Below are 144,179 nucleotides of genomic sequence, written 5' to 3'. Positions count from 1 at the left end.
TGGCGACATTGCTGGGTCATTGGGCATGCCTATATTCAGCTTTAGAGATATTAGCAAACAGGTTTCCAAAATATTTTATAACAATTTACACTCCTATCAACAGTGCCTGAGTGTTCCAGTTGTCCACATCCTCAACAACACTTGGCATTTTCTATCTTTTTCATTTTAGCTCAATCAATTGTCAGGCTCTTATCTACAACCTCCATGGAAACAGTAAAGGGAAAAAAATAAATATTACTACCACTCAAGCACCATTTGGTACAACAAGAAATAAAATGGATGTAGAAACTGACATTCAATAATTTTTCAACAACAGTAAACTTGCAAAATATCTTTCCTGTGATCCTAAGAGATGCATTTATTATAGTCAATAAAGGATTTTCAAATAAATTATCTTTTAGAGCAATTGTACACATATCATACCATATAACATGATATTCTGTACGAGTCTGGAGAAGGTATAAAAATGAAGCCGAACCTAAAATCATAATAAGGCCACAGACACCCCAAAACACACCACCAGACGTGAACCTGCCCACTAGAGAGACAAGATCCAGCCTCATCCACCACAACACAGGCACTAGTCCCCTCCACCAGGAAGCCTACACAACCCACTGAAACAACCTTAGCCACTGGAGACAGACATCAAAAACAACGGGAACTACGAAGCTGCAGCCTGCAAAAAGGAGACCCCAAACACAGTAAGATAAGCAAAATGAGAAGACAGAAAAACACACAGCAGATGAAGGACCAAGATAAAAATGCACCAGACCTAACAAATGAAGAGGAAATAGGCAGTCTACCTGAAAAAGAATTCAGAATAATGATAGTAAGGATGATCCGAAGTCTTGGAAATAGAATGGACAAAATGCAAGAAACAGTTAACAAGGACCTAGAAGAAATAAAGATGAAACAAGCAACGATGAACAACCCAATAAATGAAATTAAAAATACTCTAGAAGGGATCAATAGCAGAATAACTGAGGCAGAAGAACGGATAAGTGACCTGGAAGATAAAGTAGTGGAAATAACTACTGCAGAGGAGAATAAAGGAAAAAGAATGAAAAGAACTGAGGACAGTCTCAGAGACCTCTGGGACAACATTAAACGCACCAACATTCGAATTATAGGGGTTCCAGAAGAAGAAGAGAAAAAGAAAGGGACTGAGAAAATATTTGAAGAGATTAAAGTTGAAAACTTCCCTAATATGGGAAAGGAAATAGTTAATCAAGTCCAGGAAGCACAGAGAGTCCCATACAGGATAAATACAAGGAGAAATACGCCAAGACACATATTAATCAAACTGTCAAAAATTAAATACAAAGAAAGCATATTAAAAGCAGCAAGGGAAAAACAACAAATAACACACAAGGCAATCCCCATAAGGTTAACAGCTGATCTCTCAGCAGAAACCCTACAAGCCAGAAGGGAGTGGCAGGACATACTGAAAGTGATGAAGGAGAAAAACCTGCAACCAAGGCTACTGTACCCAGCAAGGATCTCATTCAGATTTGATGGAGAAATTAAAACCTTTACAGACAAGCAAAACCCGAGAGAGTTCAGCACCGCCAAACCAGCTATACAACAAATGCTAAAGGAACTTCTCTAGACAAGAAACACAAGAGAAGGAAAAGACCTATAATAACGAACCCAAAACAATTTAGAAAATGGGAATAGGAACATACATATCGAAAATTACCTTAAATGTAAATGGACTAAATGCTCCCACCAAAAGACACAGATTGGCTGAATGGATACAAAAACAAGGCCCTTATATATGCTGTCTACAAGAGACCCACTTCAGACCTAGAGACATATACAGACTGAAAGTAAGGGGATTGAAAAAGATATTCCATGCAAATGGAAACCAAAAGAAAGCTGGAGCAGCAATTTCCATATCAGACAAAATAGACTTTAAAATAAGGACTATTAAAAGAGACAAAGAAGGACACTACATAATGATCAAGGGATCGATCCAAGAAGAAGATATAACAATTGTAAATATTTATGCACCCAACATAGGAGCACCTCAATACATAAGGCAAACACTAACAGCCATAAAAGGGGAGATCGACAGTAACACATTCATAGTAGGGGGCTTTAACACCCCACTTTCACCCGTGGACAGATCATCCAAAATGAAAATAAATAAGGAAACACAAGCTTTAAATGATACATTAAACAAGATGGACTTAATTGATATTTATAGGACACTCCATCCAAAAACAACAGAATACACATTTTTCTCAAGTGCTCACGGAACACTCTCCAGGATAGATCATATCTTGGGTCACAAATCAAGCCTTGGTAAATTTAAGAAAATTGAAATTGTATCAAGTATCTTTTCTGACCACAACGCCATGAGACTAGATATCAATTACAGGAAAAGATCTGTAAAAAATACAAACACATGGAGGCTAAACAATACACTACTTAATAATGAAGTGATCACTGAAGAAATCAAAGAGGAAATAAAAAAATACCTAGAAACAAATGACAATGGAGACACAACGACCCAAAACCTATGGGATGCAGCAAAAGCAGTTCTAAGGGGGAAGTTTATAGCAATACAAGCCCACCTTAAGAAGCAGGAAACATCTCGAATAAACAACCTAACCTTGCACCTCAAGCAATTAGAGAAAGAAGAACAAAAAAACCCCAAAGCTAGCAGAAGGAAAGATATCATAAAAATCAGATCAGAAATAAATGAAAAAGAAATGAAGGAAACGATAGCAAAGATCAATAAAACTAAAAGCTGGTTCTTTGAGAAGATAAACAAAATAGATAAACCACTAGCCAGACTCATCAAGAAAAAAAGGGAGAAGACTCAAATCAACAGAATTAGAAATTAAAAAGGAGAAGTAACAACTGACACTGCAGAAATAAAAAAAATCATGAGAGATTACTACAAGCAACTCTATGCCAATAAAATGGACAATCTGGAAGAAATGGACAAATTCTTAGAAATGCACAACCTGCCAAGACTGAATCAGGAAGAAATAGAAAATATGAACAGACCAATCACAAGCACTGAAATTGAAACTGTGATTAAAAATCTTCCAACAAACGAAAGCCCAGGACCAGATGGCTTCACAGGTGAATTCTATCAAACGTTTAGAGAAGAGCTAACACCTGTCCTTCTCAAACTCTTCCAAAATATAGCAGAGGGGGGAACACTCCCAAATTCCTTCTACGAGGCCACCATCACCTTGATACCAAAACCAGACAAGGATGTCACAAAGAAAGAAAACTACAGGCCAATATCACTGATGAACATAGATGCAAAAATCCTCAACAAAATACTAGCAAACAGAATCCAACAGCACATTAAAAGGATCATACACCATGATCAAGTGGGGTTTATCCCAGGAATGCAAGGATTCTTTAATATACGCAAATCTATCAATGTGATACACCATATTAAAAAATTGTAGGAGAAAAGCCATATGATTATCTCAACAGATGCAGAGAAAGCTTTTCACAAAATTCAACACCCATTTATGATAAAAACCCTGCAGAAAGTAGGCATAGAGGGAACTTTCCTCAACATAATAAAGGCCATATATGACAAGCCCACAGCAAACATCATCCTCAATGGTGAAAAACTGAAAGCATTTCCACTAAGATCAGGAACAAGACAAGGTTGCCCACTCTCACCACTCTTATTCAACATAGTTTTGGAAGTTTTAGCCACAGCAATCAGAGAAGAAAAGGAAATAAAAGGAATCCAAATCGGAAAAGAAGAAGTAAAGCTGTCACTGTTTGCAGATGACATGATACTATACATAGAGAATCCTAAAGATGCTACCAGAAAACTGCTAGAGCTAATCAATGAATTTGGTAAAGTAGCAGGATACAAAATTAATGCACAGAAATATCTGGCATTCCTATATACTAATGATGAAAAATCTGAAAGTGAAATCAAGAAAACACTCCCATTTACCACTGAAACAAAAAGAATAAAATATCTGGGAATAAACCTACCTAAGGAGACAAAAGACCTATATGCAGAAAATTATAAGACACAGATGAAAGAAATTAAAGATGATACAAATAGATGGAGAGATATACCATGTTCTTGGATGGGAAGAATCAACATTGTGAAAATGACTCTACTACCCAAAGCAATCTACGGATTCAATGCAATCCCTATCAAACTACCACTGGCATTTTTCACAGAACTAGAAGAAAAAATTTCACAATTTATATGGAAACACAAAAGACCCCGAATAGCCAAAGCAATCTTGAGAACGAAAAAAGGAGCTGGAGGAATCAGGCTCCCTGACTTCAGACTATACTACAAAGCTACAGCAATCAAGACAGTATGGTACTGGCACAAAAACAGAAAGATAGATCAGTGGAACAGGATAGAAAGTCCAGAGATGAACCCACGCACATATGGATACCTTATCTTTGATAAAGGTGGCAGGAATGTACAGTGGAGAAAGGACAGCCTCTTCAATAAATGGTGCTGGGAAAACTGGACAGGTACATGTAAAAGTATGAGATTAGATCACTCCCTAACACCATACACAAAAATAAGCTCAAAATGGATTAAAGACCTAAATGTAAGGTCAGAAACTATCAAACTCTTAGAGGAAAACATAGGCAGAACCCTCTATGACATAAATCACAGCAAGATCCTTTCTGACCCACCTCCTAGAGTAATGGAAATAAAAACAAAAATAAACAAATGAGACCTAATGAAACTTCAAAGCTTTTGCACAGCAAAGGAAACCATAAACAAGACCAAAAGACAACCCTCAGAATGGGAGAAAATATTTGCAATTGAAGCAAATGACAAAGGATTAATCTCCAAAATTTACAAGCAGCTCATGCAGCTCAATAACAAAAAAACAAACAACCCAATCCAAAAATGGGCAGAAGACCTAAATAGACATTTCTCCAAAGAAGATACACAGAATGCCAACAAACACATGAAAGAATGCTCAACATCATTAATCATTAGAGAAATGCAAATCAAAACTACAATGAGATATCATCTCACACCAGTCAGAATGGCCATCATCAAAAAATCTAGAAACAATAAATGCTGGAGAGGGTGTGGAGAAAAGGGAACCCTCTTGCACTGCTGGTGGGAATGTGAATTGGTTCAGCCACTATGGAGAACAGTATGGAGGTTCCTTAAAAAACTACAAATAGAATTACCATATGACCCAGCAATCCCACTACTGGGCATATACCCTGAGAAAACCAAAATTCAAAAAGAGTCATGTACCAAAATGTTCATTGCAGCTCTATTTACAATAGCCCGGAGATGGAAAGAACCTAAGTGTCCATCATCGGATGAATGGATAAAGAAGATGTGGCACATATATACAATGGAATATTACTCAGCCTTAAAAAGAAACGAAATTGAGCTATTTGTAATGAGATGGATAGACCTAGAGTCTGTCATACAGGGTGAAGTAAGTCAGAAAGAAAAAGACAAATACCGTATGCTAACACATATATATGGAATTTAAAAAAAAAAATGTCATGAAGAACCTAGGGGTAAGACAGGAATAAAGACGCAGACCTACTGGAGAACGGACTTGAGGATATGGGGAGGGGGAAGGGTGAGCTTTGACAGGGCGAGAGAGAGTCATGGACATATACACACTAACAAACGTAGTAAGGTAGATTGCTAGGGGGAAGCAGCCTCATGGCACAGGGATATTAGCTCGGTGCTTTGTGACAGCCTGGAGGGGTGGGATAGGGAGAGTGGGAGGGAGGGAGACGCAAGAGGGAAGACATATGGGAACATATGTATATGTATAACTGATTCACTTTGTTATAAAGCAGAAACTAACACACCATTGTAAAGCAATTATACCCCAATAAAGATGTTAAAAAAATAAAATTAAATTTAAAAAAATGAAGCCGAAGAAACTAAAATATCACAAAGAGATTTCCTTCCAATATCTTTCCAAATCACATATTTGGAAGAGTCCAAAAATATTCATACCTTCATTCAACTTGACTAATGTCAGGAACTGTGCTGGATGCTAGAGATATAAAATCAAGTAAGTGATGATCCCTATTTTCAAGCCACTTAAGACTAGTGGCAAATATGAGCAAGTAATTTAACAGTAAGGATGAAGAGTAACACATGTTGTGATAGAGACAAGCACACAGAACTACTGCAGCACAGAGATATTACTGCGGGTGGGAGAGAAGTCATTCCAAGAAAAAGAACTTTCCAGTGGGGTTGAAATTCAAGCTGATCCATAAAGGAAAAATAAGAGTTAGCTATAACATAAATTTGTGAAAGAGTCTTCTAGGCATAGGAGTAGAACATTCCATATCACCAATCTGATACTTGGGTTCCCTACACTGTGTCCTTTTGAAGACTGGAAATGCCAAGAGTCAAGTCCAAAATCTTTTCTTACAATGAACCAATGATCCTCCGAAGCTTTTGCCCATGTGTTCTTTGAGGTAATAGGAGACAATTCTAAATGCTTTTTCTGTAACTTCACATCCTCTCTTTGAAAAATAAAGAAAATAACACCCCCAATTTCCAAATGTACTGAAAGGAATAATACATAATAAACATAAAAGAGTATCGTCCTTGAATAATACATGATAAACATAAAAGAATATTGTCCTAAGTAAAGATAATAACACAAAAATGACAGAAATGCTGTAGACAATATAATTCTGAGAAAATGGCTTCAGTGTGCCCTGTTTCCTCTTTTTGGAAGATTTCTGGCACTTAGGAGAGGAAGAAACAACTGAGGGGGAAAAAAAAAATCACAGTCTAACAAAAGCATAATGCCCTCTCCAGGAAGAGGAAAATGGTTCCAAGTCATTAAAGACACAATAGTCATTCCATAAAAGCACAAGAATTTGATTGAAAAGGATTACTTTATTCACATGGTTCCTGCAATTATTAATATAATGTGGTTTTTTTTAAAAAAAGGTGTCAAATGACCTTTCAATAGTTTCCAAAATGTAAACTAAAGCTACAGTTCTAGTCAAAAGAGCTGTATTGAATTTTCCCAGGTATATTAACTTTCTATAGATGTGGCATGGTCAGAGTTTTTGTTCTGAAAGGAAGAACAGACACAAGGGATTTTCATGTTCCATTCTATTTACTGACATTGAAATTATTTGATAGGGAGATGTTTATTGGAAGACACACATACATAGCACAATTCATGTTTAGGGAGGTGGATTTCTTCCAATTGCAAAAGTCAATGGCATTTCACAAATGCTCTCAGCACTCTTTATTGACTTTCTGAATAGATATTTCTACTAATGAAATGAGAGTTTCATGAAGCATTGATGACCCAGACACATACCAACTTATTTCAAGCATCCTCAGTGTCATGATCCTTTTAGAATTGGTTTCTGTTGCACCTTTTGAAATTATCTTGCTTTGCATATGTATAACTTTTTTCTAAACAAGGTACACTTATACAATTTGAGCAACAGGTGGGACATCACTACCTGTAAGAGTTTTGGAAAATCAGTAGGGTTTAATTATAAATTGAATACATATACATAGAAATAAATAAAGGGAAAATAATAACTGAATCATGAGAAATTTAGAACGGAACTTGGCTAAAGGCAAAAAGCTTTGCCCTTTATCTCACACATAGTTGTAGAAACTGATCTGCATACTATTGTAAAAATGTTATATTTTCCATAGCTTGAGTGGGAAAATGCAAATTTTAATTAAAGAAAACACGTAGAAAGCTAAGTTATCCCCCTGAGTTGTGAATACTTTCTTCTTAAGAAAAAACATTTAGGGACTTCCCTGGTAGCACAGTGGTTAAGAATCCACCTGCCAATGCAGGCGACACGGGTTTGAGCCCTGGTCTGGGAAGATCCCACAATCCGCAGAGCATCTAAGCCCGTGAGTCACAACTACTGAGCCTGCGCTCTAGAGCCCGAGAGCCACAACTACTGAGCCCACCAGCCACAACTACTGAAGCCAGCCTGCCCAGAGCCCATGCTCCGCAGCAAGAGAAGCTCCTGCAATGAGAAGCCGCGCACTGCAATGAAGAGTAGCCCCCACTCGCCACAACTAGAGAAAGCCCATGCGCAGCAACAAAGACCCAACACAGCCAAAAATAAGTTAATTAATTTTTTTTAAAAAGACAGAACATTTAACAGAATGAGACATGGTCTTCACAATTAATAAAGAATACAAAATACTCAATTTCTCTTCCTTTTACCATAATTTTACAATATTTTTTAGGATCACTATGTCTAGTTAATGTTTACTTTGTTCAAACATTCAGTATCATCTACATGATCATAAACAAACATCAGTCAGAATCTTAATCGAATCAGATAAAAATTGTTTTCAAGTATGGTTTGTGGAAGGTCATTTCACAACCATAATATCCATGCATCAAAAATTTAAAAAGAGCAAGAAAGAAGTTGTCAGGCATACACTGAAATTTTATTATATTGTTCACCCTATTGAAGAAAATTCTACTCACATGCACTGCTAAAACAAATGTACACCTTACAATGTTTCTTTCTATGTGTATTTCTTTTGTAGCCTTTTCATTGCCAAACAGAATGGGGCAATTAGAAACAAAAGCATATAAGGAGACCCAAGACTATTAACTCATGAAAAAATGTTTTTAAAAAACTGTAGCAGGAGAACTAAGGAGACAAATTATATGAAGTCTTGACTGGATGAAAAATAAGAATGATTTCAAACCTTAACACTAAATTCCTAGCAATCCAGGTCGAAAACAGCACAACGTCATCAAGTAGACACTGAACTCAATGGGAAAGTTCCCAGCTCTCGGAGGAATTTGTCATAAGAATTTTTTTTTACAAGGGGTTTTGAACAGGTAATGTATGAAGACCTAACGGCAGTTTTGGTATTTTTTAATGCTACAGGAACTTCCTGTTATATCTGACCACCATGAAAGCTGACCATGCAATACTCCAACAGAATTCAATAATAAAAATTCTAAAAAGAACCAGAGGAATATAGCTAAGCTATGCTACTTTTCGGCCTTCAAGCTTATGTTAACATAGAGAATAAGATGAAACCTTTTTAAATTACAAGTGTTTTTCAATCATTTCCACTGGAAATAATTGCATGCCACAAACATGCAATGGTAATAACGTTATGACCCACTATATGAAAGTAAAATGATTCATGCTGGAGGCATGTTATATTCATTCTGTGTCATAATAGAACCTCCGGAGAAACATAACACATCCCAGACTAAGGAACAGAGGACCAGAGAGAAAAGAGACATAGCCAGAGAAACAAACACACCCCAGACTAAGAAACATAGACTCATACTGCTTTAGTTTAAGATTCTCTCCTTCAATTAGAGTTTTGACAAGCATTCCACAGAAACATGTTTGCTAGAGAGATAGGATCATCAAGAGTCCGGTCTCTAGACTACAGCTGTGGTCAAACTGCCTGGGTTCAGGGCCCAAGCACATCACTTCCTTGTGGGAAGCAGTAGAGTCCTTATTTAACCTCACCAGCAGTCTATTCCTCTCTAAAATAAGGTTGATGACAATGGCATTCACCTATTAGGGTAAGGTAACCGTGGAAAGACCAGCCATGTAAGTTGTCTAACATAATACCAGATATGGGGTAAGCATTCCCTCAATATTAGAGGCATTTGATGTTCATTGATAGAAATTAATGCCTCCTAGATATCAAGCATGTACCTGAGACAGTGTTTTATTTCAAAAGTTGAAAGCCTGACTTCTGTTTTTTACTTAAAAGCAAGTCATCCAAATGCATTATTCCTTATTGGCAGGCTGTTTCACAAAACACATTGAACCCAGGAAAAGAAGAGGAGTTTATATCTGGAATCCAGTTTTTAATCACAGACTTCTCAGATGGGCCACACTTTTTGTAGGATTAGATTTATTGGTGATCATTAGCTGAAGCATTCACTTCATAGTAAAAAACTAATTTACAAGGAGTTGCATCCTCTAAAATCTTATTAGACCCAAATGTTTTGCCTTGAGAGACTTCAGCAGAGTTTTCTGTGTGTTTTGTAAAGCTCTCTAAACTTACTTGCATATAGAACAGAACCCCAGTAGTCTCTCTGCTTTAAAGTGAAAGCATACATATACATACAGTAAGCGAGCAAACAACAAATCATTAACCTTTCTTTTGATGTGGAATTTGAAGCCTCTCTTATTTTCCTGGTTATAATGCAAAAGCCAGAATGGGCTCCCATTCATAAACTGAAAAGTTCAGAGCCCTATATGAACTTCATTAGAAATTCTCCTCGGGCTTCCCTGGTAGTGCAGTGGTTGAGAGTCCGCCTGCCGATGCAGGGCACACAGGTTCATGCCCCGGTCCAGGAAGATCCCACATGCCTCAGAGCGGCTGGGCCCGTGAGCCATGGCCGCTGAGCCTGCGCGTCCGGAGCCTGTGCTCCGCAACGGGAGAGGCCACAACAGTGAGAGGCCCGCGTACCGCAAAAAAAAAAAAAAAAAAAAAAAAAGAAATTCTCCTCAATAGGAAAAATTCTATGATTCCACTTGACATGCCATAATAAAATTTTAAATATATTCTTTTTCTTTGCTTCCTCTCTTTGTATGATTTAATCACAGACCTTTGTGATATGGTTACCCCTTGCTTAAGCTTGAGTCTAGAGAGAGAAGCTGAAGGGAATTTTCTGACATGAATGTCACGGAAAAAACGTTCTCCAATAATTAATTAATTCACTCAGCTATTCATTTTAACAAATATTTATTGAATACTTTCTATGTAATGTTTCTGTTGCCAAAAGGAGGAAAAATGATGAGAGAAAAGATTATTTCTCAGAGGAAAGATAAACTATAAAAGCCACTGTTTATTGAATAGGTATTATGCGCCAAAATACCTAAGATATGGGTACAAATATTCTTACTATTTTATTGATTAAAACTGAGTACATCACAATCAAGTGACTTACACCAAGTCACCAGGCTGAGGTGGGCACAGCCAAGTGTGTGTCACCTCACTGCTGCCCAAACTCGACACCTGTGCTCTGCATAACTTCTCATGCGCTGGCAATGAATTTATAAAAGAAGGGAAGCTGGAGCATAAATGCACAATAAAATGGAGTATGACCAGAAATTCCTAACAGTTCAAATTCATATTCAGTAACCAAAGACATGTTTTAGAAAAAAAATTAGGCTAGCCTATATTCTATTCCTCAAGAAGGTCATTCTCATTCAATCTGATACTATACCAAAATTTTTAAATCACATTTTCAAAATCTTTCCACAATCCCAGTCTACTTTTATTCTGCTCCCATTCTTATCTAAGAGTATATAATTGCTTCTTTGTCTGGATTAAATTTACCAAGAAATTTATATTCTGAGCAACAATAATAGTGTTGGGAATTTCATGGTTTAAGGAGGAAAATGGGCCAGAACAAGACCATGATTCTGTTTGTTCATGTGCCTTCAGTCTATGGTCATGAAAAAAGGTACCTTTGGGTCCAAGTGACAAGAAATTAGGTTTCTAGAGATGGTATTCTCAGTTTACATTTTCCGGCTCTAAGTTTGCAGTATGCCTTTACATACATTTGAATTTTTCACCTCCATTTAAAAGCAAGTGATTTAGCATATCTGCCTTATTGAGGGTTTATATTTTAATTAAAACATTCTCATCTGGCCCTCTCCTAGCTGCTTTTGAAATCAAATCCACTGCATGAGAATAACAAAATGAGGTGCTTGAGAAAGCATTCCCCTACCACCTCACCGCCTGACTCCTCAGGACCCAGGGCAAGTGGTACTACTACCCTTGAACCCCAGGGGAAGGCCACACATGTTTATCCCCAGGTTCTTTGTCTGCCTGGTTGCACAGCGGCTCACTGAATCGTGTATACTTTTAAAGTCTGTAGGTTTTGGAAATGATGATTCCTATTCATCTCTGAGCAATGTGAAAGCAACCTAAGTGTGAGCCCTGAAATAAAGCACTGTTAAAGAAAAGTGAAACAGCTTAGAAAAAAATAACACAGTTAAACAAAACATTCTCTAAAACCACACACAATTTAAAATGTAAATACTGGCACTTATAGATATTTACCTATTCCATATATACTCTACATTTGAAATATATTTTCCGAACAGTATACCTTGAGTTGGCATCAAAGCTCCCTTTCACTGGTTATTAAGTAATGCTGCATCTGGGAAACTTAGACTTTCTTTACGCATTTATCTGTTTATTTTTCAAGTGCAATATTGCCATCTACAGGATATGAAATGACAAAATTCGACCACTCCTTTAAAAACATGTTTGTAATCAAAACTAGAAATCACTGAGTTTGAAAATGTATGTGTCCAAAATCAGTCCTATTTGATTATCCTGCCAGGCACTGCTATTTTGCAAATTATCTCACAACTCACCAAAAAAAAAAAAAAAAAAAAAAAAAAGGCATCAAGTCGACTTTGAAACGATAAAGAGCTTTGGAAATGGCATTAGAAGTTTGCTCAAACGCTCTACCACGATAAATGTTAAGGAGCAAGAAAAGCTAGTATCAGTATGAGGGTTTTAGTTGGTTACATTAAGGATCAAGCTTTGCACCTAATATGAAATTCTCTTGAAGTTAGCTGGATATAAGTTGCCTAAACTTCCTCACAAATTCAAATAACAGATACAACAAACAGTCTTTCTTTTACAGATTTCAAATCACAAATAGAGCAAACTGACTTTCTCCTAATACAAGGAGACAACTGACAGGGAGGGTACCTACTGATTCTAATAATCTAGTCAGACTTCCTAACACTCAGAGGACAGGACCAAGGGGAAACTCTTAGCCTACTTTGCAAATGAAGAAACAGGCATAGACAGTGGTGACTTTGAAAAGCTTAGTTCATTTTCAGGCTGTCTTATTTTCAAAAAAATGAGAGAAGGGGAGAAACATCATAACTCACTTTCTCCATTTGACACACAGACTAAAATAGGAGGTAGGAAAAATATAAAATATACGAACGGTATTGAGAAGCTATTCCTGACTGCTCAGTGTGAACTCAGTTCAGTTGAGATTGGAATTAACAATATTTATCAGAAAAAGCTTGAATGTTTCAGGAAAAGCTATTACAATTTCCTAGTACACTTCTCCTGTGTGGGACTCTCTGTGCTTCCTGGACTTGGGTGACTATTTCCTTTCCCATGTTAGGGAAGTTTTCCACTATAATCTCTTCAAATATTTTCTCAGACCCTTTCTTTTTCTATTCTTCTTCTGGGACCCCTATAATTCGAATGTTGGTGCGTTTAGTGTTGTCCCAGAGGTCTCTGAGATTGTCTTCAATTCTTTTCACTCTTTTTCTTTATTCTGCTCCTCAGCGGTTATTTCCACCATTTCGTCTTCCAGTTCACTTATTCGTTCTTCTGCCTCAGTTATTCTGTTATTGATTCCTTCTAGTGTATTTTTCATTTCAGTTGTTGTGTTGTTCATCTCTGTTTGTTTGTTCTTTAGTTCTTCTAGATCTTTGTTAAACATTTCTTGTATTTTCTCAGTCCGTGCCTCCATTCTATTTCCAAGATTCTGGATCATCTTTATTTTACTATCATTACTCTGAAACCTTTTTCAGGTAGATTGCCTATTTCCTCTTCATTTAATTGGTCTTGTAGGTTTTTACTTGCTCCTTCATCTGTGACATATTTTTTTGCTGTCTCTTTTTTTTTTTTTTTTTTAATGAATGGGATTGTATTCCTGCCTTACTGGTTGTTTGGCCTGAGCCTTCCAACACTGGGGTTTGTAGGCTATTGGGTTGAGCTGGGTCTTGGTGCTGAGATGAGGACCTCCGGGAGACCTCACTCTGATGAATATTCCCTGGGGTCTGAGGTTCTCTGTTAGTCCAGTGGTTCAGACTCAGAGCTCCCAACACAGCAGTTTCAGCCCGACCCCAGGCTTGTGAACCAAGATCCTACAAACAGCCGGTTCACTTTGGGGTTCCTCCCATCTCCTTGGGCATCACAGTCCCCCAAAAGCAGCCGGCAGGCACTTTAGTTATGGGGAGACGCTAACTCCACATCTTCCCACACCACCATTTTGACTCTACCCCAATTTCCTAGTACCTTTCTAATCCCCTTTCCTGGAGATATTTAATATTAGGATGTATAATTAGCTCACTCTAATTTCTTAGTTGTAGCTCATCTATAATATACTAGGAGATGGACATGATAGCATCCATATTACCCTACTTTCCTGTGATTTTTTAAAATCAACTCCCAGGATAAAGAATTAGAATAATATAAATTAAAGCCATCTCAGTATAAAAAAATCACATAAAACTCTACAAAATAAAGTTTACTTTGATATCACAATACTAACTAGAAAGTAGTCTAGGAAGAAATAGTGGTGCTTTGGTTCCAAAGGAAGAGCCTCATTAAAATGAAAAAATAATTTGAAAAACTCAGTATCAGGGTTTCATTTCAAATGTTTACTTTACAGCTTTTCATCACATATCCAGCATATCCTCTGGGTACATGAACCAAGTTTAAATTAAAAGATTACAGGAAAAAAAAATCTTAGCCACACAAATAAATTCCTTTTATCTCTAGTCTATCTATCGATACACGCAGTCACCAAACAAGGAACAAAATGTTTATATGGACTAAATGAGTAGTTTCTGATCCAAAGAGAGTTATATGAAATAAGGGGCCAATCTATGGCTTAAGCCAATATAGTAGCCCCTTGGAAAAGCAATTTATATATCATCCACACCTGGCAATATACAGAGGATACCCGCTTCATATAAGCTCAGTGTTCCTAATGACCGCAACATGGCCAAATCCAATGGAAAGTTCTTAGACCTCATCTTACTTGACTCCAGAGCACTTGACATGACTTTTTTCTTCCTTCCTGTAACACTGTCTCCACCTGGCTTCCCAAATGTAGCATATTATTAGTTCTTCCTTCCAAGACCCCGGTCACTTCTCTGTGCCTCTTTTGCTACATCCTCTTCTTCCTAATTTCTGAATGTTGATTTGCCCTCAGGAATCAGCCCTTGAGCCTTTTCTCTGCCCTATACCTCTATTACGTACCTAGGTTATTCCATCCATCACATGCTTTAAACATCATCTTTACACTGATGGCTCCCAAACGTATATGACCAGCCCCAAATTTTACTTCAACTCTAGATACCTCTGTCCAACAGCTACTCGACATCTCCATTTTAACATCTAATAGAGCATTGATACTTGACAAGTTTAGAACAGAAGTTTTTATTCCCCTGCATCCCTATGCCTGCTTCTTTTTTAATTAACTAACACAAAGAGAATATTACTGAAGGATTGAGTATATGGTTAGGGAAATTTCACAGTAGTAGAAAATATAATCCGAATTTCCTTACAGAACAGTAAGGCTCATGTGAAGGAGGTGATAAAAAAGAGGACTCGACATCCACATTTTTACCCACTTCACAAAGCAATGACACAACACCCACACTCGATGGATGCTTACTTAATTTAGAGTTTATTTAGGGAGGTCTTCATTCCACAAAGACCCCTGTACTCTACATTCCACTCTCCAGGATGCTAGCCCAGTAAGAAAGGCTCTCTGATATTGTTAACAGTGTCCAACATTATAAGAGATTAATTTCCTGCCCACTACTGACTCTAAGAAATGAAGGCAGCAACAAGTCACTGGGAAATCGATTTAGAACCTCTGTGAGGTTCAGGGAAGTGGCTGTCTGCCCAGGGTTACTTGGGAGGAGTATGTATGAGTGATCCAACTGATCTTTAAAAGGGTTAAAAGAAGATGAGAAACATCAGTTCAACTCATTTATTATCCTGAAAAATGATTTAAAAATCAAAAACTTATTTTGTCCATCTCAATCTTTTGGTCTTTTTTACACTATTTGTAAAACATGTCTAGTAGAATGTATTCCACAAAATTGCTCTGTGTAAATAGGGTGTTCTTTGAGGTCAAATACCTGAGAAAATCTGTGAACTTTATGCCCCTCCTGGAGAAACGCAGAGCACAGAAGCATGTGTCAGTTTCTGAGACTTCTTGTAAAGAAGCCCACTTAGTTTTGTTCTGCCTAAAAGTTTAACAATAGTCGTCTCTTCGAGTAGCACCTATTAACATTCCTCAAAACCGCTGTCCCTTAGAACATACCATGAAAAACCTTGAACTACAAAGCACCAATTAGCGAATCTGAATTATATGGTAATTTGGTGGAAATTTCAGATTCCCTCCTGATTAAACTGGCAAATATTTTTTAAAACCTACTAAACAAAGTCTCCATTCCATATCCAGATACTTGAAAATGTACAGAAATAGCCTCTGTGTCTCCTTCAGTTCTACAAATCTTTTAGAAACTTACAATATATTGTAATATATTTTGGAAGTACACATCGTAAATGTTTCTTACTGTATAAGCATTCAAAGAATTTCATTCGTTAAATAAATACGAGCAAATAGTGAGTCAACTAAATCTTCCCAGTATACCTTAAAATCATCAAAATGCAATCCTGGCATTAAGAGAAAGACTACCTTAAAAGTTATTAGCTTTGAGATATATTTAGAGAAAAAGGAAATTAGAGAAATCAATATTTGTAGGGAAATAGAGATGTCACTGGCTAATAATTCCAGTGAAATAACCAGATCGAAAGTCTGACCTTTCAGCTAAGAAAAACAATGTGCTGAGTGTAATTCACAAAAGATGGAGTAGAAAATCGTGGAGATAAATGGCTAAGAAAAAGATCACATTTAGAAGATCACATCAAATTACCCCAAAGGAACTGCTTTCACGAATGCCAAGAAACAATGAGAATATGGATATGTGTTACATAATTTTGGTGTTTACTGCCTTCTAAATACACCTCTATCTCCAACTCCACCTGCATAAAACAAGAAACGAAACAATGGAAATTCAGAAAAGGACATTTTTCAGAATAGAACACACACATCTTTGAGCCTTGTTCAGGACACACTGAGCTAGTATATTTTATCTCACACATACATGTGTGATGAGGGAGGAGGAATTTCAGGGTGCTAGGGTAACGTGTATTATCTCCATTACTTCAGTTATCCCCTTCTCTCTTTATTCAATAAACCCGTTTTGTGGGCTTCCCTGGTGGCGCAGTGGTTGGGAGTCCACCTGCCGATGCAGGGGACACGGGTTCGTGCCCCGGTCCGGGAGGATCCCACATGCCGCGGAGCGGCTGGACCCGTGAGCCGTGGCCGCTGAGCCTGCGCGTGCGGAGCCTGTGCTCCGCAACGGGAGAGGCCACAGCAGTGAGAGGCCCGCGTACAGCAAACAAACAAACAAACAACTAAACAAATAAACCCGTTTTGAGAGACAGATATCAGCATATTATCAAGTGCTTAGGGGTGAACTTTGTCAGAACCTAGCAAGGCAGAGAGAGAGAGCTAATTAAAGTACAAGTTAGAAAGGGCTACATACAATTAACTAACAGGGAAAAGACAGCCAGACCACTGCTCCAGAAGCCGCTGATGCAAGCAGAGCTTTGACAGAGCTGATCTGTGATCCTTCTCCTCTTTCCTCATGTGCTCACGCCCAGCTGGCCAAGGCTAGACTCAGGCAAAATGTGAACCTGATAAAAAGTGCTTTTCAAGATACCATTATTCTTCCCTCACAACAGCTACACAAGTTGTTTTAGACCCTTAATCGAGGCACTGAGTACTCCCAGTCTGACGCATCTGCTCAGCGTACTGGCAAAGCAGGGGCCTAAAAGAGAGAAAAGTTAAGAATTTGATTTTTGATATTTTTTTTAAATTTTATTTATTTGGCTGTGCCGCATCTTAGTTGAGGCATGCGGTATCTAGTCCCCTGACCGGGATGGAACCTGGGCCCCCTGCATTGGGAGCACAGAGTCTTAACCGCTGGACCGCCAGGGAAGTCCCTTGATATATTTTTAAGCATCAAAGTAGTCAACACAGAGGGAGAAAAGCAAAATTTTTTAGAAATATTTACCTATTTATCTATAGAGAGAGATATTTAGACATATATATGTACCTATATATTACACACATAGATATAGAGAGATATTTAGACATATATATGTACCTATATATTCCACACATACATATATTCAGAGAGAGAGGTAGATAGATGACTGATAGATTAACAGACAGATGGATGGATAGATAGATAAAAATGGGAGGAGATGCCATCCTATTTTCAATGTCTGAGGATGTTACGGGTTTAACTGGCCCTATGCTGGATGCCACTTAGCAACCCACTCCTCTCTGATCCACCATTTACTTACCTCACTTGCTCCATCAAAATAAAACTGTCTCAACTCTTGCTGCAATTACTCATTTCTACAACCCTCCTAGAGAGTAATTTAGGAAATTATATCTATATGAAATAGAGTCATAAAGAATATAGATATGCATATGTGTATATGTGTGTGTGCCGTAAATTATACACACTCTTTTTCCAGAAATGTACCCTAAGGGCCAAGGATAAAATTTCTATTATGAACTGAAATGTTTAACAATAAGAAATGGTCCTCACAGCATAGTTTATAAATGTATAAACTAAAAGTGTATAAGCCTTATAACCAACTTACATATTCAATAGAGAAGTACTTCTTTAAATCATGCTATACATAAAAACTGAATACTGTAATCATTCAAGACTCAGTTTAAGAAAACAAAAACCCTTTCAGTATCTCATTCAGAAAGGGGTGTAACATAGAAATTCAGTGCCTACAAATTGTTGGAAGGAGCAGAGAGGTCAAGGAGCCACCACTGGACCACTAGCTCCAAGGTCACACGAGCCTGGCTAGAAACCAGGGATGAGAAAACTGTTGCTGCTGCTGCTGCCACCTCTACATCACACAGATGGTAGCTCCCCACTGGCACATGGAGCTTGGCCACAGGAAACACACCCATCTTACTTGCTGCAGACATCACAGCGGCAAGAAGATGGCCTCCGCCTCCCTTCTGTCTCCTAAATTTCATGTGTTTCCATTTTACTGCTAGAATCTAAATCATACCCAGAACACTAATAGAAATCTCCTTTAGGGTACGTAGTGTTTAGCTTACTGGCCCCAGTAATACAAAAAAGAACACAGAAGACAATGGGGATGGACAATGAGTCCTGAGAGGAGACGACTTCAAAATTAAAGTCCTTCAAAATTGTTTTGGAGAAGACCTATTGCTGACAATTTTTTAAAAACAGAAGGCAAAACCATGGAGATAACCAAAGTGGTTACAGCGGGTGGGGTGGGGGGAAATGAACAGGCAGAGCACAGAGGAGTTTAGGGCAGTGAAAATGCTCTGGTGTTTGTACAGCAGATATAATTACAATATATTATTTATATGGTGTTATAAAGATGGGTATATGTATTTATACTTTTGTCCAAACGTATAGAGTGTACAACACCAAGAGTGAACCCTAAGGTAAACTACGGACATTGAATTATTATAATATGTCAATGTATGTTCATCCTTGGTAAAAAATGTACCATTCTGGTGAGGGATGTTGATAATGAGAGAGACTGTGCATATGTGAGGTCAGGGCATATGTAAGAAATCTCTGTACCTTCCTCTAATTTTGTTGTAAGCCTAAAACTGCTCTAAAAAATAAAGGCTTTTTTAAAAAGACAGAGAAGAAAATGAAAACTACAAAATTAAAAAAAAAAATCTCAGGTTATACTCACCTACCAAAATCATGTTTCAAAACAGAATGTAATGAAAAGATGTTCAACATCACTAATTATTAGAGAAATGCAAATCAAAACTACAATGAGGTATTACCTCACACCAGTCAGAATGGCCATCATCAAAAAACCTACAAACAATAAATGCTGGAGAGAGTGTAGAGAAAAGGGAACCCTCCTGCACTGTTGGTGGGAATGTAAATTGATAGAGCCACTATGGAGAACAGTATGGAGGTTCATTAAAAAACTAAAAGTAGAACTACCATATGACCCAGCAATCCCACTACTGGGCACACACCCAGAGAAAACCATAATGCAAAAAAGACACACACACCCCAATGTTCATTGCAGCACTATTTACAATAGCCAGGACATGGAAGCAACCTAAATGTCCATCAACAGAGGAATGGATAAAGGAGATGTGGTAATATATACAATGGAATATTACTCAGCCATAAAAAGGAACGAAATTGGGTCATTCGTAGAGACACGGAATGACCTAGAGACTGTCATACAGAGTGAAGTAAGTCAGGAGAAAAACAAATATTGTATATTAATGCATATATGTGGAATCTGAAAAAATTGGTATAGACGATCTTATTTATAAAGCAGAAATAGAGACACAGAAGAAGAGAACAAATGTATTGTTACCAAGGGGGAAAGTGGGGGTGGGATGAATTAAGAGATCAGTATTGACATATATACACTATTGATACTATGTATAAAATAGGTAACTAATGAGAACCTACTGTATAGCACAGGGAACTCTACTCAGTGCTCTGTGGTGACCTAAATGGGAAGGAAATCCAACACAGAGGGGTTATATGTATACAAATAACTGATTCACTTTGCTGTACAGTATAAACTAACACAACATTGTAAAGCAACTATACTCCAATAAAAAATTTTTTTTATTGGAAAAAACACAATGTAATAGTATGATCCATTTTTTATCCTACTTCGAGGAGAAACCCTAAAATCCACTGCTTTTGGAACTCTTAGTATATGCTTACCATATACTTATTTTGCTTCAAATTAAAGGAGTAATCATGGTAGAAGGGATGAAGGAAAGCATAAATCTCCTTTGTGTTCAACTTTGCCTTCTGATACTTTGCTTATAAGAAAATTAAAGAGTTTAGCCTAGTATTCAACAAACTTAAGAAAACTAAAACAGTATAATTTGGTTGACTCATTTATTTGCTCATTCAGCTAGTAGCTATGGGTAGCTTACCATGTACGAGGTTTTTTCAAATATGTTTGGCAACTGTGCTTCCATTCACTTGACTTCCTTTTTTACTACAGAAATATAATCCCCTTACTGCAAGCATGTACTCCATCAGTTACATGAAATAGGGTAACAGATATCTAAAGTATACCTTAACTCGTGTATTTTTAGTCAAGGGCTTAGTAGAGACTCTTGCAGATTAGTCTAAATAAAATAACTACAAAGAAATTCTGTAAATGATGTACTAGATAGAAATGTGTAACGGAGGAAAACCCTGGAAATCAGAAATATTGGAAAAAGTAAGGTATGGCTAAAAACCATTTAAAATTGCTTAAAATTTTGAAAGGTTATGGTTATGCATTTTAGTCTAGGACTTCTTGAAAGCTATATGAATGGTTTGCTTTTCAATGAAGGGTTCCTGGGGGTCTTCCATTCTTGATATGTTAAGAAGCCTCAGTTATAAAGGAAGAGAATGAGAGAGGAAGGAAAAAGAAAGGGAGAAGGCCCTTTATCCACAGATAGGGCAACCATACAAACCAGCTTGTATAGAACAGTCTACTTTATACCTCTAGTTCTGCGTAACTACTAACGGTGCCCCATTTTACTATAAAAAGTTTTCCAATTTGAGAGGTAAATTACATGGCCATTCTAACTGGTGAGAGGAGGAAAGAACTGGGATTATAAATAACATGAAATGAATGACATATTTAATGGGACATGCAGGGAGTGAAAAATCTAAAGAGGAGAGGACTCACTGAAACTGGATCAGTTGACAGAAGAAAAGCATTATAAAACTACCGAACAGAATGATAAAGTACAAGTCAACAGGCAAAGGTCAATTTACAGTCCTTCACTAAATAACACTGGATTTTGTCTTTAATTATTTATCAAGTCAAATACTCATAATTTATCATAAATCATTAGTCTGAAAGGATATCAGTAAGTCATGCTGTTCATTGTTTTTCAAATAGCTTTAGACCCAGCTTTTCTAGAACAAAGAGCTAACTGCTGAAAGCCATTAGTATTTACAGACTTAGCATCTTTGAAATCACTCCTCTTTTGGCCTCCCTGAAACCAGGCTTTCCTGCTTATTTTCTATCTAGACCCTTACTTTTCTATCCCCTTTCATAGCTTCTGTTTGCCTACCTGATCTTTAAATGTTGGCAATCTTAAATGCATAGAAGACATTTTGGGGAACATTGAGTAAATATGAATATGAATAAGGTATTGTATTATGTTAGTAAATTTTTGCCAATAGTCTTACATATGATAATGGTATGGTGGTCATCCAGAATATGTCTTTAGTTTTAGGAGATGCCTGCTGAAATATTTAGGGGTAAAGTGTCATGATATCTACAGCCTATCTTGAAATAGTTTGGAGAAACAGGTATAGATAGATAGACATAAATATAACTGTAGATGTATTTACAGAGATAGGTAGACAGATGAACAAAATATGGCAAAATGTTAACAATGGTTAAATCCAGGTAGTAGATGTGTGGCTGTTCATTGCACCGTGTAGCCTTGCTTAAACTTTTGTATATTTAAAAAGTTTTATAATAAAAAAACAGAAAAAAAGTTTTAAAAAATCATCTAAGTTGACAATCTTTTGGCATTCCTAACCCCCTGTCCCACAACCCTCCCCAAACCTTCAACCCGTCAACATTTTTTTCTCGTACTTTTTCTCGGTGACCTCATCCATTCCGTAACTTTAAATAGCAGCCACATATAGTTCACGCCCCCAAATCATCTCTGGCTCACACCTCACCACCAAACTCCTGTATAGATAATACAGCCAATTAAGCATTCCACCTAGATATCTCAAATGTCTGTCAAGTTAGACAGATCTAAAAGTGAAGTCCTGATTCCCACTGCCCAATAAATCTATTCACCTCCTCATATTCTTCAACTAATTATTTAACACCTTTTTACAGCCAAAACCTTGAGTCAGAAATCTGGATATCATCTTTGATTCTCACATCACCCTCTCCCTCCATCCACTCCATTAATAAATTCTACCACTTTGACCTCCAAAATACAACTCAAGGTTCTCAATTTTTCCCCAGATTGTCACCACTACCCTGCTCCGGTCAACTTAATTATTCTTGCCTTGACTAGGACAATGGCCTCTTGGTCATTATCCGTACTGCCTTTCTTTCCCCTTTGCAATCCACTCTCCACAGATTATCCAAGCTACTTTTTAAAAAAACATAAATCTAGTCTGTAAATTTTCTGATTAAAATTAAATGACTTCCTATCTCATTTACAACAAAATACATGTCCCTTATCAGGACCTTAAGGTCCGTTGGTCCCGCCCCTGGCCGCCTCTCCCACTTCACCTTAAGCTTCTCTCCACCCTTACTCATTGTTCTGCTCACACCAGCTTCCTTCCTGTGTTCAGAAATTGTTGACCCATTATTTCCTCAGAAGTTGTGTCCATACTCTTTCATCTGTTTGACGGGCACTTTATTTTTTTTTAACAGATCCTCAGATAGACCTTACTATGTGTCTGGGCTCTTTTAAAAAGAGCTTTAAGAATATTGACTCATTTAATACTCACAACAATTCTATGGTAAGTTCTGTTATTATCTTCCTATAATAGATGAGAAAAAAAAGAGCATAACCATGTGGAACGATTGAGCAATTTTATGTAGATCATGCTATGGAGAGTGAATTTTGTCGCCCCTTATTCATATGTTGAAGCCCTAATTCCAAATGTGATGGTATCTGGAATGGGGTTGTCGGAGGTAGTAAGGTTAAGATGTGGTCATGAGTGTGGGTCCTCATGGTGGTATTAGTGGCTTTATGAGGTTTGGGGGGGGTGGTCAGTTCTCTCCCTGCCATGTGAGGACACAGCGAGAAGGCAGTGATCTGTAAGCCAGGAGTAGGACCCTCTACAGGAGCCAGATCACCATGGACCCTGATCTTGGACTTCCCAGCTTCCATAACCATGAGAAATAAATGTCTGTTGTTTAAGCCACCCAGTCTATGGTATTTTGTTATAACAGACTGAGCAGAATAGTATATATCATAATTGATAGAACCAGGTTTTGAATCCAAACTGCCCTTTAAGCAACTGTACTATATCACCTTAGATTCTTTTCTTCTGCAGGCTCAGATTAGTCTTTTAGACAAGGTCTTCTCTGAGTACCCTTTCTACTTCATCTGAGAATTTTAGTGTTTCCTTCATTGTACTTTTCTCAAAGTACAATGCATATTTTTTCACTGTTGTTGTTCGTTTACCTTTTTGCTTACCTGCTATATAACAGGCACTGCTAGGTAATGGGTGTACAATAATGCCTGAGACAGACCGTGTCCCTACTCACATACAGCTTAGAGTCTAGATTAATCTCCTTTTTGCAATTTTATTTCAACATCAGAATCATAAACACTAGTAGAGAATGAATACAAAATGAAGAGTTAAGACCAGATGAAATCGGTTCAAACCAGAAGCAAGATGTAGGTGAGTATAAGGCAAGGAACTAGAAGTGCTGACCTAGGTGGGGTCACGGTAAGGCTGAAGAGGCAAAGTATGGAAATCAGAGGAGATGCTAATAGAGAGGATCTGATTAAAATTTTCCTCCCTCCCTTAAAAAAGGGTTCTCATTTATTTAGGATCTGTACCTGGCAGGCAAGGCCTGAGGCAGCCCTCAAACGGAAATAGCATGATCTGATTGCTGAAAAGGTGGATGTCCCAGCAAGCAGAATGAACCATGGTAGAAACTGGGATCCTGCCCCCATCTTTCAGAGACATGACATCAGTATTCTGCGACACACTGGGCCACTAGTCACTCCCCTGATTTAAGTAATGCAAGATAAATGGAATTAATCCAACAACCTAGACGTTGCTCGTTTGGGGGGTCTGCGATCAAACATTTCCAGCTCAAGATGGGGTCTGTCATTTCTAAGAGGGCAAGAACTCAGTCAAATGCAGCTCTAGCACACAATCTCAAGTTTGGTCCCCTGACTGCCCTGATGTGTGAGCTTCTCAGCTGATGTAAAAACAGGAGACACTACTTATGAAAACCTGTAGCTTTCAGCTTTAGTAAGTGGTTCTCCTAGTCTCAGGAACCTCAAACCTTTATGAATACCTTCTACATGCCAAACATTGTTCTATGCACTAAAGATGCAGAAGTTAACACAAAAACGGAACAGGGTTCTGCTGTTATAGATCTTATATGCTAATGAGTAAACAAGAGAAATGAATTAACTCATTAATTTAAAAATTATTTCTGATAATAATAGTGCTTTGAAGAAAATAAAACAGGGTCATGTGACAACAGAGTGATTTAGTGGTGCGAGGACTACTAGTTCTCTAAGAGAACCCATCCAACTATAAAAGTAGAGTTGTACCGAGCACACGGATGCCCAGCTAAGTACACTTCCCAGCCTCCCTTGCAGCGAGTGTGGTCATGTGATTATGTCCTCATCCATGAAATAGGGAAGGAAATAATGTATACCACTTTGGGTTCTAGACCTCCTCCATGCCCCCTTACCCCTTCTCATTGGTTAGAAACTGAATGCAACAACCCAGCTGTAATTATTCAGATGATCATAGTACTTTGAGCATAACAGACAGAATAAAATGAAAGAATCCTGGATACAAGAATGACCTCATGGAGTAGAATTTCCCTGTAACCTGGACCAAGCACATCAATACTATTATGTAAAAAATAAGCACCATCATGAGTCCTTTTTAAGTAGCAGTTTAGCTTCCCCAAACTAGGCAATGAGGGCTTGGGACAAAAATATTGGGATGAGCACAGGAGATGGCATTTAGGACATGAGGCCTGCATAATGGAAAGGAGTTAGCCACATGACTACGTGAGAGTGAGGAAGAGCCAGCACTAATAGCATCCAGAAAGAGCCTGGCAAATGCGTAGCCATGATCTTGGTAAGATCCAGCTCCTACATTAACACCAGAACCATAGGTACTAGTAAACCTTTGGCAGAGGGCTAGGAGCTAGGTCATGGAGAGCTTGAAAAGCTGAAGCTGAAGAATAAAAAGTAAGCCTAGGCACAGGCCAGGCCTAAGGCAAGAACCAGAATCTGATGACCTCAGCATCTTCTAGGAGAAGTATCCACCTTCTACAAGTCAAAAGGTCAAAAGCAAGTAGACAGTTGATGTTAGGACAAATAGAAGTATCAGGAGACATGGCAAGCAGCAGGTCAGACACTGAGTGGTAAGACAAACCAGAAATTTTTAGTAATTTACTCAGTCAACAAAGTGTTTCTTTTTTTCTTAAGATACTATATTCGTCGCTATGTGATGGTTTCTGCGAGAATACCCAGACCCTTTCTTGTTCCCCAAAAAGATAAGGTATTGCTGTACTTTTGCCTTAACATGTGTTGAGAACTATTTCTTTGTTTTGTTGTTCAAGTAATATCCATTGACCTACACATAGTGGTTTGTATGTGCCTAAGATTTCAAGCAGATTCACAAAAACAAGTGCAGAAAGATAGCAGAAGGGAAAGAGCATTTTACTGCTCAAGAATGTTGTCTTCTAATGATTTTTCAAGCAGCCTTAAAATAAACATGAAAATCGTTTTCTGAAAAGTTCTAAGACCTTTAAAGAATGATCGATGAAAGCAGAAATGCAAAGTCCTATGAGAATAATTAAGAACCAAGTGATCCAGAGGTGCATTAAGGCAGAACAGAGCAAAAGAAAGCCACACCAGGGATGCCAGGTGAAAAAGTCTGTACCGGAGTCTAATTTTATATATTTCTCTTTGAGGCATAAGTCTAGGATAACTAATACGAAGCCTACAGGCAGAAATAAGTAGAAACACTAGGCAGGCATGTATAACAAAGAAAGAGCTCACCGTATAAACTCATTTCTTTTTATTCTACCTTCAATGAAGGTGGAGAAAATACTTGTTAATCATAGCACCATTTTTTTTAAGCAAAGGCCAGTGGGCTTAATGCTCCCCATGTGTTATACAGGACTGTAAACATTGCTGCTCAGTTACCATTTTTCCTCTTCTATCAGAGTGAAAAAAACGTTTTTTCCAGGTAGTCAGAGAGTTTTATAAAACGCTAGGGGATCCAATTGGAAGTTGTTGTGACTGTCGTTCTTCCTATCACCACAGAGCCTCCAGATCTAGCATATGTGATGTCTGATCCTTCCCTTCCGCCCATTGTCGGGAAAATGCAACTGAAGGAGGAGGTGGAGGGAAACACTGTGGCTCTGTTCCCTCCTACAAAGTAAAAGCGGAAAGGCGGTTCCGGGCTGCTGCGAAGCACCATTACCTTCTATTGGGTTAACTGTCATGTCACCCCTCTAATGAAAACCCTTTAAAGCTTTCCCACTCCCCTCAGGATTTAGTAAAAACTCCAGAACATGGTTGAGAAAACCCTGTATCCCTACCCTTCTCTCTCAGCCACATCTTTCCACATCCTTCCCCTACATTCTTGAGTTCTGGTCATTTGGAACCGCTCAGAAATTCTCAGAAAGCAACATATACGAGTTGCCCTTTCTCCCCTCTTCCTTGCACCTTGGGTTCCCCTTCTCTTGCCACAGCAAACTCTCATTCTCATGCTTCAACTCTCAACCTAAGCCCCAATTCCTCTGAGAAGCAGCCCCCCGCCCCGACAAGGCTCAATCTCAGGGAGTTCCCCTCCACCACCCAGATATTCATGACACTGTGTCACCCCTGCTGTGACATGCACACTTCTGTACCAGGACCACCTCTTATGTCTGCTTCCTCTTCAGCACCGTGAGGGCAGGTTTGCCTCTCATGTCCCAGTGACCCATCAGCATGCAGCTCAATGTTTGGTAAACATCAGGCAACCAAATAAGTATTTGTTCAGAGAATTTTAAAATTTTTAAATTCTCTGTTTACTTTAAAAAAATAAAGTCAATAAAGATTATTTTTAGGTATCAAGAAATAAACTAAAGAATCTCAAATCAAATTTCTCAGTGCTATCTCTCAGTATGCCCAGACTCTGTGGTTCCTGAGTCACACCTCACTTCTTCTTATTATTACGCTAGTTTTTTAAAGGCAACCTTTGGACCCCTGAAAAACTAAAATTTAGATTCTTTCTTATGCAACTTTGATTACATCATTCACTTGACACAGCTTTAAATAGCAGATACTAAGGCAAAAACTGCCTAAGATGTTGTCTGAGAAGACTATGAGAACATTACAAAAACACCTTTATATAACTCTGCTAAAGAGGAAATAGACATTTTTTCAAAAAGTCTTTTGACTCATAAAGTGTTAGCTCTGTTTTTAATTAATTCCAGCTACTGACACAAAGCTGTAAGGTTAAATAACTAAAACACCAAGAGACATGTGCCTAGCATATTTTCTTTTAGGTAAACTTAGCCCAGTTCACTTATAAATACATTTTCTATATTGTATAGAAAAGAGAAGCTGATGGAAGAGGCCCCCAGCTGAGTCAAGACAGACGAGGCGCCACCATGACAATTTCCATCTTACACGCTTCCTCGGGAACTTTCTGTGGCTTATTCAGGTCCTTTCACATATTGTAGAAAGCGATTCATTTTAAAAGGAAGAAATAAGCATAAAATGATAGAGCTGGTTAGAAGTCCCTCTAAACTCAAGATGTGCTATTTGAAAATAATGATCTTTACATAGGAGACTGCTGTCCTCGTTCCTCCTTCCATTCATTCAACAAGCACCCTCTCTGCTCAAGGTGCTGGGGATTCCAAACAACAAGGCCTGTCCTTGTGCTCCTTGAGATGTTCAAAGAGCATCACATACATTCTTAGAGATAATAATCAGTAGACGGTGAGAACTAGAAAAGGATTATGACTTTAATATTACCTACAGATGCATATTTTGGCTTTGAATAATCTGCTGTGTATCTTGCCAACATTTATATATATATATTCCCTTCCCACTGAAATATAAGTTTCTAGATAGCAAGGAACTTATACTTCTTTTATATCACGCACTGCTTCTTTAAATTTACCATGACTCACAGTAATAAATACATTTTGCATTGATTCAACGACACATATACACATATATACCTTTATATACACCTACAACAAATGTTTCATAAAAATATACCTATCATTACAACATTAGTATATTCTAGTGTTTCCTATTTTGTAATATTCTATTCTAGTCCATTTCATTTAAATAAACAAACACACATACACACGCATACATACACATATGCTGGTCATAACCTTCTAATGAGCTATAGCCCATGGTTTGAATAAAACTACTTCAAAAAAATTTTTTAAAGACCTACAAAGTATTAGCAAAATACGTGCAATGATATTTGGTGAAGGATACTTGGTGAAGTATCACATCACCTGGCTGAAGGTAATACGGCATGAAGATTAGAATTCAGGGTCTGTAATAAGACACATCTGAATTTAAATTCAGGCTCCACCGTTCATTGGCTATCTAATCCTGAACAAGTTATTCAACCTCTTTAAGCCTCAATGTCCGCATACTGAAAATGGTAAAAATGAGTTCCTACCTGTTGGGAGAGTAGAAGAGAGCATGCATGTTAAATTATTTACTACAGTGCAAAGCATATAATAAGTACTTAGTAAATATTAAACTCTAAAAAAATGTATCCAAAGGAATGAAAACAAGAATTGAGATGAAAATTAAAAGTAATTTGGCTTAGGCCAACTTCAACAAGATATTGGGGGAGGGAGGGGCAGCTGCAAGAGGAGTTTTCACAAACTATCGAAGCAAACATTTCATGGGCTAGGGGGATTTTAGAATGAGTTACCAAGGCAGGCTGTTTTCTGTTGAGCTGCAGAAAAGAGCATCCCATTTTTTTTAATGTGGTTTAAATATGGTCCAAAAAAGAGGAATATGGGGGAAAAAATGGAACAGATAATATCTTTGAGGTTCCTCCGAGTCGTACAATCCTACAGATGAAGCCTGACAAACGAATCAAGAGCAGATACACAGGACAGCATGCCTCCCTATGCTGTACCCAGACAGCTGAACCAAAGTCCTGACACCTGAATGGTTGACCATAGGGCTTTTTTTTAAATTTTTGGTAGGGCTGATTTAAATAGCACAGGCATCACAGTGGCAGCTTGATCTGGATCATGCTCACTGTCTACCCTGCCGTCTGCGACACCTTGGCTGCACAGACTCATCCAAAACATAACGTAGAGCAGTCTCTCTACCATGGCACCTTGTCTGGGGATCTGCCGCAGAGAGCATTCTCAGGCTCTTAGGCAAAGCGAGTTTAAAAGCTCCACTCTTATACTTTCCCAAAGAAGCTAGACCATTAATCTTATTTCATCATTTCCCTCACCCATAAAAGCTCTAGTAACCCCAGAATCAGTTGACAGGACTAAGAGACTTGATTTTTGCAGGACATTTTTTTACAGTCTCCAAGAAGCAGTGGTAAATCAACTTAAAAATCTTGTGTCCTCAAAGCAGCGGGGGTACAGTTGTAACGTGCATCCCCCAAATCCTAAGGCAGTTAAGTGATGAGGGAATACAGCTCACTCTCTGAATACACACAGCAACTTGGTACTAGAGCTGGTTACAGAGAAGCCCTGGCGAGGATGATTCCAGTGAAGTGCGACCCACTTACTCACAGGACTTTAATATGCAGGCAGTGGCCTTTTGGACCTGCCACCAATGTTGGAGAAAAAATAAACGAATGCAAAGAATACAGTTCCACTACATTCGCTGAATTAACCAGGCAAATGGCAAGGATTCGGCATAGAGCTATACGATGCATAAATAATCAGAGACAGAGACTACATGTCCGTCCAGCTGGAAACAGATTCTGCCTGCCACTTAAAATATCAACAGTGTGTCTACCACATCACCAACATTTTTTTCAAAATGCTCAGGCAGACAGATAAATTGCTCTGTGGCTTTCCCCTGCTGCTTATGGATTGACAGTGTTTATAAACAGCTGTGTTAACATCCTCAGACTCCAAGGAAACGTTCTTATTGCACTGAAGAGCTTTTATAGTTCATATATCTAGCAATGGACAGGCAGGTCTTTTTGTTCAGATGGCTGTGTTTCTATCATCTGGGTTATGACAAAAGCCAATAATTCCTTTTGTGTAGCCAGTGGTAGCAAGTGGCAGTAAGTCTAACCCAGCCATAACACAAAGGATCTCCAAACAGATTTTAGCTTCCCCCATCTGGGTATTTGCAACAGTAGAACAAAGAGCACACATCTTATGTCTCAAGACCCTTTACCGTCTGAGCCCTGACTGCCCTTCCACGACCCACTTCCTCACCCAGCACTTGACTCTAAGTGCACACTGAACCAGCCACTGTGCCCTGAGCGGACTGTGCTCTGTAGTTTCTTTGAACCTGAGCACGAGCCAGTGAGTGCTTTGCTAGAATGCCATCCATTCTTCTCTTATCCACCTGGAGAACGCTCACTTATTTTATTCTCCCAACTGTAAGGTTTCCTAGAAGTCTTACCCTTCTCCCCCAGGCAGAATTTACATACTTTTAAAATCACATTCTAGACTGTAAGCCTCTTGAGGACAGGAAACACACCCCAAAAGCTTTGCATCTCCATTGTAGCCATCAGAGTGTCTGGCATGGGGTAGGTACATAACAAAAGACCATCAGACAAAGAATTTTTAGAGGACTGTTACTATCTCTTCTTACCAAAAACACAGGAGGGGGAATTGCAGAATTTATAAGAAGGAAAGCGGAGGTAGAGGAATAGCTATCTGACTGAACACCATCGGAATTTCAGGAAAGCTGAAGTTTTTCTTTTCTTTGGCTGCAGTTGCATTATGCTTGGAAGTGGCCACTATCAGGCAACATAGCAACATTCATCTTTTTAATTTTGGAGTCCCTGATTATGGCCCAAGAAGGGCTTCCACGGATCTCTTTCTGTCCCCATCCTGGATTTGCTTGCAAACACATAATCTGCAACATATTCTCAGAGACGCTCGAAGCGCAAAAAAGATTACAGACCGCTATCCAAATATTTTTTTTTAGATTTCGACATGCCAGGAAATGTATTCCATCATGTTGATGACATTTAAGAGAATCAAAGTGATAGTTGAAAATTATAACAATCACTTTAATGCACCACTTTACTCCATGTAAAGTCACATTCCTTATGTACTTATACACAGCTTTCATTAGAATAACGGAAATATATGTCAGTCAGTGTCTGTTAAATGCTTGCTGTGTCCAACAATGTCACATTGAGAAGCTTGCATTCTAATAAATCAACACAAAAAGAACTATTTTAAAAATAGGGAATAAGAGAATGCACAATATTTGCCAAATTTGGTGGTTCACATAATGAATATAGGAGCCAGACGTGGAGCTTGCTATGGTCAGGGAAGTTTTTGCAGAAGCCCCTGGGAAGGGTTCACTCTCCTCAGAGGATCCTATGGGGCAAGAAGTGTTTCAACTAGGAGGCAAAGTGCTAAATGGATATTGGACTTAAATCAGAAGAACTAAGTTTTAGGCATAGTGTTGCCTCTTACTAGCCATGTGACTTTGGACCACTCAATTATTTCTATGCCCCAGTTTCTGCACCAGTCCCCTGGAGATAATATCTCTGCCTGGCCTCTATCCCTGACATATTTGCAAGACTCAAGTCAAGATAAAGTGGGTGAAGCATTTTCTAAATTATAAATCACTCTACTATCAGATGTGAAAACACTAGAGGAAGTGGTCGAGTCAGGTACATATAACAGTCTGTGGCACGAAACATTATTTTGCTCAGTCTGTTTTGTTTTGTCTTCTTGGCTCGGAGCAATCCAATCCAAGGTCCTTTATGTTCATTTAATAACACTTCTTGTCAAACTTCTCATACATAAAGTTGTATATGCAACCAGCCCAAGAACTGCAGGCTGGCTGCTAGGATTATTTTCCAAAAGGGCAAACAAAGAATGGTAACTTCATTGTAGCCCAAAGCAGGCAGCCTTTCTTGTTAATGACTCTCCCGGAGGTGGAGAAGTTGAGCATTCGCATCATTTTTTCTTTGAAAGCCTCTCCCCTGAGCCCTGTGAGGCTTGTTCATGGTACACAATTCAGAATCACCCGACCACTTAGGGCACTGGGATCTGGAAGCTGTAGCAAATGTATTTCACATTCAAGAGGAGAAGCATTAGCGAGCACAACATTTAATATGCTCTGTGCCTCCAGGATCAGGAGCTTAGACTTTCCATTTCGGCTTCACCAGTTAGAATGCAATCTGACAAGAGTGCGTAGCGATGCAGTGTGCCGGGCCCTCGTCTGCACAAGGCAGCAGTTTTATCATCAGTAAGGAAGCATTAAGTGAACCCCAGGGATAGCATATGTATTGTATTTAGAGGAAGGGGTGAAAATCCATCAACGCTGTGTAACTTAAAAGGTTTTCATGCAGTTCGCAGGAAGCTATCAGCTTAGATTCCTTTGTCCCAGTTAAAGAGAAAATGTTCTAGGAAAGAAAGATGGATTTACCCGGGGAGTGAACTTAAGTGATAAAGGAAGACGGGATTAATGGACGTCGCCCAGCAAGTTAGAGGAGCCACACATTATTTTGTATTTGCAGAAGAACACACTTTGGGAATTCTGAGCTAGACACCCATTCAAATGAATCTTTTTATTGCCTTTGATTACACAGTCTTTTAGTCCCTCCTTGTCAGTTCCCAGTTGTCTCCTATTAGAGGAGAATTGCAATCAGTCTTTATACCAGGAAAGCATAAACTTGAGGGGAGAGAAAGGACAAACAGAATGGGGTGGCTGAGAAGGAGGAGGAGATGAGTCAATATTTCATTCTGCAAATTAGATTTGCACTCCTGTTCCGGGAATAAATAAACGTAAACAAAGGTCCCAGGCTCTCCTCACATACAAACGATTGTAACTCCATTCAACCCTACAGTCTTGTTGCCGATATCTGTCCTGTGTTCCCTGAATTTGTTCAATTCCCTGCCACCGGGCCTTTCTCTCAGCTGCCCCTTCTATCTGCCAGATCCCCCTGTCATGAAAGCACCTACTGAAATCTCCTTCCTTCATCCGAGCAAAGGTGAACCCAAGTGCTACTTTCTCAGAGAGCTTTCTCATATTCTGCCACTTGGAATCCATCTCTCCAGGAAATTGCTTTTTAACTACTTAGCACAGCGTACGTGGTTTAGAATTGTTATTTGCGGAAACGTTCAGATGCGCCCCCCCCACCAAATTATGGGTTGTGAGGGCAGATGCCAGGCCTCACTCATCCCGAGCGCCGGGCCGTGAGCACGCTGGTGGAGCACAGTGCCCGTTGCTATGGTTACAAACCACACACATGATACCAACGCAGACAGCGCACAACTTGGAGCCCTGCGATGTTGACCAATGTACGCATGAGACTAGCCTGCAACTCTTCGCACTCCCTTTTCCAGGAAGGGCTGGTATTCTCTCAGCTCCTACCCAATCTCCATCCCCACAGCTACCTCTAGTAACCTGAGACATTTAAATTCAATCTTGTGAGTTTGTCACTAACTTCTTTTAGAAAACTGCCAACCTAAAATCCATTCAAATATCAGACACGTAACTTACACTCTAGCCTTTAATTTGGGATTGTGGCGATGTCTACAACTTTTAAAATTTACCAAAAGGTTTTACTTACTTAAATATTTATAAATAAAGTTTATTTGGTGCATGATTTGTTGCAAAAAATTTTACATACATTCACTTATCCTCATAAAAACCCTCTGTGGTAATACTATTGCTCCCCCTTTAAAGATAATGCAAACTGAGGCCCAGAGAGTTTAATTTGCTAAAGCCCTCACTGCTCATAAGCAGTGGAGCCAAGCTTTGAACCTTGAATATCTGGCTTCCAAGTCTCTGTTTTCAATCATGGCACAGATGGAGGAGTCAAGTTTTCTGAACCTCAGATACCAGCACTGGAAAAACTAGTTTATTTGAAATTGTGAATGATGTCAAAGCTGAGGTCAGGACCTGGGAGTTCAAAATTAGAGACGGTAGACCCTGCTTTTTGCAGTATATCAACACCAAGCTTAATGGATAGAGATTTGATTCAGTTTCCAATTACTTCCAATTATTTATAAGATTGAGGGGGCCAGTTAATTATGAGAATGACATTTGTTTACTTGAATACCAACATGTATTTCTGAATAAAAATGAAACTTTAATTATACCGAAGAAATACATAAAGACCTTTTACTAACACTTAGAAATCAGTTGAATTAAAAATTTTGCCAGAATTCAAGATCTCCCCAGAATTGCTGCTCCTTGAAAAATACGAGTTTTCCTGGAAAATAGTGAATTCTCCTCAAGAATGATGTAACAGATCAATATGGGATGGATAGATCATTTCATTGGGAAAAGCAGTCCTCTGCTTGCAGTCTTTTGACCCCACTGGGCCAAATAAGTATAGACTTTGGGCCTGGGACCTTCCTCACCAAGAGGTGAGTCCTCACAGCCTTGCTGAATTAGTCACCTTGTGTGGCAAGACCTTTCCCTGTGCTCTTTTGTTCTGCTTAAGCATGCACATCATATGGCACATGGCCAACCCCACTGCTTTATCTGTCCCCTTCAGGAGGCGCCAGCTCCTAGTGCAGCAGCACAAGAGGAGTCCAGGCAGGCCAACCGCACTGCGCTGGCCACCCAGAGGAACCTGCTGGCTGCCGGAAACCAATGCACTGAAGTGGATTTTGCTCTGTCTCTTCTCTACGTGAGTAAAATATGTTCTACCCAGTGCTTAACTGCAGTGTGTTTTCTTTGCAGACTCTGATACTAAGGTGCAGTGGGCAGCAGTGTTGAGCCTCCTACTCCTGATAATAGGCACCGACGCCACTTACTCCATACACATCCCCTCCCGGGACTGGTCTACACAGGTTTCCTGTGTAGTTCCTTCTAAGGGGCCTGCCACTCACCCACTGACACTCCCATTCCAGGCTGTTTTCCTCATCAGACACCCCCCTTGTTCTTCAAAACTCATCTCAAGCACCTTCTCCTGAGCCATCATTGCAGCGGAGATGCACCTCCTAGGAGCTTCTACAGAACTGGTTCACACCTGAGTCACGGCCACCAGCCTGTCCATGTCCAATAATCCACTGACTTACAGCGATCTCTCTAGACTCTGAGGTCACCAGAGCAGGTCCCACGTCTTATTCAGGTTTCCTTACCGGGATCGGATACTGTGCCTGCCACATGGTAGGCATTTGTTTCTTCATCCAACACACGTGTGCTGAGTGTCTGAAGTGCTGTGAGCTATGCCAGACTGGGTATAACATGGTGAACAAAACCGTGCGTGATCCCTGCCTTTTTGGAGCTTATAAATTAGCGGGGAAAACACTCATCAACCAAATAATCACAGCAAAGTAAGCCAATGTCAACATATAACACGGATGACTGTCACAATAAGTAGTACTCAGGGTATATAATAGCGAAAACTGAAATCAAATAAAGAGACACTTTTTTAGGGAAAAAAATCAGGGGGTTTCCCTGAAGAAGCAGCCACTGAGCTAAGTTCTGATGGAAGAATGAGGAAGCGTGTTCCAGGCAGAAGAACACCTCTAGCATAGAGGTAGGAGAGAGGATGGCATGTGTCTTCTGCAAAGGCTGAGCGAGCAGAGCAGACCCAGCAAGGGGAGAACAGTGTGAGCAGAGGACAGAGAGAGCAGAGACCAGGTCCTGCAAGAGGCCCTGCAGAACCAAGAATTTTATCCTTTACCTTAACATCACTAGGAAACACATCATCAAATATCAAACTGATGTTTCAAGATGATTTCTCTGCTGCAGTGCAGACAGAGGAATGGCTGGGTGGGGAGGTGATACATTTGGATGTGGGGAGATCGATGAGGAGAAGACCGCAGCATCCAATAGAAGTGACTTGGACTGGAATGGCGAGCATGGGATGGAGACTAATGCACTGATCCAAGAGATGCCTAAAAGGTAAATACCTGCGTATTTGGGACAGACTTGAATTCACTCAATAAATATGTGTCGAGCGAGTAAAGTGTTGGAAGAAGAAGAGTAATTTGGGGTGATTACTAAAATCCCTGCACATCTGAGAACACTGCAACACTGCCAGGAAGTTAAGCTTAATGGAAGTGGACCCTCTTCCAGAAAGAGTGCACGTGAGAGCAGTGAACTCAACAATGAGGTATCCTCAATCTAATACAATTTTTGGTCTTTCAGCGGTGTTTCCATCCATGGTTTCCAGCGCATGCTCTTAAAAAGGCCTCCCTGAAGCTGCTGTTCTTGTGAGCAAGGGGACTAGAACAGACAGTTCATGCTGGGTTTTTTTTTTTGCTTCACAGGTAAAACCTCAGCTATAGCTCCAGTGAAATGTTTCTAATCTGTACCCCCATCTACTGGTAGTTGGTTCAACACCACCTTCCCGGACCTTCTAGGGCACAGCTGTGGCGCTCGGTTTTCTTTCTTTAAAAAATAAAAATTATTCTTAGAAACCATCACCACCATTGCTTTCAGGCACACCCTGTCTTCCATTATAAACAATATATGTTAACTGACTAGGGAAATACAGAAAAACATAAAAAAGAAAATAAAAACCATCTGTAACTTCCCCAATAGTGAAAAAAACACTATTATCTGGAGAAAAGTTAACAGTCCTAGTTAAGAGCTTAGGCTCTATAGTTAGACAAGAATTTTGGTCTTTATCCTAAGAGTCCTGGGAAATCAAATAATTGGATTTCGGTTTCAAGGTCATTTGTCTGCTGCTTTATGGACCGAGAATAAATGGATAGGTGAGGAGATAGTACACTCGGATGTAGAAAGATAAATTAGGAGTCCAAATTTCAACTCCAAATCTAGTATTAAGAATCAAAGGGAGGCGGCCGGGCACTGTGTTCGTTGTGTGCATGCAATGCTTTTGGTTGCTTCGGCCTTCTTCCCACACTCTGGTCCTTCTGCCAGCCTCGAATCCTCATTTCTCTCGATATCTGTGGTTGTGTATCTTCAGGGAAAGATTCCTACAAGTGAGATTGCTAGATTAAAAGCTGTGTGGTTGACAGGGTCTTGTTGCTCCGAGCTGGTGTCAGGTCTGAGCCTCCAAGGTGGGAGAGCCAAGTTCAAGATATTGGACCACCACAGGCCTCCCAGCCCCACATAATATCAATCGGCGAAAGCTCTCCCAGATATCTCCGTCTCAACACTAAGACCCAGCTCCACCCAACGGCCATTAAGCTCCAGTGCTGGATGCCCCAAGCCAAACAACTAGGAAGATAGGAACACAATGCCACCCATTAGGAGAGGCTGCCTAAAATCATAATAAGTTCACAGACACCCCAAAACACACCACCAGATGCAGCCCTGGCCACCAGAAAGGCAATATCCAGTCCCAAACACCAGAACACAGGCACCAGTCCCCTCCACCAGGGAGAGTACACAACCCACTGAACCAACTTTACCCACTGGGGGCAGACACCAAAGACGATGGAAATCACAAACCTGCAGCCTGCAAGAATGAGATCCCAAACACAGTAAGTTAAAAAAAATGAGAAGACAGAGAAATATGCAGCAGATGAAGGAACAAGGCAAAAGCCCACCAGACCAAGCAAATGAAGAGGAAACAGGCAGTCTATCTGAAAGAGAATTCAAAGTAATGACAGTAAAGATGATCCAAAATCTTAGAAACAGAATGGAGAAAATACATGAAACAATTAACAAGGACCTAGAAGAACTAAGGAGCAAACAAACAGTGATGAACAACACAATAAATGAAATTTAAAATTCTCTAGAAGGAATCAGTAGCAGAAAAACTGAGGCAGAAGAACGGATAAGTGACCTGGAAGATAAAATAGTGGAAAAAACTACTGCAGAGCAGAATAAAGATAAAAGAATGAAAAAAATTGAGGACAGTCTCAGAGATCTCTGCAACAACATTAAACGCACCAACATTTGAATTATAGAGGGCTCAGAAGAAGAGAAAGAGAAAGGGTCTCAGAAATTACTGGAGAGATTATAGTTGAAAACTTCCCTAACATGGGAAAGGAAATAGTCAATCAAGCCCAGGAAGTGCAGAGGGTCCCATACAGGATAAATCCAAGGAGAAACAAGCCAAGACACATATTAATCAAACTATCAAAAATTAAATACAAAGAAAATAATATTAAAAGCAAGGGAAAAACAACAAAATACATACAAGGGAATCCCCATAAGGTTAATAGCTGATCTTTCAGCAGAAACTCGGCAAGCCAGATGGGAGTCGAAGGACATATTTAAAGTGATGAAAGGGAAAGCCTACAACCAAGATTACACTAACCAGCAAGGATCTCATTCAGATTCGACTAAGAAATTAAAACCTTCACAGAAAAGCAAAAGTTAAGAGAATTCAGCACCACCAAAGCAGCTTTACAACAAATGCTAAAGGAACTTCTCTAAGCAGAAAACACAAGAGAAAGAAAAGACCTACAAAAACAAACCCAAAACAATTAACAAATTGGTAAAAGGAACATACATATCAATAATTACCTTAAATGTAAATGGATTAAATGTTCCAACCAAAAGACACAGACTGCCTGAATGGATACAAAAACAAGACCTATATTTATGCTGTCTACAAGAGACCCACTTCAGACCTAGGGACACATTCAGACTGAAAGTGAGGGGAGGCAAAAAGATATTCCATGCAAATGGAAAGCAAAAGAAAGATGGAGTAGCAATTCCCATATCAAACAGAACACTTTAAAATAAAGACTATTACAAGAGACAAAGAAGGACACTACATAATGATCAAGGGATCAATCCAAGAAGAAGATATAACAATTGTAAATATTTATGCAGCCAACAGAGGAGAAACAAAATACATAAGGCAAATGCGAACAGCCATAAAAGGGGAAATCAACAGTAACATAATAATACTAGGGGAATATACACCCCACTTTCACCAATGGACAGACCATCCAAAATGAAAAGAAAAAAGGAAATGCAAGCTTTAAATGACACACTAAAGAAGATGGATTTAAGATATTTATAGGACATTCCATCCAAAAACAACAGAATACACTTTTCTCTGAAGTGCTCATGGACTATTCTCCAGGATAGATCATATCTTGGGTCACAAATCAAGCCATGGTAAATTTAAGAAAGCTGAATCATATCAAGTATCTTTTCCGACCACAATGCTATGAGACTAGATATCAATTACAGGAAAAAATCTGTAAAAAATACAAACACATGGAGGCTAAACAATACACTACTAAATAACCAAGAGATTACTGAAGAAATCAAACAGGAAATCAAAAAATACCTAGAAACAAATGACAATGAAAACACAACAACACAAAACCTATGAGATGCAGCAAAAGCAGTTCTGAGAGGTAAGTTTATAGTAATACAATCCTACCTAAAGAAACAAAAAAAGTCTCAAATAAATAACCTAACTTTACACCTAAAGCAATTAGAGAAAGAAGAAGAAAAAACCCCAAAGTTAGCAAAAGGAAAGAAATCATATCAGAAATAAATGAAAAAGAAATGTAGAAAACAATAGCAAAGACCAATGAAACTAAAAGCTGGTTCTTTGAGAAGATACACAAAATTGATAAACCATTAGCCACACTCATCAAGAGAAAAAGGGAGAAGACTCAAATCAATAGAATTGGAAATGAAAAAGGAAAAGTAACAACTGACACTACAGAAATACAAAGGATCATGAGAAATTACTACAAGCAACTATATGACAATAAAATGGACAACCTGGAAGAAACAGACAAATCCTTAGAAAAGCACAACCTTCAGAGACTAAACCAGGAAGAAATAGAAAATATAAACAGACTAATCATAAGTACTGAGATTGAAACTGTGATTAAAAATCTTCCAACAAACAAAAGTCCAGGACCAGCTGGCTTCACAGGCAAATTCTATCAAACATTTACAGAAGAGCTAACACCTATCCTTCGCAAACTCTTCCAAAATATAGCAGAGGGAGCAACACTCTCAAACTTATTCTATGAGGCCACCATCACCCTGATACAAAAACCAGACAAAGATGTCACAGAAAAAGAAAATTACAGCCCAATATCACTGATGAACATAGTCACAAAAAACCTCAACAAAATACTAGCAAACAGAATCCAACCACACATTAAAAGGATCAAACACCACGATCAAGTGGGGTTTATCCCAGGAATGCAAGGATTCTTCAATATACAAAATCAATCAAAGTGATACACCATGTTAACAAAGTGAAGGATAAAGACCATATGATAATCTCAACAGATGCAGAAAAAGCTTTTGACAAAATTCAACACCCATTTACGATAAAAACTCTCCAGAAAGTAGGCACAGAGGGAACCTACCTCAACATTATAAAGGCCATATATGACAAACCCACAGCCAACATCATTCTCAATAGGGAAAAACTGAAACCATTTCCACTAAGAACACGAACAAGACAAGACTGCCCACTCTCACCACTCTTATTCAACATAGTTTTGGAAGTTTTAGCCACAGCAATCAGAGAAGAAAAATAAATAAAAGGAATCCAAATCGGAAAAGAAGTAAAGCTGTCACTGTCTGCAGATGACATGATACTATACATAGAGAATCCTGAAGATGCTACCAGAAAACCACTAGAGCTAATCAACGAATCTGGTAAAGTAGCAGGATACAAAATTAATGCACAGAAATCTCTGGCGTTCCTATACACTGATGATGAAGAATCTGAAAGAGAAATTAAGGAAACACTCCCATTTATCACTGCAACTAAAAGAACAAAATGCCTAGGAATAAACCTACCTAAGGAGACAAAAGACCTGTATGCAGAACACTGTAAGACACTGATGAAAGAAATTAAAGATGATACAAAGAGATGGAGAGATATACCATGTTCTTGGATTGGAAGAATCAACATTGTGAAAATGACTCTACTACCCAAAGCAATCTATAGATTCAGTGCAATCCCTATCAAACTACCAAGGGCATTTTTCATAGAACTAGAACAAAAAGTTTCACAATTTGTATAGAAACACAAAAGACTCCGAATATTCAAAGCAATCTTGAGAAAGAAAAACAGAGCTGGAGGATTCAGGCTTCCTGACTTCAGACTATACTACAAAGCTACAGTAATCAAGACATTATGGTACTGGCACAAAAACAGAAATATAGATCAATGGAACAGGATAGAAAACCCAGAGATAAACCCACACACATATGGTCACCTTATCTTTAATAAAGGAGGAAGGTGTACACAATGGAGAAAGACAGCCTCTTCAATAAGTGGTGCTGTGTAAACTGGACAGCTACGGGTAAAAGAATGAAATTAGAACACTCCCTAACAGCATACACAAAAATAAACTCAAAATGAATTAAAGACCTAAATGGAAGGGCAGACACACTATAAAACTCTTAGAGGAAAACATAGGCAGAACACTCTATGACATAAATCACAGCAAGATCCTTTTTGACCCACCTCCTAGAGAAATGGAAATAAAAACAAAAAGGAAAACATGGGACCTAAAGAAACCTCAAAGCTTTTGCACAGCAAAGGAAACCATAAAGAAGACGAAAAGACAACCCTCAGAATAGGAGAAAATATTTGCCAACGAAGCAACTGGCAAAGGATTAATCTCCAAAATATATAAGCAGCTCATGCAGGTCAATATCAAAAACACAAACAACCCAATCCAAAAATGGGCAGAAGACCTAAACAGACATTTCTCCAAAGAAGATACACAGATTGCCAACGAACACATGAAAGGACGCTCAACATCACTAATCATTAGAGAAATGCAATGCAAAACTACAGTGAGATATCACCTCACATCAGTCAGAATGGCCATCATCAAAAAATCTACAAACAGTAAATGCTGGAGAGGGTGTGGAGAAAAGGGAACCCTCTTGCACTGTTGGTGGGAATGTAAACTGATAGAGCCACTATGGAGAACAATATGGAGGTTCCTTAAAAAACTAAAAATAGAACTACCATATGACCCTGAAATTACACTACTGGGCATATACCCAGAGAAAACCATAATTCAAAAAGAGACATGTACCACAATGTTCACTGCAGCACTATTTACAACAGCCAGGACATGGCAGGAACCTAAGTGTCCATCAACAGATGAATGGATAAAGAAGATGTGGCTCATATATACAATGGAATATTACTCAGCTGTAAAAGGAAACAAAATTGAGTTATTTGTAGTGAGGTTGACGGACCCAGAGTCTGTCACACAGAGTGAAGTAAGAAAGAGAAAAATAAATACTGTATGCTAACACATATATATGGAATCTAAAAACAAACAAACAAAAATGATTCTGAAGAACCTATGTGCAGGGCAGGAATAAAGACACAGACGTAGAGAATGGACTTGCGGACACAAGGAGGGGGAAGGGTAAGCTGGGACATAGTGAGAGAGTAGCATTGACATATATACACTACCAAATGTAAAACAGATAGCTAGTGGGAAGCAGCCGCATAGCACAGAGAGATCAGCTCAGGGCTTTGTGACCACCTAGAGCGGTGGGATATGGAGGGTGGGAGGGAGATGCAAGAGGGAGGGGATATGGGGATATATGTATACATATAGCTGATTCACTTTGTTATATAGCAGAAACTAGCACACCATTGTAAACCAATTATACTCTAATAAAGATGTTATTTAAAAAAAAAAAGAATCGGGCTTCCCTGGTGGCGCAGTGGTTGAGAGTCCACCTGCCGATGCAGGGGATGCGGGTCCATGCCCCGGTCCGGGAAGATCCCACATGCCGCAGAGCGGCTAGGCCCGTGAGCCATGGCCGCTGAGCCTGCACGTCCGGAACCTGTGCCCCGCAACGGGAGAGGCCACAACAGTGTGAGGCCCACGTACCGCAAAAAAAAAAAAAAAAAAAAAAGGATCTATGGGAAAATTACTAATAAAGCTAACCCTTGAGTTCCTCACATGTACAGGTGAATGATAACAGTAGCTGTTTGGGGGCTAGTATGTATAAATCCTTTAGCACAATACCCAGCATATAATAAGTGTTTGATAAATGACTAGACAGTCTTAATATTTAGTATGCTACCTTGTATTTTTATAATAGAATTGGGATCATCACATATATAATTTTATAGTCCACACCTTTTAACATTATTACCATTACTTTCCCATGTTATTAACAATCCCTCAAAAGCATTATTTGTAATCGTTGCATAATATTCCATCTTGCAGATATCATTTTCTTACTTTGGATATTTAACTTGTTTCCACTTTATAATCATAATAATGTGGTAATGAACATCAGCAAATACAAAATTTTTTCTACATTTTTAATTAAAATTAAGATGGATTGGCAGAGGTATAATCCTAGGGACCAATGGTATGAAAATTTTGAATTTCTTAGTATGTATTACAAAACTGCTATCCACAGAGGTGGTGTGTGTGTCATTTCTACCAGCAAGGTTCACGTTTATACCAATATGGAGGTAACTTTACTGTTTTACCCTTTCAACAAACAGCTTTTTGAAGGAATTTGCCAGGCCAGCCATCTGAAGGAAATTAGGATTTAGTTGAGCACCTATTAAGTGCCATGCCTGAAACATCTTAACAAATTACATTCCCACAGTAGCCTTGTGAGACAATTAGCATTGGCCCTATTTTGCACCTGGCAGGCTGAGTTGAATTAGGAAAGCAGGTTATGTAGCACCCAGCAACACACTCCTGTCAGCCTACTACCTCCGTCCTCCCACTGCATCCCAAATGCCTTGAGATGTGTTCCCACACTTCCTGAGACTGACCTCCCAGTGTCCCAACTCTCCATAGAGAATATGACCACAAATTACTCTCTGTAGCTCATCCTGAAATAAGAACAAGTATACAAATATATGTTTTGATACGTTCTCTATGGAAAATTATGATGTTTGAGATAGTGCAAAAGGGAGACCAATTCTGATGGAGAGACTAGAGAATACTTTCTGAAAAAGCGATATTTGTCCTGAACCTGCCTTTGTCCAGCAGGTTCAATGGCTCTGAGACCATTCAAGGAATAGGAAAAAGGCTAGTCCAGTACAGAAAGGATCAAGTGAGCAGGTAGCAATTTATGAGTAGGTTGCAAAGTAAGAAAACACCAGGTCATACTGGGCTTTGCGGGTCATACTACAGGACTCGGATTTTACCTTATTTGCGAAAGAGTGATTTCACTAGCTCCAATATATCTGTAGTCTCCTCGTTTGTGTCTAGAGAACAGGGGAAAAAATTGAGAAATTCTGCAAGAAAATATCTGCATAATAACAATGTTTCCCCTAATGTTCACTCAATAGAGCAGTTCTTGACCTTGGAAAAGGATAAGGAGAAGTCACTATTTTACTGGTCCATCCTATAGCAACATCCTGCCAGCACCCATTTAAAATGGGCTCATTTATGGATTCTCTACAGAAAACTTCTCTCTACCAATTATTTCATGTGATGTCCCAAAGTGGCTTAGCTTCCCTGAATTTTTATTAATACCTGCAATAATTTTTAGACTGCATATGCCTGCTAACAAAATTCCTTCCCCAACCTGGCGCCAGAAAGCAACTAAATCATTAGTCAAGCAACATCTCCAGAATGCCTACTGTGTACAGAGCACTGAATTTCGCTCTTCAAGGCAGGTAAATAGGCTAACAAATTGCTAAGCCTCAAGGCCACACATGCAGTGAGAGTAACAACAGAATTTTCCTGCCTTTGCCCACACCTGTTTGGAGGAAAATAAGACTGAATTGCCAAAGAGAGTTTACTTTTCATTCAGAGAAGCACCTTGTGGATCACAGAAAATATTTCACCACAGAATCAGGTTCCCAAGATCATTCAGTGGTTCTGATTGCGATAGTCCTCCTTGATACATGCAGGAATTCCATGACATTTCCCTTGGGAACACCCCTCTAGGTAGCCACTGGCTCTCATACAGACGCAAAGGGAATCTTACTGTTGTTTTTACCAGCTGCGAAAACTTGACATAACCTTCCTACTTCAACTCTGCTCCAACAGTTGACAGGTTCGTTAGCTGAACATGCCAAATTATCAGAACTTAGGAAGCATGGAATGTATGCCTAAATGAAGGCAAGGAAGACCAAAAATAGCTTTCTAGTCAGCTTTTAGAGAGGGTGTGGGTCAGAAGATCAGCACACCTGCTAATGATTCACACTTCAACATCTTGCCAACAAGACGCTTTAACTGACCAATTTCCAGCTGCTCTGCCCAGCAGACACCGCAGTCCTAAAGAGCAGAACTGAATCTCAGCCGCGAGTCCTGTATACATAGGATTAGGAGACAGCTCTGCACGCTCCTTCTCTGGATGCAGAAAAAAACGTAGACCCCCTACAGAATCCTATGTGGAAGGAAGAGTTGGAAATAAAAATGTATTTGCAGCCTGACAAGCGGGTAGCAAAATATTGATTCTAGCTTCTTAAAACAAGTAAAACATGTGGACTTGGGAACGAACCATGTGTGGGAGGGAATCTTATCTCACAAGATGAAAGAAGACAAAAGAAAGCAGGTTGAGAGGGAGAAAAGCCAGCAGCATCCTCATCACCAGCTCCGAGGCTGTTAGGTGTAGCGGAGCTGGGTGGGAAGCCCTGGGAGCGCCCGCTACGAATCCCATGGCAGGGAACCATCCTGCTCCCTGGGGATGCACATTAGATGCAAACAGAGAGGTCACGTGGCCCAGTGGAGCTCCCCAGGCACCTGGGATTTCCAGAAGGAAATATTCTAATGTTGGTCTTCATATTCTTCGTGTTTCAGATCATACAAAACAGGCACAAAACCTGCCTATCTCATAAGAAAAGGGGTTTTATAAGCCTCAGAAAGGAAAACGCAGCCCTAGTGGCAGCCTGTGCTCTCTGTAAAAGCGTGGCAGCCTAGAGGCGGGAGGAGGCCGGGACTTGGGGGCAGAGATCCAGGGACTTCCCATCAATTCTTCAGCTGCCGCGACCTTCAGAGACGTCACTGTTAGCTCTCAGCCTAGGGGCAACGGCCTTCTCTGCCTCCTGCTCTGGGCTACTGTGAAAATCGGAAAGTATAAAGGTGCATCATTAATGTGATGTGCCATAAAGGGAAACCAAGATGAACATGAGATTGGTGCTGTGTACTTGGTGCTACTTTGAGGAAGACAGTGTAACCAGAGGCCAGTCTTGGCATGTCTTCACTGAGGTGGCAGATAGACGTGAAACCTAACAGCCTTCCCCTAGGGCCTCTAGCTGCTTAGAGGACAAACAGTACTGGGACGTACTGAATATTGGGCAGGGGCAGCGGGACACACTCAAAATTTTTCCCACAGCCCCAAGATCCTATAATACAGAAGAGACCTCAGGATAGGTAAATCCCTAAGGTCTTTTGACTGGTTGGTTGGTGTTTGTTTCACTGTGTTTAACCTAAAACAAGTTAATCACAGACTTCCCACAGAGCAGCTTCTGAAACTACAATGGGCAGAGGGATCAGGCAGCAAACTCGGTAGAAGTGCGTCTGGGACAGGACCTGACAGTCAACCTTTCTGACAAGCTCCGAGGTGATGACTTCTGCTGGTTCAGGGATGACATTTGAGGTAGCTAGGCTGTCCATGACTTTTGAGAGAATCCTAGGAAGGATTTAAGATGTAATGTACTTTAATAGTAGAAAGGACCCAAATTTAAAACCCTAAACCTGTGTATGAGGACAGTGACGCCAAGAGTTCACTGACTTGTTCTGCATCCGCAGGAGGCAGAATTTCCATTGCCCACCTACCCTCTCCCCCATTCTTTCCTCCACCAGCCTGACCTTTACACACTTGGCCCTTTTGGCTTTGGGTTTCTCTTCCTGTCTCTCTTCCTGCTCCTTTTGCAAGTACAGGAGAGAAGACTATGACTGTGGAACATGAAATGTAGCTCTGAATCATGGAATGTCTTACCAAAAGAAGGTAAGGAAAGCAGTGAGGATGAGTTTCCAGAGAGAAAAAGGCTAACCACATCCCAGTTCTTTAAGTCCCACAATGGCTTCAACTTCAAGTGATTAGTTCTTTGTTTCCAAGGATGGGCCGTGGTGCCTGTGCATGCACCAGTAGACAAGGCTAGGCCCATTTCTACCTGCATTACATCAAGGGGAGGCCATGTTTACTAAAGCATTAGATACCTAACTTACTCATCTTACTAAGACCCTCGAACAAAAATGTCTAGATCTAAGGAGGGGAAAAGATTTTCAAGAAAAAATTTTGAAACCGAAGGTAATCCCCAACACACCTTCTACTCATGGGCTACGTTCCAAAAGTGAAAAGGAGGAGAGATACAATTTGCATTGAATGAACTTAAGCTCTGCTCCCAATCACACAGATTTATGAAAGTCATGTTCTAAAAGCTACATTGAAGTTTCAGTTCTTTTTGATGCCAATTATCCAACCAAAAGCATAACATCGTTAACCGTTTCTTTGTTCCATCTCTTCTGTCCACCTAAGGATATGAACTAAACAGGGGGAAAGGAGGCTGAAAAAGTAAAAAGAATTGCTCTTAGGCGGTAAATAAAAAAAACATTGAAACTCAGCACATACTTTTAAATAAACACAGAATTTGCCCTTTTAGAGAATTGCTGCATTTCTACCTACAATTTCACAAATAGAGGATCTGAAGAAAGGTTTGGCTCTAAATGAGGCTTAACACATACAAGGGAATATGTGTTCCCAAGTGCTTCCATTAGGCTAGTAAATATTGAACAGCAATGGGTATACCTCACCCATTGAGAACTTTCTTCTTCAGTCAGCCCTGTACTCAGCGCCTCTCCCGGTATAAGCATTAAAGTTTCACAAGAAAAGTTGCCCACAGTGACTATGCTGCTAGAACTCCATAGGACTCTCCTTAGGTTATTTGGATTTCATTATTAACATGTACTTTTAATCACCCTTGTTAAGATCAGAGTCCTTGCAAAATTAAGATTAAAATATCCTAGCTTTGTGTCCACAGAGACCCCTTTCATTGGGGACTTCTTATATATAATAAACAATGAGATAGACTTAAGTGTTCAAAAAGTTTTTTGCTAAGTTCTAAATGGCTTCTTTCAATTCAATGAGGTGCCATCAACTAAATAACCCCTACAGGGACCTATAGGATACCTAAGAGCTTACAACATTAATGTCACCTTAAGGATTTAGCCCCCCCTCCTCCAAAGCTGGGTTTCTTATTTATTAAATCTCATAATAAATAAGAAAGTTCACTGATCATACTTAGATCCATGGATTAAAGAACAATGTTAGGTCATTTACATAAAGTGAAACCAAAGGAAATGTGCTTTCATATTGCAGAATAGATATGTGTTCACTCAGTCTTTGTTTCTGCATGGGTTACCAGGCACTCTAGGACAGGGGTCCCCAACCCCCGAGGCGTGGACCGGTGCTGGTCCACAGCCTGTTAGGAACCAGGCTGCACAGCAGGAGGTGAGCGGCGGGCGAGCGAAGCTTCATCTGCCGCTCCCCATCATTCGTTCGCGTTACTGCCTGAACCATCCTCCACCCCCCAGTCCATGGAAAAATTGTCTTCCACAAAACCGGTCCTTGGTGCCAGAAACGTTGCGAACCGCTGCTCTAGGAGACTGAAGAGGTGAGAGCTGAAGAATGGGAAGTATGGTAAGTATGAGCTCCAAGGATAAAATACATTTAGGCTCTGCACCCAAATGAATCTTCCTGGCAGGAGTCACTGGCTTAGAGCTCATCAACCAAATAGCTCTCGTTACCCCTTCACCCATATGTCCAGCCCTTTGCAACATACCTCTCCCTTCCCCTAACCTCTACCCAACTCTTCCTCTAGGCAGATCTGACAAAATATCTTTTAAACCCCCAGTAATCTGAAGAGGTGAGAAGGGTTGGGGTCGGTAGATACAATAAGCAAAAAGCTGAAGTGATCTCAGGGTATTTTCGGGATGTAAAGGGCTATAAAAATAGAAAATTAAGGATGACAGGAATTCTCCAAGAACTGCAGGTTACCACATGACAAAATACAAATGGGGGCAATACTTCTTTCTAATTTAGGAAACTAGGACAGGCAAAAGACTAAAGTTGCAAACAATTTCTTCCAAGATTAAGTGGCTGACATTAAAAGAAAGCTAAGCTAGCCAAGTACTGTCCTGAGGGAGATAACAGAAAAGTCACCAGATCTGTGAAACGATAGGACAGGTCAATGGACATATTGCCATATTTAAGAATCCAGTGTTTGAGGACAGGAAGATAAAATAATCTTAAAGACATCAGCTCTTCCAATATTGATCTATACATTCAGTGCAACTCCAATCAAAGCATCAGCAAGGTTCCTCATGGAATATTACAGATTATTCTAAAATGTATATAGAAGTACAGTGATCCAAGAACAGCTAAGGATCTCAGAAAGAAGAATGAAGAGAGGACATCATCCTAGATATAAAAAGTTATAAAGCTATAGTAATAAAAAACAATGTGATATTGCTATAGGAATGAAAAATAGACCAGTAAAATGAAGAGCTCATAAATATCCAGCATATATGGGAACAATATCTAATGATAGTCAATATTAAAGTATAACTTACCTGATGGCATGATGGTTTAGAGTATGAACTTTAGAGACAGAATGCCTGCCTTCAAATCACAGTTCTACCACTTATTAGTTGTGCCACAGTTTACTTATCTATAAAGCAGGATTATAATAATTTATATCTCACAGACATAAAAATCTCCTAGTATTAATACCCTGGTACAGTGCCCTCCCCCCATGGAATCATGCCCTGTGTAACCAATACAACACTGAGGAAGTGACAACATATGGTGTTCAATGCTAGGCATAACGAACACTGCAGCTTCTGTCTTGACCTCTTGGATCACTCTCTCTGGGGGTAGCCACCTGCCACATTGTAAGGCCATTCAAGTAGCCCCATGGAGAGGCCCAGCAGACAGGAACAGAGGTCCTTGTCCAGTAACAAGCCAAATTTGCCAGACATGCAAGTGAATCACCTCGGAAGTAGAACCTGTATCTTGAATCCTGGCTTCAGATATCTACAGCAGTAATGTCGGCAAAGGTCTATTAGAGTTGCTGGTATATATATATATATATTAATATTTATTTATTTATTTGGTTGCACCAGGTCTTAGTTGCGGCAGGCGGGCTCCTTAGTTGTGGCATGCATGAGGGATCTAGTTCCCTGGCCAGTGATCAAACCTGGACCCCTATATTGGAAGCTCAGAGTCTTAACCGCTGCATCACCAAAGAAGCCCCGAGTTGCCAGTATACTGCAGGCAGTGAATAACCTAGAAATTTCATTAGTATTATTATTGTACAATACTAGAGATTTAGCAGAAAGTCATGGTACAGGGAGGTTAATTCTGTGCCCACAAGGATAGTGTGTGAATTGTCTTTGCCGTCTCATGGCCCAGTATGGACTCCATAAATTGTGTGTTTATGAAACGCCAACTATGTGCCAGGTGGTGTTATTGGAAGTGAATGATGAATAAATGCCTAAAAACCTCTCCAACTCTTCCATCACAGCAATGCAAAGCACAGTGAATAAAATCCTTGCAAAAGGAAATAAGGAAGGGAGGAAGAAGAAAATGAAAACTCAAGGACTTAGACAAATGATCTGTTAGACCAGTTCAAATTCCCCCTCCTTCAAGGAGCCTAGCTCACCTAGTCTGCCTGAGCACTTTGTCCATTTTATTCATGGAGAAAAAACATCATGGGAAGAAGGCTAGAGTAGAACAGATCTTAAATACTCAAATGTTAACATAGTCCTCATATATTCCATCCAATCTTTAAATGATCTCTACAGGTTGATGTAAGTTACACTGAATTTTAAAAAAACACAAAGTTTATAGATCTCTTTCTCCCTCTCTCTCTTCCTCTCTCTAATACGTTATATAGTTAAGCTATATTAGAATGTGTCTGTCAGTTTTTCTTAATTTACTCAGTTGTTCTGGAGGCCAAAGAAAGAAAGTTGTTTCTTTAAACAACTTAGAAAATATTGGGGGGTACTATTTTACAATGGATGGCTTCAAAATTATACACATATTTTTCATCCAGTATGCAGATAAACTTTTTCTACTTCAGGCAATTCTCACATTGCACAGTTCCAATAAGCATGCAATTTATTTACCATGGTTTAGTTAAATAATATTAATAGCATGGCTCAAATGTCAAACACAGTGTATTAACAGTGAGCATAGTAATTGCATAAAGTCCAAACTCCACTGTTAGCTTTTCAGTCCACAAATCATTGCATAGAAACCAATGCACATCATGATCAATGACTCACTGCATCACTTCTTCCACATTCTGTCAATTATTCGTCAAGCCACATCTGTTATTCAGGTCACACACAGACAGAAAAGCATGTGGTTGTGTTGCCTCCTTGTTGACAAGCAATAAACCCACATGACATTTTGCAAAAATGGATACTCAGAAGAAGGAATTGGCAAAGATGAAAGTGCAGCAAACAAAAAGTAAAGTAAAATTGTACATCATTAGGAAATGTTGATGAAGACATACTGAGACCTAGGCCTGCAAGAAGATAAAGTATAAGGCACACTGAAATGATCCAATGAATATAAAAAACAAGGTAAACTCATATCAACATCTTTTAGTTAAATTGCATTAGGAACAGAAAGCCGCTTATATCATTGAAGTGGGGCATCTACTTCTATTTTGGATTGAAGACTGTAATCAAAAACAAATCCCAATTAGTCTGGCTACCATTCAGGCCAAAGCAATGAACTTAGCTGCCACACAGAAAGAAAACTTTAACTACTAGGAGACTGAAGCACGACCTTTAGCTGCCAGTAAAGGCTGGTTTCACTGTTTCATAAATTGGCATGAACTGATTAATCTTAAATCATCTGGTGAAGCTGTAGCTCAGATAAAGATGCTTTTGTGAAATTTACACCCAGATTCCAAAGAGATATAGAAGAAATAGCTGACCATGGGAATGTTGACACTGTCACCATTTAAAAGACTCTAGCTATGCAGCCAGACAAACTTAATGAAGGAGAATTTATCAATATAAATGAGGAAAGTTGAGATGAAAGGATGAAGATACCCCATGAGAAAGTAACACCAGCAAAATGTTCACATTAGAAGGACTCTCAGAGTTATTTTACAATGTCGAAAGCACCAACGATAAAATGTTGGAAACTGATCCAAACTTAGAAAGGAATATGATGATTTTCCAAGGCATAGAAAAGATGCACACTCCATACCAAGTTATATTATGAGGACTGTTCAAACTATGCCTGATAAGTTACTTACAAAGAAATAAAACAATTCTCAATTGAATAATTCTAAGACTTTCTAATGTTCCAAGTTGCAATGTAGTAAATGAATATTAGTCATTTTTGTGTACATAAGATTTTATTTTATTTATTTTTTATACAGTAGGTTCTTATTTGTTATCTATTTTATACATATTAGTGTATAAACATGTCAATCCCAATCTCCCAATTCATCCCACCGCCACCACCCTCGCTTCTCCCCTTTTGAATGTTAGTCATATTTTAAGTTTTCTTATACATTTATACATTCATAACTGATAGTAAGGGAATACTTAATGTTTTGACATGTAACCTTCCCCACTGATTATTACAATCACTTTTTATGGTTCCAGCTTGAACAAACATTTCTACTGTCCTGAAATACTATGCCAAGCATTTCGTAAAGCCATCACAATGAAAGAGAAAAGAATAAGCGTTTAAGACATGACTGATCTGTTGTACGTCAGTGGTTAACAGCATAGCTCAAAACAAATTTTAACCACATCAGCTAGTTAGCTTTGTAAACCCGGGATTTCAGGATAAAACAGAAAAACTAATACCTTTTCTCAAGTACGAAAGTAAATTTGCTTTTCGATTTATATACCCGAAAGTAGAAAAGCACTAGACTGAGATTTAAGGAGTCCAGGTTCAAAACTGAGCTCTACCATGAACTCCCTGTGTGACTCCAGAGTCATCCTTCTATTCATTCTACAAACATTTACTCCCAGACCCCTGCTATGTTTTTGAGGATAGAAAATTGAGTATGATATGGAATCTGGCCTCAAAGAACTCACAGCCTATTAGCAAAGAAAAACTAGAAATGGTTACAGTACAGTCCTCATCTATAAATCAGATCTAATAACGCCTACCTCCCAGGGTTACCAGAGGATAAAATGAGACTGTATGAGAAAGCATTTACTATCAAGTACTATACAAGTACTAGCTAGTACTAGTGCCATTGTAGCACCTGACAAAAACTAGACTGGATTCCTCTTATCCAATGGTTCTCACAGTATCGACCAGCAGCATCAACATCACCTGTAAACCGGTTCAAAATGCACATCCTTGCCCACTCACCTGCAGATCTAGTGAATTAGAAACTCTGGAGGGTGGGGCCCAGAAATCTGTGTTTTAACAAGCTTTCCAGATGATTATGATGCAATTGCAGTTTGACAACAACTGCTTAGTGTTATCTATATAAGATTAAAACACAGGTAATATGAATCCTAGTCGGTCCTAGATAAGTTATTTCCCAATTATCAATGAGAAAATTAAAGCAGAATATAACCAGTTCTTCTAATTGGCCAGGAAAGTTAGCAAAAGTCTAAATGAGCTATTAATCACATTTTTATTTCATCCAAAGTCATCTGCTTCTCAAATCCTTTCACTAAGATAAAAATCGGAGTAGAGTCCCTGTCTATAGCAATTTCACCGATGGTATAAGCTGTGTGTTTGTGTCTGAGTTTTAAAAACACAGCACAGATTATAGAAATATAACACAAATTATAGAAAAATTTTGCTCAAAATAACAAGTAAAAGGCTATTACTTCAATAAGAGGGTCATGACTAATCTAATTTGAGAATTCACCTTGGAGAACTCTAGTATCCATGGCATGTTCAGGCCAATATCCCCAGTATTAATAAAGGTTGATTCTTTGAAGATGAAAGTCATTTTATACACTTCCAAGCATCCTTTGGGATAATGAATTATAGGAGCATCCAAACATGGTAATATTTGCCATATTTTGAAAACTTTTACCAATTCCACTGGTTTCATAAAATAATATCTTCCTGGACTAAATATTAAAACCATTTTCATATATGTTCATTGATTATCACTTAGAGGACAAAGTAGTATAGAATAGATGTTTATGACAAAGCCATCCAGAACCCATACAGAGCCTAACATAAAATGAGCACTCAAAAAATGTTTGTTGAGTGAATGAATCCCCAAAATTGGATAACATGAATAATAATTGGCTATAATTTTTTAGTACCTTCCATATATCATAATCAATCCTCACAATAGCTCTGTAAAATGAGCATGAATATATTTTTTAATATAAAAATGACGAAGGAGCTGAGGCTTAGATAAGTTTTAAAAAAGAGTCAATAGAGAGTGATAAGGGCATCAAAGTGGAGTGAAATGCTTCCACTGTCTCTCCCCTTCAATCTACAGCCAGTAAAACATCCACAACTCAACAAAGGTGTCCCTGCCAAAGACACCACAATGCCAGAGAATTCCACACATCTGTACCTCTAAAGCTGGGTGGACTAGACCACACAGAGGAGGCAGAAGGGGGCAAAAATTGGAGGCAGTACTTGCAATCCCAGCCCTCCAGCTATAGCAGCTGAGCCCCCAACCCCAGAGAAGAGAGTAGCAGCAGGGGAGGTGGCACACGTGACTCTGGCTTCCCAGCCACAGCAGCATATGTGGACAAAGGTAACTGGGCAGCAGGTACAGTGGGACCTGTGACCCCGTACCTCTAACCAAGGAGGCACCAATGTCTCTGGCTCCTCACACCTCCCACCCACAGCAGCAGGAAATACTGGATGCAGCAGAAGTGCCCACCCTTCAGTACCTCAGGCCATGATGTCAGGGACACCAAGTACAAGCAACAATGAGAGCACCCAATAGACACTTCTGCAGAAGCAGTGGAGTGTGGAAATATATATATATATTTCTCAAATATAACCAGAGGCTCAGGTAAGAGAAACCAAAAACTTGTGCTATAGGGTCACCTACTGGAAAACAAAACAAAACAAAACAAAACAAAAGACCTCTAATTTCTAACCTGTTGAATCATTAGAATCAATTAAAAAACAATTTGCCTAAAAAAGAAAGGTGTTTGCTACTTCAAATGCACCAGCAGAGGAACAAGTCATCAAGCACCATGAAGAACTAGAGTGATACCATATCTCAAAAAGAAAACGACAGTTCTCCAGAAACCAAATTTAAAGTCACGGAATATTGCAATCTAACTAACAGAGAATACAAAATAACTGTCATAAGATAACTTAATGAGCTATAAGAAAACTGAGAAAGGCAATTCAATGAGCTCAGGAATAAAATTAATGAACAGAAATGATACTTTACCAAAGAGATTGAAACTCTAAAGAAGAATCAAACAGAAATACTGGAGCTGAAGAACTCAATAAACAAGATGAAGAATGAATGAGAACGCATTGAAAATAGAGCAGAGCATATGGAAGAAAGAATCCGTGAGCTTGAAGGTAGAAGAACAGAAAAGATAGTGGTAGAAGAGGAGAGAGAATTAAGATCTTAAAAAACTGAGAGAATTCTACAAGCATTATCTGTTTCTTTTAGGAAGGGCAACATTAGGATAATGGGTATCACAGAAGGAGAAGAGAGGGAGGTTGAGTGGAAGGTTTATTTAAAGAAATAGTAGCTAAAAACTTCCCAAACCTGGGGAATAAACTAGATATTTAAATCCATGAAACTAAGAGAACACCTAATTAGCTCAGTGCAAAAAAGACCTTCTCCAAGACACATATTAAAACCATCAAACATCAGTGATAAAGAAAGAATTTTAAAGGCAGCCAGAGAAAAAGGATGGTAACTTACAAAGGATCCCCCATTAAGCTATCAGCAGATTTATTTTCTTTTGTTTTTGAAATTTATTTTTTATACAGCAGGTTCTTATTAGTTATCTATTTTATACATATTAGTGTATATATGTCAATCCCAATCTCCCAATTCATCACACCACCGTCACCACCCCTGCCACTTTCCCCCCTTGGTGTCCATACGTTTGTTCTCTACATCTGTGCCTCTATTTCCACCTTGCAAACCAGTTCATCAGTACCATTTTTCCAGGTTCCATATATATGCATTAATATATGATATTTGTTTTTCTCTTTCTGACTTACTTCACTCTGTATGACAGTCTCTAGGTCCATCCATGTCTCTACAAATGACCCAATTTCATTCCTTTTTATGGCTAATATTCCATTGTATATATGTACCACCTCTTCTTTATCCATTCGTCTGTTGATGGACATTTAGGTTGCTTCCATGACCTGGCTATTGTAAACAGTGCTGCAAAGAACATTGGTGTGCATGTGTCTTTTTGCATTATGGTTTTCTCAAAAAACTAAAAATAGAACTACCATATGATCCAGTGATTCCACTTCTGGTTATATATCCAAAAGGAACAAAAACACTAATTTGAAAAGATACGTGCACCCCAATGTTCATAGCAGCATTATTTACAATTGCCAAGATATGGAAGCAACCCAAGTGTCCATCAACAGATGAATGAATAAAGATGTGGTACATATATACAATGGACTACTCCTTAGCCATAAAAAATAAAGTTTTGCCATTTGCAGAAATATGGATAGACTTGGAGGGTATTATGCTAAGTGAAGTAAGTCAGAGAAAGGCAAACACTGTATGATATCACTTATATGTGGAATCTAAAAACACAACAAACTAGGTAATGTAACAAAAAAGAAACAGATACAGAGAACAAACTAGTGGTTACATGTAAGGAGAGGGAAGGGGGTAGGGGCAATATAGGGAGAGGGGATTAAGAGGTATAAACTATTATGCATAAAGTAAGTTACAAGGAAATATTGTACTACACAGGGAATATAGCCAAGATTTTATAGTAACTATAAATAGAGTATAACCTTTAGAAACTGTGCATCATATTGTACACCTGTAAATTATATAACATTGTACATCAACGATACTTCAATGAAAAAAAGATTGCCTGGATAATTTGTATCAGGCAAAAATATGCTGAGTATATAAATAATAGTTATATTTAAGTCATAATAAAGAATCAGTGCAATATGAAGCATTTCTAGAATAAAGTATTAAATGTTAAATAATAAAGAAAAAATGAAAGCTGAAAAATTAAAGTTTACTATTATTCAAAACAAAAATAAATAAAAAAAATTTTAAGAGTCAGTATCATTCATTTACTGAGTGGCAAATTAAATACTTGAACAGAGGGGCCTCTGACTCACAAGTCCTTTCAATGAAACTACTCTGAAGTGACAGGCCAGTGTCACCCTCTTTAATCACGAAAGACAGTACATTATCTGTACCAGCATAGATTCTTTTACAAGACAAAATAGAGATATCCAAATTGATAGAGAATACCTGCTATTCATTTACATTACTACCCAAAAATCTGGTAGCTTTCTCCACTTTCTGAGCTATTTTTCTTTGTCATTTCACTTGAGATATTCATTTCTCTGTTAATAGAACTTGCCCTTGTTTTGATTTTGTTTATTTAGAGTAGCAGGATTCCTGGAGCACATGAAGGCGTTTTGCCATTGAAAATTACCTGGCCCAAGGCCACATATTGGTTCCTTTATTTTATTTTTAACAGAACCATAGGTGCTAATTAGGTGCTCTTTCAGGCTGCCAAAGTAAGATTCTGAGGTCCCAAACTGCTGTCGGTCTCATCATCGTTAGCCCTGTAGTGCTCCACTATGAGTCACTTTTTACAACTGACACGTCCCTGCTCTTTGCAAATTATTTTAAATGACCTCTTAATTAGAAGTACTGCCTTTCGCATTGCTAATGAAGCAGGCCAGAGCTGCAGAGCAGTCAGAAAATAGAAATGGTTCTGATACCCCTTTTTCCTTTCTCAGGACCCCTGTTTCTAACTGAAGTAATTGTGTTTACTCTTTAGCCAGTGTTGTGTCTCTTTACAATAAAATGTGAATTCTTTATCTCTGGGTTGCAGATTTCTGCAGTCACCATAAAACTCAGATTTAGTTAACCTTATTTTAATGTTTTTCCCCTTCCACCAGTGACTTCTGAAGGACATAGAGAAAACATATTTCTTTCAGGAAGAAGTATCTATGTAGTGTACATCTCTAACCCAGGCAGTGATTCCTGTATGTTTTGCAAAGGTATTGAGCAGTCTGTCAAAGGAAATGTTCTCTCATTAGGAAGACTTGCCAGAGAGATCTCAATAAGGTATCACCAAATTCAAAGAATTCCTTTTTCCCCATACCAGTTAGGAAAATATACAGTGGTCCCTTAGTATCTGCAGGGGGATTTGTTCCAGGACCGGCCAAGGATACCAAAATCCACAGATGCTTAAATCCCACTGTCTGCCCTCCTTTAACCTTGGTTTCATATCCACAGACCAGGAATTGTATAGTACATTGACCCTTGAACAACTCAGTGGTCAGGGGCAATGACCTCTGCACAGTCGAAAATCTGTAACTTTACAGTCAACCCTCCATATTGGCAGTTCTGCATCCATGGATTCAACCAACCGTGGATTGTGTAGTACTGTAGTATTTATTTATTGAAAAAAATCTGCATATAAGTGGAACAACACAAACCTGTTCAAGGGTGTTGAACAGGGTGTTGTTCAAGGGTCAGTTGTATAACACTGCTTAGCTTTGTTAAGAATTTGTTTTGCTCTTTTATTCCCAATGACTGTTCATATTTTTGGTTAATAAATTTCTTAAACAAATAAAAGGAGAAGGATTATCCTTCAATTTTATTTTAAAAACACTTAGTTGGTTATCCAACCCTTAGACAGTGAAAATCATAACAGATTATGAAACGTACTACAACTTAGAATTTATAAAGGAAGTACTGAAAGCTCCCCAGTATGCCCTTTTTTACAACCCTGCACCAGGGTTTATTCAGACCTGAGAGGATTCATCAGCCCTGGTTTGGAATTGAGTCTAGACACTCCCAGAATCAAGGATGCTGAATTCTTCCTTCCCTTTCACATAGTTTCCAAGCCCTCATCTTAGCCGAAGTCCTACCAAAGCTAACCTGTACATCCTTTTTAGGTCATCTTCATATTCACCTCTTCTTTTCATGTAACATAATCCTGCCACATCAGAGTATTTTGTTCATAGCACACAAATAATTAATAGATACCTGAAGAATATATTAAAAACTTAAGGGTAAATTTTACTAAAAATTGATTACTAAGCGTCACCTGTTGCCTTCAACAACAGTACCATTTATTTAGCATTACTACTATACTTCCTGACACTCTGTTTATTGCTTTGTATGCATTGTCTTACATATTTATTGTAACAACATTATGAAAATGTTTCATACCACCCCTCTTAGAGATAAGATGTTTCCATGGGAAGATAGCTTGCCTCACATCACATACAGAGCCTGATGTCTGGAAGGAATCCCAGACCACTCACCCTTAACCAGAGCTAAATGATACAACATAGCTTCTCAGGATGTACCCTCTATCTGGAGCTAAACTTCATCCAAAAGCACACCCAGCAGAAATTCAACCAATTACTAAGCTCAAAATCTGCCAAGCTTCTGGAAACTTGTGGGGAAATTTGTGTCTTATCAACTGGTAGCTTCAGGGTGCTTATCTGTTCCATCCATAGCCAGAGCCTTTAAAGCAGTGCCTCCCAAAATATCAGACCCAACTGGGTATTTGCTGAATATGAAGGTTACTAAACCTCACCCCAGACCTTACAAATCAAAATCTCTATAAGGGATCCCAGGAGTATGTCATTTTTAGTAAGTTCTTCAGAAAATAGATTTGGGGACACAGTAAAGTCTCAGAATTATTATTCCAGGGCCCCAAAGCCAAGGTTTCTTTTGTACACAGTCCTTCTGTCCCTTTCTTTAAGTGCAGGGAGAAAGGCATGCATCACATCCCCAGTGCAGCTTCTTTCCCCAGCCACACTTTGAGGAAAAGAGTTTGGCTTACTGCATTTATATTCAAGCCCTTTACTTTATAAGTGGGGAAACAAAAATGGAGATAAATTAAATGATTTCCCCAAAATAGACTTGAAGGCAAGCTTCCTAATTCTCAGCCTTGGCTTTTTCTCAAGCTCAACTAGAATCATTAGAAGTAAACAGTGCACTACTATTAGATCACACTTTGCAAAGTGTCTGGAAAGATGTATAGTAGACCAGCTGATCAGATAGGGCAGGTCCTGAGAAATACAGAGAAAATAACCACTGAAATAAATTTAAGGAGATGGGCAATAATTCTATAATATTTTCCACTCTATACGCATAAATTTATTAAAACAATAAAAGGTAGAAATATGTCACCTTTTATTGCAAAGTCCTATATTTATTTTTTTTATGGTGCAATATGGGGCACAAGTTATTTCATGGTTTCTTTTGTTTTAACAACAGCACATAAAAATTCTTGCCGATATTTTGTTTTCGTTTTTGTTTGTAAAGAAGAGCCCACTACAAGTAACCCTTAATGTATGCTACTGCTCAGGACACATTTTTTACTCAGATTCACCTTGGATGATGAAATGTTAGGTTTTACCTTTCCAAATTCCTTAAAATCTTTTTATTCAAGATATAGAAAAAAAGTCTTAAAGTAGTTGACTATAAAGAAATTTTCAATAATAATCTTTCTCTCATTTGAAAAATTATCAACAAATTACATTCACTGGGGCTTCCCTGGTGGCGCAGTGGTTGAGAGTCCTCCTGCTGATGCAGGGGACACGGGTTCGTGCCCCGGTCCAGGAGGATCCTACATGCCATGGAGCGGCTGGGCCCGTGAGCCATGGCAGCTGAGCCTGCGCGTCCGGAGGCTGTGCTCCGCAACGAGAGAGGCCACAGCAGTGAGAGGCCTGCGTACCGCAAAGAAAAGGAAAAAAAAAATTACATTCACTGAAGTGACAGAGTTGCCTCTTCAGAACAAAGCCAGCAAATTGAATCCTTAGAAAAAAATAAATATGTTTTAAAACTCCAGATATAGTAACTCAGACATAGAAAAAAATAAAAAACATAAATCTAAAGTACTACTCTCATTCCTATCCAGCGACTTGAATCCATGGTTAGCCATGGTGGTTTGAGGAAGACAGCAAAAGTTTCCAACTATCCTGAGATCTTTCTTCTGTGCTTATACAATGGCTTTTAATGTTTCCAACATGAAAGTCTCACCAAAAGTACCAATTCCAAAAACTCAGCTGTGACCTGGGAAGCCCCTTTATGAGCCAGGCTCAGGTCTTCAAGCACCTCCTATCAAAAAGCAGAGAGAAGAACAGGACGGCTACCCCAGATCCACCAGCAAATCCATGGGTAGTTTTAGGGCACCTGGCATCATGACTGGGGAAACAAGGAAGTGACTGCTTAGATCCCTAAAGTTTGAGGAGCCTCAAGACCCTCCATGAAGGCTGAATTCCATCCACCTAACAACCCCAAAGCTACGGTAAGACCTATTGTGCTCTGTACCACGGAAGTTCTTCTCTGACAAAAATGACAAAATGATTTTGTCCTCTAATCCTTGTTTGGAAAGATGTGAGCATGGAGAAAATGGTGGATAGAGAGCACAGCAGGCTAGTAATTTTGTCCAAGGCTACAACCTTGGACAAATGCCAAAGAGGACCAAGAAGATCCAAAGCAAAGCTAAGTCCATGTAAGCATTCAGCTTGCAAAAAAGTCAGAGATAAAAGTATTAGTGTCAGTACCAGTCACTGAGAAGCCAAAGGTATTAACAAATTAATCCGCAGAGTGTTTGAAATAGAATTTGGTCATTTCCATTGGTCGGGCTAAGTTTGACCTCTTGAGAGGTCAAAATAAATGGACCCAAGGAAAAAAAGAAAATTCCCTCTTTTTTACCATATCACAAGGGGAAAATCTTGTACTGGCCTCATGACCACACAGACTGTGGTCTTCAGTAAAGAGTAGTAATCAACCAAGCATACAAGTGTCCAGGCCTACACCTGTGTCTATACCTGTATCTGTCTATATTTCCATCTATATCTCCTGATCATGGGTAGGTTTTCAAAGAGACACATGACAAAGTAGGGTTCTTAAACTGAGCAGAAAATGGAGCAATGATAAAGAGTGCAGAGACAAATACTACGAGAAACAGCAGATGACAGCAGCTCTGGGCATGGTTAAAGATGCTAACAGAAAGAAAGGGTAGAAAAGTAAAACTCAACATGGATACTCCAGCCTCCCAGAGTTAAAATTCTCAAAATTTCCCATGTTAAAAAAAAAAAAAAATAGAACTCACATACAGGACCAAAAGTCTAGCTATGTAAAGGATTCAGTTACTAGACTGGATATTATTTCCATAGACATAGTCATGTCATGACTCCACCTTTGTTACCTGTCCCTTGACCCCAGGAACACACAATTGTGTACACAAAATGCCTTGTCTCCAAAAGACAAACATTAAACTCACAGTCAAACATGCATCTCCCTTTTGCTACTTTTGTGACAAGCAACATATCTCACAATAACTTCTCTTATGACTGATTTCCTTATCTATAAAAATGGAAATTATTGTTTCTCCCCTATCTATCTCACTGGATTGTTTTTCAGATGAAATTACATCTCATAAAGGAAAACCTTTTATAAGGCATAAAGCACAGTGTACACAGAAACTATTGTTATTGATATTGATGAACATTTACACAAGTCATTCAGGCAATACCAAACAAGTGATGCTTCAGTGAATAGAAGCTTAGGGTAGTGGAGAGTTGACAGTTGTCACTGGAACAGTTAGTCCTCTGTCCCACTTTGGTTTTTGTTTTTGCTCACTATGCCTGTACAATCTATTATCTATTCAGCCACTCCTTTTGGGGGGTGCTTTGCACTAAGCTGCTAATGTGTCACAATAAATTCAGTCTTTTTTTCTTAACCATTGTGCTCACAAAGCATGGGTCTTTCAAGAATCAGAATTAAATTGTGAATTGGCCCATGGGCTGAACACATAAACATTTTCTTTACCCAAGAATGACTTCAAATTTCTATTCCTTTCCAAAAATTGCATGGCAGTCTGAGGCTATGGATTATTAGACTATGATGAACCGTATTTTTTAATAAAAATTAAATTCTAATCATCTGTCAGGCAACACAAGTGAAATACACAGCGTAATAAATTCCAGAACGTATTCTCTCCCTCCATCCATAAGAAAACGGCACTAAATTCCTTCATACCACATTTCTACAGCTATGCAAAAATGCTTTTTAAAACCCCTTTTCAAAAAATCATTATTCAGGGAAGTACAAATATATACAAATGTTTATGTATTTTCAAATTAACTCATGGAAGAAGAGGATAAAGAATCTCATAGATTCTTTGGGAATGTTTTATGTGTTAATAAACATAATTTGCACACCAGTGGTCCAATTTGGTCAGTATTTTTTTTTCACCAGTAGCAGCAACGCTGTCAAACCAAACTGATGAGGTAGAAAAAGCACAGGTCTGGAGGTCAAATAAACTGGTTTCTAGACTTTCTGTGCCACCAACTTGTGTGTAACTTTAGCTAATGTACATAGTCTCTCTGGAACTTAGAATGCTCACTAAAATGAGACAGGTAGATTCTAGTATACGAAAAGTCTCTCTGACAGTCCTTAATTTACTTCCAAAAACCATTCTTCCCTTTTATTCATAATAATAGAACCCCCAAGATTTATCGATTCTCATAGCTATTCAGAATAAGCCTTCATTTTCCATCTTCCTTTGCAACTAGGCATGATCATATGGGTAAGCTCAAGTCAATGGCATATGAGTAAAAGTGACTGTGCTCTTCCAGGGAAGCAGCAAGCCCTCCCTCCCCTCCTCCCCGCCTCCATCTCCCCAACTGATTCACCCTAAGGCTAAGGGCAGACATGGTCATGAGTCCTCTTGAACCATATAGACAAACAACATACCCCTGTAATGGCAGAGCAACTCGACAGAAAGAACGTAAGTCCGCAATACCGTGGAGTTGCCATACAGATCCTGGCATGTCAATCTGGACTATGACAAAAAAGAGAAATAAACACTAATCACTATAGCTTGGGGTGTTTTGGAATAGCTGAACTTAACTATTATATTTCCTCTCAGTTTAGAAGGCAATGTGAGGTAGTGAAACATCATGAGATTTTGAAAAACTGTAGACCTGGATTCAATCCTGACTCTACTGTATGACTTTGGGAAAATTCCTAAAAATCTCTGAGCATCTGTTTTCTCATCAGCAGATAACGTAAGTAAATTGAGGCTAGTAGAATATCTAGTAGTTGGTCAATAAATGGTAACGTTGTGATGGGTTTCTATTAACTGGTAACATGGTAATCATTCTGGGAAGAATCTGGGGTCATTCAGTTATATGGCTTTGGGATGACTTACAGTTCCCAAGATATCAAACTATCACCGTGTAATGGGCTGGACATTTAATCAGCTTAAAACTCTAAGACTCCTTAGCGTGTTTTCTACATAAAGCCTATATTCCAGGCTCTAACCTTCAATCAGGAAAAAGTGCTGTGGCCCAGTACAGACTGGAAAATTAAATTCTCTAAGTCCTAATGCCCCGGTCAGCCTACAACATTTTGAACAGCCACTGAGTTTGCACATGTCCTATGAGTATATAAAGAAACTAGGTATTATGTACAATATAATAATATAATTTGATGAACAATACGACATATAAATAAATATTTCCTTTGTGGAGAATTTTTTTTAAATATGCATTCCTGACATCATAACTGTCAAGAAACAGTTGAAACCATCTTGTTCCTTCATATGCCATGTTCTACTGTCACAAACTCAGCCAAGTCAGGTGGTAAGAAAGGTAATCTAAACCTTCCCTCAGGGGAAAATGCCTTTTGTCCCCAACAGGCAAATTATAAAACCAATTTACTGAACACCGTGGAGATCTTTTTCACCTTTCTCCTGAAATTACAGACATTGGCTCAGAACAGAATTAAATTACAAAACCAATTGCTTTTACCTGGGAAAAATTTTTTTAATTTGTTCTGAAATGCTATCCTTCCTCAGTAGCAATAGAGGTTTATCATCATTACAAGCCTTCATCAAGAGGAGTTGCGAGGACTTCCCTGGTGGCGCAGTGGTTAAGAATCTGCCTGCCAATGCAGGGGACGTGGGTTCGAGCCCTGGTCCAGGAAGATCCCACATGCCACAGAGCAACTAAGCCTGTGTGCCACAACTACTGAGCCTGCACTCTAGAGCCCATGAGCCACAACTACTGAGCCCGTGTGCCGCAACTACTAAAGCCCACGTGCCTAGAGCCCATGCTCCACAACAAGAGAAGCTACCACAATGAGAAGCCTGTGCACTGCAACAAAGAGTAGCCCCCTCTCGCCGCAACTAGAGAAAGCCCGCATGCAACAGCAAAGACCCAATGCAGCCAAAAATTAATTAATTATTTATTTTTTTAAAAAGTCACTGCACAAAAACATTTCCTCAGAAAGTCTCCAACTATACATCTCTTCCATATTATGACTTACGTGGTTGAAAATCTGTAATCTTTTTCATTTTTTAATAAATACCTGCCTTAACCTTCAGAGGATTGATATGGGTTTTGAATTATACTTCAAGCAGAAAAAAATTAATGGATAAATGTTAAAATCATTAAATAGATTTTGTCTAAGAAATGAAAAGGAAATGACTCAACCCAGGCCATTGTTATATGATGTATCTTTTTTTGGTAGTTTTTTTCTTCAGCTAGCATGCATGTCTTTTCTGTCTACCTGTCTGTCATCTTTCTGTCAAAAGATTTCTCACATCATATTCTTTTTAGCTCTCAAAACACTTCACTTTAAAATTTTATCACAGGATTTTCTAAGTTTTTCTTAGGTTATGTCACATAGCACAAAATATAAAAAGCTCCTATTTTCAAAAAGTCAGCTTTAATAATAAGAAAAAAAGATATAACTGACTATCCAGAGTATCTTTTTTGAATTGAATCTATAATCATTCTCCTTAAAATTTCTCATAGAGTTCTAAAGCTTGATAGACATTTTGCCTCATTAAAGTTAATGTGACATAACTATAAAAACAGAGAATAAAATTGTAGATGAGGGCTTCTTTTTCAGTCCTAAATCCTTTCCCTGAGGCTCTCCTGCTTTTTACCAAGAGAATTTCAGCTGGAAAAGTCAGTTTATACTGGAGTTAAAAGTTCATTCATTTTGACATACCTGTGCCATTGTAAAAAAGAATCACATCTTCGCAGTAAGTTCCACCCTTCTCTCTGAATACTCTTTACTGACCCCTTATTGGTTTTCTTACAATTTAAATCAAGAATTAAATGCATTTCACATATGACCAAAAACTATCTACAGAAAAAGGTTTTCGTGTCTTCGTTCCTTTCCTACTGCCATAATCCCTCTCTAAGGTGTCACAGCACTCCATCATCAGATGGGGGAGACCAAGATGATCAAGTTAACCTGCCTGGAACTCTGTAGATAGCAGGTGATGAGCGTTAACACAGAGTTTGCTTCCCAGAAACCAGGCCAAATGTTTGGGCGAAGGAAGGAAAGAGGAGAAAGTAAAGCATCCCATATAGTTTTAGTCTCATGATCTGCAATAGCTAGAAATCAGATCTGCATCTCATCCTACAAAATTTGATAGGAAAAGAACTCTTTGTCTCCCATCTGTGAGGACTCCGTCCCACATCTTTCACTATGGATATGTTTTCTTTTTCAAATCACTCAGATTTTACCATATCCCTGAACACTTTCTCTGGAGCTCAATGTTCAGTAGAAATGGAATGGGTAATAAAGTTTACACATAAAAACACTTATCTCAGATTGAAAGTAGAATTGTTTTTCCGAATGTAAATAACAAAAGTGTGTGCGTATATGTGTTTTAGCAAATCTCTCTAAGAGAGTTGGGGTTAAATCACCATGTTACATTTCTGCATCTTATAGCCTCATCAGGTCAAAGGTGAAGTAGATTATATATCCAGCTCAGTTGAAATCATCAAGCACTGAAAAACTCATTTTTTTAAAAAATATAATTAACCTCTTGAGCCTAAAGAGGGAAAAACAGTGATGTGGAAGACTTGACTGTCTGAGAATACTAATGAGTTAGTACCTCTGGGTCTCTTTCTCACCAACTGACTTTAATACAACCCCGGCACCCCAGTAATCAGAGCCTAGAACTGGAATTGAGGTAGTCGGTTAGTGCAGCTCAGTGCAGAGTTATACTGACAAATCTGTACTAATTCTGGGCACTGGGCTTTCATGTCTTCATTCACCACCAGTGATTAATTTAATTCTGTTTATACGACTTAGGCATGAGGAAACCAAAAGAACTAGAGAATAAGGGAAGACCTCCAAACTGTTTTTGAATGCCTGCTATATATGCTTCATTTGTACTAACCCATAAAACTTAAATTAACCCAATTTCACAAATAAGTAAACTGAGTCAGCTAAGCTGTGTAACCAGCCAAGACTGCCTAATTAGCAAGTGACAAAGTGAAGATTAGAACGCAGATCTTTCTTATTTTAAGACCAATGTTCTTTTCGTGATACCGGGACCCTTCCCAGAGGTTGCCTTTGTATTTGACTGCTGTCTTGCTTAGAACTTAAAACAAATAGTCCTAACTGGCTCTGAACACAAATAAATGATGACCGTTTTCAATGTCCTCCAACAAAACCTTGAAGTAAACTTAGCTTTTCCATAAGAATCACAGAATTCACTTTCTGGTCTGACAAATGGGTTAGGGTAGAGGGTACGGTCTCACTATAAATGACCTAGGAGTGTGAAAAAGACAGACTGAAAAAATGCCAGCCCACACTCTGGTGTACTGGCTACCAAACAGGAATCAAGAATACAGTCACAAAGGCCTGGAGGGGGACTTTCACAGACCAGGGCTTCTTTCCAATGACAGGCAAAACAATTTCTGTATATTCATACTTGTCAGATCAGAACACGTCCAGCCAGCGTGACAACAAGAAACTACTAGCTAAATTTTCTAATTCATATTTCTTAACAGCTTACCAAAAATGGCTTTTTTCTTTTCTTCCCTACCTCTACAAGTACCTTAATTCTGCAATGTTTACTCAGTGTTCGCCAATGGAAAAAAAAAAAATTGCCTGAAGGGACAGATCCTTCTTAATTATTTTCCCCAAACCTGCAGTTTTTGTGTTTTTATTGCATGTGCAGAATGGACCTATCATTCATCGAGTGCAGTGTGTAAGAGCTCAGGGAAGGCTGTGACTCAGGGGCAGCTCCACCGTGCAAGAACTACAGACTCCTGCTTGACTGCCTGCACCCATTCTTCAAAACTGATTCCTATACACAGTGCTCTCTCAACTTTCCAATTAACACCCTAATTATGTTTCAGCTTCTATCAAAAACTGACAAATTGTCCCTAAAGCCCAACTTTCAGCAATTTGGGCTACTTGTCACTGGGAAACCAGCAGAAAAATATTAAACCACCTGATTCTGCTGCTTTAACTGGCAATTCTGTGCTCATTAAAATGTATACAAGCAAGTAGGAATATTTGGGTCTACGTTAATAATAACCTGAACTATTTCAGTGTCAGGCAACAGCGATTTTGAAAAATGGTAGCTGGGAATAATTTTTCATATCATGGTTGATGGCTACATGAAGTGGGGACAATGGAATCAGTAGATTATCTATTTCACATTGTCAGCTAGGTGATTAACAGTGACATTTTCATTTCATCCTTAACTTGCTTTCTCTTGGTTATTTCCTAGATGTCTGTTCTCCTTCAAATTTTGGTATACGGTATATAAGCATCATAAAAGTTAGCCTAAGGAAAACATTAGGAAAATAAATGGCTATAACGATAAAAAAAGTTTTTTCTACTGTATATTTCAAAGTCAAATTTAATCAGTTTTGAAGTAATCTCTAATTTGGGTGTATTATACTCATTTATCTAAGCTATCTTTCATTCGGTAAACACATATACCTTCTCTATGCTAAGTATTGGGGAAGAAAAAGGATGAATCTTACATAATCACTACTCTCAGAAAACTCACTAATCTAATGGAGGAAACAGAAGGGATATTATTTATTTTGACAAAATAGCTACCTGACATCTAACCCCAAACCCAGTGTCATAAAGTGATAAGCATATATTTAGTAAATTAATAAGCATGTATTCAGCAAAGCAATGAGCTGCATGTCAGTCTGGACTGTATATGAGGCAGTTATTCTGTACTTGGCCGGGCTTGCTCAAATGTCTGGGAATCAGCTGGTGTGCGCTGATCTAGGTTGGCTTTGGCTGGTATAATTGGGCCAAACTGGCATGCTCCACGTGTTGCTCATCCTCCAAGGAGCTAGCCAGGGCATATCCTCAAAGCCGTGGAAGAAGCATAAGAACACAACGAGAAATACTCAAGTACTCTTTCTAGACTCTACATCGTTTGCTAACATCCCCTTGGCCAAAGCAAGTCATACAACCAAATTCAGAATCAAAGAGCAAGGACATAAGCTCTGCCTCTTGGTGGGAAGACCCTTAAAGTCACATGGTAAAGGGCACAGATATAAGAAGAAGTAAAGAATCAAAGCCATCATTACAATCCACCAGAGAAGAATGAACAAACGAAGATATTCTTATTATTCTAAATCTAAAGGGGATAAGCGCTATAATGGAGGTATAAAAGAATACAATGGGAACTCAGTGGAAGGTCTGAACATCTGTTTCCAGAAAACCAACAAAGTTTTAACCAAAGAAGTGATTTTGGACTGGTTCTTAGCGGTTGCCTGTCTGAAAAGGCAGAAAAGGGGTCACTTATGGAAGAAAACACACATAGAAAGGGTACAGGGATGTTATTAGGCATAGTGTGTTAAGAGCATATGAAGACAGTGTGGCTGGAACCGAGAAGAAAAAATGAGAAATGGTGTTGGTGATTTAGGTTGAACCAGATAGAGAGGCACCTTGTATGTCAATGATTTTATCTCATTTACTTGATTGTAAACCTCTGAGAGACAAGAGCTACGTCTTCAGTCATGTCGGTATCAGCCCTAACGCTTTACACATAGAAAGTGCTCAATAAATGTTAGCTAGATTGACTTCCACTTCACTGGTGGAAAAAAGTTACAAACTGACCACATCATGCTGATGAAATGTGATGTACAAAGACGTCTCTACAAGCAAGTACAAGTCTAGAAGTCATCTCTATGTCAAGTTCAAAACTGTCAAATCTTATCTACTGAAGTCCTTAAGCAAATTTTTAGTCTTCAGCAAATTTGAACTTCATTTTAAAAACAAGAGAATTTTATTTTTGTGCTTTTATTTCTCCCTAGGAACTCAGTAGAGAAAATAGGATTGTATTCAAATTGGGGGCATCTCCATATGTCAGTTTTGTTTCTTTGGGTTTATGTCACAACCTTGGACAAGATGATAGAATGCAATTTAAGAAGAGATATAAAATAGGAAGCACATTTTAGCCTAAGTCCCTACTCTAACCCACTTCAAAGGCCATCTAATAACCCAGACTAAACTTTCTGTCAGTGGTCTCAGGAAGATACCCAAAATGAAATAGGAACTGGGGGAGTTGCATGGCAAAGGCTAGAGCATGGATTCCCTGCTGTACTGATGATCTCTTCTGCTGAGAGGGACAAATACACTGTCATTTTACCATAAACTTAGAGATTAAGCCCATGAGTTAGGGAAAAAAAGCTGGAAAATATTAAGTGGAGATCTTTATTCCCCAACCTCAAAAGTTCCATGAGATTCCTTCCACTGATGTAACACTCTGGGTCTCACTCCACAGTGCTCCTATTCATTTCTCCTAATGAAAGAAGAGATAAGTTATCTGATTACTAGGGGCTATGAATCTTACAAAGTAGAGCTAATCAATTAAAAAGCTACCAGTTTTGGCCCAAAAGGCAAGATGGGTTGGACAATAATGATTCTACGTCAGTGTTTCCACTCTGCCAATGCAAACTCTTCTTAGAGTGGGCTGTCCTAAGGTCTTCCATTGGCAAGTCCATTTGTCCATGTCCTCCAATCAGCTTTATCAATAATAAAGCTACTATTCTGATTGCCAGATGACAGTTATCTTATTTTCAATTGGTTTCAAAGATAAAAAGGGAAGAAAAGAGTGTTATTTTTTGTTCTTCTAAACACAAAAGCAGATACTCTCTTATCCACCTTAGTGTTCCTTACAATGCTAGAATAATGCCAACCACATAGTGGATGCTCAAAAAAAACTGTTCCATGAATGAGAACAGGAATTATATAATATCAAAATCTAGTCTGCTCTTTAATCTGAGATCTCTCCAGTTCCTTTTGAGAAAAGTAGAGTCCCTCCTAGGGTCACTAGTCAACATTTCTCTTCTCTACACAGTTGTTCAATTTCTCAAGTGCTAATGGTCCGTGCAATTCTTTTATCTCCCAACTGGACACTGTGTAGCATGGTAACCACAATGACTTTGTCAAGTGCTTCCTCATCCTTTGTAATGACAAGGTCTGTATGGATTTAAAATACTGCCATCTGTGCTCAGTTTGGGAATTTCACAGAAATAACCAAAACCCATTTCAATGAAACACTAAAACTTTATCACTCTGTTGTCTCTGGTAGCTCATTGGAAACTTCCTGAATTCTGCTCTTTTCTCTCAAAAAATTCTGATATTGCAGGCCTACGATTTCTCCAACTCTCCCTAGAATTTCTGGTAGTTCTCAATTCCTGAAATGATAACCTCAAAATAACCAGAGTTCTCAAGTCCTTGCAGGGTTTTCTAACTGTACATACAGGAGAAAATGTAGTATGTTGGAAAGAGCTCTTTGTAATAAAGATCGAGGCCAACGATACGAAATAGAGAGTTGGGACTTCCCTGGTGGCTCAGTGACAATCTGCCTGCCAATGCAGGGGACATGGGTTCGAGCCCTGGTCTGGGAGGATCTCACATGCCACGGAGCAACTAAGCCCGTGAGCCACAACTACTGAGCCTGAGCTCTAGAGCCCGCGAGCCACAACTACTGAAGCCTGTGCGCCTAGAGCCTGTGCTCCGCAACAAGAGAAGCCACCACAATGAGAAGCCCGCACACCGTAACAAAGAGTAGCCCCTGCTGGCCGCAACTAGAGAAAGCCCATGCACAGCAACAAAGACCCAACGCAGCCATAAATAAATACATACATACATAAATATATGAAAATATTTTTTTAAATGGAGAGTTAACAAAGCTAGGTGATGGTTAAATTTGATGTGTAATAAAAAGGAAGCTATTGAAGGATTTGGAGCAAGGAAAGATGAGGATAAGAGGAAGGACAGGAAACATGATACCCATGCCTTACCTTACCTTACCTGCCAAAAGTATAGATTCAGGGTTGGCCTCTGCTGAGAAATTCTGAGTGAGAATCGTGCGTGTTCTAGGTGGCCCATCCCTTGCTATCAGCCCATTGTAATGCTTGGGAAGTTAGTCCATACACATAAATTAGAGTTGATAGAAACATAAACATTTAGGGAAATGCTTAAAACCACTTCTTTATTAGTCCAAGCAAGTCTATAGCTCTGGCAACTACACATGTAAAAAAAACTGAAAAAGTCAATCAGTTGATACACATTGAGTAATTGCTGGGTGTTAAGAATTCTGTTCTGCCATAAAAGTGAGTGAAATACCGACACCTTGCCTTCAAGTTATACAACATGCATTTGTGGTGAGACAAATACATGTTGTCAAGCAAGTTTATAGCCATACACAAACTTATCTGAAATATGCAGATATTAGATTGAAGATATCCTTTTCATGTTTATCTGCATAGAATCCTTATATTTTATTCTCGGGAAAATGTCAGAGCCATAGAAAAGAGTTCGCTTTGAAGTATTTCAAGTAGTAACAACCAAAATTCTTGTGGTTGTAGGGTTAAAGTAATCAGTTATAGACACATGGAACATTTGGGTTGGAATGAATTTCAGAGAAATTCTGGTCCAAGTTCTTCCTTCTTTCCAATTAAGAAACGAAGAGCTTGAGAAATGAGGTGATTTGCCCAAAATCACACACCAATTTGTGGAACTAAAACTTCAGTCACCAGTCCACAGGTCGAGGGGAACTGACAACCTACAGGGGAATTTACAGCCTACTGTGAATGGACTGATAGCCTACTGTGAATCAATTGAATTTATTTTCCTTGAATTTTTAATATACCCTTCAAAGATCATTGTAATAGACATTAAATTCTGCATTTTACACCTGAGGAAATAGGTTCAGGGAGGTTCGTTCACTTTTCCAAGGTCATACAGCTTGTGGGTGGCAGAGCTAGTATGGGAACCCAAGTGTTTCCAACTTTCACATCACAGGCAGCCCCACTCTGCACAATGCAGTAAGTTAACTCAGTGGTATGCAACTTCATCTCCAGGCAGGATTCCAATATAAATCTATTTCTTTTCCCTGGAGTCTGAAGAGGCAAACAATTCTCAAAATTTAAACCGAAATGTAACAGCTACTTTTCCTACCCATGGGACTAAGAAGCCAGATTTCCTTTCATGTGTCTCATTTGATCTTCTTAAAAGGTTGTTTCCTTTGGGCCATTAAAACGAGTGCTGTCTGCGGGGGCAGAGCACTCCTAAGGCTGCAGCAGCAGACTGATCAAGTGCAATGTCTTTGTAAACACCATGCTTCAGTTTATTTCACAAGGCCTATAAAAGAAAGGCTTTTATCGCCATGCTTCATGATAAAACAATGGAAAAACACAAGTGTGTTCTGCAGCGGCGAGTCAAAACATCCAGAGTTAGGATCTGACTGGGCCAAGGCACTGCGACTGCAACCCAGCGTCTCTGCCTGAGACACCAGGTCAGCCATTCTCCAATGTGCTATCCATCCTGTAGGTGAATAATGCCACAGGCCTGCCAATGGCAAATGAGACCCCTGGGTTCTTCTGAGAGGTGGGACAGCCACCCACTCAAGAGCAGGGGTCTAGTCCTCAGAAGAAACTGGATTCAAATCAACTCTTTTTTCTTACCAGGTGGCCGCATGGCCAACTGAGTGACCTGATCCCCAAATTCTGTCTGTAAAATTAATGACACACACTTCACAGAGCTGTGGTAGGAATTATATGCACAATGTATAAAGCACCTTTACACAGAGCCTTGAACATGGAAGAGAAGCTTCACAGTAGATCTTCACCAGCCAGCTTGTTTCTTTTTTATTCACCCTAATAAATAATGTTACGGAATTTCTGAATAATCACCTATTAAAACTAGAGTTCACAAAATCCTTTCTTCTGCATTACAGTATACAATATAGTATACACTCTTTATGACGACCTTGTAAGGTAGGCAGGGCAGCTGTGGCAACACCACTTATCACATAAGGGGGGGCTTCAGACAGCAAACAATTTGCCTAAAGACAAAGAGGAGTAAGTGACACAACGAGGTTGTGACCCCAGATCTTTTGTCTCCTAGTTTAGTGCTCTTTTCTCAGAAGTATCTCAATGTGGCATGTGTTAGGACAGAACCCAAATCAGTATTACATTTTACTCTAAATAAATCAAGAATTAGCCAGCTCAGTCTGCCGATCTAAAGAGACCACATTTCCTCTTTAGGGTGTCCGCATGTCCCAGCTATTATTATTAGCAAAGCAAGTAGCTATGTGGCTGTCTGTTTTATAAATAATTATGAGCCTCTAGGATGAAATAACTTACTGTGAAATTTTTCTGGCTACTGAGGAGAACCACAGATTTTCTCACACACCCACTCAGCAGTATTGTTATTTGTTGTTACTGTTGTTGATTGTAGTTAATAACAAACGATATTGCAGTGTGTCTTGCGCTACCTCATCAATGGTGGGAGACTTCATGCTGACATGGAGGCCCCTGAGTTAGGAGATAAGATGTCTGGGTTCCTGCACTGGTTCTGTCTCAAACCAGCCTTTGGGCCATCGTCAGGTCACGTCATCTCCTAGGCTCCACCTTCCTCATCTCTAACCTGAGAAACATGCAGAAGATCTCCTTGGTTCCTTTCAAATCTAACATTCTCAGATCACAGCGATATTTTAGAGACCATAGGAAATGTTCCCTGAGGGGCGATGACTCTGATAACACAGGACTTTTTTTTTTTCTCACATTTAAAAGCACTCCGTTTTACTGCAATGTGCTATATTAGCATCAGCCCCACGTGAAAGAAAAAACTTGGATCTAGAGTCAGACATTGTGGGTCCCAGGCCTCAGCTTGTACTTACTACCTATGTGACTCTGGGAAAGTAACTCGACTTCTCTGAGTTTCTCTTCCCTCAACCTTAAGATGGGACAAAAGCCCTCCTGGCTCTTTGTGAATCATGGCTATAACATGTGAATATTCTTAGTAAAATAACTTTGCTATATTTATCTGTAGTGTGTATAATTTCCACAAATCTAGATGTAAAAAACGTCTATTCCTTTAGGTCCCTAAATCACATTTAATCTCTAAACTCTAACCTGCAAAGCGGAGAGGAAATGTGATGACTCCAGTCATTAATGGAGCTCCATCACTTTCAAACTCCTTCCAGAACCCTACAATATCAAGGGTCACAAATAGTTTGGAATAGTCATAGAAGGGCTCTAGGCACTCCACCAGTTACTCCAGAAATGACTATTGCTCTGGTCTGTATGGCCTCCAGAGGACAGGCAGCTACTCAACCCCTTACCAGTTCAGGTGTAAGGCGTTCATATGTCAGTTCCCCTCCAGCCCCTCTCCTCCACCTTCGTTCGGAAACAAGCAAGCCCCCATCACATGTGTTTTCATGTACAGACTGGCTTTTGTCTACACAAAGGCATCTAAGAACACCCCTGGGAACATACGTGCCCTCAACATGACTTTCCTACTCTAGTTTATCTTACTGCATTTCCTCATCCCTGAAGATTTCCTAGCAACAATGCCTCCTTGACAAGCCTAGGTTTCACCAGCAAGAGCCATGAGCGAATGGCAAATTCCGCCATACCACCATCGACAAACAAGGGCTCCTAGTGCCGAGGAAGACAATTGCAAGGGGTGTCTTCTTGAGATAGGGAAGGGAAAATATCCATGATGCTACAACAAATCACAAATTTATTGTATATATGCATATATGATATGTATGAATAAATTATCCCTACACCTATTTTCTTATTTATTTTTGTCATACATAAACAGCATTTGGGAAGTTTAAATCATAAAAAGCCACTCTCAACATCGATGGTTTTGCAAATATGAGAGAACTTCCTGAAAGATTTGGGCCATTTTATTAGAGATCCATATACCCCAAATGCCTAGTATTTTGCTTTTAAGTTGATATATTTCTGTTACAAGCATTGTAAAATGAGCCTTTTTTCTTCAGGGTAAGTCGACAGAAGTGCCTCTGTGCCACGCTCATAGCCCAACTTCCCACCTTCACAGAGGCCTATCGGTTGGCCTGTCCCTCCCATGGCCACATCACGGACCATAACAAGGGACAAATTTTGCAATTATGGTCAAAGATCAATCATCCATGTGGATTATTCTGGCAAATTTTAACACCACCCCACCCCACTACATCCTGGCAAGCCCTGGGCAGCCTCCTCCAGTTTTTCTTTGGGGTGTGCTTGGGGGTTGTGCATGCTCTTTGTGTCTTTTGGAGCCAGTCTTCCTTAGAAGGGAAGGGTTTCTGTAATGAGTGCTCAGAGAGCCTCACCCTACACTAGGCCCACAAAGGGACCCACTTCACTTTGGAAAACAGGCACCGTGTGGCCAGATCAACATATGTACGCAGCCGACTTGTCAAAGAAAAGCCTGAGAACTGGCCATCAGCTGTGCTGCATGAAAGTTAGTGGACACTTGTCACGCCCCTTGCCCTTCTTTTTTTCTTTTAGAGGAGGGGAATGGGACAGAGAATAGAGTATTAAAAAATTTATAAAAGTGGCTCAAGGCATACTCTGAAGATCTGAACTTCTTGACGTGAGCTGAGAGAGTCCTTTGTTGCTTTCTCAGCCCTCAGCACAGACTTCAGAGTACTGCAGAGTCCCTGTCACTCTTTAGGTTGTGCAGAGGTTAAGCCTCATGTGGTTGAGATGTGGAAAGTTGCACAGTTGGCCTAAATGTACAAGCTCCAGGATGGACACCCTGATATTCAGGTCACTGAGCCATTGCCTCTGACCCCCAAGACAGGATCACTCCTTGGCAGGTTTCAAGTATGAAACAGGCCCTCTCTGCCAAAGGTAATGAACTTTCGCCAAATAGGAATGTGGGCGCCAGGAGGGAGCACTGTGGTAATGGCGCCAGACTTTGAGATAACAAGGGAAGCCATTAGGTCACATTTTCAGTGATCTCCAAGAGGGAGATGACACACAGTTCACAGAGGAAGATGAAGTTTGTAGGACATTTCAAGGATTATATCCTCCCTACCTCAAAGCTACAACCAGCTGAAGTCCCCAAATTCAAGACGGCCACTGTGGCAGATACTGTCTCCCAAACAACAAAGAGTGGAGGGTCACAGGCTCACAGAACCCCATTGCGATGCCAGCTGGGTCCCTCTACAGATTCATAGGCCAATTTGCCCTGTCCACCATTTCCATCTGATGGCCCAAGCAATTGAAAAATTACCTCATTGAATTTGTAAATTAATACAATCATACCTATTCAGGCTGTGCTGTAAAGAGTCAAAACTGAAATCATTAAATACACATTACAAAGAGAATCTACAATATGTTTATTGGCAATATCCAGAATAACAACTGAAACATATAAGTAAGACATTGAATTTTGATTATTTTTTTAAAGTTCTCTAAAATCTTGTATGTATATTTATAGGAGAAAAAAGCAGTCAGTTTAACAACTGTATTATCGACTGTTTGAAAGGCATGGTGGTAACTTTGGAAAATTTTTGGGTTTTCGTGTATGTGATGTCTTACACACTTCACTCCCCTACTTCAAAAACTTCAATGGCTTCCAGTTACCAGAGGAACAAAGTTGATGCATTATTCAAGTTTCTCGGTGTTTTGGCACCGACCATTCTCCTAGTTTTCTCTCTTACAGCTCCTGCTACACTGCAAATAAAGAGTGCACTGTCTGTTGCCCAAAATACCTTTCCTCTCCCACCACTCTGCCATTCCGTCTCACACACACCCTAAGCTTGAGCTATGTCAAACTACTCTCCTTTCCCCAAAGGAGTCACATCACTTCATTTGGACCAGCAATTTTCAACCTTTATCAGGCTCAGAAATATCCTTAGAAGGTAAATTCTGGCTTCCATTCAGAGAGATTGCAATTCAATAGATCTGGGAAGGGGCTAGGAATATGCATATATTACAAGCATACTAGTTGATTCTGATACAGGAGCTTCAAAGAATCACATTATGAGAAACCCTGGCTTAGACAATTTGCATATAATCTTTCTTCTCTTTGAAATACCATTCTCCCTCTCCTCCACCATAAAATTCCTACTTATTCCCCAAGGCCCCAGTCAAATGTAATCTCCTTCCCCTTCTAGTCAGAATCAATTGCTTCTTTCTCTGTGTTCCCATTATACTCAGTACATACCACTTTTCCCAAATTTATCACATCCCATTGTGTTTATTAGGTAAATGTCTTCCTTCTCAGCTGATCGCAAGTTACTTGTGGATTGCAAATATGCACTGTAGTGCTCAATAAATGTTTGATTAATAAAGAAACAAATGACCTTGGATCATAAGGTTTACCCTACCTTGAATTGCCTCCACTCTTATTTCTAACTGAATAAACCCTAAAGAGTCTCAGTTTCAAGACCAGTATTTCTTCTCTCATAAATCCTTCTCTGATAAATCCCAAAATATATCTCCTTTCCACCATGCGACAACAGGTATTGTTTTTTCCTTCTCTGAAAGCATTTATCACCTTGTCTTGTATTATGGGTATCTATACACATTCTTATTCCCCCTATTTAACTGTTTCTTGTCTTGTCCATTTTTGTATTCCTCAGAGAACACAGCAGAGTGCCTTGTCCATAAGAGAATGTCAAAAAATATTTGAGAATTGGAATGTACATAGTCAACTTGCCTGTTAAAAGTATAAACCCTTTGGACAATTGAAAGACACTATTTCCTCCTCCTACGTTATAGTAGAACAAAATCAGAATATAAAAATCATAAAGATGTCAAGAACAATGCTTTGCTTTTCTGGATATATCCTAAGTAAGAATTTGACGTTTGCAGCAGACAGGTAAGTGACAGCTTCAACTTTCTAAAGGTAAAAGTTAACAGCTCTGAAAACAGTGTTTACTTGTACAGGTCTCTGTCTTGTAAGACTACTTCTACCATTTATTGTTGCTGTTGTTATTATTTCTGATTCTGTGGATGGATAAACTCAGATGACGATACAATGTAGAAGTTGCTACCATCTTATGTAGAAGCTCTGATACGCTTATGCTAAAAGAATATTCAACATTTCTCCTCCCCCAATATTCAAACTCTTGATTACCAGAAAGCAAAAGAAAAAAAGAGTTATTCATTCATTCATCCATTTATTCCATGAACATTGAGGTATGCTTAAATGCAAAGACCACGACTTCCTCTTCTCTGCAGGCTAAGACAGGCAGAGTTCCTGCCTCGTGCATTTCCATTTAGAACTTGTAGATTGATGAATGAATGAATGAATGAACAAATGAGCAATAAGGAAGATGGTTTTATCTTTTCCCTATAACCAAAAGGACATGCTGACAGAGGTCTTCCAAGCTGTTAGGATAAATTAAAATTGAATTATTACTGATTTGTAAACAGGGTAAACTATTTTTAAACTCTGAAATAGTTTTTATTCCCTCCATATGCTTAACTTGTAGAGAGAAGGGATAGAGTTTTGTCACCCAAGGAACCCCTTTTCTATACAAAGGATACATTTAACGTTGTAATATTTTATTTCAAAAGAACCGTTTACTTCTCCTCTACACATGATCTTAAATTGGAAAGACCACACACATGTTTCACGCACCTTCCACAAGTATGAGATTTTCAAATAAGGTGACGGTGGGTAAGTTGGCGGAAATGTATCTGAAATTAACAGTTATCTTTGGCAATCAACATTCAGTCAGTAGGTCATGGTCATGAAGTGTAGTCAGACTTTTAGTAGAAAGAAGACAGAAAACTAAAAGACTAACCAAGAAGTCACTTACTGTCAAAATAGTGTTGCGAGTACTCTACTGACAGTAGGACAGACAGATGCCCATCAGCATGGCAGCTACTGGAAACAGCACCAGAGGCAGCCACACCACCGTGCAGTGTTCAATGATGACTGCAGATTGCTTGGAGTAAAGTCTTCACGCAGCTCTCTAAATGTCTGAGCTCCAAATAGCAAAACTGTGTTAACTACAGGCACCATGGCCACTGCAGCTAAGCAGATGGCTGTGTTGCCTCAGGGAGCCTGGCTATACTGCTTGAAAAGACTTCCGGTTTCACCATAGCCAGTTAAGTATTCTCACATGCAGGAAAGGAAACTCCCCCAGTTACAGGTCTATATTCATAACCTGTGACAAAACACACTCCAGGAACTAGCTAAACCAGGACTAGTGAACTGTTTTCTCTTGGGCTTTTATTCTAATGCTACAATGGCAGGAAATTAGGCTTGCAGGTGAACATTTATAAGAACTGTCCAGAGTCCTTTTATGTTCTGTGAAAGGAGTCTGCATTATCATCCCATTCTCGAAAACATAGGGAAATAGCTAACAGCTAAGTCAGGAATTGTCAAGCCCAAGCAATTGTCAGGAATTAAATAGTGGTTCTGAATACAATTCCATAACTGAAATGCACAAAACTCTCTTAAGCAATGTGGAAAACTTCATGACATTGCAGAGTTATCCTGAGCCCTCTATATGGCAGTAGGATTGAAGAGAATGCACCAAAAATGTCAATTATAAAGTTTGTCTTGTACCTCATTACCTGGAAATACCATTGGGGTTTTTACACTCTTCTGAATAACTATTTACAACTCACATTGAGCATTACTGTTGCGTCAGTGTAAACCATTCAGGAAAACAGGAATAACAAAATATAAGGTTAGAATAAGCACAAAATGCATTGGAGGAAAATACAAAGGAGGAAAAATACAGGGAAAACTTCTGGTATGTTTAAAACTGAAGATGAGTTATCTGTTCACATTAAACCAGGAAGTTACTCCCAGGGACAGCAATAATGGTTTTGCTTATCCGAGCATCATTCTAGTGTTACCTAATCTTTCCTAAGATCTCTAGGATTTTAATAAGATTCCATACTTTGTCAAGTTCTAGAAAGCAAAGAATATTTTAAAAATACTTTAGGAGATACACCAAAATATTAAAAATGCAAAGCACTAATGAATAAATATTGGAAAACAAAACTCTGCAAGAGCTAACTAATGAAGATATGAGGTGGGCAGACGAAGAAAGGAATATGAACAGAGCAAGGTCAAAGGACTAAGTTAAGTATGTTCCTGAAACATCTCTTTTCTGGAACTAAGTCACTTCTTGAAAAACATGGGCTTTGGACTCAGATATACTTCAGTTTATATCCCACCTTCAGCACCCATAACTTTTGCAAGTTTTAACCTATCTGAGCTTCATTTTCCTCATCTGTATGAGGCTATAAAAAATTTTTTTATTTTTTTGCAGGGTGAGGGATGTCTGAGCAAATTTTACTGAACTTAGAACCTAGGCTAAAAGCAAGCATTGGAAGGTAATTTATGATTGATTAACTAGAGAAAACTCCAGAGAGACTTACCTCTCAGAGGTATGCGTTTACGCTTCAAGAGAAGCCAAGATCTGGGACCAGGGAGACATCCTTTGTTGTAAAGTTGGAAACAATAGTTAACTTTTCCTCAGAGATTTCTTTACATTCTGAAGAACGGAAGAACTCAGAGCCGTTCTAGAGAAGCATAGGTTTTTTCTGCTTCGTTTTGGGAAGAGAGGGAGACAGCATGTATGTAAGCACCCAGATTCATTTTGGGGGGGTTCCTCACCTACAATACAGACTGTGTATATAGGTTTGTGCATCCAGCTCTCATTGTGTTACTCCAGGGGTAAGAACTGGAACACAGGGGAACCACAGGGGTATTATTATTTACTTTACTGCAAATCACAGTCTGCTCTGCTCCAGAAACTTCATGTGTGCATTCAGGATCCATAAAATAAAGATAAATATTAAAAAACAACACTGTTCTCTTTGTTCGAGTGGGTAGTTACAAACATGCAAGAAGAACAGGCTAGAGCTATCTATGTGGTATTAAATTAACCACATGGTTAACAGATAGTACCTATAAAAATATTGATAGACACGTGTGATAAACTGGCTAGTAAACACAAATTTTATTTTTTGATTTTCTGTCATCTTAGAAGGCCTAAAAGAAATAAAACCCCTGTAGAAATAAGCACACCCAGATCTTGGTTTCCTATACCAGTCTCCATGAAACAGGACCAGGGCTGATTTTAGGACCGAGGCAAGAATTGTAAAAGATGAGCCCATAGCAACTTGTACTGTCATAAAGTAAGTGTTTAAACACACACACACACAAAATGAAATTATACCAAAGGAGAACTGAAAGAGTTCCCAATGGCCAAAGCTTGAGCATTTGAACGTCAAAATAAATAAAGCAGTACTGAATTATAAACCAACATATAAAATAAATATTCATGAGCCCATATTGATTATAAAGAAATTATTTAATAAATAAATGATGGGGAGCAGACAAATCTCTCATGCAGAAAATATCCCAATAAACAATGTAGATACTCCATCTTAAAGGATGGGGATAACACCTCTCTCCTTAAGTGCAGGCTACCCATACTGACTTTCTTCCAAAGAGTATGATATGGAAAAAGGGAAAAAAGAGGTGATCAAGGGCAACATCAATACTGATAAATCTTGTTGATAATGTATATGTACCCTTGATATGATGTGATGAAAATGCACTTCACCTCAGCGATCTCCTTCCCAGAGATCCATAACCCCAGCCTAGCTGTGAAAAAAATATCAAGTTCCAATAGAGGGCATCCTACAAATACAACTGAATAATATTATTCAAAAGCTGAAACCTTTAAACTCTTAGGAAGAAAAAATAGAAGGAAAATCTTCATGCGTTTGTAATAGGCAATAATTTTTTAGCTAGAATATAAAAAGCACAAACCATAAAAGAAAACATTTATAAACTGCCCTCTATGAAAATAATTTATGTTCTTCAAAGAATGCTGTTAAGAGAACGAAAAGGCAAACCATAGATTTGGAGAAATCATACATGATACACATATCTGACAAAGAACTTATATCCAGAATACAAAGATCTTTTACAATGCAATAATCACAAGATAAACTTCCCATTTTAGAAAATGTATGAATTGAACACACAATTCACAAATCATTGCTTATAAGGGAAATGCACATTAAGGCCAAAATTAAATACCAATATACACATATATGCTAGGATGACTAAAACGATAAGACCAACGATATCTAGGTTTTTTTGTTTTTCTGGGTTTTTTTTTTTTTTTGCGGTACGCGGGCCTCTCACTGTTGTGGCCTCTCCCGTTCCGGAGCACAGGCTCCGGACACGCAGGCTCAGCGGCCATGGCTCACGGGCCTAGCCACTCGGCGGCATGAGGGATCTTCCCGGACCGGGGGAAGAACCCATGTCCCCTGCATCGACAGGCGGACTCTCAACCACTGCGCCACCAGGGAAGCCCCAACAATGTCTAGTTTTGGCAAAGATATGGAGCAACTGGAGTGCTCAAACATCACTGGTGGGAATGTAAAATAGTATTCCACTTTGGAAATCAGTCTGGCTACATCTTATAAAGCTAAACATAAACTTACTATACAACACAGAAAATATACTCCTGGGTATTCACTCAGGAAAAATGAAAATACATGTCTACCCAAATGAACGTACACAGATGTTCAAAAGAGCTTTAGTCATAATAGCCAAAAACTAGAAACAACCCAAAGTTGATTAGGTAAACAAATTATGGCATAGTCATTAAGCGGCATACTATTCAGCAACAAAAAGTAATAAATTACTGAAACATGCAAAAAACAATGAATTTCAAAAACATTCTGTGGAGCAAAAGAAGCAGACACAAAAGACAAAACTATGACTCCATTTATAGAAATTCCAGAAAAGAGAAATCTTTGCAGAATAAAATTTAAAAAGAGATGGACGAAGATAAGAGAAAATAATTTCTGTTCAACAGCCTGATCAGGGAGTAATCCAACTTGGAAGAGCAAACACCGGGATGGCATGGAGGCATTAAGGACAAACGGTGAAGGAGAGACCAAGGGAAGTTGACTGAAGACGCCTTAGAAACATCCAGGGAGCAAAACACCTCTACTTCAAACAGTGGCTAGGTTGGAATCTTCTAAATATTAAACGGATAATTATTGCTTTAAAACCCCAAAATGTAGAGGGTGACTCTCATCCTCCTTTATCCAACCCCCCAAAGGCTTTAGCTGAGTGTTTCTCCAAATGTCTGAATACCAATATATTGTTAGTGATCATGAGTTCTACGCAAAAACATTTTAATCTAATGTTTTCCATTTGCTCAGCAACTTTTATATACAAACACACACACTCACACACACAGACTCATGCATGTATTCTGGATCATCTGAAGGTCATCTTTCAACTATGGGTTTTCTGTCTTGTGATTTCACTATCCACATTTGCATTTATGTTGACAATCACATCAGTGTGAAGTAGTGTTAATTTAATTGCCTTAGGCAAATATGAAACAAATCAATGATGCAATTTGCCAAGTGAAAGTCAAATGACTTCACAATTTACCATATAAACAAAGGATTCACTCTGTTTAGAATAGAAATGTAAAATAACTGAGTCGTCAAATAACATAAACACGCCAAACTCAAAAGAAAAGAATCTGTGCTTGAATGGTCAGGTAAGATTCATATTAGGAGAGAAGAGTAAGTTTCAGCCAAATATTATCTGCCATATTAAATTAATGGTGCTTTGAACTTTATCAACTTTGGAATTTGTATTTATTTTGCAAATATATTTTTGGTTTTTGGTTTCATAGGAGCTATAAGTACAAAACACAACTAGTTTTAGGCAGTTACATATTTAATCAAGGAAATTTAAATCCACACTAGTGGGGGGGACACAAAAATTATTTTTACACTACTTTAAATTTTATTTAATTTACATTAAAATTGACTTGTTTTGCATACAGTTCTATAAATTTAACACATGTATAAATTTGTTCAGCCATCACTACAACCAAGATACAACTGTTCCGTCACCTCAGAGAACTCCCTTGTGATATAATTTTGTAGCCCCTCTCTCCCCAACCTTTAACTCCCAGCAACCATGGATTTTTTTCCATCACTACAGCTTTGTCTTTTCGAGATCATCGTACTACTGGAATCATACAGTATATAACTTTTTGAGACTGACTTCTTTCCCTCAGAAAAACGCCAAGTTGTTTCATGTTAATAATCTATTCCCTTTTATTGCAAAATAGTTTTCTATTGTAGAGTTGGACCTCAGTTTGTTGATCACATTAGGTTACTCCCTTTTTTTGGAGGTCATAAGTAGAGAAGATATGAATATTGATGTCCAGGTTGTTTGATGAAGATGAATTATCATAAGCTAAGCAGAAGTGGCATGCCTGAGCCGTACGGCAAATATATTTTTTAAATTGATTTTTTAAAAAACCTGCCAAATTGTTTTCAGATTGTCTACTCTTTTGCATTTACACCAGTAATGTATGGGAGTTCCAGTCTCTCTGAATACTCAGCAGCATTTGATATTTTTAGTTTAGCCATTCTAACAGGTTGTAAAATGGTATCTTGTGGCTTTAATTTCCATTTCGCTGATGGCTAATGATGATGAACATCTTTTTATGTGATTATTTGTCACCCATATATTTTCTTTGGTTAAACATTTGTTCAGTCCTTTTGCCTTCTTTCTGATTATTTGTTTTCTTATTGAGTTTTGAGAGTTCTTATATATTCCGAATATAAGTACACTGTGAGATAAGTGGTTTGTAAATATTCTTGCAGCCTACAGCTTGCCTCTCATTCTCTTCATAATATCATTCACAAATTAAATATTTTAATTTTGATAAAGTCCAATTTATTATTTTTATTTGCATTTTATGCTTTTGGTGTCACATCTGAAAACACTTTTCTATCTCAGGTCATGAATATTTTCTCCTACATTTTCCTCTAAAAGTTTTACGGCCTTAACATTTTATATCTACATCTCGATCTATTTTGAATTAATTTTTGTTTGAGGTGTGAGGTTTGGGTCAGGTTTCAGTCTTTTGCATATGGATGTTCAGGTGTATCAACAACATTTTTCTTGTGTTTTTCCCAGCTTTATTCAAATATAATGGATAAATTACAACTGTACATATTTAAGGTATATAATGTGATGATATGACATACATATACATTGTGAAATGATTACCATAATCAAGTTATTTAAATTATCTGTGACATAGTTTTCTCTTTTTTGTGGTGTGAACACTTAAAATACATTCTCTTATAAAACTTCAAATATACAATACAGTATTATTTGCTATAGTCTCCACGATGCACATTAGACCCCCAAAACTTATTCATTTTATAACTGAAAGTACGTACCCTTTCACATCTCAATTTTCCTACCCCCTCAGTCTCTGGCAACCACCATTCTACTCTTTGCTTCTGTGAGTTCAACTTTTTTTATGTTCCACATATAAGTGAGATCATACAGTATTTTTCTTTGTCTGATTTATCACCTAGCACAGTGACCTCAAGGTCTATTTATACTGTTAAAAAGGCAGGATTTTCATATTTCTATGGCTGAATAATATTCTATTTTACATTTATGCCACATTTTCTTTACCCTTCCATCCATCTATAGACACTTAGATTACTTCTTTATCTTAGTTATATCGTGAATAGTGTTGCAATGACATGTGAGTGCAACTCTCTACGAGATAACTGATTTCCTTTGGATATATAGCCAAAAGTGAAAGAACTGTATCATATGGCATTTCTAATTTTAATTATCTGACAAAAGTTCATACTGTTTTCCATAGTAAACTGCACTAATTAACATTACCACCAACAGTACACAAGAGATCCCTTTTCTTCATATCTTTTTTTTTTTTAAATTAACTAAAGTCCATGTTTTATCCACATATACTCAGTTTTACTAATGTCTCTTTTCTGTTCTAAGATTCTATCTAGGATACCATATTACATTTAGTTATCATGTTTCCTTAGGCTTTTTTTTTTTTTTTTTTTCGGTTGCGTTACCTTTTTTTTTTTTTTTACATCTTTATTGGAGTATAACTGCTTTACAATGGTGTGTTAGTTTCTGCTTTATAACAAAGTGACTCAGTTATACATATACATATGTTCCCATATCTCTTCCCTCTTGCATATCCCTCCCTCCCACCCTCCCTATCCCTCCCCTCTAGGTGGTCGCAAAGCACCGAGCTGATCTCCCTGTGCTATGCGGCTGCTTCCCACTAGCTAGCTATTTTACGTTTGGTAGTGTATATATGTCCATGCCACACTCTCACTTTGTCACAGCTTACCCTTCCCCTCCCCATATCCTCAAGTCCATGCTCTAGTAGGTCTGTGTCTTTATTCCTGTCTTACCCCTAGGTTCTTCTTCACATTTTTTTCATAAATTCCATATATATGTGTTAGCATACGGTATTTGTCTTTCTCTTTCTGACTTACTTCACTCTGTATGACAGATTCTAGGTCCATCCACCTCATTACAAATAGCTCAATTTCGTTTCTCTTTATGGCTGAGTAATATTCCATTGTATATAGCCACATCTTCTATATCCATTCATCCAATGATGGACACTTAGGTTGTTTCGATCTCCGGGCTATTGTAAATAGAGCTGCAATGAACATTTTGGTACATGACTCTTTTTGAATTATGGTTTTCTCAGGGTATATCCCCAGTAGTGGGATTGCTGGGTCATATGGTAGTTCTATTTGTAGTTTTTTAAGGAACCTCCATACTGTTCTCCATAGTGGCTGTACCAATTCACATTCCCACCAGCAGTGCAAGAGTGTTCCCTTTTCTCCACACCCTCTCCAGCATTTATTGTTTCTAGACTTTTTGATGATGGCCATTCTGACTGGTGTGAGATGATATCTCATTGTAGTTTTGATTTGCATTTCTCTAAAGATTAATGATGTTGAGCATTCTTTCATGTGTTTGTTGGCAGTCTGTATATCTTCTTTGGAGAAATGTCTATTTAGGTCTTCTGCCCATTTTCGGATTGGGTTGTTTCTTTTTTTGTTATTGAGCTGAATAAGCTGCTTATAAATTTTGGAGATTAATCCTTTGTCATTTGCTTTACTTGCAGATATTTTCTCCCATTCTGAGGGTTGTCTTTTGGTCTTGTTTATGGTTTCCTTTGCTATGCAAAAGCTTTTAAGTTTCATTAGGTCCCATTTGTCTATTTTTGTTTTTATTTCCATTTCTCTAGGAGGTGGGTCAAAAAGGATCCTGCTGTGAGTTACGTCATAGAGTTTTCTGCCTATGTTTTCCTCTAAGAGTTTGATAGTTTCTGGCCTTACATTTAGGTCTTTAATCCATTTTGAACTTATTTTTGTGTATGGTGTTAGGGAGTGATATAATCTCATACTTTTACATGTAGCTGTCCAGTTTTCCCAGCACCACTTATTGAAGAGGCTGTCCTTTCTCCACTGCACATTCCTGCCTCCTTTATCAAAGATAAGGTGACAATATGTGCATGGGTTTATCTCTGGGCTTTCTATCCTGTTCCATTGATCTATATTTCTGTTTTTGTGCCAGTACCATACTGTCTTCATTACTGTAGCTTTGTAGTATAGTCTGCAGTCAGGTAGCCTGATTCCTTCAGCTCCATTTTTCATTATCAAGATTGCTTTGGCTATTCGGGATCTTTTGTGTTTCCATACAAATTGTGAAATTTTTTGTTCTAGTTCTGTGAAAAATGCCAGTGGTAGTTTGATAGGGATTGCATTGAATTTGTAGATTGCTTTGGGTAGTAGAGTCATTTTCACAATGTTAATTCCTCCAATCCAAGAACATGGTATATCTCTCCAACTATTTGTATCATTTTTTAATTTTTTTTTTTTTTTTTTCTTTTTTTGCGGTACGCGGGCCTCTCACTGCTGCAGCCTCTCCCGTAGCGGAGCACAGGTTCCGGACGCGCAGGCTCAGCGGTCATGGCTCATGGGCCACTATTATTCAACATAGTTTTGGAAGTCCTAGCCACAGCAATCAGAGAAGAAAAAGAAATACAAATCAGAAAAGAAGAAGTAAAACTGTCACTGTTTGCAGATGACATGATACTATACATAGAGAAGCTTAAAGATGCCACCAGAAAACTACTAGAGCTAATCAATGAATTTGGTAAAGTTGATACAAAATTACTGCACAGAAATCTCTTGCAATCCTATACACTAATGATGAAAAATCTGAAAGAGAAATTAAGGAAACACTCCCATTTACCATTGCAACAAAAAGAATAAAATACCTAGGAATAAACCTACCTAGGGAGACAAAAGACCTGTATGCAGAAAACTATAAGACACTGATGAAAGAAATTAAAGATGATACCAACAGATGGAGAGATATACCATGTTCTTGGATTGGAAGAATCAATATTGTGAAAATGACAGTACTACCCAAAGCAGTCTACAGATTCAATGCAATTGCTATCAAATTACCAATGGCATTTTTTACAGAACTAGAACAAAGAATCTTAAAATTTGTATGGAAACACAAAAGACCCCGAATAGCCAAAGCAGTCTTGAGGGAAAAAACTGGAGCTGGAGGAATCAGACTCCCTGACTTCAGACTATACTATAAAGCTACAGTAATCAAGACAATATGGTATTGGCACAAAAACAGAAACATAGATCAATGGAACAAGATAGAAAGCCCAGAGATAAACCCACGCACCTATGGTCAACTAATCTATGACAAAGGAGGCAAGGACATACAATGGAGAAAAGACAGTCTCTTCAATAAGTGGTGCTGGGAAAACTGTACAGCTACATGTAAAAGAATGAAATTAGAACACTCCCTGACACCATACTCAAAAATAAACTCAAAGTGGATTAGAGACCTAAATGTAAGACTGGACACTATAAAACTCTTAGAGGAAAACATAGGAAGAACACTCTTTTACATAAATCACAGCAAGATCTTTTTTGATCCACCTCCTAGAGTAATGGAAATAAAAACAAAAATAAACACATGGGACCTAATGAAAATTCAAAGCTTTTGCACAGCAAAGGAAACCATAAACAAGATGAAAAGACAACCCTCAGAATAGGAGGAAATATTTGCAAACAAATCAATGGACAAAGGATTAATCTCCAAAATATATAAACAGCTCATGCAGCTCAATATTAAAGAAACAAACAACCCAATCCAAAAGTGGGCAGAAGACCTAAATAGACCTTTCTCCAAAGAAGATATACAGATGGCCAAGAAGCACATGAAAAGCTGCTCAACATCACTAATTATTAGAGAAATGCAAATCAAAACTACAGTGAGGTATCACCTCACACCAGTTTGAACAGGCATCATCAGAAAGTCTACCAACAACAAATGCTGGAGAGGGTGTGGAGAAAAGGGAACCCTCTTGCACTGTTGGTGGGAATGTAAATTGATACAGCCACTATGGAGAACAGTATGGAGGTTCCTTAAAAAACTGAAAATAGAATTACCATATGACCCAGCAATCCCACTACTGGGCATATACCCAGAGAAAACCATAATTCAAAAAGACACATGCACACCAATGTTCATTGCAGCACTATTTACAACAGCCAGGACATGGAAGCAATCTAAATGCCCATCAACAGATGAATGGATAAAGAAGAGGTGGTACATATATACACTGGAATATTACTCAGCCATAAAAAGGAACGAAATTGGGTCATTTGTTGAGACATGGATGGATCTAGAGACTGTCATTCAGAATGAAGTAAGTCAGAAAGAGAAAAACAAATATCATATATTAATGCATATATGTGGAACCTAGAGAAATGGTACAGATGAACTGGCTTGCAGGGCAGAAATTGAGACACAGACGTAGAGAACAAACGTATGTACACCAAGGGGAGAAAGTTGCGGGGGATGGGGGTGGTGGTGTGAGGAATTGGGCGATTGGGATTGACATGTATATATTGATGTGTATAAAACTGATGACTAATAAGAACCTGCTCTGTAAAATGTGTATATATATATATATATATATATATATACATACACATATTATTCAAGTCATCCAAAAAAAAATTACATCATCTCGGTGTGTAGTACACATATTATTCAAGTCATCCAAAAAAAAATTACATCATCTCGGTATGTAGTACTATATTAGAGATAATAGTTCCCACATTATTAAATATCGCTAGTGATGTAGCTAACACATATTATTCAAGTCATCCAAAAAAAAATTACATCATCTCGGTGTGTAGTACTATATTAGAGATAATAGTTCCCACATTATTAAATATCGCTAGTGATGTAGCTAACATTAAAAATTCTAACAATGTGATCATAGGCTTCCTCAGTGAAGAATCCAGGCTGGGATATAAATTCACTGAAATTATGATATGCTCGGGTAGGAGATTTTGCAAGCAAATTAGGCAACAGCTTTTGGAAGCATCTTCAAAAAATAGTACAAAAGGCCATTGGTGAGAAAGAACACTTAGAGTTCAACCTTCTTTTAATCCTGTGTACTAAAATTTTTAAATTGAAATGTATCTTAATGTCAACATAAAAGAAAAAACAACTTCTATATTGAAACTCTCACCTTTAATGTGATGCTATTAGGAGGTGGGGCCTTTGGGAGGTAATTAGATTTAGGTAAATTCATGACGGTGGAGCCCCCATGATCAGATTAGTGTCTTTAGAAGAAAAGAAAGAAACTAGAACTCTCTTTCTCTCTCAGTCATAGAAGGATCAGCAACAAGGCAGGCAGCCATCTGTAAACCAGATGCCCTCATCAGACACCAAATCTATCAACATCTTGATCTTAGACTTTACCGTCTCCAGAACTATGAGAAATAAAAATTGTTTAAGCCACCCAGTCGATGGTAGTTTGTGATAGTAGCTTGAACTAAGACACTACCTTTAGTATTATATTTTGGCTTCTGCAGGTTTCTGTTGGCTTTACCATGCCAGTACCACAGGATTGCTTGAAGGCTAAGGACCAAAAAGTGGAGAAAAGGTAGACAAATAAATAAATACATATATAAATAAGAGGGAGAGGTTCCAGCACTCTTTATTAGTTTTAGAAAAACCCTTTACTCCTTCTTTAGCCAGAACTAGAGGGCTTCTCCTAGAGTTCTCTCTGCCCGTACTAATGCTCATTTCTAGATTTTTGGCTGCATTAAGTTCCAGTCAGGAGATACTTAAACTAAATGGTAAATGTACTGCCGATTTGGTGGTATTTTGAATTCTGGTATTCTTCCCAGTTCTTATTTTTCTCAATGCTATTTATTTTTTATAGCCTCCAAATAGCTGCTCTATGAATCCTGTCCATATCTCATAGCTGCCTTTCACTGGGAGAGACAGAGTAGCATGTGTTTTCTCCATCTTGCCCAGAAACAGACTACCCCATACAATTATTCATAATTTAGGGACCTATACATTCCTCAAACTTGATGTGCCTGAAAAAAGTTGGACTTCTAAAAGTCTGGCATTCAGGGCTTCCCTGGTGACGCAGTGGTTAAGAATCCACCTGCCAATGCAGGGGACATGGGGTTCGAGCCCTGGTCTGGGAAGATCCCACATGCCGCGGAGCAACTAAGCCTGTGCACCACAACTACTGAGCCTGCGTTCTAGAGACTGCGAGACACAACTACTGAGCCCGAGTGCCACAACTACTGAAGCCTGCATGCCTAGAGCTCGTGCTCCACAACAAGAGAAGCCACTGCAATGAGAAGCCCGCGCACCGCAATGCGGAGTGGTCCCCACTCGCAGCAACTAGAGAAAGCCCACGCACAGCAACCGAGAGCCAACGCAGCCAAAAAATAAATAAATAAATTTATATAAATAAATAAATAAATAAAATAAAAGTCTGGCATTCATTCCCACAAAATTGAGCCCCTGGGGCTTCCCTGGTGGCACAGTGGTTGAGAGTCCGCATGCCGATGCAGGGGACACGGGTTCAAGCCCCGGTTCGGGAAGATCCCACATGCCACGGAGCAGCTGGGCCCGTGGGCCATGGCCACTGAGCCTGCGCGTCCGGAGCCTGTACTCCACAACGGGAGAGGCCACAACAGCGAGAAGCCCGTGTACCGCAAAAAAAAAAAAAAAAAAAAAAAAAAATTGAGCCCCTTGAGAATTGCTTTTATGCCACATTACAGTTATTAATATTCTCTTGGCTCCTATCAAAGGTTACTGCCAGAAGCATACATGTGATATTTGTAACTGCAGTCAATATAAAAATGTTAAAGCCATCATGCACTATATTACTCAATGACCATTTATAAAGTTCCATATGAGGTTTTGTTTTTTTAATTAATACAGTGATAGGAAAACTTTTTTGTTTTCCTTAAGAAACTAAAATGCTTTCCAATAACAACAGCTCTATCAGTGATTATATACCTCATTTGTTTCTGGCTACCAGGAAGCTCAGAGACAAATCAGAAGCCTTATGATCATTGTCATAATTTTCTCTGCTCCTAATTTTCTATTTCTCCCTTCTACTTTTTATTATTTCATTGCATGTGCATTTGTTATATGCCCCATCAAATTCTTTGCAGAATGAGGCAGAAAATGAATGAATAAATATATATATATAAATATAATAAGTAACTAAAGCTTTAATTGGTACTTTTCTAGGACTTTATATCCACTGAATGGAAACTAATTATTTTCTTCTTAATTTTTTTTTTTTTTACAAGCAGCAAGATATCCAGGGTCTTGCCTGATTATTTCATGTCCTAAAGCATTTTCCTCCTACATTTACAGTGACATCGGCAAATGCTAATGGAGTTTCTCTCTGGGATGGGGATCATTAAGTTAAAGAACTGAAGGAAAATGGGTAATGAAAGGTAGAATTTGCTCCTACCCATAACAATAGGCAGTGATGCTAATGTACATGGCAATTTTATTGAATTTATGCAGCACATTGCAGCATCTGGAAACACTTTGCTTGATTTGGGGATGAAATCAGTTCAAAACTTTAAATGTACCCCTCAGGGCTTATTCTCCTATTGATTCAAATTAAAAGAAGTTGCCCACATGAAGGCCTGGGGCACTGATAGGAAGTTAGGGACACCAAGTATTTTCCTCCATGATGAAAATAAAAAGCAATTACAGTAATACTCACTTCCCAAGAGAAGTTAAAAGGAAAGCCTCCATTTGCGCACTTCCAGCACGATGTCACAAAATTGGAAGATAAGATTTTTCTAGAAAATTAGGTTAATGTCAGCATCAGATTGGAATGGATGGAGTTCTATTTTATTTCCTCACTGTGACCCTCACTCCAGATAGTGTCCCAGTCTCCAGGGCTGAAGCCCTGAAGCAGTATCTCCGCAACCCTTCCAGCACCCTCTGCCTCCTTCTAGGATCTCTCTGTAAATAAACTATCCTTTCTGCACAGCGAACATTGCTGTCCTGCCTCCCAGTCAATCCTGCTCCTGCCCTCCAGTCAATTCCCTCTGTCCTCCATTTTCTCTTCCCAGACAGCCACCAGAAAGAAACCTCCCTACAACTCATTTATGTTCTCTCTTGTCCTCCCATCTATTTCCTTTTCAAAGCTTATTCTCACTTTCAATAGCTGCCATGGTCCTCCTTATTTTGAGGTCTGGATACGCTGACCATATCCAGCAATGTCCTGACAGGCTCCCTGCATCCATCTCTCCTTCAGAGGCTCTGTATCTTCCCAATGTTGCCAAGTTGGACAGGTATCCTTATCATTATATGTCGCACTGGGGATCAATGTCAGAATCAAGCAAAACACCCATACAGGTCAATAAGTCTAGTAATAAAGGAAAAGTCTCAAGGCTTGGAATCGTCAGTTGGTATGAGACTGATTCTCACAGTGGGCAGCCCACACACCAAGGTACCATACCCTCTGCTGCTGTGATTGGATAAAAACATCAACTGCCGGTGCCTTATACTCAACTCAGGAGTCATCCCCCATCTATCGTCTCTGGCTTCCTTCCAGTATCCAAAATATAGAACAGCTGAAGAAATGGGCCTAGTCTCCACAGTGATGAACTGGAAGGGATGTTAAAGCTCCTCTGGTCCAAAACCCACATTTTTTCTAACAACTGTAGAAGCTGAGACCCTGAAAGGTGACTTGACCAAGGTCAAAGCAGGAATTCAAAGCCAGGATTCCAAGTCACAGCCACCATTTTTCTGTGAGACCATCCTGCTTGTTTTCTAACTGAGAAAACTTCCTCCCCTAAACATCCTTAGTACTGATTGCTCTATTGCTACAAATATCCCCAGTCCCTCATGACATTTTCAATATTTGTCTTTCCCTTGTTTCTCCTTTAAAATAGTTTTCAATTCTATAGGTAAAGCATGTTACATTTCTTTACATTCCTCACTTTCCTTCATATTCCTCACTTCTTCTGCCGTAATTCAGGCCATTTTAACCACCTAGCATGACTCCATTTCAGCCTCTGAATCGCTGGCATACTAATATTTCTAAATTACACTCCAGTATTGTCACTTCCTTGTGCAAAATCCTTTTGTAATGCCTCATTCCCTACAAACTAAGTGTGAGCTTAATGTTCTCCCTAGCACGGCCCCAGTCTCCCTTGATGGTTTTATCTCACACTACTCTCCCTCAGATCATCAGGCAGAAACTTATTTCTTGCACAACTAAAATAATAAACCATGTATCAAAGGTGAAATACTTAATTTACCATGAATCAAGAAACTCAGTATCTTTGAGGAGTTTTCTCTGGGGAAGATTAGAGTTCTGAGGCAGAACTGGCCATCAGCAAAATTAATGTTTTTCTCCTAATGCAGCACTGAATACCTAAAATATTTCTATGTACTCTACCAAGTACTGGGAATAAAGGTGATAGAGACATTGTGCCTGACCTCAAGGAATTCATCATTCTATAAAGAACATAAAACCATGCCCAGCTAATCTGAACTCAATGAGATGCACACCATACCAGAGGCAGGAGTAGAGTGTTATGGTAGCTCTTTGATATAGGTTCCCCCACCTGCCCTTTTGAACTTCCATTTCTCTGTTATCCTCCACCTCTTTTCCAGTATCCCTTCCTCTCTCTCATTGTATCACCCTCAAGAAGTTCCCTCATGGATCCTACTTAGATCTGCCATACCATATCACTTTCTAACAGACCTACTCCCACCACCTCTCCTTGCCACCCTCTGAAAACACATTTTCTGCACATCCTCTTTCCTCACTCTTCTTCAAGATGCTGGCTGGATAATCCAGCATAATTCTAGCTCAAGTGTTGAAACCTGATGATGGTTTCATGAATCACTCCTTTCAGATAACACTGCATTTTAAAGGGCGCACAGAGCAATGAGGGAATTGCAGTCAGGAAGATACTGGGGGAAATGTTCTGGTTCTCTGTCGCTGAGACTGGAGCTAAGGCAGAATCCAAGAGGTCATGAAGGACTGGGCCAAGTAGTGCCTTAAGTGCCTGGAAAGTAGATGTAGCTAAGGGATGAGTTCATATGGAAGTTGAGGAGCAGTGCTAATTAGAATGGTGCCATAATAGCATTAGGGATCATGAGTCACCCTAGTGCACTCAGAAACATGAAGGCCAAGCTAGACGTCAGGAGACAAGACTGGCAAATACGATGCAAAGCAGAGTGAGGCATCAAGCTTCAGACTGTGAGCACCAGTAGCCTGATGATCCCAGCTGTTCAACAAAAGGTTAGACAGACTCTGGCTTTAAGTGTGGAATCAGGATGGACAAGGAAAGAGATAATGTCTTCATATTTAATGTCTTCAAATAATGTCTTCATTATTAATCATAACAACCTCTGATACTTGTTTAGGATTTAAAGTGTAAACGGTATTTTGCACATGTGAAGTCCTCCATAGTCCCATTAAGATAAGCAGAGAAGGGACTTCCCTGGTGGCACAGTGGTTAAAAATCTGCCTGCCAATTCAGGGGACATGGGTTTGATCCCTGGCCGGAGAAGATCCCACATGCCATGGAGCAACTAAGCCCGTGTGCCACAACTACTGAGCCTGCGCTCTAGAGCCCACGAGCCACAACTACTGAGACCACGTGCCACAACTACTGAAGCCCAAGCACCTAGAGCCTGTGCTCCGCAACAAGAGAAGCCACCACAATTAGAAGCCTGCTCACCCTAATAAAGAGTAGCCCCCGCTCACCGCAACTAGAGAAAGCCGGTGTGCAGCAACCAAGACCCAATGCAGCCAAAAATAAATAAATAAATATAAATAAATTTATTTTTTTAAAAAAAGATAAGCAGAGAAGAAACACATTATTCCTGGTTTATTAATGATACACAAGAGATGCCTTATAAATATCTGTGGGGTGGTTAACTTGTTGATTGAGTGATTAATTGTTTTATTGATTGATCAAGGATCCATAAGAAGAATGACAGTTCTTCCTTCCCAATAAGGTGGGGCAGGGGAAGCTGTAACCATTTTTTTTTTAAGATTTTCTTGATGTGGACCATTTTTAAAGTCTTTATTGAATTTGTTACAATATAGCTTCCGTTTTATGTTTTGGTTTTTTTGGCCGCGAGGCATGTGGGATCTTAGCTCCCCGACCAGGGATCAAATCCGCAGCGCCTGCATTGGAAAGCGAAGTCTTAACCACTGGACTGTCAGGGAAATCCCTGTAACCATTTTATCAATGAGGAACTAAACTTAGAGAGATGAGGTGGCTAGATCTCTAACACATAACTTGTAAGTCAGCCTAGAGTTTGAACTTGAGTTTTCTGACATGTTGAGGATTATTTTTATTATACTCTGTTTATTTACAGGTCAGCCTTTCTGGACCCTTGATGGTATCATGTGATACCATCATCAATTTCCTGAATATTAGGCTAGCTCTACACCTGATAACATAGGGTCCCAAATATCTACCTCGGCTGCAAGGGTATATCTAACCAGGACTATACCAGCATCAAGAGCAAGAAAAACCATGTCTGTGACTTATTCCTTTCTGAACCACCAGATTCGGGTTATGATATACATATATATATATACATATGTACAAACTATAAAGAGTGGTAAGGGTCATAGTAAATAATAAGGTAGAAAAAAAATGATTTAAATTTCTCTCCAGAAATGTGAAGCAGAAGTTCTAAATTCTTTCATCTTCCTTGATATTTATTCTGGAGTAGTTTACTCATTCTCTTTTAATATCAATCTTTTGTAATCTAGATGCACGTTAATAGAAATTTTATTTCTTCTTTTATGTTTTTTCTTGTCAGTGAATGGGACAGCTGGGTGAAAAATAATTCTGAGAATAGATGAAAGGAAAGCAGTTTTTTCACCCACACTAGACCTTAAAAAGTTAGCTAAGCAATTTGTATAACATGGGCATTAAACAGGATCCAAAAACAGTGTGGAAGGAGAAATCTCTCATTTGCAGATGGGTGTCAGGATTCGGGAAGTAATGGAATATATAATTCAGTGTAAACAGGCACCAATTGCTAAAATGATCTGCTGGATGAGTATAAATGAAGTCGATAGAAAAGATGTTTTCAATGACAGTGGGGGTGCATCTGTAGGTGGTCCTAAAATTCAGAATGAGAAGGCTGAATCAGATGCAAAAAAAAAAAAAAAAAAAAAAAGAAAGAAAACAATGATATTTAAATGAACCACATTTAAACACCTATTCTATGAGAAAATACTTGGAAACAGAATTTTAAATTCAGTTAATGACACCAATTTAAAATAACTTAAAATGCTCTATGTCAACAGAATTGCTGATATATGGAATAAAATGTCATCTATCATCACCTTCAAAAAATCTACTTGCATAAAACAACTATACCACAATTAAAAAAAAATGTATTTGCTAAAGCTTCACACATGCATAGGACCAATATCCAGCAAGTCTTTGGGTCTTTTCTTTGATCTTATAATTTTTTAAGTATTAATGTGAGAAAATAAGTTTTTAAAAATCCTTTTTTAAAAAAATAACAAGCAAACCTATGATAAACATATGATTAATATATACACATATATGTATATATATAGTGGCAGAAATATGAAGCAACTTTTTGATGGTGTTTAGAGGTAAAGAAAATGTTGTCAACCTGATCAGCTAGTTCCTGATCACACATTTGCAAGAAGACTACAAAATACATTTTGTGACTATGGTGAGTTTTCCCCTGTGCTCAACTAATTGGCCTAAATCAACCTTTCACCATGGAAAGAAATGAGGAAGGAAGGAATGGGGGCGGGGGGGGGGGGGAGGGAGGAGGGACGGAGGAAGAGAGGGCGGGAATGTCTAATGGGGAGGCAGACGGACAAGAAAGAAGTAGAGGGAGCTGGAAGACGAGGAGAGGCATAAGAGAAGAATGACACAGCAACAAACATTGCCTACTAGGAACTTACACATCACAAACTCACTTTATCAACACAACCCCGCTTTGTGACTATTATCATTTTCTTGATGAGAAAAGCCATGCTACCCAAGAGGTAGAACAACTTGTTAACAAATAACAAATGATGGAGCCAGATGTTCAAGCTAGCACAGTACCCCACACGGAACTGCTTCCTTAACCCTAGGCTCTGCCTTGGGCTCTCCAGAGTTTCTGTCGCAGCGCTGTGGGGCCCTGGAGGTGCCTGCTCTCCCTTCAAGAGAACCTGCTGCAGGGCATGTGTGTGATTTACAACCTCCACCGGCCACATCTTTGGACGCATGGCAGATTCACCCCATACCTCTCCCAGCTGTTCCCAGCCAATGAATGAGCAGAAAGGTATATGAACCAGGCAATTTCTGTCAATATAGGATTCCTCTAACAGGCATATTTAGCTCAGGGACTCACCACTGGAGAAACTGAAACTTCCTCAGAACTGTGCTGGGGTCTAAGGCTCCTACCCAATCCTTTCTTCTCTCTCCCTTTTCACAGATAGCAGACCTGCATTGCAGTCAAAGGATTCTTGCCTTCTCCTAATCCTTCACCTTCATCCTTCATAGGTGTTTTTTTTGTTTGTTTTTTGTTTTTAACATCTTTATTGGAGTGTAATTGCTTTACAATGTTGTGTTAGCTTCTGCTGTGTAACAAAGTGAATCAGCTATACATATACATATGTTCCCATATCTCCTCCCTCTTTCTTCTCCCTTCCACCCTCCCTATCCCACCCCTCTAGGTGGACACAAAGCACCAAGCTGTACTCCCTGTGCTATGTGGCTGCTTCCTACTAGCTATCTATTTTACATTTGGTAGTGTATCTATGTCCATGCCACTCTCTCACTTTGTCCCAGCTTACCCTTCCCCCTCCCCCTGTCCTCAAGTCCATTCTCTACATCTGTGTCTTTATTCCTGTCCTGCCCATAGGTTCTTCAGAACCTTTTTTTTTTTTAGATTCCATATATATGTGTTAGCATACGGTATGTTTTTCTCTTTCTGACTTACTTCACTCTGTATGACAGTCTCTAGGTCCATCCACCTCACTACAAATAACTCAATTTCGTTTCTTTTTATGGCTGAGTAAGATTCCATTGTATATATGTGCCATATCTTCTTTATCCATTCATCTGTCGACAGACACTTAGGTTGCTTCCATGTCCTGGCTATTGTAAATAGTGCTGCAATGAACATTGTGGTACATGACTCTTCTTGAATTATGGCTTTCTCAGGGTATATGCGCAGTAGCGGGATTGCTGGGTCATATGGTAGTTCTGTTTTTAGCTTTTTAAGGAACCTCCATACTGTTCTCCATAGTGGCTGTATCAATTTACATTCCCACCAACAGTGCAGGAGGGTTCCCTTTTCTCCATACCCTCTCCATCATTTACTGTTTGTAGACTTTTTGATGATGTCCATTCTGACCAGTGTGAGGTGATACCTCATTGTAGTTTTGATTTGCATTTCTCTAATGATTAGTGATGTTGAGCATCCTTTCATGTGTTTGTTGGCAATCTGTATATCTTCTTTGGAGAAATGTCTGTTTAGGTCTTCTGCCCATTTTTGGATTAGGTTGTTTTTTTGATATTGAGCTGCTTGTATATTTTGGAGATTAATCCTTCGTTGGTTGCTTGTTTTATCCAATAAACCTCTTGCAAGTCTAATCCCATCTTAGTGTTTACTCTTTAAAGGACCTGAACGGACAAAAATGCACATTCACATGCATAGCAATGCCCCGGGTAGATCCAGATTTTTAGAGTCAGGCTGCAGCCTAGATCAGACAGGGTATGGATTTATGTACAATTCTCAGCACATTCACTGTAATGTCCAGGAAGAAAGATGGTAGACCATAAAACTCTCTCCCAACACCACTGCTACCGATGATTAATCAAAACCACCAGAAGATGTCATGCTCCCCATTGGGAAACCATGATTCCAACTAGAATTGAAGGCACACAGGACTCTGCTTAGTATGAGTTAGGCCCTGAAGACATAGAGCGCATGGAGTTCATTCAAGTCAGTCTAGATCAGAGGTTTCGAATCAGAATGAGCTGCTTAAGAGGTAATTTAAAAAAAAAACTACCCCCCTTTAGAGTATCACTGTCACTCCTAAGTTTCTTTAAAAGATTCTGGGATTTTCCTACACCTCTGAGAAGGAAGAGGCATTGTCACAGACATATAAATCTATACTTTCACTTCAGAATTCACTCCTTCAGTGATGGAAGATTTCTTCTATTATCATCAATGTCTAATTCACTTATGCATGCATCTTGGAGGAGTGAATGTATCTTAAGTTAGAGACAGGAAAGGACAGAAAATCACAATGTTCTAATAATAATCACCTGGGAACTCACTGTTTTCACAGCACTTTTCTTATTACTTGTATAAGGTAATATCCCAGGCACAAGAATAAAATAAACACAATACAATGAAATGTCCATATCCTATATTAGAATGTGGATAAATCAAATACTGTACACCGTAAACACAGAAAGGTGACTGATTAGAATTTCAAAACCTTTCCCTGTACTTTTTTAGACAAATCAAATATGCTGACCACATTTGTATGTGGATTTGGTCAGCCCCCTCTATGCCTCAGTTATTACTGTCTCCTAACATACGGTCTCCACCTCCATCTAAAAATTTTTTTCTACCTTCTTCCCCTACACACACACACACACACACACACACACACACACACACACACACACCCTTTTCCACAAGAGGCAATCATGTAACAAAAAAAGGTGGTGGAGAGGAGTCAGGGGAGCCATTCTCCTTTCAAAACTTTGAAGGCTGGTGATGAGGACATGCTATACTTGGAGCCCCAGAAAAGAAAGTAAAAAACAACTTAGGCCAAGCCTGTATACCCTCAAAAGTCCTTCGTGAGATAAGCAGAGGATGGAACTCCATTCCAGAAATACGGAAGTTTAGGCACTGCTCAACAGATTCCCTGTTCCAAATCACACAGTAAGTAGAATTTGAGGGAATCAGGCTCTTAATTCTGAATTCTACTTTTTAATTGGAAGAAGTCCCACATGTCGAAGACAAATAACTAGCACAGATCTGAAATATAAACAATTAGTTGAAGTTTTATTCAGTATTGTATGCCGAAAACAAAATCTTTAAACTGAATTTAAGCCAAAATCTTAAATGTTAACAATCATCATTTTGCAATAGTAACTACAGATTTTCTTTTTTAAAAATAACTTATAAAAATACAATAAATAAATTTTGTATGGCTGAAATTACTTCACTCCGTTGAAGCTCTTGAAATGAATTCCCAAGGACTAAAGTAGAAGTAACTCTTACATTCAACTTGGCATTTTCCATTTATTGCTTTCAGCTTTAAATGGCAAAGCATTATTTTTATTATTAGTAACAGCACTGAGATACAGAAACTTTAAGTAATGTACAGATATTGGTTACAAGAATTCTGGCTCACTGTAAGAAAACATAATATATATTTTATAAAAACTTATTTATAAAGAATTGGGACTGCATATTAATATGGCCAGAGCATTCCTTGCCTTCAGAAACTATTTACTACAGAGTATTTTAAACTGTATTATGTAACTTATTTAATATTAAGCAGTAACTGATTAAATAGTGATCTTTGGGCTACTGTTACCTGGAGAACATTTAATAGCGTTGGGTAGGAAGTGTCACTGGGCAGTACAAATGGGAGATTCTTTTCTAATAAGATCTTCAGACATAAAAGTCTTTACCTACCAAATGGCCACAGAAATCTTCCCATAAGCACAGCACACAAAGCGAATGGATTCGCAAGGGAGAACGAATGATGTGCTACTACAGAGCCATTAAAAAGTCAACTTGTAGAAGAAAATTAAATGTCACAGGAAATATTTTACTACTAGCGAATGAAAAAAGAAGTAGATCACAGAAGAATACTTAGAGCATAAGCCTTATTTTTAAAAGTTATGCAAACAAGCACATACATAAACTTATAAAATTCCAGGGGATATAGACTAAGACACTAGGATAATAGTTGACATATTTTTCATTTTTACATAATTCTGTGTTTTCCAATTTTTTTAATGACCACATTTAACTTTCATAATCCATTATATCAGTCAGCACAGACTACATTATACTGTGGTAACAAATAGTCCCATGATCTTAGTGGCTTTACCCAAGACAAGTTTACTCTCACCTATTGATTTACATAGGCAGGGATACGCTGCCCATGGAGTCAATCAGGGGCCCATACCGATAGCAGCCTTGCTTCATACACCCTCCCCGATCAACGAGACCACAGAGAGGACTTCGACGAGTCCTGCACAGCTCTGAAAACTTCTGCCTGGAAGTGACACATGTCCCTACCACTCACGATTCGTTGGAAGTGCAAATCACGTGGCCAAACTAACTTCAAAGAGGGGAGGCAAGTGGAATCCTGCCATATGCCCAGGACTGGCTAAAAATCCTAGATAGATACTAAATCACAAGGATAATAGTTAATATTTTTTAACATATTTTTAGGTTTTTCAAATTTTCTAAAATATCATGTATTTTTGCAATGCCTCTGAAAAAACCCACAACAAATACTATTCTTAAAAGAGAAAAACTTATCACAACATGCAGAGGAAAATAAATGTTATCTTCCAAATAGAGAAGATAATACCAGCAGAGGAGAGTATTCATTCTATCAATGACAAAATAAAGTAAGCTTATATTAGAGAGAAAATAAAATTCAACATGATGTCAGTGATCCTAGAGACAAAGTAAAGACTGCTTAGTACAAAAACATGAGCAAGGGCTAGGATTTAGTGGCATGGCCCTGAAGAAGCAGCGCCCTCCGTCCTGACGAAATTACTGATTAAAGGCTGTCGCCCAGTGGGAAGGAGTCAGAGTAACATGAGAACACGCTCTGCAGCCAGGATGCCCCATTGTTCACAGTAAATTCTAGCTGTTAGTCAGTCATTACAGAGCCTGAGGGAGGTCATAATGTCATTCTTAGTTAACCCTGTTGTTTATTCATTCATCATATATTTTTTCTGTACTTAACTGTACGCTAGACACCATTATAGGTCCTGAGACCAAGCAATGAACAAAACAAGTGTACTCTCTGCTCTCATGGAGCTTACAGTCTAATGTGGGGGAGGGAGACAGACCATAAGCAGAATATGTGCAGGTGACAGTAAGTGCATCCTCATACACAGAGTGAGGGGATAGAGAGGGACAGGGTGCTGCTTGAGATAGAGTGGTCAGGTAAGACCTCTAGATCAAAGTGACACTGAAGCAGAAACCTGAAGGAACTGGGAGAAAAAGCCATGCAGTTGTCTGGGAAAAGAGCATTCCAGGCAGAATAGCATCGTCAAGGCCCAGAGGGTGGAACAGAAATTGTGTGTTCAGGGAGCAGCCAGGGAACTGGTGGGGCTGGGGCAGAGTGAGCAAGGGCAGAGTTGTAAGAAAGGGGATCAGGGAGGTAGCCAGGTGTGAAATGATGGCGCCTTGAGGTCATGATAGAAAAAGACTCTGAATTTTATTCTTTATGCAAACGAAAGCCCTTGGCAATTTTTGAGCAGAGAAGTGACATAATCTTACTAACATTTTAAATGAATTATTCCAGTTACTGCGGAATATGGACAGTCTAGGGCAGAACAAGTCTGATCTGTAAGGAGGCTGCTGCAGTAATCTAGATGATAGCTTGAGTACAGTGAGACTGGTGGAGGTGATGAAAAGGTTGAGGATATCATTTCAAGGAGAACCAACAGTATCTGCTGATGGATTGGATTTGTATGTGAGAGAGAGGAGTCAAAGAATATTCTGATATCATTTCATGATGAAGTACACATTCTAAGGACCCCCTTCTAGGTATTATTCTATAAGAATACCTAGAATGGATGAGCCCTACATAACAACTATATACTAGTTGTTATATAGAAGGGGTTAAAAAATTATAACGTATACTGCCACCTCATATAGAATTTTTCTTAAAAGCAAAGCATACTTCTGTCTAGTTGGGTTACATGTTACAATTTCAAAGTGGGCTCTACTTTATTAAAAAACTTGATATGCGTACACTTTTCATATCTAAGTTTAAGTACTATACCCCTGTTAAGTGATTATTACATGGAGTGTACAAAGGATCCTTTCTGGTTCGTCTGTGAATTTAAAGGGTAGGTCTTAAGGAGCAGTGTAAATAAAACAAGGACAGAATTGAATGTATCATAGCTGCAGAGCCCTCTTTCAAAAGTATCCTTGTTTGCTAGTTTCTTCCCAACACTTTTATTTAATACATAGAAGAGGATCAACATTTTTTCCTCAACAATTCACTGTATCCAGGACAGAGTTTTCCCATGGTATAATTTGAGCTATCTGTCCGATACCAGTATGACTTAAGGCTGAGGGGTATATGAAAATAAATATGACATTTTTAAAAATTTAAATGTCTTAGGGGGAAAAGTGGGGAAAAAAGTACATATCTAAATTTTGTGAAACACAGATTTGAACATGAATCCTGGGAAGACTTAACATCAAAAGTAAAACATACAAGAACTATGGAAACTTTTGACAGCAAAGAAGGCCTGGAGGAAAAAGCAGCTTTAGTAATGGAACCATGAAAAAGAATACAGAGATTACATTAAGTTGATAAATCATCACCAAAAAATTCCTACGCGAGAAGAGAGGGTGGTTAAGAGTTGCTATGCGTAGCATCCCTTAGAGAGAAACACAGGGTGACATAGAGTTATAATGTAGATTGTTCCCTCCTTCTTTCACCATCATCCCGTTCCAACTGAGGAATCCTCTCAGCCCTCCCTCCCCAGTTACCCACTTGTTAAAACTAAAATCTCACCTAGTATATAAAGCCTTTCTAGACTTACCTATGAGGATGGTATTTTTTATATCAAGTTGGAAAAATATAACTTCCACAATAGACAGAAAGAAACATTTTTAAACAAAGTTTAGTGAGCATTTTATAAGGTAAAACCAACTCCCATGTTGAAAAAGAAAAACCAAAAATCCTCATGCCAAAGCTCTATGAAAAACATTCCTAAAATAACCCAGGAGTGGTTTGTACAAATCCCGTCTTACTCTTTAATTTCTCTGGCATAATCATGTGCCCATCTGGGGCTAGAGCCAAATATGCTTTGTTCCCTCTGTATAAAAATAAGTCTACAAAGGTATGGACTCCACCATAATCAATAAAAGACCACTTCCATCATCACAAAGTTTTCCTATGTTCCTTTATAGTCAATCTCCCCCTTGTCCACCCATGGCGCTAGACATTGATGTAGTTTCTATTGCTATAATTTTACCTTTTTAAGAATTTGACATGTGTGAAATAATATTGTATGTATTCTTTTCGTCCAGATTCTTACTCTCAGCATAATGTTTTTGAGATTCATCCATTTGTTAGTATCTCTTTATAGTAGTTGAATATTATTCCATTTTATGGATATATTACTGTTTATCCACTTATTGATAGACATCTGGGCTGTTTCCAAGTTTGGGGCTATTATTAATAAATCTATAACATTCATGTAAAAAAAAAAGTCTACAGAAGGTGAAGGAAAAGCACTATTTTTTAAATATAATGACTAAATTGAGTGGGGGAAAAAGGCAAATGTCACACACGTCCAACATGACATCTTTGCCTTAATTATTTGCACGTTTAAAAACAAGTATTTACTCCTTAATTCACAGATAATGGCCTCCGTTCTGTCATTCATTTTATTAGGTAGAACAAGTATCTAGACTAGTGGTTCTCACCTCTGGTTTGAGGGAGAGGGAGGAAGAAATAAACTGATTATTAGAATCTTCATGGAGGAATAATTTAAAACCTGCCCAACAGGTGAATCAAATGCCAAGACTCCCTCTCCTTAACCTTTTACCCGCAGTTGAGAACTACTATACTAGTCTATACATAAATTGTTTGAAGAAAAACAGTTCTATCCCCTTCTAAACATCCCACACCAGATAGGGATAATCCCCCTATTTTCAGTCAAATACAACCACCTCAGGCCTACCTAATGAACACCATCAATACAATTAGGCTGCATTACCATATATGGTAAATACCATATATGGTATTTACCTAGCTTACCTATTGACTTCCCAAAGGACCTCCATGAAACCTGTTGATCAAAGAATGCCAAGTGTATTAGGCAGACTTACTTTAGTAATACCATCTTTTTTAGTGAATATTCTTTCTTTATTTCCTTTACATTCAGTGCTTTTACTAGCACATTATTAGGAATATAATAGGTGCTCACAGTAACGCTATCTTGACAGAGGCTGAGTAGCGTCTCAGAAAAGAGTGGAATGGGATGGATATTTATCGATCTTGGGGTCTGGACTCAAATGAGTTAAGAAAGGTGTTCAAGGCACAAAGCAGAAAGGGATTCGACAAATCTGTGACCTGATTTCTGACCAGTGGACACAGTGAAGGCTAGTGCCTAGAAGGGAGTCCCGGTAAGCAGGCTGTTGCTGGAGGTGCAGGCTGCTTGCTGTGCTGAGCAGCGTGTTACCCAGAAGGAAGAGCTGTTTACCCAGATGAGCAAATTATTTTGCCTGAACAAATTAGTCTTTGAAATTTCCTGAAGTAAACAGTGAGATTATTTATTGGCTTACAGTCTTATCTTCCTGAATAAGAACTTCCTGCCACAAACAGTGAAGTCTTGCTGACACAGGTGGCCTTGGTTATTAGTCCTGAGAGTTTGGATATGTAGATACAGGTGGTCTCCTTCTCACTAAAAAGGCCAGTAGATTATTAGAAGTTGAATTCATAATAAATAAGGGAGGCAAACATTTAATAGGGTTAAAAGCAAACAAAAATTTAGCTGGAGCTGTTGGCAGAAAAATTGTGTCACAAGATCAGAACCTGGGAAGACAGGGACTAGGTGGGGAAGCAGAATGAGAGGTCGTATTAAGTCATTACAGAGACCAGGAAAATTGCGAAGCATCTGTTTGTTTGCATGTGGTGGCTACATAATGCAACAGGTATAGATCTGATTATTTAAGGCACCAGACAGGTTGGAGTGGTCAACCACACCCTTCTTCCTCACTTCATTCCCTGTCTAGAGAAGGACCAGGACCAGAAGGTGGAACCTCTAAGTAGGGTGGCTAAAAGTGAACACTAGGGGAAAAATGGATGAGATTCAAAAAGATCTGTAGTGCAGTTAATACTATTACTGTATACCAATGTTAAGTTCCCGACTGTGATCATCATACCGTGATTATATAAAACATTAACATTAGGGGAAACTCAGTAAAGGATATACAAGAAGGTTTTGTTTTACAACTTTTCTGTTAAGTCTAAAAATATTTCCAAAAAAATTTTAAATTTATTTATAGGTTTTTATACTTATTGTTTGGTAATGGATAAGAGTCTAACCAGAGGTTATTTGGTCTACCTCTCTGGATGCATCTTAACTGAGACAACCAAGTAAGGAGGTGTATTTAGGAGGAGAGTGCCTTTTGTTTGGGTTATCTTGACTCTGGAGAACCACATAGCAAACCAACCACAGAGGAAGAGAGGCGGGCAGAGAAAGCCTCCCCAAAGAGGAGATGAGTTGTGTGCTAAAGAGTCCAGGGCTTAAGAATGCAGAGAGGTGGCTGCCTTGGGCTATTCCTGGCAAAGAATCATAAATTCAGATCCTACAGGTGCCAGGCTAGCAATCTAAATATAAGCCCCTGAAAGACAATAGGAAATGAGAGGATCTGAGAAGAAAATAACACACACCCATCTAAAGGTTGGTTGGTTGTTTTTTTTAACTGGAAAAAAAATTTTCAATCCATGATAGGCTCAGGAGTTTAAGAGGGAAAAGTAAAAGGATTTTGAGGTGTCCATCTAGCCCAGCATCAGATGGAAAAGTAGACCAGAGTTTATGACAAAAGCCCTATGGACTAAAGAGCTAGTGTTCGATGTACTTTGGAAACAAGACCATAGGCCTAGAATATTTTCAAATAGTTTTTCCATGTAAATGAAAGTTTGGACGCAGAGAAAAAAGAGAGTAGCAACTATCAGACTGCCAGCCAGTCTCACCCCAAACCTTAATACATCACTGTGTGTGCTATTTTTTATGCATAAGCACATCCCACAATTCTCTCCATTCCACAGCTTTCCAGGAATTATTCCTGGACCAACAGGGGAGGGAGCCTCAAAAGTAAATAAATTTCAAAAAGCTAAAGTATTCATGTGAGAAGTGGTTTGAGTACCTAGTGTGAAAACAAGAAGAGTAACAATAAAGAGGTCAAGTACATTTTTGACAAGAGGCTCCGATATGCACATTGAAAATAAGGGCATTACTGTAAACAAGGTACACTATACATCTGAAAAAAGATTTCGATAAACATTTAGAATGCTGTGTCTCTCCTTCATTACATCAGTAAAACAAAATTTGATATTGAGTATCTACCAAAGATTCCAGATTTGTTCCAGAGAATACAGCATTACAATTCCTTTTGGATGGGGGGGAATTTAACCAAATATGTGGTTTGGGGCTTCCTCTCTCTTTGGTCAGTCTCTGTTATTTCTCTCTCAGGAATCTGACTGCTGTAGTAATAGCCAAGAGAGGAAGCCCCAAACACTCATAATTTTTCATAATAAAAGTATTTTGCAGAGAAAAACAAAATTATTCTTTTATATTAAAATATCCCAAAAGGTTCCATAAACTCAAATACCAAAGGGTATAAGAGCTTAGAAGTGGAACCATTATGTTAATGTGATTTCAGCAGTTTACTTCAATTGTTCAAGTCTAACAACATCCCCCCCAAAAAAAGAAGGAAAAAAGGTATGTTTCTGAATAATGTAAATACATTGAAAATAATGATGCTTTCTGTTGCAAAGGTCCTCCATTCTCTCCTATTCGTAAGAACGTGTATATTATACTTCCATCATCTCTAAAGTAAGATAATGAAAACCAGAGTCTATATCTGTGAAAAACCATTTCCTGACCAACTCATTCCACACTTACTTGTCTTTGTTTGCTGCCCATGAAATATCATTTGAACAAACTTAAACATCTTCACAGAGGAAAAAATCAGGCTGCACAGCCTATTATAAGGGATGCTTGTGTGTTACAAGAACTGGCATAATGACATCCTGCTTCGTAATGACTATTCCCAGGTATAGAAATTACAGGCGTCTTTTAAAACCAGGCAGATTTCTGACCATCTTGGCTGCATCTATTTTCTGTCTTTCAAGCTTGGTAGTTATTCCTTTCATAAGGATAATGAGTGTCACACTGGATTATACAACCCAGCTACATCTGTTCTCCCTTGTTTTCTAGATATTACTTTCATTGTATTTCACAGCATGAGCCTCCAGTCAAGATCCTGAATACTGCTACATGATAAATGTCACAGATGAAAAAATGGTCCAGTGCCGAAGTCATTATCACAGCTCTGGCTCATCTCCTTGAATAATGCCTCTCATTGCTCACATTTTTTCTTGGACAAGGGTACTATAGAACCTGCCTTTTCAAACTTAGAAACTTTCTGTCCAATATTTGTGTAAATATGTCAGTTGAGAATTGGCTGGTATGTCTTCCCTGTGTACTTCACTATTTGAATTCATCCTGTTGTTCTATTTAGCCATCATAGTACTCACCATCCAACAGCACCTCACCCTTTAGGGTAAGAAAACACGTGAGAGAGGGCATGTGGGACTGGGTTGCAATGACAGAGCAGGGTCTAGGAGATTCACAACACCAGCTGGAAAAGAGATTTCTGAGAGAGCCTGAAATCTCGATTAACCAGAATGCCCAGGATATGGTGTATTCCAGAATCAGACCTTTTAAAAAGCGTCAGGGACCTTAGAGTTCACCTAATTGAACCTCTTACATCATGCATTAGAATACTGAGGCTCAGACAGGTTAAACAAGTTATGTGTTAACCACATAGCTGCTTGGCCACAAAGACCTGAAACCAGAACTCAGCTTTCCAGCATGCTCTCCAAGATGCCACAAGTTCTGCTGTTTTTCACAGTAAACAGAACTTTCTATTGTCTCATAATCAGAATTTTTCCTGTTATATTAGACTTTCTTTAATCCTATTTCTGAAAACATTTCTCAAAATATGAATTCAATTTCTATCCTTATACATTACATACATTAACAATGACTGAACTTTGCTTTGATGGTTGATCTGCCTAAAAGCTGGCATTTTACGGGTGAGTGATCATGAAAGAGGTAGAGATGAAAACGTAAAAGTTGTAGGTGGCTAGATGAAACTATACTGACTTGAATCAGGCCACTTTAAATACATACTGATTACTTGCCTGTAGTTTTCTTCTTTTCCCTAAGGTAAAGGGAAATAATAATTTGGGCGAGTTAATGGTTGCACGTAATTGAGGCTTTTCTGCATTTATCTTGGGATTTAAATAACAGTATAGTCCCTAATATAAAAGTTAGCCGCATTTTCCAACTCCAAACAATTTTGTTCATTTATCTCAACAGAATCCATATCGAGTTTAATTTTTCAGTTCTTGTGGTATGGTTTGGGATAAGGGGAAGAGAGAAATCAAACTAGTAAAAGGTACAGCCCTTTCCTTCTATATTCTTTCCTTTTCCCTCAACAGATATAGAAGCTCTAAGTTGTATTTCTGTCTTTTTAGGTATTACCCTTAAATTTTAAAATAGTGTCAACTTCCCGACCAAGACCTTACCATGTTTCTGGACTCCGACCGCTTCCCTTTTTAAAAAAAAAAACATCAACCTCTTTCCTTTTAGGTTAATTTCTTCTTATGTGGTTCTTTCAATAATGGGCCCTGGGTAACAAATGTGCTTCTTTGTCTTCACAGGTTTGCAGTATCTTTATTTCTCCCTCTCTTGTGAATGGTAGTTTAGCTAGGTATTGAGTCCCAGAATGATATTTGTTTCCCTCAGACATATGAAGATATTACTGCACTGGCCTCTGTCATCTACTCTTGTAACTTATTAGTCTAACTTTCCGTTTTTGAGGTAATCTTTTCCCCAGTAGCAGCACTTAAGATTTTCAATTTTTCTGTATCTCTTGCTGCTTCATTATAATACAACTAGATATGCCTTTATTTTTGTTTGTTCTACTTGGTTCTTGAGATGCACTTTTATCTGAGGATGTAGGCTTTTTAATAATCCTTGTAAAACTCAGCTCTTTTCTTGTTCAATTTTCTTCTGCCATCCCCTCTAGTCCCTTATTCTAGAAAGCCTATTAAACATGTATTGAAGCCTCTCAATCATGTTTCCATATCCCTTAACTGCTCTTTCATATTTTTATAAATCTTCCTATATCACTGTACGATGTTCTGGGAGCATTCCTCAATACCAACTTCTAATTAGCTGATTATCTTTCAACTGTAACCAATCTTGAGTTTACACTAAATGCTGGGTTTTTGTTTCAATAATTACTTTTTTTCATTTCCAAAATTTCAAAGTGGTTCTTTCCCGTACCTACAGGGTCCTCTTTCATTTATGCCCAAATATGTTTCATTACTTCTCTTTTTTATGTTATTTTCTCTTTTATCTCTTTGGAGCTCCTAAATAAACTTTAAAATAGTACCAACAATTCTGTTTGTTTTTTTAACAACTTGAGTTAATTCATCTTCTAATTGTTAATTTTCTTGGATATTTTAGCATTAGTTTTCTTTGAGTGATTTAAACTTTGGGGTTTGGAGACACATCTTGAATATGGGGTATTTTTCCTCACTCTCTGTAGGCTTACATACCTCTAAGTGTTTTGCTACTGCTTCTAGTACCAATTCTTCAAGGGACCCTTAAATAGATCCAATAGGATCCCTGACCTATGAAAATGAGATACCATTGACAGGGTCACCGTGCTATAGTAGGTGGCTTATCTCAAATCCTGGTTACTGGGCTGTTTCAGGCGTATTTTTTTCTTCCCTAAGCACACAAGTTTATAGCCTTTTACAGACATTTTTACCCCAACAGAGTTGAACACCTAATTCTTCCTGCCTGCCTCTGGCCCTGGAGTCTGAAACTATTCTCTGCTTACCACTCCTCATTTCTGTTCTATCTTGGGGCCCAGATAGTATTGACTTCAACATGGCTATTATACTAACAATTAGTTCTACTTATCAAATATTTCTACTTTTTCTTCCAGGCACTCCAGGAACTTAGTAGTCTCTGTCATGGACATAGCCTTGTGATTTGGTGAATGAAATATGAGTGGATGTGGCTTGTGTCTCCTCTGGATGGACACTGTAAGGAGCTAGTGTATGACTCATCATGCTCTTTCCCTCTGCCATAGCACCTCGCAATGCCCCAAGTGGCAGTCCTTCCATCCACCTGCATGTCAAAGTGAGGACATGATGGGGCAAAACCCCGAGTCCAACTCACAATGAAAATGTAGCGCAAGCAAGAAATTAACCTTTGTATTTTAAGCCACTAAGATGTTGGTGTTGTTTTCTACTGCAGCCTAACCTGAACCATCCTGAGAGGTTTTTCTTTTTAAATTTTTTGCATATTACGGCTATGTATTCAGAGCAGAGAGAGGCATCAAAGCATGAGTTTACAGTACAAGCTTTCTGGAAGTCCAATCTCCAGGGAACTTTAAATATTGTGATACAAACAAAATAATATGCATGGAACACTAAGCGAAGAAAACAAGTATGTCTTTATGTGTCAAAACATGTGACTTCACTAATAAAGTGCTATAAATTGCTAAATTGAACATACTCAAGTTCTTCCTCAATTGTTTCAAAATAAAAATGTATATTTTTTATACATGGAGAAAGACTTTCAGTCCCTTTTCTTCTCTGTTAAATACATTATCAGGAAGCTTATCTCTGTTATTACTCAGTAAATTTCACTGCATGTTTTCAAAAAGTCTCTGACCAGGAGCCTCAGTAGATAAAGCTGTGAATAGGTAAATTTCCCTCTTTCCTTTGTTTCTTTTTTTGTTCTTTACTCTGTAATACACCTTTTCTCCCCTCTTCAGAATCTCTGCCTTATGGCTCTCCACTGATCAGTTCCCATTCAAAAAGCTTTCTCTCAGCTTAGAATCTGATATCAATAATGTGTCATAATTTGAAGAAGTACAAATCAACTGTTCTATCTGTAGGGGTTAACTGCATTTTAATCATTTATTCATTCTTTCAACAAATATTTATTAAGCATTTACTATATTAAGCATTATTACATTAGAAACAAAAGATGAAAACAATACGGTTTTCTGACCTTGAAGAGTTGAAAATCCAGAAAGGGCAAGGATAAGTACTGACACAAATGATAACACAAATAGTAAAAAAAAAAAAAAAAAAAAAAAAAACAGTAACATTCTCTGAAAGTCTGCAAGTACAGAGATGAATTTATTCATTTGGGTTTAACTGTAGAGTGAAAGGCCTTGTTCCTCGTTTGAGGACTATTGTACTCCAGGAGCAAAGAAGAGAGTTATTTTTGACCTGGACAACCTTCCTAGTGACACAGAAATCATGGTGAACGGGCAACCAGATTTCTTTTTTTGGCCGTGCCTTGCAGTGTGTAAGATCCTAGTTCCCTGACCAGGGATCGAACCAGTGCCCCCTGCACTGGAAGCTCAGAGTCCCAACCACTGGACCACCAGGGAAGCCCTATGACCAGATTTTTATTTCTTTGAAACATGAGTTCTGCCTATGATTCTTCAACCCAAATTTATAGTTGGACAAAACTGTTCCTCCACCCTTGGCAATGAAAATTGGATTGAATTTCTCAGCATATAACTGTCTACTAGGTGTTTCTCTATCAATTATTCTGGAAGGTAGTCTCATTTTCAGAATGAGCAGACCAAAGTTTGCTTTAATCTTATTGTTGATCTCTCAAGAGAAAGTTTTCTAATAAGTATAAATCTCATGCCAAGTGATAGCCATGTAAGAGATCTAGAAAGCTCTTTCCTTCTAACTTGACTCTGGACTTGTGAAACTATATAGCATTTATGTAGTGCATTATAGTTTTCAGAGTCCTACACAGTTTATCTAATTCTCTCCTCAGAGCAACCTTGTGAGGGATTCAGATCAGATCTGAATCTAGGTCTGTGATAGTTCATCTACACTCTGTAATGTACCAAAAAGGTCCATTCTATTTTGTCTTGATGGGCAGCAGCAAATTCTTACCAGAATTCCTTTCACTTTTATTGTTTTGATCTTTAAGAACTTTATAAGCCCGAAAGGAATCCATCCTCAAGATACTGTTTGAAAATCAACTGACTATAATGGGGAATTTTTTTTTTTTTTTTTTTTTTTTTTTTTACTGTGGCATGTATCAAATAATTTCTATATTCAAAAGGTTGGACTAGGAAGGGGTCATGGGTTGCAGTTGAAGGCAGAGTAGAAAGAAAGGGAAAATTCCTCATTTGGCCCTGATGACAATCTTTCTGTTCTTTGTTTCATCACAAGTTTCTTTATTTCTAGTAGTGGAGATCAATAGATTTTACTTTTTTTTCTCTCTTTCCACATTTAATAAACAAAATTAGAGTAAAAGCCAGAAGCTAGGGACCTAATCAAAGTACTAGCTGTACTGCCATTCCACTTACAATTAAATTGACAAGGGGGAGAAATGATGAAGAAATTATAACAAAGTCGCTCAGCAATTTTGAAATAAGAGGGCCTACTTTCCCACCTTCAGTGAGAAACTTGGTTTTCCTTTCACTATCAACTCTCTTTACCTCTTCTTCTAACTCAATATCCATCTAACTCTTTCATCTGTTTTTAAAGAAAAATGTATTTATGTTTAAAAAAAAAACCTAGCATGTTCAATAGCATGGACTTCTGGGAGAACTTGCTATGTTTAGAGAATAATCAGCATTTCAGTACACCTGAAGTACCAAGGGCTTCATGAGGTATCTTGTCTCCTATAACAAGAAAGTTAGGCAGATACTAGAGCTTGAGTTAATCTGTAGACCATACTAAGATGTTTGGATAATTTTGATCACAAGATTTTGTCCAATATTACACCATATCATATGCCTAGCCCCACTTTATTAAAATTCTTCATAAATATTATTTTAATGACCATATATTCTTTCAAATTGATATATTATGATTTGTTTAAATATAACCTGGATGCTTGACATTTAAGTGTTTTTTTTCACTATTACAAACATCACAACAGTAAACATGTTTATAAATCTTTGTTTGTTATAGTTCATCACTGATTGTTTCCTAGAAGAGGTTCTTCTGAGGTAAGACTAGAAACCTATTCAGCTCAAAGAAACCAGACATACTCATGGCCCTTTTCCAGGTTCTCATCTTTTCTTAGATTAGAAAAATGTTGGCATCTAAATCTTTTTAGACCATGTGCAAATTGTGCTCTGTATATGGGCATAGCTACATGACTTGGTGCATAGAAGTAAGATGAACAAAGGCAGTGCCAGTTTTAAAAGCATATGCTAAATAGTACTTCACATTTTTGTCTTAATTAGAGTACACTAATTTTCATGAATTTGATGTTCTCTAGGGGGAAAAAATAGAATTTTTCTATTTCATCTCTCACTCTGACATTCCCATGAGTCTCCATGTTTTCATTGGTTCCTCTGGAGAACAAGATAGTCTGTCACATCTCACCCTTTGACTCGGAATACCCCATTTTTATGGAAATGATTTAGGAGGATTTCTGAGGCCGGGTGGCTCTTCTGAAGTGTACACCCAAAACACATTCTCTTAAATAACTTAATCATAGACTTTCTGAAGCAGGAAAAGACCCCCAGAATCAGCTAGGCCAATGTTTCCCGAAGTTCCCAAAGTATGATATGCCTTCTTCTGTTTGTGGTACATACTATAAACTGCATAAATAATGTAAACTGCATAATCATGGAAATATTGTTCCTGGTATGATTTTTCACCAGTGGTTCACAAGCATACTTCCTTTAAATTGGTATTTATTCATTTTTAAGGTTCCATTTATTGCTAGTGGTAGTTCTTGTATGTTTGTTATTTATTTTTAATTTCTTTTTCAAATATATATATCCATATGTAGTTGTGGTTTTTTGTTTGGTGGGTTTTTTTGTTTTTATTTTTTTTAACTACTTGACACAGTGAAATATTGTAGGTACAAAAGTATGTAAATGCGTAAAAGGCCTTGAAGAAGAGATACATACATGACAGAAGGCTGTGAAACAACTATTCTAGGCCGAGCTTCTCATTTGATATTTAAGAACCAGGGAGATGAGGTGACTTGCGCAAAATCCAGTCTAAAAGCAGCATCCAGACCTCATGCTTCTAGTCCTGTTCTTTGTTTTTATCTTCCCTACCGCCTCCGTAATGCTCTCGTTCAACAAGAATATTCACTCCTATGTTTAGAATAGGACAAAGTCAGATCTTGTGAATGAGAAATGTGGCAAAATTAAGTGAATGTATTAAAAGTTTCTTCTTTTTAAGAAGTTGTCATTCTCATCAGAGGTAGGGAAATTAAGTTGCTGTCCTTCACTCTCCCAAAGATGATTATTATGCCATTTCTTGTGGATGCACTGAGCCAGAACTACAGAGATAATAGGTTATTATAAGAAAATTTGGCTTTGACATTTATATGATGTTTCCAGTCAATTAGATGAAAAATACTCCATTAGATAAAGTGAGGGTACCAATTATTGTGAAGATAGCCTACTGCTAATAACATAATTGAAATTTAGGGAGAGGAGGGCTCAGCTCTCCAGAAACTCACAGCATCGAGGACGGTAATACAGTCTTAGAAACATTTATGCTCAGTCATTTTCAGTTCTCAAAATTTTCAAATTTTCAAACCGAATGTCATTTTCATGTATATATGAAAATCCTGCTCTGTAATTAGCTCCAAGATGTTTCAGCTCTTTGCCATAAAATGTTTAAAAAATAACAAAACAGCTTCACATTGTTCCATTATAATGCAAGACATGGAGACACGTAGCATTGGTAACCCAAAGATGTTATTTTTGAGATAAAATCCAAGCCTGTAGCTAGGTAAGTAATGATTGCTTTTTAGTTTATCTTGGAAGGGGAATATTTTAGACTTGGGGACAGGGGGAAAGAAACTCATCCACAGAGTGTGCTCTCTACAGCTGTGAAATAGCTGTCAGTGGCCAGCAGCCAAGGTGCTTCAATCTCAATTGAACAAAACGGGAACAAGTGTGCTCTAAGAAACAATACTGCAAAGGAATAGCCTAGTATTGAATTCTTTTTCATCTTCAGTGATTTTGGGGCCCATATGAATTTAAAATGTAAAATAAAATATTTATCAACAATCAAAAAGAGACATGTCCGACTGCGTTATCTGAATTCAATGCCTCTTTCATCTCGAAGAATAGAAGGCTGCTTCAGAGGAGTGCTCACCCTGCCTCAGTAAAGCCTGCTTTCAGAGGAGACACTATGAAATTTTAACCCTCTCTGTTCAAAGGAGCTTCTCTGGAGAATATTACTTCAAATTCAAGTGAGAATTAAATACAAGGTACCCACCATCTTTACTCCAGGATTTAACATTATTTTTTCATTGGTAAAATATAGTCATTATGGCTACCATTTTAAGCCCTATTGTGTGTTATAAACAGTAATAAATATTTTTTGCACTTTTAAACTTAGTTTATCTTTATAAGCCTTGCAAAAGTGGATTTAATATTTACCATTTTATAAATGAGGAAAATAAGTCTTAGATATGATAAATAATCAGCTACTAAGGAGTAGAAACTACATTTGCACTGAGACGTTTGTCTCTTAAATACTGATGTCTCCGCATTACTGTGAGACCCATCCTTTATTTTCAAAATTTCTCCTTTCAGTAATTCCCTGCCTTGGTACCTAGACAGGCCTCTCCTCATCACCCTGCACTGCAAGCAGGGTTCCATTTCCTATTGGGCTTGCCATCTTTTATTGGTCATAACAGTGAGTTTTAGACCCTAATATCTCAATGCCCTTTTCTTCTATCTGTTTCCCTGCACATACTGTCCTTTGCCATTTCCAAATTCTAATTCTTTAATACCACCTGCTGCCTGGATCTCCCAGCCATACCTGAGTCATTTCTACAAGACTCTCATGGACACCTGGTCCTCGGTAGTTTCCAGAGATACCCTAGTTATCTCACTCCTTAGTACTAAGTTTGGACTTACGTACTCAACCAACCTAGCTAGGTTTTTTTTTTTTTTTCCTGATTAATTGACTAGTAACTTCAATCGAACTAATGAAATCAATTTGCCCTAAAATCTGAAAGTGAATTGAAAATTACAGCTCTCCTCAAAACCACCTAGCAAACACTTGGGTATTCTTTGTGATTGTCAAATTCTGTTGTATTCCATTTCTTTCAAAAACTTTCCCAAAATCTAGAGCAAAGGGGCACAGGCACAAATAATAGAGAAAGGTGCTGATTTCCTAACACCCTTAGGTTGACAGTTTCTCCAAACTTTCAAATTGTCATTCCCCAGTCCCTTTCAGTAAAATATTATGGGATAGAGATGTACCACGTGCTCACGTGAATGTGCACACATACGCACACACACAGTCTGGGGTGGGGATAGGCAAAGTCCAAAAGATTCAGGTTGCCGTAACTGCAGTTTTCAAATTTGTTTTCCTACTTGCAAAGCACAGGTAATGAAAATATCCATTTTCAATCCACCATGTCTTTCACAGGACATTTGTAGATGGGTACTTGGGTCACACTACTCATTTCTGTTAAAACAAAGAGACTTGTCTTAAGCCTTTAATTATTTTTGACAACTTCACTCAGTATTCCCCCAAGTATCCTATTTAAACCCCAGTAAGTGTTAGAAATATGCCATATTTGCCAGAAATATATTCTCTGTTGGGCATACTTTCTGGCTTAATCCTCATGACCCCATGGAAAGAGCTATATTGTCCCCCATCGTAAAGTAAGAAAACCAGAACACAGAATGTCACCATCCAAGTCTACCTCTAAAGCCCATACTCTGTTTTATCTCAGCCTCCTCATTCCCAATCCATTTATTCCTTTTGTGACATTGCCCTTTGGCCCATATATTGTTTTGCCTAGATGGCGGCGAGGAGGTTTTCTTTTCTCTTGGTCACATCATTAATGAGCTAGGATAACTTGCCTTACGTGTGTCACAGGGAGTTGCCATACAGAATTTCAATTTTTTCAACCAGGCGGAGCTGCATGTTTTTAAAACCCAAAGCAAATGCCATGGTGTGCACTGCCAGTGGGCTCCTCTTTGTTAGCAACATAAAAAGAAGTCCATTTCACTCCAGGAATAGCAGCCTCTTCCCCTTTTTTCAGCACAGCACACAAGACAGCAAAGACTCCGTCGCACTATTTATGGAAAGCATTTATGATTGCACTTGGACCTTCAGGCAGTTCTGCCCAGGCTCCGTTCAACCACCTCCAGGAACCCTGCCAGCCAGACGCACTCACATCAGATACATTAAGACTTCATTTTTTATTGTCCTACTGGTATCCTATCACTATTGCTGCAATAAAGAGTTTTATTTCAGAACCAAACAATTATTTGCTGGGATATGTTGAAGCTAGAAAATTGGCTTGTACCTCAAGGAGCAGTGAGAATGCAGGAAAATCTGCTCTCTTGCTGCTCCATTGATTCCTGGATGTAGAAAGCAATGGATAAGAATTAAAATGCCCTCCACCCAGACAATTGTTCAAACAGGTTTTGATTAAGCACAGACTCTTTTCAAAAGGGCTGCCGAAATTGTAGGCCTAGTTTTAAGTCAAGGAAGCAAACTTATAAATTGACACTTAAGACCAAATATTCATATACAGAGGCCTATATTTTTATCTGCTATGAATTCAGAAGGAAAAGGAAAAATAAGCCCCCTTACTGCTCACATTCTTGACAGTTCGCTGGATATTTCTACTTAAGTTTCATCATTCAATAAGTAACTTATTAACTGCCTTCTATGGGTTATATAGGCACTCTGCTTGGTACTAGAGAGTTCCCAGTCCTCTGAGGGAAAAAGGCAACAGGTAATTCTAATATAAGGTGATGAGTATCCTGGTGGAGGTTTAATTAGGGCTTCATGGGATAACACAAGAGGCACATCTAGCACTGGCTGGGAAGCAGGAGCATAGCAGATTGTATTATGGCTCCTAAATTGAGTCTTGCAAAATGAGCATAAATTAGCTAGCAAAGAGTAGAGGAAAGGATATGAGAACAGAGAGAATATGGTGTGTGGGACACTACAAAGATTTCCAGATAACCAACAAAGCTACACAGACCCACCCAGCTGTCCTGCCATCACTTTGTTCACATACTAAAAATTAAATCTGTTGCCCCCTCCTGAACCCAAACCTTCCATTCTGCTTGAATCTACATCCTGACTCAATACCTTGGATTCTCTGTTAATTTTTCCTTTTGCCTCACCCTCCCATTCAATCACCAAATTCTCTCTTCTACCTGTGTACCACATTTGACCTTAATCTCCTCTGTTTTAATACCATTGCCAATATACTAGGCCAAATCCTTTGTATCTTATTCCTAGACCATGGCAATAGCTGCCTTCTCTTTCTGTTACCCAACACATTCCACAAAGTGCCGTTACACTGATTTCTTGAACGTGATCGAATTGCTCCCTCCTCAGAAATCTTTGATGCACTTACAAGGTAAAGCACTCTCTTGGCCTAACAGGTTAGTGATCCTTAATCTGGCCCCATACTGCTTTTCTAATCACAGCTCCCATTGTGCATCTATGTGACCCCCTCCCTTCTTCCGCCTAAGAATCAGTGTGATTTGAAGTTTTACGAACAATTCTAGTAAAGAAATGGAAATGAACGTTTATTGAGAGCTAACTAAATATCAGGTCATTTAAAGCACTAGGAGTTAAGTGTTATTTCACAAATAAGGGAACTGGTTAAAAGAAGCTAAGTAATAAGGCCAGGATCACACAGCTCTTATATTTAAACCCAGGTCAATGTAACTTCAAAGTCCTTGATCTTTTACTGATGACATATAGCCATTTCTAAATTCATCATTATTGTTATCATTATCATTAAGAATCTAGCACTTACTATGTACAATATATGCACTAATATATTGACATGATCCAACAGATGTCTAATAGGAGTTCCAGAAGAGAACAGAAAAAATTGGGGAAGGATAATATTTGAAGAGATAATAACTCAGAATTTCCTAGAATTATTGAAAGACATGAACACCCAAATACAGGAAAGTCCACAAATCCAAGCAGACTAAACAAAAATGAATTCACCCCAGAACAAATTGCAAAAGACAAAAAGTTGAATTTCTTTTTACTGTACCTTACCTTCCAAGTATTCTCTTTTCAAATGCATATATCACTGAGAGGGAAAGTATTCAGTCATTTATGGATAAATGGGAATTAATTCGTTGGTTTGTTTCTACTTAGATCACTTGCATGGGAATGCTCTGAGTTTTCTTGGAAGGAAGATCATTTTGGAACATGAACATTCAATCAGAAAAACAGCTTTTGATAAATTTTGCAGAAAGGGTCTTTGGATATAAAAGAAGGAACAGAATGAGACTACTTGACACTATGTAAGAAGAAGGAAAACCCAAAGGGCAAAGAAAAACAAAGCAAGGTATAACACATTATCCACTTCATATTTGGCTTTAGGCCAATTCTACAGCAAATAGGAATTTTCAGAAAATTATCATATTCCACACTCACCTCTGAAAGCCCTAAGAACAAATTGGGCTAATCCTGTCACAAACTATACCTGGCAAAATCATACAGCAATAGCATTATATAATAGAGAAGGCACCACAAAGCTGAATTGCAGCTCTAGTTCCAATATACTCTGACTGTGTGATCTTGGAAACTGTGCTCCAGCATCAGGAACTATAACAAAATATAATGCTACCTGCTCTATTTGTCTCATTTATGAGAACAAAATCAGTCAACAAATGTAAACGTCTTATTTGTCTGTAACATGTGAAAACATGTAAAAGATTACAGTTGTCAAATGAGCCACAGTATAGCTGGCAGTAAACATCTATTTACATTCTGTAAAACTAAAGACCATCGTGAGCCCCTTAAGAAAGGTCTTACATAATGACCCTTAGAAAGTATTTAAACTGACATTCTCCAACCCCTAGAAGTGAATAATTCTCAAGTTTAAAATACAGAACTCAGAGTAGAGTCAAAGGTCACACGGTCACCCACGAGGTGCATGATGGTAACATTTTCAGTTCATTCCAAACGATCAGAATCAAGTTGTCTTGTTATCTACAGGTGGCCCACACTCATGTTTTTCTCTCCCTCCCTGCATCCTTTCTTTCAAAAAGCTTTGAAGCATATAATTACTTGATTTTCACACAAATGGTCAATTGTCTCAAATAAAAGAGAGATGAGGCAAATTTAATTCTGAGACCACAATTTCTATGCCTGTCATTGGAAATGTATCCATTTGATTTATTTCATTTGATTCAAATGAACACATTTTAAAAAGTTAAAATGGCCTGATTTGCTTATTTAAGAAATTCTCTTTACTGACAAGCCCATATTTGCATTGTTTCTTAGATTTGCCCTGAGTTACCATGTTGGAATAGAATCAGGCTGGATACAGTGAGAATGAGTAAATTTAAAGAACTGTCTTGCATGTATTTCTCTCAGGTTGAAACACATCATTGCTAATTCTAAAGACCAAATGAAGGAGACAAGGGTAACATTTAGGAAACACTTTCACTACAATCAAGTTGAAAATCTCTATACTGTGAATGTTGAATAAAGCCTGTGAGTTGACATGGGCATTAGGTAAGGTGCTGAAAGATGAATCAGCTTCTCTACAGTTCAGACCCTCTAGCTGCAGAAATATTCTAATGCCAACACTTAAGCTACTAGAAATAGTGAAATAAATCCCTACTCTGAAAGGAATCTTGGTGACACTATATATAATTTGTTGATGCTAAATGGCATTAGGACTTCCCTAGGCATTTTTTTTCATTATCCGGTGTCTCACATTACCCTAGAAGAAAATATTAACAACTCAAAACCTCACTGGTTCCTCATCTTCAAAATTCCAGTTATATAATTTTATCTTCAAAGATAAAGATTAAAAGCATCGACTCTGGACACAAGCATCCCTGGGTTTGAGTCACAGCTCTGCCTCTCTTACTGGCTTTGTAACACGGCACCACTACCTTGACTTCACTAACTCCAACTTCTGATGTGTAAACTGGGGATAATTATACCTATGTCATAGGGGTAGATACGGGAGATAGCACTGTAGTTAACAACTTTCCCTGAGGTCAGTCTACCTGGATTTAAACCCTGGTTCACACTTACTAGTTGTGTGACCCTGGGCAAGTTACACAGCCTTTCATACCTCAGTGCTGCCATTTATAAAATGTGTCTCTTAGGATTGTTGTATTATTAAGATAATTGCTATGACAATGTTTGCATCCCTCCCCAAAAATTCATATGTTGAAAACATAACCCCCAACATAAGAGTATTAGGAGGGGGGACTTCGGGAAGTAATTAGGTCATGAGAGTGGAGCCCTCATGGATGGGATTAATGCCCTTATAAAAGAAACTTGGGGAGCTCCCTTACCCTTCCACTACGTGAGGACACAGAGCAAACAAGGAAGCAGGCCCTCACCAGACACTGAATCTGTTGGCACCTTGATCTTGAATGTCCCAATCTCCAGAACTATGAGAAATAAGTTTCTATTATTTATAAGCCACCCATATGTCTGTGGTATTTTGTTATAGCAGCCTGAACAGACTAATACCATAGTGCATATGACTAGGGTTGCCAGATTTAGAAAAGAAAATTACAGGATGCTCAGTTTAATTTGAATTCCAGGTAAAAATCCCATACTTGTACTAAAAATTGTTCATTTTTCATCTGAAATTCAAATTTAACAGGGCATCCCACATTTTATCTTTGTGCCTTACATATAATACACTTAGAAAAATGTTAGCAAATACTGGGTAATCAATATATAATAATATCATACTAGGATTTAAACTTGTGAATACACAGCTTAGCACACACTAACTGCTCAACAAACAAGAAGCAGTGATAGAATTTCACCACCCACTATCCCTCTCTCAGTTTTGACTGCCAGGAGGCCCAAAGCTTAATTCAAATATCAATTTCGAATAAAATTTGTCTCTAAAACACCGCCCCCTCCATTTACATTGAAATAATCAGAAGTCATCCCTCCGACTACTTATTTATCCAATAAATGCTAAACATTCATTAAATTGTTACTGTTAACCACAGCAACAGGTTCTGAAAGCATGAAAAGGCTACCAGAGAAAGGTAGGCAGTGTTCCCCTGTGAAGCAGGAGGTTACCAGAAAACCCCTCCCACATCTCCAAAATTCATTACCACGATTAAATAAGAAACTATAGGCAAATTTCTTTGCACTCTGCAAGGTACCCGTTATATGTTCAGAAGTGCATTTGTTGTTCTTGGTACTGTTTATATTATTTTTGTCAAACTTAGCAGATAAAACTAAACCAGCTCATAATTTACATATAGCTATTCTCTCTTTACCTATTTTATTTCGGAAAACCAACTCTCCTATGCAACTTTACATCTTCCTGAGCAAGGAATATCTTCCTTGTAACATGGTTCGTTTTGTAACAAATGTTAAATAAGTGTTACGCGGTAACGTGCATTATAATGAGGTAGTCCAATATAATTTTCAGACAATAATCAAAATTCTTTCTACAGTACCCAAAATGACCACAGGTATCTAAAGGTACATTTACAATTACAATTTGTCACACAGCATTTTATTGATGCTATCAGAACATTTTAACTTCACCGGGAAGCCACAAATTAATGAACTGTTTACCAACTTCTGAAGTTTTTACAAGCTTCACAAGGTTTTCTTCTTATAAAATTTAAGACAGCAGAACCCAAGAGCCTTATTACACATAATCAGTGGTCTTCATCTGTGCAGAAATTACCAAATGAATGGAACAAATGAAATACTGTATAACAACGGTCATAAAGTAAAGATATTGGAAAAGTCCTGAGGAAACCTAACATTCAAAGACCTGTTCATAGTCACACAGCTGTCACAGCACAGTCACACAAGGAACATTCATCGAGCTTTTCATAGTCATACGGCTAAATGGCAGAGTCCAACTTATGAATTCCAAAAGCAGGTGCCTTGAGGTGCTTGCTGCAATGGAATGTGACGGGAATAGGAACTGCCTGTGTGGCAGCATTCGAAGTCCTAGTAACCATCACCACACAACCACAATCCTGGACAACGGAACTATTAAAATCACGATTTGAATACACTGGCTTTTAAAATGCAGTCATTCCTTCCAATCCTAGGAAACAGTATCTGGATCTCAGCATTGTTGGAGCTGGATATGTCAGGGTGAAAGAAAAGAGGACTTTGGCATTCTAGAGTGGATACTGAAATATATGTCGTTCTAGAAATGTTGACAAACATTGATGAGGCTTTCTGGTCAACCAATAAAAGACAACAACCTACCTATAATTGGGGAGAATGCTTGAGCTAGTAGATTTATTCCAAATGTAGGAGATTCATAATGAGATGTTTAATATTCTAACACAGAAAATATTTGGCTTTACTGCAGGCAGATACATTGCTCAAGAGATATTATGATATTAATTGAATTTGGCTCCCTCTGGATGGGCTGGAGAGGAGAAAGTGGGTTAGACGCAGGGGAGTGGGAACAGGGCAAGTGAGAAGGCAGGATGGTATCAGGCTCCTGTCTGAGAAGTCTGCCTGCCAACAGGGGGCCCTCCTGTGAAGGAGGACAGCGAAGGGACTAAGAAAAGTGACACTTGGCATTGTGGCACTTATGTTGCTCTCACTTCTTCAATAAAGCATTAAAACAAGGTGAAGGGTGGCCCTCTTGGAGAGAGCTGTAGCAACAGAGAACGGGGCTAGCAGGGATCAATGGAGAAGCCCAGAGCAGACACCTGAAGAGAGGAACAACAACATCCAAGACAGATTCGTGGACCATGTCAGGGCTCCCCAGTGATTTTTGGTAATGTTCAAGGCATAACCAGACCGCCCGTGATTATGCAGGATACAGGGTTAGACAGTATTAGCTGGTACTTAAGGGAAACACAGCCTGATCTTCAATCCACCTCCACCCCTGCCTCACAAAGGCTGGAGATCCTGTGAATGTCTGAGCCATCTCTGATTTATCTCCCAAAATCATCTCACTAAGAAAACATTCACATTGAAACAAGCTCTGTGTACTCTCCTTATAAATTCTACTTTCTCTTTATTCTACCCACAAACTCAATCATTCCTGCTGTCTCCAAATTACCACTTTTGCTCACTTACATGTTTACAGATGGCTTCACTCCGCTATTCCTTCATTTATTCCTATCTGATTGTTGGAACTGTTTCCAATCAACGTGTCCCATGTTTTGTTTGGGCCTTTTCTTCCCCCAGTGGGGAGGGCAGTGGGAAAGGCAGGAAGGAGCAGGTGCTTGGGGAAAAGTCTCAAATGTATTCAAACTGAAGCTGCAGTGAAAGAAAATATGCACTCCCAGCCTTTTGCATTTTTAATACTTCATTCAAGAGAAGAGCGATGTTTTTCATGCCATTTGCTTAGGCTCCTTTCACTATTTGTCTTGCATAACAAGTTATCTCACTTCTTCTTCTCACACAGAAGTGCTGCCGTTTCCATTTAGTGGTCCTCCAGGACTCTGTATAATACACTGTGTTGCCTTCCAGCCAGCCTCTGTGTAACGCTAGACGAATTGCCCAGGCTACAGATGTTTCACTAATTATCTTTACATCATAGTGACATGCAGTCCTACTTGTATCCCTCCACACCCTCACTCATTATAAATAATAATGTCCTGTTCCCTTTCTACAGCATCTCCATTCTGCAGGACCCCAGAGGGTTCGAGGAAAACAAGAATTGTTCCCTACCTCCGGTGAAATTAGTTAAACATTCCTGATGCTAAATAATCCCTTGCAAAGTTAAACAACTGAAGAGCCAGAAGTGAGAAGAATTTATTTGATCAAAGCCTCAGGAGACCACCATGACACTAAGAGCAGCTCCGCCCAAGACGGACTTCATCAAACCCAAGCACGAGTGACACTGATTGCAAGCAAAGTCTAAGATTCTGTTTCAAGGACTTCAAGGGCACAGATTCCTTCAGGTAAGACATAACTTCTAAGAAAACTCCAAACCTTGCACATAAATTGAACATGATTAATTCTGTACGGTGATAGATAAATTGACAAGGCTGGCTCGTCATAGAGAGAAAGATGAACTATGAGTCATGGGGGTCACTGTGACATTAAGAATGAAATAGGAACCTATCCACTTAATTTCTCCCATTTAAAAAAGTTACTCCAGTTGTTTTCTTTTCTACATCACAGGAACATCAAGAAGTTTTTGAGTGACAGATCAACTTTCATTACATTTCTTGCTGTCCCTCAACTACTCCATGAGATCTTTTCTCCCCACCCTTTCACATCCTATTCATCTACCCTTACTGCACCTATATGCCCATTCATCCTACAAGACTCATTGTAAATATCACCAAGACTTTCCTTAGCATTCATTGTAAAGGGTTCCAGAAATATAAAAACTGAAACAGTTTCTTCCATCAAGGAGTGTATAATATAGTTAGGGGGAAAACACACATAAGCAAGCAAGCATTACAAAACGTGCAACCCAAAGAGAACTGGAGCACCACAGTATCTGCTCTCTGTGTCCTGCTGATTCAAAGAAAGCACAGTCTAACAGAACAAGGCAATTGAAAGGAATTCCAATTATTATGAGATCTCCTAAGAAATTATCTAATCCCCAAGAGGTGTAGAAGGAGTAACTCCTTGAGGAATATCTTCCAACATACTTTCTCATTTACTTATTACATTTATTGTTCACTGTCTCCTTCACAACTTCTGTGGAAGAAGAGATTTATTTTGTTCACTGAGGTATCTCAAGAATGGGAATGATGCCGAGCTCACAACAGTCACACAGTAAATGTTTGTTGAATTTAAAAATTGCCTTACCTTTTATATTCCATATATAAATGGAATGGCAGATAGAAGCCATTCCTCAGAACTTACCAGAAAATTTTCCCCAGGACCAGCCTTCAGATGCGTCTCCTCACTGAACCACAGTTACAATGAATCTCTTTCATATTCTTCTGCGAGGCCGACACCGTGTATGAGGTACTGGAAAATGAAGCAGGAAAGACTTCTGCAACTCTTCCAGAGTCATCGCTTCAAAACACTGGACTTATACCTATGGAACAGAGCATATCATATCATTATAATTACTTACGTTTTATTTCTAGTCAACTTCCCCACTAGAATGTAAGATCCTCAAGATGCTTTATTCATTTTTGTAGCACCCAATGCATATCTTTGTTTGGAAAAATATGAGCTGGTCAAGAAGTATTTGCTGAAAAGAATTTAGTGAATGAATAAGCTATATTCATTTGGGGCCAAATTTCCAAGACCTAGAGCCTCTCACATTCTAAGAGTAGACTCTAAAGCTGAACATGAGAAGGCCTTTGAACAACTAAGAAGATGGGTGTGATACATCCTGCATGGGAATTATTGCGTTATTTCTGGTATTATTGGACTTGATTTCCTTGAAAGCCAGGCATTTTTACGGATGGAGATAAAGAGAAAGCTGATAATGCTACTGCTAAGAAATGTTTGTTTTCTTAATCTAATACTTAAAATACAGAAAAACAACCTACACACAACTCAACACAGAGGACTTCTGTCAATTATCCATATGGTACAATAAGATGTGTGTGTGAATGTATGTACATACATGTGTATATATATTTTTTAAAATGCTGTGTCGAGTATAAATGAATAAAAGATATCTCACAGTATGTGGGGTCTCAGGTTTATTGGTTTTATAAGTAAAACAAAATTTTATTTGATATTAACAGGCAGTGTTCTGAATTCTTCCTTACTTTTTCAGGCCACAAATCAACAAGAAAATAAAAGAGAATCTCTACTCAACCTGAAAGGCCGTTTCATGGGTTCGGTGCCAGTAGTGCTTTCCTCGAGCAAATGGAAAGGAATGGACAGGAAGTTTTAGTTTAAAAAAAAAAAAAAGATACAAATTTCTATAACAGAAGGAAATGCACGGCAGGTAGGAAGTGAGAGCCAGCAAGTAGAGACTATCTAAACACCAGAAGCTCTAGACGATCAGGGGCGAGTTCAAAAACTCACATCCACTAGTTACAAAATACCACCTACTTACCATAACTTGAAGCAGTAAACCAAGACTTAGCAATGTAAAGCGAATATCAGTAGGTTGTACCATACAGAGCACATGTTAAAACTGGATATGAATCTTTGTTAAAGTCCTTTATAGAAGCCTTAGCTTTAGGCTTAATTTGACGAATTCCTCTCTGGTAGATTGCATCGTTTTCTCAAAAAATTTAACTCCTTCTTCTATCCTCACCTTTTACAATATGACTTTGCAGTTCCTCCACTAGGGAAGTATATTTCCAGGCCCACTGATGTTGGGTTTGGCAAAATGACTTGCTTTGTCCAATGGAACATGGGCAGAAGTGACCTGTGCCTGTTCTGAAACTCGGCTTTAAGAGACGCCCCATGTTTCTACTTGCCCTTTCCTGCACTTCCGCTATCAACATGAAAAGAGCCTGCCTTGTCTTGCTGTTGGACCAAGGCAAATGAGAAATACCTGGAGCTGACCTTGCCCTAATCAGCGGTTTGGAGCCACATCCCACTGGTCCCTGCCTTACTCAAAGCCCAGCCTACCTGCAGATATGGGAAGAGGGATAAAATTATGTGAACTGAATTTTATCCCTGATTTTGACTCCAAAAATCTTCAATAAATTTCCAAAAATTATATTGTGTTTTATGTGACCAGATTCTTTGTCAAAGATGGGAAAGGTAATGGGATTGTGAACAGGTTAGCATAGAGTTGAAAGAAAAGCAGCTCACAAGGATGAAAGGAACAGCCAAAGCCAGGTGACAAATGGAAACATAAATCTACCTATGATTTTGTATAAATATATTTTAAGGTGTATACATAAAAATGTAATTTGGTGACAGTTTAGCGTCTCAGAGAAGTCTGGTTGTAATTTATAATCTGATACTGCTGAATGACAATTGAGAATTCTTATTTCTTTCTGAAAAGTACATTCATTGACTTTCATAATTGTACTGCTGGGAAAAATATTAGACAATTCGATTTGGTGACAATAGGGCAATGAGAAGCCTGTGCACTGCAACGAAGAGTAGCCCCCACTCGCCACAACTAGAGAAAGCCCACGTGCAGCAACAAAGACCCAATGCAGCCAAATAAATAAATAATATTAAAAAAAAATATATATATATATATATGAACATTGTATACCCCAGAATACAAGCAGGATGGTCCTTCCACTCATTTTCACCTTACCCTAAGCGTGTTAACCTATGCCATCTTTCCCCTTGCTTCTCACCATTTTAAATTTATTCAGTGAGCCAATATATCAAGATTCAAGCATCTTAACTTTGTCTGTAAGCTTTTCTGTTGTTCTGTGACTTCTGGGATACCCTGCCTGGTAATGCGTTTGGAGGTTACTTTCGCACGAAGGTAATTTCCCACACAACAAAGCCATGTCTGATACGTTCACTATTTGGCACAAGAGAAACCCATCCATGCATGTGTTTGTGTATATATATATCCCTCCTTTGCGCGTCCAACAGGAGGCTGCTTCCACATACTTGGCTGGAACTCCTTACTACGGCTAAAAATGCCCTCTCCCTTTGAGCACTGATTAATATTCCAATGCCCACTGCTAACGCCACCTGCTCCGTACAAGTTACACACCAACCATACTAAGGTACTGAGGTTGTCTCAGTCATGCCCTATACTCTCACTCCTCAAGATCTTTGAATGTGGAGTTCCTCTATATAAAATATCCCTCTGCCTATTGAAAGACTGTCATATAAGTGGCCCAATGATGGCCTCTATAGGGGGGGCCCCTAGGTTGTTTACTTCTTTACAGCAAGGCTAAGACCCATTAGCTCAAAAGCTTGCCATATCAAACTCAAATTTTTACACATCCAAGTTTTTAAAATATAGCCCATAAAAGCAGATTTTTAGCCATTTAGAGACTGCTGTTTTGTACACCCTGCAAAACTCTGTCCACCATCTGCTAGCCACAGATAAGGTAAACACTGTGTTTATAAAGACCCAAGGCCTCGCTGACCTTTGGAGCTCTCAGACCCAGGGACTCCCTCCTGTGCAGCTGAGCAATATCACCTGGACACACATGTCCCCTCTCCAACACTCCTCTTTCCCAGGAGTTCCCTTGCCTTTCTCCCCTCTGGATGGTCGCCACTATCCCACTCCATCCTACACCCACCCACCCCATTCCCCTCTAACTCACCCACCACCTCCAGGACCCCACCATCGCTGTGCTATAGCCTCTGATGCACTCCTCCTGTGAGCAACTTCTGCTGATGCCAACCTGTCCAAGTATTGCCTGAATACACTTTTCTTGTGGTCATCTCTTTTTCCTTGATCAGCCCTGAAAACCTTCAAACCTCCTGTAAATATCATTTACGTATTTTGCGACTCACGGACAAATCTGTGAAGCCTTTATTGACATCCTTAAATAGTCCCTTCCTCCCTTGTGCTTCCGTAGTACAATATAATCTCTTTATAATAGTACTTGCTCCATTATAATGTAACTGACCTCTTTCCAGACTAAGTTCTAGAGATCATAAACAATAGTTATTTTATTTTGTATCTTCCCTGCTCCTAGAACAGGGCTTAGCATACAGTGTATGCTCAGTAAATAATTTTTTCAAAATGATCAAATGTTAATTTACTATACATAATCAATATTATGGTGGGAGATTAATCAATATGTAATATATAATATATAGTACATGTAATACATAACACAATGTATAATCAGCATGGGTAAGGATGGAGTTGTCTCTGCAACCAAATTATGCTTACCCTCCACAAATAAATCTGCACAGCTACAGCCCTTGAGAATGGAGTCAATCTCTCACCTCACTCCTACTCTTTATCACCCAAACATCCACCATTGAGAGAAAACTCTAAGCTGGGTAGATGCAGTGAGTTAGTTAAGGACAGAAGAGAGTTCAACATAGTATATTAAAAAGATACACTCAGGCCTGAGGTATAGGAGTGGAAAGCCTCAAAAAGAATACCCATCACCTGCATGGTATGTATGACAGGAATATAGTAAATATGGTAGCACAGCCTGCTGGATGTGAACTCCTAAATGACCCTCAGCCCTACAGAGTTCTTCATAACACCACAGCACAGGATAGAAGACCTGGAACTCTTGGAGGACCCCAAGCTCTATGGAATTCCTCATAGCACCATGCACGGTATAGAATAGGAGATCTGGAGCACCAAAAGGACACCAAGTCCTGTTTAATTTCCTATGGTACCACCCCACAGCATAGAAGAGTGTAGATGGTTACATAGGGTTCTGTGACAGGTGAGTCTGTACTAGCTTCACAGGGAACCTCAGGCATCCCCAAAAAGGAACTAAAATTTTACCACAATTGCAAGAGTCGAGTGAATACGCTCTTGAACATGGGGGTTCCATAAGGGTTTTGTTGTCTCCATAAGGCACCATGGATGTTGACGTGACATGGACCATGTGATTTTGATATTAACTGGGTTCCCAGTCTTCAGGGGCTACCAGCTTGGATTAACACTAAGACAACCAAGTGCTGTACATTAGCAGCAGATGCCAGCAAAGACAGGTGCTAGCGAATGAAGACCAGGTACCACCATTTCTTATCAAGAGGGTAGCACTACATAAGTTGCTCCCTCAAGTCTCCATCTTCTCAGGGGAGGGGGAGTGGGGTTGAGTTGACTGAGAAAACTCAGAAGTGACTGACATTAATCTGAGTTGTGTAAGATTAAGTTTCTGCCACTAGACCAAATAGCCATTAACACAGATATTAACTTCAGTTACATGAAAATAAAGAAATGAGGTATTTTGACATGCTTAAGTGACTTGTAAAGTCCATACCCTTTATATGTATATCAAGTACCCATCATATGCAAAGCACTGTGCTAGGTGCTTTGTTGACACCATTCTTAAGGACACCATCCTTAAATGAGTCTAGTTTGGGAAAAAATGTGATCACATAAAGTGATTCTGTCAACCTGAGATGATTTACACAGAGGATCCAAGAGCTCTAAAACGAACAGGTTCAAGAAAGGGAAGAAATCATGTTGACATGGCGTGTTCAAGGAAGTTTCATGAAGGAGACTGGATTTAGGGGGACAGAGACAAAATTCCAATATCCTGAGTGCTCCTTTGAGAATGTAACAAAGCATTTGAACTTACAGGGATCCAATCTGTGTAAATATGTGGCAGATAAATAATCTGTTAATTAATTTTGCTTTTTCTCGTGTACTGTCACCTACTTGTTGGCTTGAAGTCACTGTGAAAGCAGACTTTTTGGTGTTTACATAATGACACATGAGTGTCAGAAATAGTATTTTGAATCCAAGGACTTGAAGTGAAAGTGGTAGCACCAACAAATCAAGCAAAAATATGAACATAAATGTTTTAGTGCTTTCACCTCAGCTTTTATTATTCCCTTCCTCTGTACTGCAGCACCAGAAGTAACTAAGAGACCATTACATCCCTGTAACCATGGAAGTTCTCACCACCTGACTGACTCCTGAAACAGGCCCAGCAAGCGAAGAGGCTTACTCTGCAAAGGCCACAGTGCAGGTCAGATAAGGAGCTAGGAATAAGCCAGGAAAATACGAGCCCACAGGCTCAGGGGATCCTCAAAGGTGTCAGTCATAAGAATAGAGACAAGGAAGAAAACATACACCAGGCAAACCAGTTGAGAATGTTCTCTGAAAGGGATTCAGTGTTTAATTGATTCTCTGGACCACTTGGCTACCAAAATGAACAACAAGGAGAGGAAAATGAAAACTGGAGACAAAAGATGAAACTTCTCAGCGTTATTCTGAGACAAGTTAAATGTAAGATCATGAACAAGTGGCTATGTTTTTCTGGGTCTGTTTCCTTATTGATCCGAGGAAAATTAACTGGATGATTTTCAAGGTCCGTTCCAGCTATGGAAATTTAACAGACTCCCAGTACAAATAAAAATTAAAAAAAAAAAAAATCTAGAATAGGACGAGAAGGAAAGCAGCAAGAAAAGGATGAAGGAGGTGAGGGAGAAATCATTTTCTTTGAATTTTTTAAAGTGAACACGTATTGCCTATATCTATATTTTAGTTATAACATGTAGTTTGCTGTGCTTTCTTAATCCCATGATGCATTCTTGATCCCACTGTCTAAGACCCTAAACCTGTGTCTTGTAACCCCACTCACACTGACAAAATGTGGTTGGTAGAGTGGAGAAGAACCCAGATATTTCTTGGCAAGTTGGGGTGTTTTTTTTTTGTTGTTGTTGTTTTGGTTTTTTGCTGTACGCGGGCCTCTCACTGTTGTGGCCTCCCCCGTTGTGGAGCACAGGCTCCAGATGTGCAGGCTCAGCGGCCATGGCTCACGGGCCCAGCCGCTCCACGGCATGTGGGATCCTCCCAGACCGGGGCACGAACCCGCGTCCCCTGCATCGGCAGGCGGACTCTCAACCACTGCACCACCAGGGAAGCCCTCAAGGTGGTTATTTTATCTCAAATGAAGGCTGGAGTCAGAAAGTTGAGTCATGCTCATAGTATTCCGGAGAAATACGTGCAATGATTTTTTATCAAACCTGCATTATTCCCTGTGGTTTTGCTTTCTCTGGGCCATTAATCTTAACTACATTTGGTCCTAAGCACATAAAAGTTGCCCTCTGCTACTTGCAGGTCTCATTTTATTCACAAAGTAGCACATTGCTACATGCCAATGTCTTCTCCTTTAGAAAATTCCCAGATGCTCAGAAAAGACAATAAAATATATCTTTGTTTAAAATTTCCAAAATGTTTGTGTTGTATCTGAACACCATTACTGAACCATGTACAGACCATACAGGCATTCTTTTATTCACCAAATGGGCAAGCACTAAAACAGATATAAAAGAACTCTAAAGTCAAAAATTATTATATTAGCCTGAGGTTAGGGGGCCAACTTACCATGAAGTCCCACTGGATTCATGAGTTTGAAAGAGACCTATCATATTCTCCTCACACAGGAGCTCATATTCAATGACAAATTTCTCATGCAAACGAAAAAAAAATATCCAAATATGTGTTCAATTTACCATGCATAATTTAAAATATATCTATTACATATATACTTATATATAATACATAAATGTTCTAAAAATAAATTGTTTGACTATTATGCCAGAAACTATAAAGAATACTAGATTAAATAAGGCACAATTCCCATAGTCAATAAACTTACAAACTGGTTAAAAAGACAAGAATATCACTTTTTTATATGAAGCATTACTAAAGAAAATTAACGTTTATTGACTATACACCAGCCATTTTTGCATGACTTTAGATGTACTGAGTTATTTAATTGACACAATAACCTTATAAAGTAAAAGCCATTATTAAATCCATTTTATAAATAAGAAAAAAATGAAGCTTAAACTCACAGCTAACATCATACCAAATGGTGAAAGGCTGAAAACTTTCCCACTAAGACCAGGAGCAAGACAAAGGTGTTCACTCTCACACTTCTATTCAACATAGCACTGGAAGTCCAAGCCAGATCAATTAGGCAAGGAAATGCAACAAAAAGGCATCCCAGCCAGAAAGGAAGAGGTAATACTGTCTCTGAATGTGATATAATCTTATATTCAGAAATTGCTAAAGACCCCACCAAAAAACTATTAGAACAAATGAATTCAGTAAAATTGCAAGATATAAAAATCAGTTGTGTTTCTATATACTAACAATGAACTGTCTGAAAAAGAAGGAAACAATCCCATTTACAGTAGCATCAAAAATTAATTAAATTCTTGGGAATAAATTAAACCAAGTTGGTGAACCATATACATGCTGAAAATTACAAGACATTCATGAAAGAAACTGAAGAAGACAAATGAATGGAAAGATATCCTGTGTCCATGGATTCGAGGAATTAGTATAATTAAAATGTCCATCCTACCCAAAGCCATCTACAGATTCAATGCAATTGCTATCAAAATTCCAGTGGCCTTTTTCACAAAAATAGAAAAAAACACCTTAAAATTCACATGGAGTCACACAAGACCCAAATAACCCAAGCAACCTTGAGAAAGATGAACGAAGCTAGAGGAATCACACTTCCTGATTTCAAACTTTACTACAAAGCTACAGTAGTCAAAGCAGTATGATATTTGCATAAAAAAAACAGACACACAGACCAATGGGACAGAATAAAGAGCCCAGAAATAAACCCATACGTGGATGGCCAACTAATATTTAACAAGGAAGCCAAGAACATGTAATGGATAAAGAATAGTGTCTTCAATAAGTGGTGCTGGGAAAACTCAATATTCACATACAAATGAATGAAACTGGATCCTTTCACTGTACACAGAAAATTAACTCAAAATGGATTAAAGAAGAGTATAAAAGACAAAACTGAAAATTAGAAAATAAATATAGGGATAAAGCTCTTTGACATTGATCTTGATGACAAATTTTTGTATATGACATCAAAAGCACAGGCAGCAAAGTAAAAATAAACAAGTGAGATTACATCAAATTAAAAAGCTTCTGCAGAGCAAAAGAGAAAAATCAGAAAAATGAAAAGACTACACAATGGGAGGAAATATTTGCAATCAATTTGTCTGATAAGGAGCTAATATTCAAAACACATATGGAATGCATACAACTCAAAATTTAAAAAAACAATGATTAAAATATGGGTAGAGGACTTGAATAGATATTTTTCCAAAAAATACGTGCAAATTGCCAACAGGTAAATGAAAAGATGCTCAACATCACTGATAATCGGCGAAATGCATATTAAAACCACAAAGATATATCACTTCACAACTGTTAGAACGGCTACTATCAGAAAAACAAGAGATTACAAGTATTGGCAAGAATGTGGAGAACAAGAACTCTTGTGCACTGTTTGTGGGAACATAAATTGTAGCAGTCACTATAGAAAACAGTATGGAGGTTCCTTTAAAAATTAAAAACAGTACTACTATATGAACCAGCAAGCCTACTTCTGGGTATACATCCAAAGGAAATAGAAATCACTATATCAGAGAGATATCTGCACCCCCATGTTCATTGCAGCATTATTCACAACAGCCAAGACACGAAAACAACCTAAGTGTCCACTGATAGATGAATAAAGAAAATGTGGTGTACATGTACAATGGAATATTTTTTTAACATCTTTATTGGAGTATAATTGCTTTACAATGCTGTGTTAGTTTCTGCTGTATAACACAGTGAGTCAGCTATATGCATACATATATCCCCATATCCCCTCCCTCTTGCGTCTCCCTCCCACCCTCCCTATCCTACCCCTCTAGGTGGTCACATAGCACCAAGCTGATCTCCCCGTGCAATGCAGCTGCTTCCCACTAGCCATCTATTTTACGTGTGGTAGTGTATACATGTCCATGCCACTCTCTCACTTCATCACAGCTTAGCCTTCCCGCTCCCCGTGTCCTCAAGTCCATTCTCTACATGTGCATCTTTATTCCTGTACGATGGAATATTATTCAGCCACAAAAAAAGAAGGAAATCCTACCTTTTGCAACAACATGGATGGACCTTGAGGGCATTATGCTAAGTGAAGTAACTGAGACGGTGAAATACAAATAGTATATGTTCTCATTGATATATGGAATTTAAAAATGCCAAATTCACAGAAACCAAGAGTAGAATGGTCGTTGCCAGAGGATAGGGGGTGGGGGAAATGGGGAGTTGTTGGCCAAAGGGTACAAACTTCCACCTATAAGACAAATAAGTTTTGAGATCTAATGTGTAGAATGGTGACTATAGTTAACAATACTATATTATGTACCTAAAAGTTTCTGAGAAAGTAGATCTTAAATGCTATCACTACACACACAAAAAACTGGTAATTATATAAAGGGATGGAGGTGTTAACCAACTTTATTGTAGGAATCATTTCATGATATATATGCATATCAAATCATCACATTGTACAACTTAAACTTACATATGTTATGTGAAAATAATATCTCAATAAAGCTGGAAAAAATAAATAAGAAAAATGGGATATAGAAAAGTTATATAAATCACACAGCACATAAAAGTCAAAGTCAGAATTCTAAGCAGGCATACATTAACCACTTTGCAATACTGCCTCAACAAAACACAATAAGACAGGATCAACAAGGGCACAAGACAGACGATGATTAATTGGCAAGTGAGTGGTGCAAGGAATATACGCTTGAGAATCTAACATTTGATGAGCCCCTGCTACATCCCAGGCTTTGTGCAATCCCAAACCAAGAAGCTGAATATTCATGCCTTATGCTGTGGGTTTTACACCAATGGTTTCATGTTGATTACCACCTACTTTATGCAGAGCCTCAACACCTTTCTTCATAAAATAAATCCCATGTGTGCCAATTGTCAGGGACCTAATATTTAGGTCACTGCTCATTAACACAAAGATTTTATCAAAAATATTCTCTTAAAGGCTTCTGTGTCTCAAATAGGGAAAAAAATGAATCTATTCAGAGCACAGTTCCCCTGCTTAGATCCACCTTGAACTATCTACATAATAGTTCATCCTAGAACAGTACTCACAGAGGAGTTTATGCCACATATACCCACTGAGATCTACAATTGATGCAGGAAACCCTGTTATTTTCAAGCAAATCTACCATTTCTTCAAAGCCAAGTACTTAAGTTGATGAAGATCTTAATAAATTGAATCTTTATATTGTTCTTAGGAGAAAAGCAAGGACTGAAAACATGCAGTGAGCTTTAGTCCTGAAGTACTCCAAGATATTGAAATTGCAATTATTTAAACACTCTCACTTGTCTAATATGAAATAGGGTGTATAGGGAAATGAAAAATTTAATTTGCTGTGAAGAGCCTAATTAGCTTTGCAGATAAGAACTAAAGGTCTGTGTGGGTTTCACCAGCCTGCCCTAATCTCCCAGGCTACTTGGGCAGATCATTAAATAAATCCATTGGCAGTTGGCTTTGTTGGCCCCATAAAAGTGACTGGTGGCCCTGCCCTGGCTAAACCCATAAATAATCAACTGTGAGACTGACACAATTCCTAGAAGCCACTATCTCATCACAGCATTTCCAGCGACCTCCAGTACCCAAGAGGGCTCTGCACACTTTTCTCTAGTGTCCAAGCATATTCCCTCCTGAAGGGACTAATTCAAGCCCCACGTCATACATAGAGGGGTCCATAACTACCCCATTTCAGGGGATTCACTCTACTCTGGATCACTGGGATATTTGTTTTCTGCATCTCCTACCCTGGTTCTGAGCATGGGGTTCCTGTTTTCTTGTACTGGTCACATTGTCATGCGCATATGTTTTATTTCCTAAGTAGATATGGGGAGACAGCATGAGGGAGTGAAATCATATGACAGTGTGAAGAACATGGGCTTTGAGGATGCACAGAGCTGAGTCCAATCTCAACCTCACAACTGTGCACATTTCTTAACTTAGATGAGCACTAGTTTTCTATAATTAGGCTGAGAAGGGCTGTTGGAAAGGAGAGGAAAAATAAGAACTGTAAAGTACTTTGTGTAGTATCTCCCCATAGCACAAGCAGGTGTACACACATGTGCACCACTGTTGTTCTATATTAACAACAGAATATGCTCTTTCTGAGCACAAGATATTTTTAAGTTTCTTTGCGACCTTAAGCTCACTTAGGACAGTGATTTACACATTGTAGATGTTCACCACATCATAGTATTCTTCTTTAAGCAGAATTTGTTAAATCTGGTTTGTTGAAAGCCTAATGACTCTAGGCAGTATACTTAGAACTTCATTAGAATATGATACCACATCTCAGGAGGTATGGTCCCAGTATGCTTCAGGGTCTCTGGAGGAATTTTCTGGGTTAAACTGGCAAATATAGCATTCTCCAGGTAGGCAGGTTCATAGTCAACACTTTCATTCTGAAATTTCACAGACTTCACATCCCTTCTCTAAAGATATGTTTTACCTCCCCTACAGCCTTTTTTCGTTTATTTCCTAAGCTCCTTCTCTAGAACAAAGAAATAAAAAAAATTTTTTTAAATAAGACCAAAAAATAACAGAAGGATCTAGATGAGAATTTTTCCAAGGAAAAGGGAAGGCAGAGTTTTAAGAGTTAGGATGACTTTAATTTCAAGCAACAGAAAACCGATTTGAACTAAATAAAGTGGAGGGAGGGAACTTTTATAATAAGGATCCCTAGTATTCTCATGAGAGCCAAGGTCTGTGGAGTAGCTCAAATCAGTTATTTAAGTGCCAGTTATTTAATATCTTTCTTCATTTCTCATAGCTCTTCGCTGCTAACCCCTGTGTATCTGTTTCATTTCTCTCTCTCTCCTGTTGTTCAGTCTCTCGCCCTCACTTTCACACTGTCTCTCAACTGCTTTCTCTCCTTCTCTTGTCCATATGGCAGTAAACGTGGCCACCAGCAGCCCTGAAGTAGCATCTCTTATGGCTTCGATTATCAGTCAGTCATCAACGGTATCTCTCAGCTTTAGTCCAAAGTCTTAGAACAAGATGCTAATTGGCCCTACTTTGATCAGGTACCCAAGTCTGGGACGATGGACTGTGGCCAGGTTATAAAGTCATATTGTCCAAAATGCCTTCCCCATGATAACCAGAGAAGTGGGAGTAAATCAGAAAAAGTGGGCAGGGAATCAAAGTAGAAGAATCAAAGTATTCTGTGTGGTAGATTGGACCTTAGGTACTTATCATACCTCCAATAGGGTGCGCTTTCGGTAGTCCCTTCTCTGTTACATTTTGCAAGGAAACAGGATACCAAAATGTCTTCACCAGTACAAAAGGGAGTTTCAGTCACCCTAAGTGAATATGATGGTCATATGTTCATGTAGATATATTCAATGATAAGGCACAGTGAGGAAGTTCTGATTCTATAAAAGAATATTATCAATAAATAACTGATTAAAGTGATAGTTACATAAATTTATGGTATTTCAACAAAACACTCCACAGCCACTAAGATCACGTTTTGAAAGGAGTTTTTAAAGAAGCTCACGATAGGAATTTCAGTGAAAGAGCAAAGTGTAGAAGTTATATAGAGTAATTCCAAATATGCAATATTTTGAAAATATACCAATACAGCAATAATTATACCTGGATGTGAGGATTATAAGTTTTATTTCCTTCCTTACATCCCTCCCATATTTTCTAGACTTATTTAACCAAAAAAAATTCTATAATCAGAAATTAAAGGGTTAAAAGTCTTAGTAAAGAGTTAGACACATTAAAGGGTTAGACACAGACACAGTTGGTAAAAGATGGGTTACACCATACGCATCCAGGGAGCTGCAGTTCAGGAGTCCTGCCATTCTTTTTAGTTTTCCTGGTTGTCCGTAAGGTTAGCCTGCAGTGAACCCAGAGAAGATTTGCCAGAAAATATACTAAGCTGTTGGGGGTAAAGGGAAATTCCCCTACTGAAAAAAAAATTTTTTTTTTTAAATTCAGCTGCTTTCCTTTTCCAGGAGCCATTACTGCCCCACCCAAGCCCCTGATCATAGAACAGAATCAAGGTAGCCACTTTCAGACCAGCAACAGTGAAGACAAAGTGCCAAGCGTGGCTCCAGCCAGGTTTAGAGGATATTTGTAACTGCCCTAACAATTCCCTAACCTTAAAAATCCTGAGGACCACTTTTCCGTGAACTGATCTGACACTTAGATTGGCAGTATCATCTTAACTTTTAACAAGAAAAAATAAAATGAAAGCTATGAGTTTACAAATTCTGTGAGTCTCTAAAGTTTAAGGGAACTCTCCAAATTTATAATCCAAGTCAGTTTTGATAGTTATAGAGTCCTACACCTGATCGAGGAGTAAACATTTAAATGAGGAAGACTCTTTCTTCCTGTTTACCAAGATGCACATTCTGGCCACCTCTGTTTTCCCCAGTCTTTCAAACTGGAAAGCATTTGAACACCAGATCAATTACACTCCTCCCCAGGAGGCTAAAGCAGCTTTAAAAAATATTGTTGTCACTGTGTCAGATCAAGTGGAGAAGAGCAGAAATACAGCTTGGGAGTCTCAAAAGGTATTAGACAGCAGGTTAGGTAAAAATTCAATTCCATTTGCTAGGATTCCATATAACACCCTGAGAGAGCAAAAATGTTGAATTCTTTTTATTAGTGCTGGATTTATGATTCAAAATGAAGATTAAATTAAGAAAAAAAATCAAACTTAACGTTCTAAACAG

This window comes from Delphinapterus leucas, chromosome 4, assembly GCF_059928025.1.
Source record: "Delphinapterus leucas isolate spDelLeu-1000000601 "Yukka" chromosome 4, BTC_Dleu_Yukka2, whole genome shotgun sequence".
Taxonomy (NCBI): Eukaryota; Metazoa; Chordata; class Mammalia; order Artiodactyla; family Monodontidae; genus Delphinapterus; species Delphinapterus leucas.
This window is presented reverse-complemented; position numbering follows the sequence as displayed.